The sequence below is a fragment of the Lepeophtheirus salmonis genome, chromosome 6 (genome assembly GCF_016086655.4).
Source record: "Lepeophtheirus salmonis chromosome 6, UVic_Lsal_1.4, whole genome shotgun sequence".
Lineage (NCBI taxonomy): Eukaryota > Metazoa > Arthropoda > Copepoda > Siphonostomatoida > Caligidae > Lepeophtheirus > Lepeophtheirus salmonis.
The window spans coordinates 25,212,138-25,356,316 of NC_052136.2; the positions used below are offsets into that span (position 1 = coordinate 25,212,138).

The window sequence follows — 144,179 nt, forward strand, 5'->3', positions numbered from 1 at the left end:
ATGGAGATCTTCTAAACTTATAGAGAAATGTAATAAAAAAAATCGTCAGAAAGGAATGGATGCATCTTTTTAAGTTAGATTTTATCACCTTAAAACCTGAAATGCTTAATATTATGATAAATTTGCGTATTAATAGGTTTTAAAGCATAGACAAAAATCATCAAGAAAAAATGAAAGTGTGTATGGGTATATAGTTGCCGTTGGTTAGATATAACCGAACATGTTCATAACTGTAAAATATTATATTTCTTGCATTGACTCGGTGTCCCCTTGGTGCCCCTCCTATGCTTTTCGCCTGGATGAGGGCTTGATCAGAGCCAATTAAAGTTATATAAAGCAATTGAAGACAAATCAAATAAATCAGTGTTTTTCAAGCATTTTTATGTCGGCCGCACAGTTTGAGAAAAACTGACAATTAAAAATTTGAATGTATGATCATTAGTAATCATTGTTTGGAATATGTCAATGAAATGTTGAGTCGTTTTATAAATTAAAAAATAGTAAAATCGGAATTTCTCATTTTCTGAATATTTGTTCACATCAAGATTCATTTTATATAGACGCATTACATTTATGAAGTCAATTTTCATTTGATACATTTTGCAATGGCTCTGTTTTATAATTATTTTTTTCAAATACTACTCACAAGAAAGATTCATTCAATTAAACACATGTGAATTTCATCATGGCTCGTGCTGAGAATGAGGTTTCATGAGCATGGCTCAGCAAAAATAAAAACTCAGGAAATGAATACTCATGAAGTACTTATTTAACATAATTTACAATGAATAAGTCGCTATAATTATAATGTCGTTATAAAATGAAGGTATGTACAATTTACAAATAATAATTAACTTACCATTACTTAGATTATTAATATCTTATTTAATAATTGAATGAGTCGTTTGATCATTTTTTAAAGTCCTTTTATTATGCAATTTTCCATCGAATGTGAATTCCCACATCTAACGACCGTCATACGTCAGAAGATGACCTTCCTTAAAGATCATGAAGATCTCAACCTAAAAAAAACCGTTTGTGATAGCAGAAGAGAAAAATACTAACTCCTAAACCATTGTCAATGACTCTGATGCTGCAAAAAAGTCACGGTTCTCATAAACAAAATGGATCAAGCCATCACATCATCGAGCTTTTCCAATCCAACCACCAAATCATTGTTCTACCAAGCGAACGATCTAGCCAAAAAGCATTCCTTTGTCTAACAAACTTTTATCTTTCTATCAAAATGAATGCGAGAACAAGTTATTCCATGGACATTTCAGCTCAGGAATCATGAGTATGCCATACAGGATACAAAAATCGAATCTTCGGAATGGAGCCAGTAAAGAAGTCGAAGGATATCTATCTGGAATCAAAGGTGAACTCATCAGAACACCTCCCAAACGTATTCATCCAAACATTTCACAAGACAAGGAAGAAGCCTTGAAAGAACTAACTAGACTCCAAAAGAACCGATAATTGATCATCAAAGTGGTAGATAAAGGTGGAGGTATTTTTCTCACGGATTTTTATAACTATTTGGAATCTTGAAATGAACATTTCTTGTCTAAAACAGTCAATGGCAATCCATACCACAAAGAAGTCACGGAGAAAGAAATCAAATAAGCTTTGAATGATGGGAAATGGATGGGATATTAAACGGATTCATTGATAAGGATGAATTTTCATGTATGAATCCCAACAAAAAGAAAAATGTTCCATTTTATGAGATCTTTAAAATTCAGAAGACCATATAAAAGGGATTCTTCCACCAGGACGTTCCATCATATCTGGCAATGCCTCCACCAATGAGAGAAATAAGTCAGTTCGTGGATTTTCATTCTAATGCTCTCGTAAAAGCTGAAAAAAACCTTCATCCAGGATACTCCATAATTCTTGAGATCCACCGAAGAGATCAACGAAAGTGAAACTCTTCCAACAAACTCGACACCTATGTCCATTGATGTTGTTGGTTTATACAGCAATATTACCATTAATGAGGGAATCAACACATTTAAAGAAGTTCTTGAAACTCGGCCCAACAAATCAGTTCCAACATCGAAACAGTTTCCTTTTTTAAAAGGTCCCTTCTTTTAATATAATTATTTATGTGAGTTTACGATCCTGAACACAGAAAATATTTCGATATTTTATTATTAATGTACTCGTATGTATTATTTTAAATATTCTTAGTTTTAAATTTTAATGTTTTTATTTTTTATGAAAGCTGGGGAAGTTAAGAATTTTGTTATATCATTATTACTGACGAGGTATTCAATGGAGACGAAATCGATTAAATGTTACAGATCCTCTAACCATCTTTGTTTTATTGTGTTGGTTAAGTCAGGTCCATCATCTTTAAAGTTAACATCGGAACAATGAACAATTTATTTATGTAAGAACTCTGTTTATGATATTCACATTCGGACGTTTGATTTTTTTTGTCAGAGAAGTGAATTCACCTATACATACACTATGTTTTGTTAGCTATCAATTTTTCTACTGTTCATGTCCCTTATTAGTAGTACTCTAAGCGTAGACTGGCTGAACAACTTGAATTAGCTCTTATTACCCATTATGAATTTTAGAATAGCCCAAAAATAATTGGGGCACTACCAGTTAATTTCGAGCATTTTTTCTTTATCTTTTTGCAAGAGAAAAGTTGAGAGATATGTTAAAGATCTCAATATCTTGTTAGCATGGAATACTCTAATAAGGAGAGTTGAAATTTGTGTAAAGAAAAAAAGAGCGCAAGGAGAAGACAAAAGCGAGACATATCGTACTAGTAAATTAAAACGGTTGTTACTATCAGCTACTTGTTATATGATTTTGAAAGAATAAAATGAATTACTGCTATAAAGAGGAGAACCATCTACATTTAAAATAGCAATTGTGCAAGGAAATAATTTTTAAAAACATATATATTTATTTTAATATGCATTTTTAAAATATTTAACACCAAAGATAGGTAATAAAGCTTACTTCAGGGGGAGAATTTAACAGCACGACGACCTATTAATAATGAGGGGATGTGTGTAAAGAAAAAACTAAGTATTGCAATTAGAAAAGGAGTAACGTTTGTTGCGTGTGCTCTTTCTTCTTTTTTGTTCATTATTTAATAAGTTGTGTGTGTGTGTTGACTACTGAAATACTATACTATATGGATGATTTCTATCCACAAAACCTCTGAAGCTCACTTTTTTCATTGAGTCACTCAAAGGCTATTGTTCTTTAATGTTGTGATACTTTGGACTTCAGACAATGACATTAATTACATGTTTGAGACTGATAAAAAGTAAAGAAGTTTATTTTTGATTTTTAAATCCAAAGTATTACAATATAAGACTTACAGATAACTTCTGTGTTAAAGAATTATAAATGCAACCCTTTCATTCATCCGTCTTTTTTTGAAGGACTACTAAGAAGTTTACAAAGTTGTATTTGATTTTTATAAAAAAAGGTGAGCTTCTGAAGTTTTGTTGACTTTTAAAATCTCTATAGTAATTAGTGGTTAACCTATAGCTCATAATGAAGAATTATATCCTATCTTTGGTGTAAATTGATTTAAAAATGCATAGTAAAATAAATATGTATCAATTTAAATACAATTATAATATTTTCTCTGTACTAATGCTATTTTAAATGTAGAAGGTTCCCCTCTTTATAGAATTACTTCAGTATGTCTCGCTCCCGCCTTCTCCTCGCGCTATTAAGAAAAAAAACATATCTACCTATTAACAAAAGACTTCTTTTACTACAGGACTTGAACGCTAAAAACGAGCGTGTTTATCCTACAAGAACTATGTGCTATTAATTTTCTTCTTAGTAGTTACTAATATAATTTATATTTATATTACTTATTGCTAAAGGTATACCTATTCTATTCATCAAGTATCTTCACTATCCATTCAATGTTCATAACCCCCAATTTTGTTCGGATTAATTGAATATTAATTTTAATGTCATAAATTCTTAGTTAGTATTTTTAAAGTATGCTGATACTATTCGCTTAGAATCAAGCAAACAATATTATATTAATATTATAATTATGGTTCCTAGCTTTCTGAGGATGGTTTTTATAGGTAGGTTTTCGTGGACAAATAATTAATGATTAATAAATAGAAAAGATCAATTCAAAGAAATTAGGCATCAGTTATAATACTCGTAGTATCAGTTACATCCAAACTCATTAATTAAATTAGTATAAATGTGATTATTACTCAATAATATATTTATTGTATCTATCCAGAGTTACACATAATAAATAGATTAGTATAATATTATAATAACATGTGTTAGTTAATTTCTCTAACAACTAATATCTTCATCTAGGACAAGTCTATATTTATATTTTTGGATTTTAGGTATCCCTTGTTATTTTGGTAAAGCTTTCACTTATTTTGTGACTATTTTTTTACTCTTATGCTATCATTTGGCTATCTTCTAATCTCTGATAATATAGTATTGCATTTAAAAATATCCTTATGAATTTATACAAATAGTTAGTGAATCAAGCGCTGCTCAATATTGACATCAACGACACTGATAAAGATGTCAAGATATAAAGAAGTCGTCTTTTACATATTAGGATATATATATAGCAAGGTCCATTAAATAAGTCACAAAATACCAAGAATGTTTTAACTACTACCATTTCTTTCTTTATTCAATGATGTGTGCATGTTGATAGAGCTCAACCATTTAAAAGAAATTTGATAAAATATAAATACTAAAGGTTGATTAACTTCCCCTTCTAATATAATTTATTTATCTTTTGTCTTCACTGTAAAAATTTGTATGGAAATTATCAACCATTATACAACAAGTTCATTATTATTTTTTTCAGTCAGATAAATGACTTATCTTCAAATATACATATTCAAAAGTCGAATTCAAACGCAAACAGAGTTCATTTCTATACTAACAATTGTAAGGGATAAGGATTATTCTTTTGTTGAATTCTTTCGACAAGCATATATCAAATAGAAATTCAATATTATGAGTAAATCGTAAACGGAGCTGCTCAAACGTAATTTTTACCACCACTAGTAAAATTTCAATTATTGAGAGATAAGCTCGAGTGAAGACTCAAAAGTAAAGTCCAATATAATACAACTCCAAGTCAAGTCGCGAGTTTTTGGGTAAGTGAGTTCATTAGGATAAAATTTGAAACTTGTCGATCTGACAACGAATTCTAGTCGAGTTATGAGTCTTTCATATTGAGTCCTAGTCAAATCTGAAATTTCTTTTTTCTATTCCAAATCGAGTCCGTCTGGCGTTCTAAGTCCCAATTTAATAAGGGTTAACTACAACCCGTGTCCGATCTCCAATTCTGATTAGTGACTTATAATTATAATTAATTGATGACAAAAAAACTCAAAAATATTTTCTTTGCTTCACTTCTATGTATTGAATGTAACTAAAGAAACAGCACGCACTTTCAATAGGTTTAGTGACACGTTCAAGTCCTGAAGTAAAATATGTCTTTGCCTATTAACTAATAAGCAAAAAAGAAGAAAGAACACACGCAACAAACGTTTTTCCTTTTTTAATTTTTAGAGGTAGTTTTTTTATTACAAACAAGTCAGCTCTACTAATAAGGGGGGGGGAATAAATAAATACATTAGTCGTCATACAAATGCAAAAATAGAAATGACTAAAACAACTGGAAAAACAAAATTAATAGAAAAGGCTTATACATATTTTTCGTATACTGCTAAGAAATAATTTGAATGCAACATTCCATTTTTATATATTTCTCTAGACAGTTGTGCAATCTTGCTTTTGTTATGGAAACTAAGACCAAATTTACATATTTCTATTTAGTGCATGTATGTTTATTGTGTTTGTTTATTTTTGCTTTTCCATCCTTCTTACTGAATTCCATGATTGTTACGAACTATTCTTCATTCAGAATTGTATTTACATCTAGTTATATATTTTTTGTATTGGTATTTAGTGTAGGAATAGGAGCCAATTTGAATGTATGAAGTCCATTGTTACTCTTCAGAAAATGGATACTCAATATAATATAAAGTTAAAGTAATATAACTTATACTATAGGTACATCAAATAAGTATACAAATGTTTGACATGCCTTTATAGCACAATTCTTCCTTAATATTTAATGTACGTACGTTATATACTTAGATAGTACATTAATAATAATAATACCTACATAAGTATGTAGATTGGCAAAACACATGTATTTATGTATTAGCAAGTGTCGCCACACATTTATGACTAGATAGTATGATATTGTATATAAAAGTACCTGCCTCGAAACACATGAAGAACGGATGATGACGATTCTTTATGGAAAATATATTTACTGTGACACATCAATTGTGTCATTATCAAATTCTGTTATAGCCTTTTCTCTATTCAGGGACAAAGTTATCAATATAAAATTATTTGTTCAAATTTAGTCGCATTAAAAAAAAATAATTTAAAAAAAGTTTTTTCTAAAAAAAAATGCGTACACCCTGCTATTGACATAACATCTGATCCCTTCTCTCTCTCTCTCTTTGAAAGGTATTTCTTAATAATTAATTAAGTAACCAAATGACCTTTGGTTTTGTAATGTATATATACTAAAGCAGGGTGGATTGATGTACAAAAAATTTAATATTTTCAAATTTAATTTTTGATTTTTTTTCAAAAAAATTATGTATAATCCTGCAAGACACCCCTGTAAAGAGGATTCAGTACAAGGGATTTTATAATTTATAATATAATCTAAGTAACAATGACGTCACTTTTTTATGAAAGCAATTGTAAGCTCTGATTGATTAGATAGAATGTACATACTATTTATGTACATTCCACGTTGAAGAGCAGAAGACATTTGATGCCTTCACGTGTTTTTTTATTCCTTGCATTATTTCACATTTTCTTTGACAACGACTCAGTCAAACACTTTGTACATACATACATACTATATGTTTAATATTACGTATGATTTGTATGAAAAAAAAACCCGATGAAATTGAATACTTATCAACTTCTGCCTATGTTATCAAAATATTCTATATACTACACCATTCGGAAGGCTATTTCTTAGTTTGAGAGGTATTTACTTATTCGGCTCTGCATGAAACTGCATAATAGGTGCATATTATACTATGTACCATACATATCTAACTCTGAAAATTTATTATATATTCAAATTTATTACTTCTTCTAATTAAGAGTTCGAGTTTGGAGATATAATATCTACAATGTACTTGCCAACGCGTTCAAAAAATTGAATTAAGTTTGCGGAAGTGTAGCTTTTGAAAATACGTCATTAAGAGATTATTATTATTGCAATGCATGTATGTATATACTTTAGTAATATAGAAACAGTGTGTGCCATTGTTACATACGGCATATACATAAATATCCTTTATCTAATATGAGAACATAATTTCATTCGAGAAAAAAAATATGGATTCCCTTGACTATGTAGAAAGAAAATAGAATCGTTTAGGACATAAAACTAAAATCTTTGAGTATGATTAAGTTGTACTCTTTCAAAATATACCAGTATCATGCACTCTTTCCGTGTTACATTAATAGTTATGACATTTAACTTAGCATTACCTGAATATATTCTATATATTAATTTTATACAACTAGTTGGAAGCCTTTATAATTTGCTCGTACAAATCATTTAATCATCATAATTGCGCTCATCGAGTACACAGACCATTCCATTCTTTTCTATTGTATAGAGAGAAAGAGAGAGAGATGAGGAGTGTGAGCCAGGAATGGAGAGAGGGAGGGAGAGCAAGAATTTGCGGATAAAATGATACGAGTTCATTGAATTTAATTGGAAATGAGATGTGAAACGTGTGTGCGCTCAACTTCTGGTAGCAGCTTACGCGCTCTTCCTACCTTAGTCACTTGATCCATCACATTAAATAGTAGTCCGGAGGAACTCTTTGAAGTTGGTGCGTGCGTGTGTTTGAATCATTATTGTTTGATTGAAATCCGTCTCCATTCTGATAATTCAGTGGCAATATATTTTTCTTTTTTCATTCCAGGAGTTTTATGGACATTTTTAATTGTGTTTGCAAGGATTGATATGACTTAAGAGCCGAGGAAAATGGGAGATGAAGACTCTCCCTCTAATTCCACGGCTCCAGCTGTCGCCATTTCTGGTGATGTGGTCCCCGGGGAGGATAATGTTTTGAGTTTTAATGATTTTCTCTTTTGGATGCCTATGTTGGTGGATTCTTGGTGGAAAATACTGGTCTGTGTTATCGTCGTGGTTCTCATTTTTACACTATGTTGTTATTGTTTCCAATGCTGCTACTTCTTTTGGGACTGTTGCTCTGATCCCTATTGGGGCTATTGTCCTTGTTTTAGAACCTCTGGTTGTGAGTATTGCTGCAAGCTCAGATTCTGCTCTAACAAGAAAAAGAGAAAGAAGTTTGTGAGGAGGAGAAGTGTTCCAGAAGATGAACAGACTATCATCATTTCAGAAAAAATGATTCCAACCATCAGCTCTGGATGGAAATCAGGGAATACGACCAAAATCGATCTTGGAAACATTGAAGATGGAAAGAACTCAACAAGGCCTCCAACTAGCAATGGTTTCTTAGGCTCACGAGATACTCTCCCCCCGTATAAAGATGATTCTATATTTCACTTTATGGGTCTGGGTCGTCGCAAACGCTCCTATGCTCTTGATTCTGGTATAACATCTGCCAATGTCTCATTTGACGATGCTGCAAGCTGCAAAAGCTACAAATCCATCCTTCCGAAAAATGATATTGAACTCGTGGCTGTTCAAACGAGCGGACGATATCCACAAAAAATTCAAAAAACGATCCAAGAGCTTTCTGCTCCTCGCGTTTTCCCGGTTAAGGAAGAGGACGAAGAAGGAGACGAGGGATCTCCTTTCATGTATTCCTCTACTCCCATGTCTATGTCTCTAGCAAGGTCCACTCCAACTCCATTCAAAAGTATTCGCCCTCCATCAAATAGTCTTATACCAGTTAAAGCCATTCCAGAATCTCTTAATACCACACGAACCTCCAGCTATAATGAGGATACGGGATCGCTGTTGGAGCATGATAGTGTGCACTTAATGCTGTTTGGAAAAGAAACAATTCTGTAAATATGAGCTCACTTATTGGAATAGATAAAAAGTGATTTTGTGAAAAGCACTGTGTGTTACATAAGGGAAAAAATATGTGTTTAGATATTTACGTTTATTGTGCATTTTTCTTACTAGATGAGTGGTACATCACTTCAAGAACTCGGGGTTAATCCTCTTTTCTCTGGCCACATTCCCTATCATAATATAAATATGATGTTTGTTTCTTATTGGAAATTTCGTATTTTAATTGTTTTTCATTCATATGTATTTCGATCTCCATCACATTGGAGGGGTGTTCTCCAACTAGGCCTGATGCCCAGTCTTTAAAAAAAAAACACGCAATTTCCAATAACTTTTTTCTCGTGCTTATTAGGATTTATGCTTCTTTGAATTTTTCTTCACCTCTCTATTAAATGGAGTATGGAAAATTATTAATGCACTGCCTCCCTGTGTAGTTTTGAAGAAATCCCTTCCAATCGATACATTATGTATTTTCCTCATTCCCCATGGTTTTTTTAATTAAAAGGAATCCTTAAATTATTCCCGGCTCATTTGGTACCTTTACGACAATTCGAGGTTTTGTGATATTTTACGCTAAAAAGTTTCGTTATTTTTGTATTCTACAAAATTCATCCTTTGCAAATTGACAACAAAAAAGAAGTTGGGTATTTATTCTCCTCGCTCATTGCATTCCTATCTCCATATGACTAACGCAGTGCCAATTATTTTTTTGTATTTCTGCCCTCATGATGTAAAAAAAGTTAAAAGTTAAACGAAACTAATCAAAGAAATACTAAATTGTTAATGTATATGATGAAATATTTTATTATCATCTTTTTTTTGTTCTTTGTTGTTTCACGAATTTGTAATCTGTACTTAAAAGTTACTTATGAATGTGATTATGACATTTAAAATAAATATTAAAATATACCACATTAATTTATCACTTAAAAAATTTTATTTATACTTTTTTACTCAAAAGTCGAGTTAAATTCTTTTTAGGATTTTTGTTGCTCTGCCTAGACTGGACTCTCCTCGTGTAATTATATTATTTTGAAAGAGTTTTATTCATGAATCGGATTAAGGATTGTATTGAATTATTTATAGTGTTTTAGTATGAATGGACCATACAATTAAAAGCAAAGGTGTCTTTCAATCAAAAAGCTTGCCGTTTTCAAAGGGGATTTTAATAAAATAATTAAGGAAGGAATTTGTTTTATGGCCCAGTTACTTTAAATAAGAGCAAAATAATATCCAAGAGTAAATTATATCAGACAATGTAGTTTCTTGATATATTGAAATTAGACAAGGAATTTATAAAAATGTTTTCTTTTTTTGTATTTATTATAGACAAAATTTGAGTAAAAATATAATTTTTTAAAACCCAATCTTGAGAAATCAGCTTTTCTTTTAAAATAATTATATAATTACACTTTGAGAAATGGAGATATTTCAACATTTTTTATCTTTATTCACAGGAATCTATTTGAATTTCATTTTATGCAAATTGGTAATAGTAATAAGCAAAATTTCCTTAGTATATAATATAATTTTTTAAGACCTTTGTCTCAAATCCAGTTATTTATTAAATAAAGTTCAACAAATTTGGTGTTGCTTGACAAAATAATCAAATACACATTGAGTAAAAAATCTTAATGTTTCACAAAGGTATCTTTAAGAAACCATTACAAATTCTTATTTCTGTATGTTATAAATTAAAAATAAATAAACTTCTCATAAATTCATTTTTTTAAACACATTTCAAAAGTATTTACTAAATCAATGTTAAGTTCCTTTCTTATCAAATAGTAAATTAAGTATACTTAGTAATGTATTTTTAGTAAGAAGTAATTAAGTATAATTAAAAATTCTCACTCCGATATATTATTTCCATAGCAAGGCCGTCAATTACAACGAAACAAAAATTTAAAAAGCTTAGTCTGATCTAAGTTAATAATCACGTTCGAGTTGTTAATCTCATATAATTAATTTTTTAAGTATTTATTATTTAGATAGCTTGTATATTTACTAAGATGTGATGGATATCAATAAAAGAAAAGCCTAAGAATTGCTTTCAGTTCTACAATATACTACTATCATACTTAAAAAATTAAAAATATTTAATATTCCAAATTGTAAACCTAAAAGCCACAGTTAATTTACATAACAAAATTATATAGACGAGTGACAATTAGAATACAAACTATTGTTGATAAGATTATTTGTTTTTGTTCTATGGGTCATCATTTAAATATTATGGACGTAAAAAGATTTGTCGAGTCAAGAAAAATAATGATAATCGTACTACATTAATACCATTCATAGTAGAATAAATATTTAATATTACTAACTTTTTAAATATACCTATTTTGTTTTATCATTGTTCACTGCCTGATCCCTACTTAAGTACGAATATCAGATAAACATCTTAAATGAGCTACCTTATATAAACCACAAAATATAAATATTTGACAGCTCATTCAACCCTTCTGAATAAGTCAACTTATATTTGTTAAAAAATGACGACAGAATAAATTAACACATAATTTCTGAAGCTACTTCTAATTTAAATGGAGTAAAAATCTTTCTAATGGGTAAAATAGTAGGTTTTCCTTGAAATAATGAAATCGATTCTTGAACTGTGATCCAATGGGATAAATACTTTTCATCATTGGAATAAAAATGAAATATAAAAGAGTTTTCAGAGTTAGTTTCGTGAAATGCTCTGTTCTCATCCTCGCTCTTGGATAAAACTTGTGTTATTTTACGAACAATGCCACGAAATTCCCGCTCTATTCCTTGATAATAAACATCTTCTCCAATTTCCCTTTTGGAGAGGGTACCCCAACGGGAATCAAAGCGAAATCGAATTTTCTCTGATACCTTCTCATCTTTAAGAAGCACTAAATCCAGAGAACACTCTCCAGTGGGTTCCTCAGAAGACCAAGCAGTCTTCACGTCTTTTAAAGTCTCTGATATATATGAGGCGATCCAAGGATGAGTGGAAATAGGAACTATAACTCCATATTTGAAACGATCCTCAAAAATAGAGGCTGGATAAAGTTTTCTTTCCTTGAGAACGACGTGAACAGCAATTTCGATTAATTCTAATATAAGATCAAATGACATTATTATTATTTATTTATGATCGGGCGTAGGATGAATTATTATTGACTGATTAAATTTAATCCGTAATCAAATGAGAATTATATTTTGGTTGGTTATTAAATATTAATTATTATTTATTAATTTATAGACAACAAGTTGTAAAAACAAAATTGACGTCATCATTTGTATCTACGTCACTTCTCTTCTTATAAAAAAAAAACGGAGTACTCACAGACCACAGCGCAACCTTTATAAATTAATTTTAAATTATATAATAATAATACTTAATTGACAATATTCACATTTATTCTTAAATTAGCTATAGTATAAGTATGAATTTCAATTCAATATTGGGTTACTTCATTATTTTATTATATATTATTTCTCGTGATGTTTAGAATATATTATACCTTTTAAATGAGAGAAATGTATATTATAGGCTCGTCACTAGAAATATCTACAGCTAAAGAAGATCAGATAATCTTTATTAGACCTGAAGCTGGGCCGAACTTGAACTAACTAATTGATTAAATATGAATAGCAAACTATAGTATACATAAAAGATAATTCAAAAGGAGGAGAAAGTCCCAGAAGATCAAAGTCAAGACATAAAATATATACACAAGATTTCTGTATAGAGTCATAAACGAATAAGATCTATTTTTTCTCAGAAAATTTAAACTCCATGAACGACTTTACACAGGATCAGCTTTTCAGTTTATCGTACATTTCTTCCAAAAATTCATATCTAATGTGTGTTCAAAAGAGAATATATAGTTATTATTTTTTACTATTAGAACATATTGCAGCATATATACATTTCAATGTTGCATTGCAAATAATAGCCCATAAATTGTCCATACAGTGTATCTACGGAGTTGGATTTCATAATTTCACCGTTGTGTGAGAGGGGAGGAAAAATCTTACATTAAGCTTTATTAACAATAATGAAGAAAAATGACGGATTTTATAGACTCAATAATAAAATTTAATTGGGAATGAAGTAAATAAATACTTTAGTGCAACATATTTGTTGAGATGAGGTGTTGCTCATATTTGGATTTGATCATAATTATTTGTTATTAATATATGTAAAAAGGCTTGTTATTTAATATAGCCAAAGGAATTTATGTCTAATAGGAATTTAATGACACCAACCATTCTATTATATACATTGGTATCTTCAAAAATAACTTTGTTGCTATGTATTGCAAATTCTTTTGTCGTTTTCTCAAGTTCTTCTTTATCTTTAAAGTCAACTTTGGTAAACTCAAAATCTGTAAAATCTTCTTTCTTTGAAAGTATAAACGGAAATGCGTTAAAGGCCACGAAAAATCCTACTAGAGAAGATTTCAAGAAGTCATGTTTAATATCTTCTAAAGTAAGGGGTATTTCTGTTATGGATGGATCCAATTCCCTAATATGTTTCGTTAAACATTTGTAGTAATAATGTAGAAAGTCATCTAAATTATCTGAGAGCGTTTCATATGTTACACAAGTACATAGAAAATAGGATAAGTCTGATCCTGTAATAGAAAACAATTGAGTTTTATTTATTAATAATTAATTCTTAATATTTCTATAAAGAACATGGATATTTACCTAAATTGCCACAATATATCATTTGCATATCCAGGAAAATAGTATCAATTATATTTCCATTCTCATCATATTTGAACATAATGTTGTTAAACCACGTATCGCCATGACAAAGAATTTTGAATTTCGATCTGTGAGTATAATATATAGATCGATCTACTTTTGTATATAGAATAAATCATCAAATGTTGATTCAGAATAAGTTTAGTATCTTAATTATGATCAATAATAGATTTAATTATAAAGGGCATACCTTGAAACATACATTTTATCCTCCATAAGTTTAAATACATTTGTGTTTGAAAAAGTATCTCGAAATAAGGACTCAAATTGTTTGACAAAAGAATCATTCTCTGATCCATTTAATAAAGATTGAAACATTTGAAAATAGCTTTTCTTCATCATGTCACACATTCCCTCAAACATTGAAAATTTACCAGCTTCAGAGACAAAATTGTCTTTGCACCAAGCTTCATGTCCTCCTGGATATTTGGAAAACAAAATAAATGAGGCACCGTGTAGCCGTGCTATCCAATTTAAGCCATGATGGATATGTTGCAAATCAAAACCTTCTTTTTTATTTACTGGATCTCGAAATCCCATTTTACCGAGATGTTGAAATACGAGTGCTTCTTTCTTTTTCTCATTGATTGAGTATATAAATGGAATGGTGTTAAGAATATCTGTAACCATATTTTGTGATTAAAATATTTTGAAAGCATAATCATAATATTTTTACTTAAAATCTATGAATACCTTTTTTAACATATTTATTTAAATCATTAATGAACGTGGTATAAAAGTATTCTTCTCGATCAAATATTCTTAATGCGTATGCTAGTCCATTTTCTTGATCATCAGGGCCGGGTTTTAATGTTTTAATCATCCAATGGTATATACTTTCCTTGTTTTCTTTTTTATATCGAACTTTTAAATCCACAGCAACTAAATCCCCAATAAAGTTGTCTCCCTTCTGAGATCCAGGTTTAGACTGTAATTAAGATCAAATATAGACACAAAAAATTGTTAATATTTATTTTTACATTCCATTATGACCAGTATTTTTAGATACTATTTCAATAATATATACATTTATGCATAATAAAGTCAACATTAATAATTATTTTAATGTTAATAAAATACATTGAAGTAAAAAGTACACTTCATTTCCTGGAATACTATAATTGGTGATCGGTTAAAGTTTAACGATTCTTTTTACCGATATTTTTTCCGTAAAAATAATTTTTGTTAAAAAGAAAAAAAATATGTACAAAAGTTTTTAAGTTACTTGACATAGACATGTCCATTTTTGAAAGTTATCTTTGCCTCCTTATCCATAATTTATATTTTTTTGATCTGGAAAATTGATGTACTTAAATTAAGGAAAATCCCTTTAATTTGTTAATTGTTCTTTCCTTCAAAGTTATTAGCTCATTTTTTATCTAAAAATTTAAAAAATTGTATAAAATGCCAGCAATAAAATAAAACGTTTTATATTTTTTCTGTTATCTATAAAAGTAACATTTTATAAATTAATTATAATGAGCAAAAAATTTTAGGATGTATTTAAATCTTGGTAGACAAGCCTTATGATTAAAAAAATTGCTATGGATTTTTTAAATTAATCGATGGGAGCTTTGTCAATTCTGTCAATTCTTATGATTTTGTGTGATTATTATTATACTTGAGTTGTTATACTAACGACTTGATTTCAAAATGAAAGACTCAAGACTTAACATGGATTTAGAAGCTAAGTTTATTCTAACTTGAGATGATTATTTAACAAATTTTCTAACAATTTTTTCACTGGATGTAAAATACTACTTTTTATAGAGAAAAAAACTCAATTACAATCAGATTTTGGGCCAAAATTTAGAAATGAATAATATGCTACTTAAAAATTGAGATTTAGTTGCTGACATAAATTTTGATTTATTATATAAAATTATAATGAGTCTGAAGGAAAGCCTAAGACTCAAACCAAAAAATAAATAACTGTGAATTTGAAATGAGCTCAAAAGAAATCCGATGACTCGAACTGAACTTAATAAAAAAAATCAAGGGGTTGGACTTGAACTTTTTTGCAAATGTTTAAGACTCAGTTCAAAACTCGGATACTAAAAGACTTTGAATTCTACTAGGGACTTTTTCCAACATCTGAACTATGTAATATTGGGTTTACAAGGATTTATTTGAAGAAAAAACCGATGGCTGAATAATCGGTTATCTTTTTTTTTTTCTCGTCGCTTTTCTCGTATATATCAAAACCAAAAATATTTATCGTTCTGATCCTCCTATAAAGTAAATATTTTTACCTCAAAAGACACTAGTTCAATTTTTCCGTCATATTTATCAAATAAAACTTTTTGAAGAAAAGTTTCATTAACTATGTCTGCACGCAATCTATCTGTATCCATAACTAAAAATTATCTCATTTGTATATTTATTTAGAAAATTAAATTACATTGCAGGCCCTTATCTTGCTTTTATAGTGTAATCAATGTTTCCAAACTATTAAATTTGTATTGTCATAACTATGGCTCAGTAATTATTCAGTAAAAAAAAAAAAACAAGATACACCATATAATCTGTAGCTATTTTTGCTCATTAAAAAAAGAAGTGGTACTACATATTATATAAATTAAAAACAATGAACGGAACATTAGATGATTGTTATGTCTTATGATGTGAAGTAGACACAAACCCTTTAAAACAGATCCAGAAAGATCCTATCGCAATGGTCATGTTGCATGTACTGTACGTATATATAAGTATATTATATTATTCCTTATCTTACTAAGTTAATAATAACTTAATTTTTAATCTTTTATCACTCAGAATTATTTTTATTTATCAAAAGTAACTCCATCGACAAATATTGAAAATCCTGATGAGAAGCAAAGATAAAAAGATTATAAAACCTTTGATTCCCCATTAAAGAGTCTAAGCTTCAAATCTTTTAATTTTAAAATGGAATTTAATTGATTTTTAAAAAGTTCAAATTATCCATATAATCTGTCCATGTATATCAAAATAGGTTGTTACTAATGCTTACAATATGTACATATGTTGAAGAAATTGACTTGGTGTAGCATTTCTCCAAAATAGGATTATGCATACAAAATGTCGTACCAGAATTTTTCTATATTTTTAAGCCATCAGTAGACTGTATTATTTCAAGTTTTTTATTTTTTTTATTTAAACGTAGTTTGTAGCATATGCATAAAACACTAGAATAGGCATTCTGTAGAGCACAAAACCTCTCCTTAAAATCAAATTGAGTTATTTGTAACAAAGTTATGCGGCGATTATACATTTTTAATGTGTTTTTTTTTTAATCTTGACTTCTCAAAATTTAATGCCCTCTTACTATTAAGATATATAAACTTTTACCAAAATCGGTATGCAACCTTTTCCGTCATCTTGCTTACAGACAAACGGAGACAATTACATAAAAAGTATCAAAAGTTTAATTTCTTTGGCGGAGATAATTATATTACCTTACAATGTTAATAAAAGACATGTAGTTTTTACATTACTACATTTTAGGCATAAATAAACAATATACACTCACTTTTTAAGGCGTTATACAACACCATCAATAAAAGAATGCTTATACAATTGTATTCGTCTATTAAAAAAATTATTGCTAAAACCTTTGCTTATTTTAACTTCTACAACTCTCCTTTTCAAAATTCAGAGGCTTTATGATTTAAAATGCGTCTTGCTTGTAGGAGTAAAAAATTATGACAAATTAAAATTTGGGATCATGAAAATTATTAACGTGGTTTCTTCTTTCCCCAAACAAAAAAAAAATTAACCACAGAACCTCTTTATTTTAAAAAGTAGAATTGTTGAGGTTTGAAGGTTTTCTTATAAATAAATTGCGTATACGAATATCATACGGACCTTAGCCATATAATACTGGAAACATGTAAGCGAAGACTCAAGCCTGCTTGGTACCTCATGGTATCAAAAGTGGCATCTCCACCCTCACAAGGCTCTTTACATCCACTTTTTTGATAGCTCTCTGTACAGTATGGTGTAAAAACCCCAAGATCTCGTCCATGGACGCTCAAGGACTCTTTATAATTATTTCCATCAGTAGGTGGAAAGAGCCTTGTAAGGGTCGAGAGGCCATTTTTGACACCAATAATGAAAGAAACCGTTGCTTAACTCTTTTCAATTATTTTTCCCTAATTATCTTTCTTTTCTTGTCCTTAATCGATGAAAAAAAATAAAAGAAATTACAAATTTAGACATTTTATAGTAATTTTCAGTACATATGACTAATTTAATTCAAATATCAGTATTTATTATTTGCCTCAAGTAGTATTAAATGCAAGTGTTAAATCTTTTTTATTCTTAAGCCTTTTGATGGAGATTTATTGGAAACTTTTCCATTTTATGTAGTAAAAATATCAACTTTGAGCAAATTTCCAATAAATATTTATGAAACTTCATCAAATGGCTTTGAGAATAAAAATTGACAATCTACAAGATGGAAATAAGATCATAATAAAATATTTATAATTAATTTTTGGGTTAGATATAGAATATAACTAGGCAATATAGGATAAAAATAAGGTTAAAATCCTTTTACTTATTGTATCTATTTTTACATCCAAAAGTTAACTAGATTCCTTACTATTAATTAAACAAGAGTTTTCATTGTTAAAAAAATTTACTGTTTAGTCCTCGAAAATGGCCAACATCAAGAATGCTGTCGTCACGTAAAAATACATTTCATAAATAAGAGATAAAGTAAGGGAGACCGAGGATAGTTGCTACACTGTTTTTGACTTACTAACTCTGAGCTGGTTTGAAATTTTAGCTAAGCAAACCTATATTTGTGATATGTTTGCTATTATTTGAATATTATAACATGATCAGTTTCTCCACAAATTGCATTTGAATGCGACTCATCAAATTTTGCAGCTTAAACAGTTAAAAAGTATCAAATTTGAGTAATAATTTTTTTTTTTACTTAAAGTCAATAATATCTTTTAATGAATAAATAACTAGACTTTTCATGATGCTGAATGGTTAAAATTCAATATATTTATATTATAGTCAGATCACTGTTAGTGATAAGTATTGTAAATAGGAAAAATTCACATTAAAAAAACTCGGACCCTACTTTAACTAAACAACATGCTTGATATGAGGTGCAATTATATAAAAGAAAAATAGACATTGATGAGGAAAATTGCTACAATTGTACTAAGTGTTACTATATCTCAAATTTCTCATCACGGAGTGAGTTTTAAATTCTAATAAAATCATATCAACCAAGGGCACAATAATCAATTATTTAAATGATATCAGTTACAGGAAAAACAATTAAAAACTGACTACTGCACTATTACCAAAATAATGGTCCTCAAAGAAATTACTTTTACCTCTCAGAAAAGATTATATTGACTTTTTTCCACAATAATCTGCATCATACTATATAATTATAAAGTAAATTTTATGTCTGTTGCTTTTTTGATGTTCGAGAAAAGGGATTGAAGAACGTGTAACCATTCCGAATCTCAACGGTTCCCAGTCTCCCCTATATAATAATATATTATTGTGTCTCTGAAATATTTACTAATGACGTCATCAGCTGAACAACAATAGCGAAATAATATCCTAGTTATTTGCACTCTTAATTAATTCCGCTTATATTGATTATAGTATATTTACAAATTTTATTATTAAGAATAGAGTGTAGGTATGGGAGACGACCCCAAGAAATCTGCGGTAGAACTCGCTACCGGGACAGCCCAACAATTTATGAAGCTCTACTATGAACGAATGGATACGAATCGTCATAAGATTGGGAAAATATATCTGGATAACGCAACAATGTCCTGGAATGGAACAAAGCAAGAGGGAGTGCAGGGTGTTCAGTCATTTCTCCTAGAGAAAGTTCCTTCATCGGAACATGAACTTCACTCTCTGGATGCACATCCTGTTATGGACTTTGCTGTTGACGGACAAACCACAGTTATAGTTCAAGCCGCTGGAAACGTGAAATATCCATCTCAAAAACCCAAACAATTCACACAAAACTTTATTCTTACTGCACAAGGTGACAAATGGAAAGTCGTCACGGACGTTTTTAGACACGAATATAACATTTGAAAATAATAGCTGCTATGAAAGAAAGAAATTTTTATTGATTATGGTACATTGTATGTTGTAAAATTTCCTCTGCATCTTTTTTTTATTGATGTATTTAAATATAATTTTGATTTCGTATGCAATTCTAAAGATAATTTTAATATATTAATAAATAATATGTTAACAAGAGTATAGTTTCTAAAATCGTCTGATTATCCAAGATTGTTTTTCTCTCTAATATTTAACTATGAAATATTTACTTGACATAATAGTTGTATTTCTACATGTTACAAAGCCATCACTAGTTATACTATGCATAATTAATAATTATAATAGAAATAGTTGAGTCACACATAATCAATTACATGTCGAAATTAGATCATTCATGCTTTTAAAGTAATAGCTAAGGTAATTTTAGTAACTTCTTACAAGCATCATTCGATGAGATTGGTTTGTTATAATAACAATTAGTGTTAGTTCATATTATCTATTAATTATGCCTTGACCTTAAAGTGCTCTTTTAGGAAAGGTTAGCCAAAAAATGCAAAAGAAAATCAACAATTACTTTCATTAATCTAAAATATTTCAATTATAAAGTAACTGGTTCTCCTTGGGACAACAAGCCCTACCTTTAAAACCTAGTTACACCCCTGAACATGGCCTCAATCGGCATCGGGGATATGTCTTCCTCAGACTTTCTGTAACACCAATTCGTTCAGTTCAGATGGATTACATTTATGAAACTATTTACTTATACGTGTATTGTTTATATATTTTATATATAATTGACCCCCTCTAGTTAAAAAAATAATGATTTACCCCTACCGCTGAATGACATTTACTTGTGATATAAGCAGACAAGGGGCCAGGCCCCCCACCTTTTCAAAACGTAAAATTATGTAGCTAGGGTGTCCATATTTTGATTTTTTTAAATATTTGGCCCAATTAGTGTCGAGTTTAGGCATGTTTTAGAGGGAGAGGGTGAATATTTTGAAATTAGTATAATTTAAAGTTAAATTTTGATTCTTATTTATTATCATATATTTTTTTTATAATAATTGATATTATTTTTAAATTTACTATTATTTTATATTTTTTTAGTACAGAAAATCCCTATTGTATATGAAATTAAGAAGAGCAACAAATTTGGACAAATATTTGGTACTTTGTATAAGTTTATAATCTTTTTTTAAATCCTGAAAATCTACATAATCCATAAATACGCTGCATTTCATGATTTTTTATTTTAAAAGTCAATCGACGCTCTGGAAAGCATTTGAAAAGAGGACATGTCTGACAAATGACGGTTAGTCATCATATGGCAGTATTCGTTTTTAAATTACAGTTGTTGACCTGTCCACTTTTATAAACAGTCCGTTGAGTCTAGCAGAGGTAAAAAAAGTCAGTCTATTGCAAGGTTAATAGAAATACAAGGTTAGGCCATCATTTAATCAGACTTCCCAGAATTTTCAATTTGGCGTAACGTACTGACTGCTGGACAAAACAGATAGATTTTGAAGTTATATAGTTTCACTTAATAACAGTTATACTATTTGACGTCACAATAAGCGTGGTGGAAGTCAAATATTAGTCGGAAAAGTCTTTAGGTTAGGTTAAGGTTAGGTTACCTTGTATTTGTATTAGCCTTGGTATATTGCAAGTCCTTGAATATTTATATCTAGTCCTCAGATTCATTCCGTTAATTTCAAGTCTATATTTATAATATTGTTAAAGCTTATCTGAAGTTAAATTAGCTTCCGATTCTCAAGTCATCAAAATATGGTCTCAAGTTCAAATCCCTACCTTTGTATAAAGTACGAAATACTTTGCACCAGAAATATTATATTAAATGCAATAATTTAGAGAGTATGAATTATTTATTAGACCTCAAATAAATAATATTTTAGAGGAGTTTGTTTTTTAAATAATTATATTAGATGGCAATTGTTGAATCATGATTTAAAAATTGATAAATAAATATAAAAAATACATTGGATGAACTGCATATATTATCTAATCGTCAATTACTTAGTTATATAGCATGTAGGGTATCAAAAAATACCCAATGTCCTCTCAGTGCTACATGCTGTTTTAATTTTGAATTAAACATCAAATTCGTGCTATGATTCATGTGGCATTTCATATTTAATTAGTTATAATATTATGGTCGCAAGAACCATTTTGGCTATTCGTTAATAGATTTAATGAAATTATTTTTTAAATTTAAATTTGATATTATAATTATGTTTTTTATACGATTGCTAGTAATAACTTTGTTGTCCTTGATTAAAATAACTTTCAATTTATTTGTTAGTGTACCTACAGTAAATGTAGTTGAAACGTGAAAGTAAATCAGTATTAAAGAGTTTTTATTTAGGTATAAAATCTTCATTAATACTATAGAATTCTATTGATATAACTATTTTAAAAATAGATCTAATCTTTTTGATAAGTCACGTTTGGGCATGGAAAGACAGGCCGTTTAAAAGATATATAAATAAAGATTTCCTGTCTTCGAAGGTTATTTATTAATTATTTACACATCCAAAGCTTGATAGTAATGTCTGACAAAGCCTATAAATCCCACTAGATATATATCACTCAATTTAAATCAAAGTTCATATACATTAAACATTGTTTTGATTGAATCAAAAACAAGATTTTCTTAAGCCATGTTTGAAAGATATGTTATATTTTCATATTTTACTGCAAATAACAGGAAAAGTCTTGACTCAGGCAGTCCACACCACTACTTTAACTATTACTACATACTTATTACAACACGTCGAACAAAAACTTGGAGTGTGTAATTATGTTGTACATAATAATATAGATATGATATAGTTATTGATATAGTATACGCTCCAGTTTTCATTAATAAAATATCTAAAGAAACGAATCAGATGCTTATCAGTTATCGCATACTGTCTTAGGAAGTGATGATGTCGATTGTACAAAGTAATTAATTCGTACCAATAAAAGAAACTCTACAGATGATACTACAAACAAATTATACCTCATTGATTAAAAGTGCATTGAATTTGAAACCCTGAAGATTTTATACACCAAGTCATTGACACAGATTGGAGAAATAGGATGCATGGACGTAGTAAAAAGGTGACGTCATGAAAAGTGATGTAAATATTTAAAATTTTGTATAGCTGGCAAATATACAACAGAAGAAGGCTGAGAGAAGAACCTACGTATTGTATTGAAGGACGGCTAGCTAGGGACGGAACGGGGTATTGTAACGCATGTAAAGTGTATGTAATGTAAAATTGAAGCAATACCTAAATATAAAAAGAAGAAAAAGAAGATAGACAGTTTAGTAGCGTACGTTAATGTACCGTGTTACGTGTACGTTTGAAAAGGAAGGCTGCAAGCAAGGAGTGTGCGAGTGTCTGCCTGTGCGCATGGATAATTCAGCTTCATGTAGGAATTTAGGAAGCTGAGAGCTAGAAAAAGAAAGAGAGAGCGAGCGAGCTAGAGAAGGAAGCTAAGTGGAGTGAAAAAGGAGGAGTAACATACAAAATATTTCAGGGAGTCGAAAAAGAGGGAAAAGACATAATAAATAGTACAGAATAATAGAATAGAAAATAATAATAACCTTTTGAAGGAAGTGCCTTTCCTTGGGAATTGTCTTTTTGTCCTTGCATCTAGCTCTCTAGGAGGAATGGAGTAGGAAGCGAATCCATCATCATGGAAGAGGATGAACGTTTATCGGAATGGAACGAGGAAACCAACGTTTGTTACGTTACTTTCTGCTCCCTTTGGGAACAACTTCGAAACATTACTTCAAAAGTAATCATGAAATCATAATCCATTCTTTTATTAAATATATTGATCATTATCATATTGAAAAATAAATTTCCATTTGTTTTCCAGACTCTTTTACCTAATTATGATGATATTATCATCTGTATCAACCTGGTTGACCAAATGGTGCACCTTCTTCAGCTGGAAATCCTTGAGGAGCAATTGGGATACCCCTGCCTACAACTTATCATGAAAGAAAACATTCCTGCTCATATCCTTGGCACATCCAGAATGCCTGTAAATACTAAATGCACGTTCTAAGAGGCAAAGCCCAGCCTATCTTTCACATTTTATCTCCTTTCAGGTCCACATTGACCTGCAAGAAAAACTTCAGCTTCATTTACTACGCCTTTATCTCACAATCTTTGAGAAACCCTCTATATTTGAGTCCTTCCTTCCATGTGAATCCATTTCCAAACCATTATTTGAACTTTTATCTGAATTAGACGAAAATAATAATAACAACAACATTAATGACGCGATGAATCAAAATCTAAACTTCTCCTCAAAAAACTGTGTTAATGATCTTCAGGTCATCAATTTAATGAGTCAAATATGTGGAGAGTTAATGTGCAATGAGTCACTTTTATATTTATTTCAAGAGTCTGACTCCACTAAAATATCTAAAAACTCAGTGATGCCCTTCAGATTTCTGACTAAATTTATACATAATGACAAATGGATTGGACAACAGGCAAGGGATGCCATGCTGGGATGCGTTTCCCTTTCAGAAAGAGTTCCTGACCTTGATTATTACATTTCAGAATATACAGACTTTTGTCCAGTACGCTTCATTCTCCTACCTACACAGAATCTTTATCTCATAAATTTAATTGATTACAGGTACTAGCTACGGGCCTAAGTGCATTATATTCAAGTCTTCCACGACGCTTCTCCCTCGGAAATGATTCATGCTCTCTCACCGATGCAGATATTGTTGCCCATTCTCCTCTTAGATCATTCTTTACGTCTCTTACATTCTGCAACGCTGTCATACAAATGTCACAAAAACACGTGCGAAGAAATGTGTTAGATCTCGTGCATATGGGTTTTTTAGTACCGGTTTTGGGACCCTCATTAACTCAAGTATGTACTGAATATCCCTTTATATTATCATATTATCTTCTTTTTTAGTCCTATGATGAAGAACTGATAAGTGCTACAGCCTACTGTGATCTTTGTATTAGAGCAACTAATTCTCATCTATTGGGTCTATTCCTTAAGTTTCTTTTTACGAGCAATATTGAGGAAATCCCCATTATTGACATTCTGACCCAGAGGCTCCAAGTAAAGAATAAAGTAATTTCATTATTTATTATTTTCAAGAATATGATATCATATGATGCATACCTCTACAAATTCTCTAGCTTTCCTTGGTGACTTTAAAGCTCTTTTATTCCTTAATTGATTTAAACTGTGAGGATGTCCAGTTTTGGTTGATATTGAAATATCTTGTGCCTTTAAGTCATATACTACCACCTCATAGGGCTTGCATAATTCAACCTGATCTACACTCTCGAGCTTCTGAAAAGTTTCTAGCACTCGTTCCAATATGCTGCCAGAGGGAAAATTCTGAAGAACAAGATGTATGAAATTCTTAATTATATACACAAAAATTAGATCCTAATACTAATTTTATCGTTTTTTAGATGAATCAAAGTAGAAAACGATCAATTAGACTGCCTTGCTGTTGCTATACGTACTATTTGCACGATGCAAGACTATCAGTTAGGTATAACTTAGAGCGAACAAAATTCTGGGTTTTTCCATATGATGGAGTGAATCCGAGCGTCAAAGGATGTAATAATTCATACAGTCAAGAATGCGTTGCTGAAGACGTCGAATGTTCTACCAATGCTATTTTCAATCAAGACAAACCTAAATGTACGCAAATAGATCATGCAAGACTTATTTACAGTCGTTATAACTCAATCCTAAGTCAGTCCCAGCCTAATCTGAAGAAATTAGAACAAGATGAAAGTAAATTTAGTCGTTCATTAGATAATTTCACTTACTCTTACGATAATTGGGACTACAGCAAGAAGGAAGTTGTAAAGGATGAGGAAATCCCTGTTAAAGTGTTGGGTAACTTAGATGAGAGTTTACAAGTCATCATCCAACCTCCATTATCTTTATCTGCAGGTCCATTTTTAGAAACTTTGTTTGATAGAGTAGAAAGTATGGTATCCAATGGACTAACAGCTAATCTGTTAATTACTTCTATCATTTCTCGTCTTGCTGCGTATCCTCAACCACTTTTAAAAACGATATTACTTCACCCTGATCCCATTTTTCAACCTTGGGTTCGGAACTTATTTAAATCTATAATGACTCTAAAGCAACATATTGACGATACTATGCCCTCTTTAGAAGGCTCTGATGAAGCCCTTATTGAGGCCAGAAGGTATCTCAATAATCGAATTCACTCAGTTGATTCTGACAATTCATCTCTGAAAAGTATGTATGATAAATAAAGTAATGAAGTGTGCACTTTTATAAAATCAAATGTACTTACAGAATCTCAAGAGATAAAACCTCGACGATCTCTTTCGAACACTTTTTCCTCATTTTTCCGAAGAAAACCCGAATCTGTTAGCTATTCTTCATTACCAGACTCTGCCGTTAATGACAGAGTAATTTTGAACTATGAAGTACAAAACTATGCAATGACTGCTATTATCATGGAAGACTGGCTCAAGGAACTCTCTGCAATTGCACATGAACAATCTGTACTTCAAAAAGAACTTTCTTTCCAGTTTGGTATGGGCTTACCAAATGTATAACTTCTATAAAGTTCATAAGGCCAAAGCCGAATATACGCCGAGATCGTTGTTACTAATACTACTCACATATTCAATATTCCCTATTGAAAAATAATTAATATTTGCGGTTTAATTTATCTAAAAAATTACATTTGTGGTTTTTCTTCTTATCTCGTATTCTATAAGCGTTTTTGTTTATCTTCCTACTAAAAAACGACCTCGGCGTATAAACCTATTTTCCCCTTTATTGTGTGCCTTTCCTCATATACGCCTTATACCCAAGCTTCATCTCTGCAGGAAGTAATATACTGAAGATCTATACTTCTTTACTCGATGGTTAAAATTATTATCAGGAATACGCTCTTGAATTATGTAGTGAACTGAGTATCATGAAATTTTACCAGTCAAAGACTAATTATCATGATTATGATTTTACTCAAATGTGTTATTTAATGTCTTATTTGTTTTTACTACTAAGAAATAGTAACGTCAAATGCTTGCATTATTTTTTCATCACTATTCTTATTTACTAATCCTTGTCCACTTATTATTGCGCTTCTACTATAGATTTATAAAAGTTCTCAGGTCACTACAATTTAAAAAACGTTAAAGTGAAAAATATATGTCTCTGGTTGGTGCCTAGTCATAGAATGTTAATTGGTCTCTTAAGGAACCAATATTTTTATAGTTTATATTAATTTTCAAACATTTTAAATACATTTTAGTTTTTGTTTCATTATTATTTGTAAATCAAAATACATAAAATCCAAAGAAATGTCTCCTTTATTAATATTCACCCTTTAATAAATTTATGTTAGTTATTTCTAAATGGGATTTAATATCACTATATTTAGAGTTATTATAATAAGTTTTAACACTTATCACTAATATGAACATACCTACATCTAATTATTATCAGTCGAATACTATTTACTATAAAATTTCTGATACTACAACACAAAATAAACTTTGGGAGTATATTTAAAAAAAATACAGATCTTTCGAGAGGTGAAAGAAAACGATTATTTTAACATTATGATTTTTTTTTTTTTTTTTTTGCATTTACGAATTTTACCATAGATTTTCATAGAAATTAAAGCGAACGCACGATTAGCTTTGTTAACCACTCTCAACCTCAACTGTGGAAAAAGACGGGGAAAATTTGAAAAAAACATGTAGTAGCTAGTCTTCTGTATTTTTCTACTTGCCAACTGTTAATTATTATTAAAGTGAATATATATAGTCATTAGTCACCTTAAGTTATTCATTAATATATATATTGATAATGGCAGAGTATGAAAGGACAGGAATTCTATACTAATTCCCTTTATTTATATAAATTCAAATAAAAATCCTATGTAATACCTTTTTTGAGTTCATAATACATGAAGCCATCTGCAAAAAATCATACTTCTACTTATGAAAATTAGTAAAAACAGCTCAAAGGAAAATACACCACATCTTTGTTTATTCATTACAAGCGGTAGTACCCGATATTGCCTGGAGTAATTATGCATCGTCAAGAGAAAAATTTTCCTTTATTAATATAGAAGATAACACACTAAGAAATTGTCTGTGCTACTCTCCGTTTTACATGGGCACACTCACAAGTAACTACTCAATACTTATATCAAGGGGGTGTCAGGAAAAAATGGCTAAATTATTTTATGCTGACATAGTATCTATCATCAGTATGAATCATATTATACAATAAGATTTTTAAAAAAATACAACAGCGTTTCTAATGGAAGAAGTTTTAATCACTTAATTCTCCGTTATCAATTATAATATCATTAGACATGATATTGAACAAGATTCATGGATTGACGAACAAGAATTAGCAAAATATATTGAGAAATATAAGGCATTTGAAATGTTCGAGGGCCTGAAACCTTCCCATAAAGTTGGCAATTAACCAAAGATAATAACATAAGTGTCGAATAAATATTTTTAGAGCCATTTCTGCTGTCATTAAATATATATTTACATTTGTTCAATAAATAAATATAATGATCGAATTAAACCTTGACGAAAGAATTTACATTAATACTTGTTTTACAAATTAATGAAGTTGGAGCCGCATTGTCATTCTAAATTGGATTGAATGAATATATTCACTAATACTAATACAATATACTTTTCGTATTCTTTGAAAAATATGACTGAAGACCATTATTAAAAACGTAGTTACATATTCAAATGTCATTGAACCATACTGGAATAATACATATAGAAAATCCTTGAAAGGTGGTATAAATCACTTGTTATGGACCTCATAAATTGGTTTGATATTCATTGGAAGTATGAATTCATAGTCCTATATATACAACTTCGAGGGTTCGATTCCTTTGAGAAACTACGTAATACAGCCTGTTTCGTTCTCTTTGGACAAGAAAAAAAGTTTATGAAGAGACGAAAATCATCGTTCTATTGTAATTTCAGATTCTACAACTGTACTGAGCTTTAGAATTTTCCTTGAGCTCTCCAACCTTTGACTGTCTACCTGAATTTTCTTTGGTTTGTCTCGTCACAGCCAAGCGCCTCTTCTTCTGATTCATCCTAGATCATAACGAAGTGTAAATCACTGCTCTTACCTGATATTATGGTAATGCTTGTTCGTCAATCAATTTGTCTTGTATAATATGAGTATTACACCATGTGTAATGATATTATTATTGATAACGGAGAATTAAGTGGTTACCACTTCTCCCATTCGAACCGCTGAGCTGTCTGGATTGTTTATTGTTCATTTATCTTAATATATAATATATGGGCGATAGGTATTAATTATTATTATATCACCTTTAAATGATTTTGCCATTTTTTCCACTTAATCACTTTTCCTTTTTTTTTCCTTGATATTTTTTCCTAAAATAAGTCAGGGTTGTGAACGGTACGCGAATTTTTTTAACGTTGAACGCTAAAACTGGTATTTTAGTTATCCTCTCCATTAATTCCCGCGGTATTTACTCTTAAAATTGAAATCCATTGTACGAGCAGTGATTCCACTCTTTTAAGGAGACCTTTAGAACTTGTTGTGAAATTTTCAACATCTATATTCCATACTTTTTTTTTTACATTTCAAGCCTCTTCCAACATATTTTGTTTGCAATCGAGAAAAACCCCGGATTTGTGTTGAAATATAACTAAAATCATATTTTTGAAGTCCAAAAAAAAATATATTTGATTGCGGGTCGTATTTTAACTATTGTTATGGCCGGTGGGAAGGGTTGTCAAAAATATTAACCTCTGCTGTATCACTAATATATGTTTCAACGAATTATTCTACAGATACTATTCAGTTTGGTCACTCATAACTCTTGATATTTGAAGTTTGAGAACCACTTACTTAAACAACTAACATAAAGAATGTAGTAATGAATTCAGAGCAAAAATGAGTTATCCTTTTAGCTTAAAAAGTAGAAGTAAAAAAATACATCGATTTTTCTTCTTTTGCAGTAGGGCATTATATAGATGTTTTTCTAAAAAAACTTAATAATTATCAATAGGTCCCATTCACTTCATAATTAAATAAATAGTACGGCATTTACGCTCTGGTTTTCATTGAAATAAAAAAGCTATGAAAATGTTAAACTGTTGGTAACCCTGTTCTTGCACCATTTGAATCAAAACAACAATTAATAACAATTCTCGTAATAAATAATACGATACAGATATGGCTCGAACAGTCATGTTATGTCCGAGAGGATATTATTGGTCCTTTCTCTCCAAAAGAGCGTATATATTGGGAATTGAATCAAGTTGTGATGATACAGGAGCTGCTTTACTCGAGTAATCAATTTTGAATTCTTTCTTTTCTTTCACAATCAGTTTTACTAATTAGTAATTACTTACTCCATATTATGAAATATTTTCATTTTATTAGTTCTAATGGTAAAGTATTGGGAGAGTCATTGAGGATCCAATCTTCTAGTCGTTTCGGGGGTGTAATCCCCTCTATTGCAATGGGTAGACATGCCCGTGCTTTACCTCAGGTTGTAGACACCGCAATGGGATCTACCTCATTTTCCTCTTTAAGGGCAATAGCTATATCCAATCAACCTGGTCTTAAAGGTAGTTTAGCAATGGGCATTGACTATGCAAAATATCTTTCGATCAAGTATGACGTACCTTTAATTCCTATTCATCACATGGAAGCCCATGCATTAACTCCTAGGCAAGGATGTATTACAAGATTCGTAGAACAATTTATAATTAACCTTCTATCTTATCATTTTATTATCTATACTGAAAAAATTATTTTTAACTTGTATATGTCCTTGTCTATAGGTTCATATATCCGGATTTGACTTTCCCCTACCTATTTTTGCTTATATCTGGTGGTCATTGTATTCTTGGAGTTGTTTCTCAACTGGATGACTTTAAAATACTAGGTTATTCTCCTGATTCACCGGGGGAAGCTTTAGATAAAGTTGCTAGAGCATTAAAGCTCAATGTCCTAGATAGCTCTTTAAAGGATGTTTCTGGGGGGAAATGCATTGAAATGGTTGCCCTGAATGGCAACCCAAAAGCTTATGAATTTCCCATCCCTTTAATGCATAAAAGGAGTTGCAACTTTAGTTTTTCAGGTCTCAAGTCAAAGAGCATCGAAATGGCTAGTGGACTATCGCAAAGAGATCAAGTGTCTGATTTCTGTGCAAGTTTTCAATACGCCATTGGTAGACACATATGTATGAGGCTTCAGCGAGCATTAGAATATGTTGATTTAGTTCAGCTTATGACCGACAGAAAACTTGTTGTATCCGGAGGCGTTGCATGTAACAAAACTTTGAGAAGTTATATAGATAAAATTGCATCTACTTATGGATATGACACTTACTACCCTCCTCCCCAGTATTGTACTGATAACGGACTAATGATCGCCTGGAATGGCATTGAAAAAATGAGGGCCGGATGGGAAATGGTTCAACCTAAAAATGCTCTTAGTATTCAACCTTTACCAAGAGGTAAATTTGGAACAAACATAAGTGATAGCGTAATCGAGAAAAACATATCTTGTAAATGGATAAAAATAATTAGTTGATTAAACAACCTCATGTTAATTATTTATTAACTAGTGCGTTTATTTTATAGTTTAAGTTTTAATAGAAAGCTTTTGCATGATTTTAAAGGAGGAAGTTCCACCAAACCATGGCTTCCCAAGGATGATACAGGATGAGGGAGATTGTAAATTATCTTTTTTCCCTTGAATCGTAGCAGATCGTAGGAATCCAATAGCGGTTTCAAATGTCATTTGTTGTAATGGAGATGGATTATTTTCAATCCCGACACGATTAAAGGGTTTGTAACTTCCGTCGAAGGTCATATAATCTGCTATCAACGTCAAATGGCGATGATTAATTGTAATACCATAAGCTTTGAAAACATTTACTATTTCCGAAGTTATTGTTCTATTAGCAGCCTCAATTCCATAATACCTGAAATCAGAATAAATATATCGTAATAATTGATGCAATAAAATACAAATATAATCTTATCATACCTTGCCATATCGTGGATACTATTACATCTGAGCCGATTAATATCCAACAGATCATCAAACTGAAACATTGCTTCAATATTGATTCCGTCGGTGGTTATGGTCGTTTCTTCGTTTTCGTCTTTCGTTAAATAAGCTTTATTGATATTTTTTATTTCGTATATGACACCCTTTACTGCGGCAGTTTTGATCAAATTTGAAAAGTCTAATTTCTTTTGGTCGACGGGAAAGCCTAATGTTATTTCAGACCAAAGCTCCTTCTTCTCATCAAGTGCATATTCCAAGATATGAAAACTTGTCTTTTTAGACATAGTGAGGTTCTTCACATGAGTTCGTCTTTTCTGAACTTCTGAAGCAGATATACTCCTTGAAATAATCGGAATATCATCTTTCTGTCCCAAAAGTTCATCTTCGTTATATTTTTGCGAACTCTCATCATCCTCGTCTGATTTGTTCTCATCCTTTTCAAAGTCGTTCAACATTTGAGTTTCTTCATCAGAGAGCCCCTCGTCATAATCATCATCCATTTGTCTATTCATTTTCTTAACTTCTGTAGCATCTGCGTCATCCGGCTGTTCCTCTTCATCGCTCGATGCATGCTCCTCAGCATCAAACCCTTTCTGTTTCTGTTGTTTATCCGAAGAATCTGGATCCTCATCATCAATATTATTATTTGATTTACTTTTACTTGTACCCGTCTCAACAACTAATTTTTTATCTAATAACGTAGCATCGATCAATGGAATCAATACTTTTGAAAAAAAGTACCGTTCAACATAAGACAAAATGGATGAGGGAGTCACGCTAAAGTCATTTTTATAAGCCTTTCGAGGAAGGAATTGAAGCCTTATTTTGATTATTCTACAGCGCGAGCTTCCAAATAAACTAATTTTTTCAGTAACATGAACTGATTCCAGAACGTCCGACAGAGCACAGCGGTTGAGCTTGATTCTAAGTTTATCTTTTTCACTCTCCAGTACATGAGGAAGAAAATGTATAACTGAACTTGGAGTTTTGATGTTACTCGACGCAACCATGAGTATTTCCCTAAGACGAGGAATCCCTAATGTTACGTTCATTTCACCACAACCAGCAAAATGAAAAGTGTTGAGTGTCATCTGAGTGGAGGGTTCTCCAACGGATTGACCAGCTAACACACCAACAGGTTCTCCAGGATCTACCATAGATTTCATATATTTAGCATACATAATATCTCTGAATTGTTCTCCTTTATCTGATTTATTATTTTTTAAATAACTCTGAATTAGATCTTCAACTTTTTCAGCGACTGATCCAAAGTTGGAATCAGGTCTGAAAACCGAGGTGCATGGATCTGGTACTTGAACATATTTTTTCTTGAAATGATTCTGTGAATCATCATCTTCACTCCATTTCTTAATTAAAAAGTTTGTTCTAAAAGAACGACCAGTTTTAGGATCAATTTTATTGATATCATGCATGGAGGATTCACTATTATCACGAGAGAACCTCAAAAAAGCACCGTCTCTACATTTCATACCCCTAACCTTCTTCCTCTTCTTTCTAATCTTACTTTTCAACTCGTTCAATTCATCAGAGTTATTCATACAATGTTCCGAAATTAGTTTTAGAGTAGACGGATTAATCACAGACTTCATATTATCATACAAAAATGCCATTTGATTAGGTACAATATATTGAGATTTGCAGACATCTAGAGAATCTTCACCATACTGAAATTGTACAACAGACCCATCACTATCTCGAACCGTGAGATCATAATTCACAACAAGACCCTCCAATAATTTGATGAGACATCTTTGTAGATAACCAGAACGAGAAGTTTTGACGGCAGTATCAATGAGACCTTCTCGACCAGCCATACAATGGAAAAAAAATTCTTGAGGTTTAATGCCAGTCATAAAGCGACCGTCAATGAAACCACCCGCACGAGGTTGAGTATCATAGGGCAAAAAACTTGGAAGACTTCGACCAGATATCATAATAGGTGGTCTTTTTCCTTCCAACTCAATTTGTCCTAATAAGCAGGAAATCTGCATAGTGTTAACAGTGGAACCTTTTGCTCCTGCTTGAACCATTAGTTGCAGATTATTTTCAGGGAATTTCTTGATCAAACCTCGTGGTAGACAGGCTGAATTTATACGATTTGTCATGGGACCGAGACGTTCCTTGTAGCCTTTATCAACCTTCATTCTTTTTTGAGGGGCTTTATAGCTTTCTCTATGAAATCTTCTTAATTCTGAATTTAAACTTCCTAAATTTGCATTAAGTGAAACTCCCGATGTTGCACATTCATCTCCTATGTTTTTTAATTGCTTCATTATTTCTTCTCGATTTTCATTGGCATCACTCTGAACGAGAATATCACTAACACCAAGAGTAAAGCCCTCAGTGTGCAAAAAATTAGTAAAAATTCGACTGAAAGCAGATAAAAGTTCTGAGGAGCTTGTACCGCCGTAGAGCTCATAAAATGTATGGACCAATGAATACATTGTAGCACCATACTGATTTTTATCAATAACTCCACAAACAAGTTCCCCATTGCTGAATATGACCTCAGATTCACACATGGAGCATCCTTTTTTGACAGAATGACTTCCTAATCGAGAAGTTTTCCAAGGTCTTGGATTTTGATTAAGCCAATCACTTGATTTAATTTTTGTCTTAGAGAATAATGTAACAGATTCTCGTCCTGGTGGAATAGAATTTAGAATAATAGTAGATATTATTTGCTTTCCACTCCATAGCTTTTTGGGTTTGAAGATTGCAGGGGGTAGGCACTTTATTTTACCCTTAACATTAATTAATGCAGAGTAAACTAACTGTTGATATTCAGCCTGATCAAAAAATCTTCCTCTGATACTCATTTTTACTCCAGCAATGACGTGATCTTGAATTAGACCTTGAAGAGGAGTTCCGTCTTTAGGCACAAGATATTGTTCACTCACGCCCACAAGGTTCTGAGCTTCAGATCTTGCAACTTCATTCTGGGGGAAATGTGCGTTCATTTCATCACCGTCAAAATCAGCATTATATGATTTACAAACAGCATAATGAAGGCGCATAACTTTTTCACCCTTAAGAACACGAGCTCGATGTGACATAATTGAGGGTTTGTGAAGTGTTGGTTGGCGATTGAGTAACATTCTATCACCATTAATCAAATGTCTATAGACAAATTTCATTTTGTCTTCACCAGGATCTGAAGAAGGAGTCAGTAAAGTTTTAGCAAGGGCTTCCCTTTGAATAGGATCATTTCCATCAATCATTTTCCTTTGACCAGACTCCGTTTCAATAAACAGAGCACCTGGATGAACATTTGGACCATTTATGACGAGTTCTCTTAATTCTTCAACATTCCAAGGCGTAACAGGTACACAGTAACTTAACTTCTTTGCAAAAACTTCAGGTAGTCCTATTTCATCAATATTTATGTATGGGTCTGGTGTAATAACAGTTCTAGCAGCAAAATTTACTCTCTTGCCCATCATGTGCATCCTAAAAGGAAAATGAGCATAAGTTAATGAATGGCAATTTTTAAAGCAGGTCTTTTACCTAAATAAGCCAGTTTTTCTTTCAATTAGTTGTTTGAAACCCCAGCCGCTAGAATTTTTTTGAGAAGCATTCATTTCCCTGTCTAAAAGATGATCTACACAATTTTGAAGAACTTTCCAAACATAATTTAATTTCATGGGCATGGTGTCGCCTCTAATTGTTCGCAGCATTTCTTGAGCTTCTGACGACAAATCTTCAGAGCTTTCTTCATTAATATTTTGAACAATTTGCTTCATTATTGTCACAGTCTCAACAAGGATTTGAAGTGATGCACCTTGAGGATGTATAGTCATAATTCGACCAGTATATTGACAAGGACGAGACTTGGGTGGAGGAACAGCCACTACATTCAGAAAGAATATATCTGTAGGATGTTCCATATCAGAACAATCTTTTAGCATGGGATACATGAACTTTAAAATATTTGAATCTTTGAGCCAAGTTTCTCTTAAATGTCTTTGCAACTCCTCAGGATTTAATTCAGTTTTGTTTTTCGATGCATCCTCGTCTTCCCCTTCATAAATAAAACGACTCTGATATAGACTAATTTTTTTTGTATAGCCTCCACATTCCCCACATTTCTTTTTAGTGAAACATTAAAGAAATCCTTTATGCACGTTTTTCTAAGAGCTTCTACATTTCGTGTAGAATGAGTTACAGAAGGTTTTTTATTAGAATCCAAAACATTTTGTAGATGATCCATCAATTTCTGAACAATAACCTCATCGTTGTACTCAGATCCTGTTCGAGACATGGACTCTTCATCTAGAGAGGTTCCTGGGGTTGGAACAAGATGCGAGCACTGCTGCGACTCCACAATGAGCCCTAAATCTAAAAGTTTTTGCTGTACCAAAAAAAGAGTTTTTTTCACAACTGAGAAATGAAGCTTATGACAGGAAATGCAACTATGGCGAATGAGCGTGAGAAGTTCCTTATAAAACAAAGGATTAACGACAGGTAAAGGTAGCTCTATGTGACCGAAATGACCAGGACAAAAGTCAAATCGCAAAAGACACGTAGAGCACGACATATACCGATCAGAATAAGGGCCCATTCGTAAATCATATAGCCCACCTGTAATGAGATTATAAATAGCGCACAATTAAGAATTTTGATAACTCATTGGAATTATTATATAATTATTCATCACCTTGAACAGGATGACCAAGTTGATTAAAGGAATTAGGATTCGTGATTTCCATGGCACTAAGATTTCGGATCTCTTCCGAAGAGAACATTCCAAAGGACAAGGCTCCAGCCTCATTGTGAACGACATTACGGGTTTTTTTTAAGCTCCCCATCAAATTTATGATTTATTTCTTGGAAGTTTCAAATCTAAGATGAAATTGAGACATTAAATCTGAAACACGTGCAGTTTCTAATGTTTTGATTCACACAAATTGCTGTTTCAAAAAGCAAGGTTACAATATCTTCCTTTTTGACTACAAATAAATTCCCTTACATAGAATTTATATGTGAATATTGTACGTACATGTATAAATTAATATGAAAGATAAGAATGAGTGCATGAAATCTTTTACTTTGTAGTAAATGTATAATTATTTTGTTATTATTATTTTATTTTTTTTGGGGTAGGGGAGGGATTAATTTTTATAAAAAGGCAAAAAAACTTTTGCTAAAATTTTTTGGGGGAGTCCGAACAACCTCTTTATAGAAAATAATTTTTTTAGTGGTAACCAAGGTTAATAGGAATGGTTCACTGTAAAATGATTGTGGTAAAAAGGTTGCGGACAAAAACGTTGGGGTAATATCGTTTGCAATTTCGTTGCAATTTATATTATATTCGGAAGATAAAACTATTGAATGATTAAGAAAGTGTTCTTTGGTGGTTAGAAACGCGGCGGCGGTGGAGTTTAAACTGCGTCCGGTGGCAGCACTTCACTTATGGGCTGGGGAGTATTTCGGGATATTAGAAGGGTACATTGATGCTCAGGGAAGCCATGGCGGATAAATGCAACTTCCCTCGGGGCGTAGCACTTCACCTGTATAACCTGCGGGCCAGGGTGTATTTTGGGATATTAGAAGGGTACCTTAACGCTCAGGGAAGCGGCGGCGTATAAATTCAGATTGCCTTGGGCCCAGTACTTCACCTGGGCCGGAGTATATTATATCATATTAGAAGGGTTGTATTCTGGCATTTTTCTTCATCATTCATATCTTCCGAATATAATACAAATTAAAACGAAATTGCACACGATATTATTGTCTTGCAATGATATTACCCACAACGTTTTTGTCTCACAATGATAATGTACACAACGATATTACCCCAACGTTTTTGTCCGCAACCTTTTTACTACAATCATTTTACCGGGCATCAATAGAGATACATGTATTTCTATTAACCTTGGTGGTAAAGACAAAAATTAATCCACCTCGCCCTTTGCAGACGCTAGATAGACAATAGATGTGATAACTGACAACCCGCCTATACTCTTTTTAATTACATACTAGTTGTATATTAAAAATTTGAACATCCAAATAATTTAAAAATTACTAGCACAAAAAACATTATCTAAAAGATAGCCAATGAAAAATAAAAAAGATTTTATTTATATTTAGCTTATTTATATTAAAACTCTAAACTAAAACGATTTACTATAAACTATAATTAAATAATAGGTAAATTTCTATTGTAAAACTTCCTTGCCTACAACTTTTTTTGTTGTTTTTTGTCCCTTCGATGTAAAAGTAATCAAATCTGCACCCCCTTTTGGCACTTTTGAAAATGCATCATATAATTGACCATGTGAAAATACTGATTTTGGTAAATATATAACGCAATTTTTCAAATAAAAATATTTGACCCTGTGATTTAATTATTTTTATTGTCATTGCTATATTGGCATGCTCCTTCTTCAACCATAATGAAGATTGAAGATACATACTAAGATTAACTCGCTCATCCTCTACTTAATTCCCTTTTTTAATTCGTATTTAATTTACGTTCTCTCTTTTTCTGTCGATTCGAAAATGCACCAAAAAAAATTAAAAATCCATAAAACTAATTGACAACCCATAACCTAAAAAAACTTTGAGACAAGGGGAATCGATCTTGTTTTATGAAAAAAATCAAACTTGCACTGTAGATCCCAGGAATCTGGTCTGATTAGAATTAAACATAGCCTTACGTAAGTTAAGTAAGTCAACATTCAGAACAACTTTTATTTTATAACTAAAATCTGTATCTATATCACACACAATCACATAAATTATTTTAATACTATAAGTGTCTATAACTATGTAGGATAAACTAGATAGCGATAGGGTAGTTCTATTATATTTCAACAATTTTATGACTACTTAATCATTACTAAAGTTTGTTTTAACTATGCTGTTGTTGGGAATAGTATCATTCATTTAATATGATCATTAAAATATTTATTTTTTTAAATCGGGTAACCGGTTAGCGACATATGACATTTTATAATATCCTAACCACTAGTTGGCACTCGAATATAGAAAAACTTTAATGATTGATTTTAGAGGTCATGCTTATAATAAAAATATTATGTTTGTATCAAATTATATGTTTTTGGGCATAGGAACTTGAATTTGATGGTATAATCAGTGTAAAACTAAGGGAAAACAATGATATTCTATGTATAAATGTTTCTTTATTTTTGATAAATTTTCAAGAGTTGTATTGAACTATAACTAGCTTCAGTTTTATTTCAACCATGCAAATTTAATGTTATTATGAACTTAATTTTTCGTTTCAAGTTAGTTTTAAACAATTAAACATAAAACTACATTCAACTATGACATGTTTTTTTCATGTTGAACCTTTAGATATAGCTATTATAATACTTCTATCGTAAGTGGACTTTTAGCCGAATGTCATTTTACTGAAAAACAATTTACCGAATGTACATTTTGCAGATTGACCTTTTGGACATTTGGGCAAAAAATTATATTAAATTTATTGATATATACGATTGCATATTTTAATCTCATTAAAAATGATAGTATGATAAATAGGTATTGTTCATATACTATATAGGTTAATTAATTAGTGTTGTTTTGTCATGGAAGCGTTTAAATAGCATTTTTAGTACTTTACCTATGCAACCTAAGGGTTGGGGTGTATTTTGAATATTAGACTGGTACTATGATGTTCAGGGAAGCGGTGGTAGAAGAATTCAACCTGCCTTAGGAACCAGCAGCCCACAATCCGTGGGCAGTGGTGTATTCTAGTATAATATAAGGAGTTCTTGGTGCTTAGAAATGCGGCGGCGGTGCAGTTTAATCTGAATTGTGGCCCAGTACTTCACCTGTACAACCTGAGGGGTGTATTTAGGTTATTAGAAGAGTTTTTTTTTATGCCCAGGGACCAGCATCTCATATACACAAACCATTTGCGGGGGTGTATTATAGAAAATTAGACGGGTTCCTTGGTGTCCAGAAACGCGGCGGTGGTAGAGTTTAAACTATATTTTAGCCCAGTACTTCTCTTGTTCAACGTGAGAGCTGGGATCTATTATGGGATAGTATGAGGGTGCTTTGATGCTCATGAAGGGCGGCGGAGAAATTTAACTTGCCTTAGTCCCAGCAGTCCACCTCTACAACCCATGGGTTGGGGTGTATTATAGCATATTAGAAGGGTTCCTTGTTGCCTAAAAATATGGCGGCGGTAGAGGTTTAACTGTATTTTGGCCCAACACTTCACCTGCGCAACCTGAGAGCTGGAGGGTATTTTGGGAGATTAGGAGGTCTTAGAGAAGGGCCTGCGGGACTGCAAGTTCGGTGTCTGACACATAATAAAGCAACCACTTCCTCTTCGGGTGAAAGGAGTGCACCTATATAATGACTATATATTGGTATACTCATAAAACCAACATGAGAATAATTCTTAAAAAATTTATAGTGTTTATTTTTGGTTCTATATTAAGTAGAAGAATTCTTAATTAATATTTAATTGTTTAATGTCCCGGGCAACTCTGGGCAAACCTACTCTAGTATATTATATAAGAGAGATTGTGTGTGTGTATGTCCTTTATGTTTGCCCACACTGTTGGACCTAGGATGGTAAAATTTTGCATGAGTCCCTCTTTTGTACCTGGTCAGGCTAAGACAGGGGTGGTTTTTTTTTTTTTTTGTTAAACCCAAAAACACAAAAATTGTGTTTTTGCAGCTCAAGGAGACTAGATAGGGGGTTGAGTTATGAATCTAAAAGTGATTGGCGTTTGAAAAAACAACTATACGAATAACTACGTTTTCTAAATTTGTTCAAAAATCAATGAAGTTATGTGCCAAAAAAAAAATCTGTGAAAATTGTAATTTTGTTTTTTTCAGGTGCAAAAAAATATTGGTATGTTTGAGTTCCATTTTTTCAATTCCAATTAATGCTATTTACAACTTTTTTTAAAAAATTAGTAAAAAAAAATTTAGCAATTTTTGCATTGGGAATTTTTTGAAGAAAATAAAAAATTGACTTATCATCTAGACAATTTTTTTATACATATATGTTGGTATGGTATTTAAAGTTTATATATTTTTTTAACATTTTTCAATATTTTGTTTTAAAAAATTTATAATAACACGGCTAAGTACTAAGTTAACAAGAGCCAAAAATAATAAAAAAAATTCTTTGGGGGGGATTGAGGGTGAGGAGGAGATTGGTATTATTACTTATTAGACATTGTGGATTACCCTTACGAATACAAGAGAATTAGAATTATCAGGATCTTTTTCGACAACAACGAAACATTCGTATTATAATTATTAGTATAGGTTGTATATAGAATTATTTTCTAAATAATTTCTATATTTTCTCAATTAATTTGACCATTTTTAATGGGATTTCCCTCTCCCTCCTTGGTCAAAGCAGAGCCGGGTAAACCTTTGCTAGTATAATATATTCTTTGTTGTTACTACATAATAGAATGATGGTTATTTCTGAAGTTGATAGATCAACAACAAACACTACATATTACATCAGCAAAAGTCAATCTAGGTACTTGAAAGAACATAAATAAAATATACAATTGAATGAAGCCATTGTACTTGGCGATTTTGCCAACAACTACCAATTTTTAATACAAAATTTAATCTAAAAATTTAATCAGTGTAAAGAATATTGCACTTGGCACCCTGTTGGTCTTTCTTCGCAACAAGTCATGGGAAGTCTTCTTGTTGGTGTTGTAGTAAAGCGGCAGTTACGTCGTGCCAGTTTAAGATCTACAGTTTCTAATCAAATTTCAAACTCAGACGCTGCAATCAGTTATTTCCGAGAAAATATTAAAAGAGTAACTATTTTCTACGTTTCTAAAATCCAGATGGTTGAGTACAGACAAAAACTGGAAGAATACTTATTGCTAGGCAAAAATATTCTAGGAACTAGAAGTTACCATTGGTTCGTGTTATTAAACATGGGAACAATTGGTTTTAAAAGAACTTCTGGTGGGTTTGTTAATTAGAAAATATGAGTAAAAAGCATACATATGTTTTATTAAACTTTATTTTCAGGACATTTTTTTTTTGGGGTACCATGAGAAGAAAAATGGTGGGAGGGATGTAATTATATAATCAGAAAAATGAATTCAAAATCAACAATAAATGATAGATCAATAACAGCTTCAATAAAGAGGAACTTTAAATGTGTTACATAAGTATTATGTACTCCACTAATAAAACTCAATACAATTACAAAAAAATGTTGTTCATTTTTAAGTGTTATTATTTTCCCACTGTGCAGTGATCTTGTTGAATACAAGACCTATAAAACTTTTTTCATGTATCAACAAATGAATCCAGTCTTAAGTTTGCCATTCTTACATGTAAATCAATTATTTAACCAATTCTATTGAAATTACAGCTTTTTTCTATTACCTGCAGGCTTATTGAAGTTGTTATTTTTACATGAAGCTAGATATATTCACCATAAAAAACATATTTTAAGGGTTTATGCCATACTGATTATACCATCATCTTCAAGTTCCTTATCCCAAAAAACATAAAATGGATAGCAAAACATATTTTTTTTCAAAAAAATCCAATCATATTTCTATCATAAGTATAACTTCTAAAAAGTAATTAAAGTTTTTCAATATGTGAACGCCATTTAGTGGTCATTGTTTTAGTATATGCCATCAAAATTATTTTTTTATGCCATTTTTAAATATTTTTTTTGCATAATAATGATGGTAAAATTTATCATAATTGCATTTGTTAGAATATAATGCAAATACCCATGATCGGATCAATTGTAGAACTGTCGATTTGAACAAGGATAAATATTAAATTGCGTCAGAGATCATGTTTAATTAAGTTAGTTAAGTGTCATTTTATAAAAAGTTAAATTGTTTATTAGAAGCAATTGTAAAATAACGATTTAAAAGAAAATAAATAAGAAACTTAAAGAACCTGAGTATATTTATTCCATTAATAAACGATATACATAACATATATTAGAATAAAAATAATATTGAATGAATTTTAATATCGTACACATGTATATAAAATATTTTTTTTTTCTAAACTGACAAACGAAAACATTTAACTCAAGTAATTTTTTAATTAATTAACTATTAGTAAGTTCAAGATATATATGCAATAACAAAGACCTATAATTTAGATTGTAGCTACTCGAAAAAATTATAATATTGATATAAATTAGCTGCCCTTTTTTCTCTAAAAAGAAATTTTGACACATGAGAATTGCACCCATTCGAACACATTTTGACAAAAAGAAAAGTAAATTATAAGAAATATTCAATTGTAACCTCTATAACCGAATGATGGAGTTTAAGCGAATAATATTAGTGTTGGGGACTATGAATAATAGTAAATGTGTATATTTGAATGTATATATATATTGTAAATATAGCCAGGATGGGAGAAAATCAACTTTTCTTTCGTTCCTTAAACTTTCTCATTTGTTTCTTTAGCCTCATTACAAATTTGATTCGTTGATATAACTCTTCTCTAGGATGTCTTTTGAGAGGGAAAATAGTATCTTTTTGGTCCTTTTCATCCACTGGATTCTGCTTGATATGATGGAAACTCCTTAAAAGGATCTTGATGGATATGATAACAATGAAAATGCTAGCTAAGAACACAAGTGTTGGAGTGAGTTCCATATATATATATATATATGAACTAATTAATCTAAAATCTTTGGTACTATTATTAAAGACGAATGGACTCATCTTCTTCTTCTTCTACAACTTCACTGTCGTTCCGTTGAATAAGAGTTGGATGGGGAGAAGAAGAAGAAACGACGGAGGCCTCCAGATAATCGATCCTCCTTTCCAAACAAGAGAGTTTCTGATCCAAGGAGGAAAGGCGTGAACGACAACTTGTATCGAAAGAGTTTAAAAAGTCAGAGATCCGCTTAATGGATCCAGTCATAAGTTCAATATATTCGCGATTACTCCAATCCCCTTGAGTACGGCGTTGAATGGCGTCTTTATGGAGGCGAGATCCAGTCATATTATATTATTATTTATTCACATAGATATGGCATAAGTGATGATGGATGATGAAGCCAGCTTCCCATAAATTACCATTTACTTAACTACAATTAATTTAATTAAGTATTAGTTACTTCTACGTCTAACAATATATTGAATTTAAAAAAATAATAATATAGAGTCCAGAAGTAAAGAAGCTATGCTAAGATGACTTCGATTCCAAAATTATATACAAGTTACAACATAATAATACAAATTGGAATTATATTTTCAGCGTTAACAAGGAATAGGAAGTTCTTTTCTCACTCAATCTCGAGTACAGAGTAGACTTCTTCACTTGCTGCGCGTCTTAACTTAAAAAGAGTGAGTGCATGTTGCACCGGAGCATGCATTGCTGGAATGCAATCCAATGCAGGCTCATTTTTTAATATTTTTCTTTATTTTTATTTGAAAATTCATGAGTTGATTTGAAGAGAAGGAGCAAGCTAGGATAGCCGAATAGGAGCAAGGGGAAACACCTCAGCTTCATTCACTGTTTTTGCTGCCTATTATGAATTATAATTTATAAATAATACGAGTCCTGCCTTATTTTTGCGCAGTTCACGTGGAGGTCTCTTTGCAAAAAACAACAACAACAACAATGTGAATGGGGAGGGAAAAGGGTCCGAAAGTCGTCGTTATTTATTTATATATGATATAAAATTGTAACCGTATTGGTTACTCATTACAGTCTGCATAAATTTAATATTGTAAACGTGATAGAGAATACATGAATATATAAAATATTATTTTCAAGCAAATGTAGTAACAACAAAAAGAAAACCTGCCCTATCCTTTATCAAATCATTCATCCCTCTCAATTTCTTAATATCGGTTGTCCTGACATATTATAGAATGGATCCAATATTAGTGTCCCGGAAAATCCATTTAAAGATGATGAAAATATCATATATTAGCGGCTGTAAAAAATTACCAAAAATGGGGTTCATGGTATCGTAAAGAACATGATACTATTACATTATTAATTGTCAATTAAGGACACAAGTGAGGCGTTCTGCTCGTGAGAGAACTGTATGAAAATTGACATTTTCGAGTGAGGTTGTGGATATCATGAAGAAATACAGGAGGCAAAGGAGCTAAAGAGATAGAAACAGAGAGCAACGTAGAAATGATAATCTAAAAAGATAAGAGGGAATGAGCAGAAATATAATGAATTTATATTATGTGAGTGCGCGTGTGTGGTAGAGTGAGCTAGAAAGAGAGATGGTGTGAGTAGTAAGAGAGAGTGCATGCATGCATGGTGTGGTGGAGAAAAAGTAAAGGGAAAAGAGTGCAAGAAGATCGAAAAAGGAAAAGAAGGAGGAGGAAAAGAAAAAAGGAGGAGAGAGAATTAAGGAAGGAAAAAAAAGAAGAAGAAAAAAAAAGTTGTAGAATAAGAATTGGTGTTCGGTGTAATTGAAATGAGCTGTGGGTTGAGTGGTTTGAATTGATGTGTTTCTAAGAAGTTGCTGGAGTCTTTTTTTTTTGCTTGGATCACTCTAAAAGTGGCGAAGTGATTATTATTGTATTTGGCAAGACAGATCCTGGAGGAGGAGGAGGAGGATTTGCTCTGGCTCTTGATTCTTTCTGACTCCAACCCTTCCACTCTTATTATTCCTTGCTCCAATTTGATTTTGTCAAGATGAAGGAAGGCGGCGTTTCGTAGAGAAGAGGTCCATCAAGTGATTGTGATTGCATCAAGTAGGAGTCTGCTCCTCGACCTTGGCTCCAAACTCTGAATTGCTCATCATCTTTTGTTTTGCAGATCCCCTTCTTGGAATTAGCGATCCACTCCAATCATGGGGAAAATACTCTCCAAAGTCTTTGGAAACAAAGAGATGCGGATTCTCATGTTAGGTCTGGATGCTGCCGGGAAAACGACCATTTTATACAAACTCAAATTGGGGCAATCCGTGAGCACGATCCCCACTGTTGGCTTCAATGTAGAAACAGTCACATACAAAAACGTCAAGTTCAACGTTTGGGTAATTAAACAAATTTAGTGCAGTGTAGTGTACTTAAGGTTCCACATTCTTACTATTCCATCAACCATTTACTGCTAAATCTCTCATAAAAATATTCTATTTTTGTCTGTAAAATAGTTTTAAGAATTGGGTGTGCTATTTTCAAAGCCTTGGAAAAAGGAGTAGTATATTCATTTTCTTTCAATTCAATTTTAACAATACACAATAAAAGATGACATTTCACTCATGTGCTTAGCTTATGCCCTTATGTCATTAAATTTATACATACATACTAAAAATGACCCATAGTTAGGGTTAGCTAAACATGTATCATTTCAAATCAATGAGGCCCAATTTTCTATGTCATTTTTGAGCAATTTAACTTTTTTTATAAATTAAAGTATTCAGTGTCTGCTCTATATAATGTAGACTTATTTATTCTCTAAATTATTTTCTTTTAGGACGTTGGTGGACAAGACAAAATACGGCCACTTTGGCGTCATTATTATACTGGAACACAAGGACTAATATTTGTCGTGGACTGTGCTGATAGAGATCGGATAGATGAGGCTCGACAAGAGTTGCATCGCATAATAAACGACAGAGAAATGAGGGACGCTATTATACTCATATTTGCAAATAAACAGGACTTGCCAGAGGGTAAGGGCTTTGCCTTTCTTTCTACATTTGAATTAAATTATTTGGTTAATATAATTAATATTAGCTTTTATTTCCATTTTTTTGATATGATAAATTTAAAGGTTAGACACTACATATAAAAAGTTAGATAAGAGTGTGTGTTTTGTTGCATGAAATTGTTTCTTTATCAAGAAAAAGGATATGGAACGTTTAGTATTTCATATAAAATGTGATTCTTTATGGCATGAGTTAGTCATGTGTTAATTGGTTAAGTCTAAGATGAAATATATAATCAAATTTCATTTAAGTTGTATTGAGTGCAAATGACGATTTGACGGAATTTTATGTCGTTGATTAATATATGTATTGATAATCAAATTCCATAATTACATATAATGAGGTTAAACTTGATTAACTGCAACTATTTAATTTAGTTGCACTTTTTTATAAAATTATGGAAAAAATCAATTAATTTTTTTCTGTTAGACATTCCCACCTAAGTTTTAGTTCGTATCTTATGATAATTGTATCAATAAAAGTTTGCTGATAATGATTTAAATATACCTTACCTAGGAAATTTACATGCTATCATGAAATCTACCTATATTACTAAATAAATGATGAAATGAAATATTTTAGGAAGGAGTATCATAATTATCTTCTTTTTTTTATCGTTGTTATTCAATTTGCTTAGTAAGAATTTGTGATTAACTTCTAAAAATTAATTTAATGTTATCAACGGAATACACGTCATCATTAAAACAGGAGTTAGTATATGTAAAATATATATTGTGTAAAAGTTGTAATTTTGTACAAATTGCAATGAGTTACAAGCAAATTGTTGCAAACTTTTATCAAAAATTACGATAAAACATTTTGTATGAAAAATTTACAGTAGGTACTCTATGTAAGTAATGTAATTTCATTAGAATATTCGATATATTTAATGGTGTAATTTTTTGCTCTTTTTATTAAAGTGACGAATTGATAAATATATAATTAAAGGGTCAACAATTTGATTATTTCCAAATACATAATTTTAATGGATCAAAATGAAATGATGGTATCAATTTATAGTATTAATTATAATTACTGGTGTTATGATTAGAGTAAACATTATGAGATGTATACATCACATGATATGTACGTGCTATTTGTATTACATAATTCAATTTATGTTCTTTAAATTTTGATCTTATCACAAGTTAACAATATATATATTATAAATATGTAGGTAAATTTATGTTTATTTGAATGATTTACACATATTACAAGTGAAAAAATACAATAATATATTATTGCATCTATATGAACAATATTATATACATAAGATTAACAAATATTTCTAAGGATATTAGTTTTATATTTAGGGAAGTAAAAATTATTCGTATGATGTATTTGATAATGTCAAAGTGTTTGATTCACATCAACCAAAAATTAGTAATTCTAGATGGAAAAATAAATGATGAATTAAAAAAAAAAAAATCAATTATCCCATACATTTTTTATCTTTCCCATTTATTTTATTGTCAATTGAATAAAAGGTGACAAATTTCCTAGCATTCTTTTAAATATAACAAAATGTATAATTGACTTAATCTAATCCATCTTTATATATATATATGAGAAAACGCTTAATTATTTTATTATACTTTTGTCACATATTTTATAAACAACTATGTTCATTTAAAATTTTTATTGTAATCGCTTGTTAACGCTTTTTTATTATTTGAGCGTCAAGGACAACTTTTAGGTAGATTTTTTATACTTTTATGGGAGTTTGATCGCTCTTGTAAAAGAAATGCATTTTTTTTGTTTCTTTTAATTAAAAATATGTCATGATGAGAGAGAATTAGTAATGATGAAATATTTTAATTGATTTCAGCTATGAAGCCACACGAAATTCAGGAAAAACTGGGTCTAACGCGAATTAGAGATCGGAATTGGTTTGTCCAGCCTGCATGTGCAACAACTGGTGACGGATTATATGAAGGACTTACGTGGCTTACGTCAAATCACAAGTCATGATCCTCCTTTTTGTTTTGCTTCCTTTCAGAACAATATTATCGTTTAATAACTAACATAACTTTTAAAAAGGCTGGATTCATACTACCACTACTATAACTACTACTTGTCACCTTGTTTGGATATAATTCAACCCTCATGGTCGTCATCATCTTTAAAGCAAATAGATAGCAAAACAATGAAGAAGATTGATATATAAATATATTTGCTTCCGTCTTCAGTTTTTGTTCATTTTTTTTACCTTCTGAATGCCATTTTAAACGATATTTTTATTCCAGAATATGCCATTTAATTTAATTCTTAAAGTTTATATTTAATAATGAAGGAAAATTAATTAAGTAAGAAATTACAATTTATGGTTTATTATTATTACTACTACTACTGATAAAGATGATAAAGTTTTCAAATATTTATTATTATCATAATTATTATTCAATTAGCTCTATTTTGTATTTATTTATTTTGAAAAACAAAAACAAGCAAAAACACAACTTCAATTATAATGTCAAATCGTATTTAAAACAACTACTAGAACAACAACACCTACAATACACATAAGTACTGTTTTTTTTTTATAAAGAAGATTGTTCATATTATTATTATAATACGAAAGAGATGATAAAAATTTACTACTATATATAATATATATTATTAAAAACACATAGTGTTCTATAAAAGTGATACTAGGATTAAAAATTACTCCATTTTTTGTATATAAATTTACTTTTTTAATATATATATATATATAAATTATTTTTGTAGTAGGGACTATACTTGTCTGTGTCTTCTCTCATTCTCTCTATCTATCTCTTCATAACAATAAAAAATATTAACTTATAAATAAAGTCTGATTTTTTAATAAAACAAAACAAATGTAGAGCCTATTTAGAGATGTAGTATTGTATAGATTTTACTCCCTTCCCTCATCAAATAAATAATTAATTTAATCGCATAGCAATATCCTTACAATGATTGTTGTAAAAAAATAATTTCTTTCTTTTTATGTACTATTATAAAACTTTTCCTGCATGTTTTTTCCTATTTCTCCTCTTTACAATACATTTGCTTTTATTTATAGGCTTACCGAAAAAACTGCGATATTTTTCCCTCAAAAAGAAGTATTTTTATAACATTCGCATCATAGTTGGGGGGGTCCTATCATTATGATTATACTATTCAATTAATATATTTATACATGTATATATATAGCATTTACTCCTTTTCTGCTTGGTTTTTGTTCAGGAAAAGATCTTAATGCACTGCCATTAATGTTAAATACATAGAAATACAACAACTCATAATTTTGTAATGAAAGTTTTAGTTATTTTAATATATATATATATACTTAAGATATATTTACGAATATTTTATTTAAAGGTTAATTTTATTTCTGAATAAGTATGTTATAATCCCATTCCCATACTTTTGATAGTGCTATTTCCTTTCAAGTAGGGGTTTGATAATTAATTGCCCGTGCCCTCTGTGTGCGACTCTTAATTATGTATACTTATTATATATAAATTGTACAAACTTAATAAATGGGATACAAAATCTTTTAGAAAGTATCTTTTGTATTGTATTTCTTGTGGAGTATTTAAACTGATTAATTAGCTATTTCTTGTTATTTCGACTGAAGACGGTTAAGTTAATTGGCAATGCTGTAAATTATTGTGCATTATCTTGAGTGGTGCCACATTTTCATTACTCTCTTATTTGATGTGTGTTTCAAATCCTGTAGTTCCACAGTTATCCATGTATGCGTGTATCTATTTCAGAAATGTTGAGGAAATTGTTACAATTCATCATAATCGGCCAAGAAGAATATAAATGAATATCTACATGCTCCTCTTTGTCCTTAGGCCGATTTAAATAGTCTGTTGTTATAAATAATCGTCTGTAGGTATAGATAGTCAAAATCTCAGATTAGAAATTTGTAGCGAATGAACGTTAGAAGAAAGACATTTTTTTATAATTGTCCATGCGTACTTATGTACGCGTCATTACGGAATGACCTCCGGTACTTTCTAAATAAACCTGTTTTATTACATATAATTACTCATTGAATGTTATGTCCGAACTTTTTAACAAGAGAAAATGGATTCATCATATCTATTTCATTTGGTTGTTGTACTTAAATAATTATTTGATTTGCATACCAATAATATAAGTTCTTCACAAGAGTTATTTTGGGTTTTAAAATGGATATTCATTTTTTTATTGAATTTACCTACATCATGACTCATGAGATAATATTTAGATTGATCGTTGGCGCACTTTTTCCACGTTTTTTACATATTAAAAAACATACAGCTGCTGTATAGATTAAAAGAAGGGGCTTTATTAATACCTAATTATAAAAGTTGGAGTTTCTTTTGTTTTGAAATTTAATAAATCAATATTTTTTTACCTACTAATATAAAATTTTAGTTGTGTTATATGTAATACCGCCAGCGACAGCTCACTTGCGTGTTTTTACAACTGTATTCACACAAATTGAGAACTCTATGGACTATGACTGAGTCACGTTGGTACCTTTATTCTGTCTTGCGTCTTTCTTACCAAAAGTTTTTTTTCTATAAATACTAAATTTGTATTTTAATTGTCGAGCAATAAATTAATTTTTACAGCTTCATTTCATTTTATGATATTATACTAGTTATTTGACACCCGTATCTATTTTTCACAAATTTCGAAATTCGACAAACAAAATTTTTGTCAAGGGGGAGAGGTTTATTACCGTCTAACAAAATTATTATTAATAGGTACTGCAATAATCGCATCGCCACGATTTATAATCCAAAAGATTTGAAAACAATGTACACAATTACAATATGCTGAATTTGCTCTCAATTTTGATTTTGACTAAAAAATTAATTACAAAATTAAGCATAAAACTTATAGTTTTCAATTAAAATTATTTTTAACAATTCACACATTATATATAATTTATTGTTTCTTCTTCTTAATAATGCTGGTTTATTATCCCTTATCTGCCATACTGAATCCCAGGTGGGCCGTACTTGACATTCTAGTTCGAAAATACACACAGGGAGAATATTGTTAATGACCAATAGGAATACATTTATTACTGAATAATGATGCATACAGGGGGTTAAAATATACTAATTAATAAGAATATAAATTGTACAGACAAATGAAGAGTTTATTTAATTAATTCACTTTGATTTCACCAATATTTTGTATCCTTTTATTACTTCCAGATAAATTGAAAAAAAAATATATTTTTTCATCCAATCATATATAAAGGTCAATTATAATGATCTTATAGATCAATAAACCCATAAAAACTGAGTAAATGTTAATCATTCACTACAACCAATGGACAATCTGAGGAAAAAGTTTGTTAAAACCATGCTAATTATAACTTAAAACTTATAATGGATTCATATATCCTCATTATATTTTTTTGAAATTTGATATGTAGGTATCTATAGGGTGACGCTTTGAAATTTTCTCCTTTCCATTTATAAAGAAAAAGTCAATACAATTAGAATATTTAAATAAAATATCGAAAAAAATTATTAATAAGGTGTATAAATATATTAATTAAGAGTATTCCTCCTAATTCAAACATACCCAACGAATTTATTCCTGAATAATTAACCCCACACATGCTTAATGGAGGCCTTGAGGACTTCAATATTGGTGTGGTATGCATTTTCTGTCTATTACGTCAAAAAAATATTAATCAAGGGGATTGAGATCTTATAGCCTCTTCATTTTGGTCAATTCCAAAATTATTGTGTAAACATACGATGAATTTGTTGTAATGGTAATGAGTTGGCAGAGCTTAGTACTTTTGACAACCCGTCCCACACAATAGTTAAAATATTAGGCAATCCGTTGTCAAATATTTTTTTTTTGGGATTTTGACAAATATTTTGGTTAAGAAAAATACGATTTTGTCCATACATCATGACAAATCCGGTTTTTTCCTGATTGCACGCTAAACATATTGAAAAAGGCCTGAAATGTAAAAAATAAATAAGAATTCTAGAATATAGGTGTTGGATTCTTGGCAATCGTTAATTTTAGTGAAAATTTCAAAAAAAAGTTCTAAAGGTATCCTTGAGAGACACTATTTTTTTTAGTGGAAAAATTGATCGTTCAAATTATTTCAATTTTAAGAGTAAATGCCACGAGAATTAGTGGAACGAAACGCAAAAAAGAAAAAGAAGTCAATATCAATAGAAGTAAATATTTTTTGATATTTATCTATATTTTATAATCAGATGCTGACCTGAATTTTAGCTCTTTAACGCACTAAAACAGAAAGCATCCAATCCTTTTGAACTGCCCACATTGTTCTTCTAGTTCTATATATCACGTCGTTACCTTTATTGTATCACGCAATCTTTTATCCTAAACATAAACGGAAAAAAGGCCAGAAATGATCTGGTTGTAACCAAATGAGACAATTATACCAACTGCTATTTATCTCTTATGTACTCTCAGATTATCAGTCATATTATTTCTTCGCCATTTTTAATATGAATTACATATATATATATTGTAATATTAAAATCCTACATAGTATTTTATTCGATACTGTATTATAATATTGCTTAGTAATATTTTATTGAAAGCGTAAACATGCAATTGTATTTGATATAATGGCCAAAATTTCTTTATAGAAATAATAAAATGGGTAATATATATATTATATAAACGACGAGGGATCAATAAAAATTTGTATTCCGGTCCTTTTGGAAACGGAGCATAAGTATATAATAACTTATTACTTTGTTTACATATATGAATTACATACCAACTGCTAGTTATATATAATGAAATAACTATGACCGTGTTGGGGGGATTCGTCTTTAAATTTTTTGCCATGAACGTTTCAGCCTTGTAAGGATTTCGCCTTGCTACGTTTTCGTCTAGAATTTTTTTTGCCTTGGATAATAATAGAGGTAATATATTTTTGAGTTGATTTTTTTAATTTTTACCGTTGTATTCCAACTTTGATGAATTGTGATTGTCTAGCTTGTTTACCTTTTTGTTACTAATTTCTCAAAGTTGGAATACAAGAGTAAAAATACAACTAAAAAAATATATATACTAAGAAGAAGTATATTCCCTCTATTATTAGCAAAGGCAAAATAGTGGCAAGGCGAAAACGTCGCTAGGCTAAAGTGTGACAAGGAAAAAGCGCCATAAGACAAAACCGTCTCAAGGCGAAAGCTTCCCAGGGCGAAAGCGTTACAAGGCGGACATGTTCAAGGCAAAAAAAGTTCAAAGCGAATCTTTATAGAACCAACCATGACGTATCAAGCAAAATGAGGGTATTTGACAGCTGACAACAAAATACAATGTATATACTTGTGTTAGCGAAGTAACGGTGTGATGTTCTTTGGAGTCAACTTATGAAAATTAATGAATACAGTTCAAAGAAAAATAACCAGCATCTTTGTTTATTTGTAAAAGCTAGTCGCGATTATCTTTCTTGAAAAACGCTCCAAATTTTAAATTGTACTTTCCTTCTACATGACATCATTTTCACTAAGATTAGAGTAAAGTACTTAAGCTTACCAATGGAATGCTTTTAGTAATTCATTGTTATAACTATGTATTGGGAAGAAAAATATACGAGAATCATGAATGGCATGTCAATATTTTTCATTAAGGCTTAATCAAAGTATTTATTACTATTCTTAAGTCCTGACGTTTATATACTTCCAATTACTGTGTTATGTCAGTCCTTATTTAGGAGTGAAGACTCCAGTCCCGTCCAGTTCACTATCGATCCGGTCCAGAGCGTTAGTCCGCCCAAGAAATCCAGAGTGCGCTCCTGCTCAATAAAAAATGAGCGGCGATTATTTTTTTGAGATGAGTAGCTGTAGCTGTAGTTATCCTTAAAAAGGTGTTCAAATCTTTTTTCAATTCCTGCTAATAAAGCCTCTACTAGAGTCTTGCAAATTTAAGACTGTGCATCAATTTCCAGTTTTTCTTCACCACTGAAAGTGAAGGCAAAATGTAGCCAAGAAACATATTCTTCTCACCTTGCAATATATCTATGGCAGCAGTTAAATCCTTAAAACACAAAATGTATGCATGAATTAAGTCTGTCTCTGCTTTGGTGAAATACATCAATCCAAGATTGTCAAATAACTCATGAAGTGCATTACTACTTTTTTTCAAGAGCTCTGGAAGTGTTCAAAACACCATCAAATTTTCCATTCCACCTTGTCTCATTTGGTACTCTCATAATTTTCACTACAACATCTTTAATAGTTTCAGCTGCAATACTACTACAACTTTGTTTGTTCCAAAGTGACATTTTCAAAAAGCTTTGTAAAATAATTTTTTAAAGACAGGATCTTTGAAAACTGAGTCCATGTCTTTTTGTGCTATCAAATTTATACAGTGAGCAGCACATCTGAAATGATTTGGGAGGCGAAATTCTGAATCTTTTATAAAGTCAGGTGTTTATTCAAAAAATTGAATATCTTCATCCAGGAAATCATTTTCTTCTTCTTCTTCATTATCTTGGATTGCATAATTTTCAAAACACTTAAGGAAATTTCTTGTATTGTCGGTAATGATTCCTCCATCGCACTTATTTTGCAAGCCATAGTCGAAAATAATGTTTTTTAATCTAGAGCATACAAATACTGCTTGACCACGAGAAAAATCCGATTTTATACAATGGCAAGATACACCTATATAGCCTGTACAAATGTCTTGAATGAGTTTACTAAAATGTTCATCCCACACTAAAGTTGACGGCTGAGATTACTTAGATTTAACAATAAATTCAGTTATTAACGAATTTAAATAGTTTTGAGAAATGTGAGCTCTAGAACTTGAACCTTTAGTTTCAAAAAAAAGATTGGATTAAGGCTTGAGACTTTCAACTTTTTCTTCACTTTATCGGATTGAATGATTTTTCAAATTTTTCAAGGACTTTTGTACTTTTTTTTTTCAACACGTAAAAAAAGAAAAAACATGGTTCCAATAACATTTCAAAGATTATTTTTCTGCTTCCATTTTTAATAGATTTTATCAGGATTTTTTCAAAATGTCCTGGAATCATTTCAAATAAATACCAAAATTTAACTCTATATAGACGAGTTGTACTTTCAGAAGTGCAACATAAAAATTAGTCTTTTTTACTGAAGGTGCGAAGATGTTAAAATCGATCACAGCCTCGTTTAATTTTGTTCTAGATGGATCTGGGTCATTAATGAAGAACTTTGTAACAGAGAAGAATAATTACCCATATATTGCGTTTTTTCCTTTACGGCTTTAGGTGAATTTGAGCATATTTATTGGTAAATATTCTTTCATTTTTACAAAGTACTTCATTGATACAATAGAACAGTCTGTATGATTTTTTAGCGTCCTTGTGAAGGTATATTCTTGTATTTGTTTCTTCTGATGAATTGATGTACATCCATTTTAATTAATTGTCTCCTTTATTCACAAATTGATATAACCATATTATATTTATTTCATTTTGTAAAAAGTGATGGAGAATACATGCAGTACATTCATGTATAACTGTTGTTTAGTTGCTTTTTTTCTCTTCCCAATGACCAAGGATGTGTCAGGATGTTCATAATACGTCTAAAAACCATGAGGGAAAACACTTATATGAAATAGATTTTATTCTAATATCAGTTTTGTAAAATGTTTTCAAACCTTATCACGATAATAAATAAATTAAATTGTTATCTATTATTCAGACGAATGTATATATAAATCAGAAAGGAACGTTCGTGCTTGATTAGATCTAACGGCAATTCTCCCAAATATTCAAAATACTACTAAGAACAATTGATAGAATTAACATTACCACATCCAAATCAGATAATATTAAGTGCTGATGGGAAGTGGTTTCCATACGGTGTATCTTAAGGCAAGTTCAAGTGTGCCGTACGATTTATGACAACCATACATTATTTGCAATAACTTATAATATTCCAAATCATTGATTTAATGGAAATAGGTATGTAAATAAATTTTTATTTGTCTTTTGGTGCCCTTAAGTACAAAAAAGTTTGGTAACCATTGTCTTAGGGGACATGTAATCACAAGGTATCGTTCAATTTCCTCCATTTAAGCCGGATAATTAGTTTGAGATTAAACACAGGGTTCTCAAGTTTTTTAACTTACCCCTTCGTGAGATTTTGAGATCTTATGTTAATTTACAACATAAAAATATAAGAAAATCGTATTTCAGTTGTTAAAATTCGTTTACTAAAGAAAAAAATTCATCTTCCAACGTAATCTCCACACAGAAAGAGCTGGCGGTATCTTTGAAGGAACGGATGTCTGAGGGTTCTTAAAGTGGTCACCTACATGAAAGGCAAACTCGTCAACCGAAGACAGGAGAGAACCACAGCTACAGGATAGAAAAAAATATTCTACCTTATCTTGAGATATAACTTTAACCGTCTTGTCTTGTAATCTTTAAAATTATTCTTTAACTCTCGAATCTTTTGATGTTATCTCATAAGATGCAGAAAACTGAAAAAGTAATACAAATTTATATAAATGAGCGAAAATTCGAGGGATTTTTTCGCTCTTCAAAACAATGAAAGCCCTCCCGCTCTCGCTCAAGAATTTTGAATGGTGGTCTAAAGAGCGGCGCTTACAAATGCTTTGGTCCGGTCAAACTCTGTACTGCATATCAATCCTAAAAGCTTATAAAGTTCGGTCCTTGATGACGTAACTCAACTTTATTTCTTATTTTTTAATCAGTTCTCTTACTGACAGTTCTTAAGACTGATAGTCTTAAGAACCGGTCCGAAGTACTAATAGGACCGTTCCTAAGACTGGACTGACCCTAATAAATACGAAATGACTCAATATATATATCCGATGATGACGCCACTGGATGATATCTATGATGGTGTCATTGAGTATAGTTATTACTTAGGACGAAGTTTGCTTTCTATTCAGCCACGTCCTTAAGTTTTAAGAGGGGCGTCAAATTTTTATTTAGACAAATACATCTGTTTTTGATTTGACATAATATCTCTATATATGAAATAATGCAGTTATAATCTGTTCCTTTGTATGTTTGTCCAAGAAATTATAACTTGGAAGAATATCATTTGTATCTTTGTAGATATATTCCGTTTTTAGAGTATATAGGTTTGTTTCATTTTTTACAGCACAATAGTTTTTCGGTTGGGGAGCATAAATCATTTTCAAAATTTCGGTTCTCTTTTTTTTTAGCATGCTACTGGCTAGTGATGGATTTTGGGTTCCAATTTTAGATCCAGGTAATTTATTTTTTAATTATTAAGTTATTTTACATACTTTTTCAATTCTCGGGTGCTATTAGCGTTAAAAATGTTTTTTTTTATAAAATTTTCAATATTATTCTTAGGTTTCCTTTTCAAATTACTCATGTCAAAGGTCAACAAATTAACAAGGACTAGAATCGTAGTGGTTTTCTTTCCTAACTCATGAATCCATACAATTTCCAAACAAGCCACTAAAATATGAATAAGAAGTATATATATCCATTGCTAGCTAACCTTCAAAACATAAAACATTCTCTGTCCATTTAATTTGAGGAGTATGATCTTTATTTTTCAATGACACGCCGGACAGAATTATTACAGTAGTTATACCAACATTATTTAACTCCATGCCCCTGAGGTTTAAACTAATAAATCATCTTATAATATGTAACTGAGGACATTGCGAAAAAACGTTTCTATTGGTGTTAAATGAATTAACACAATCTTAACATGGAGTACTGAAAAACATAATTCCTGTGGATATTTGAAATTGAGATGTGAATTTTCTTCCATCAGCTATTCGGGAAGTTAGATGCATAATTCTATGCATCCAATTCCTATCTAGATTTGATTCCTTAAAACAGTCATTTCTATTGGTTCAGACACTTGAAAAAAGAAAAAAAAAAATGAACTGGGCTCTGATGCTTATTTGATTCTATTTGGAGGTCAGTACAATGTTTCTATTCGTTTGAGTATTCAATTTACTTCATTGGGTTACAATTTGTTTTTCTACAAAATGAAAAATCATAATTAAATTCTTGTGTATCACTTAAGAAAAATAACTTTAATGCAACTTTGGAAATTCAGTAACATAACTTTAAAATTGAAACTACGGAATTCCTTTACAGTTAATGAATGTCGTAAAAAAATCCTTTTTAGAAGTCACAAAAATGGCTTTTGAAGACTAAAACTTTTCAAACATAACTTTTTCATTTATATACAAGAGAAGATCTAACGAAACCCATAATCATTTGTTAGTGAGACAATTCTTCCCATCTATAGGATTACTATTTTATAATTTTTTGAAACTGGTCATAGCTTAACAACTAATTCAAAATCAACCAATTAATATTTAGAACACTGAAAAAGAAAAAATAAGTAGGAAAATCGACAATAATAAAAATACAATTTTTACATTTGTACATTTTTATGCAAATGGAGTAACATCGTGACAACATTTAGGAAGAATGACGTGATGGTATTGTATATCTAATAGTTAATTTGGAATCTTTAACTTTTCCCTTTTTGACGGAAAGTTTGAAAGATGTAATACATATGTTGTGAGAAGACATGAACTTTAACATAAAATTATCATTAAAAGCCTTCAAAAATATTTTTGAATAAATTATGGTTTTCGTCTAATAACAAACTCATTTTTTTTTTAAATAATAAGATTATTTTTTACTGATATGGCATGGAGTTAATGCACTCCATAATATACTTAAATAATTAAGAATTATCTCTTCCAATAACCAAACTAATATGATATTATTTCTGAGCCATTTGCTGATTAATTGGACAGTTAATATAAAAATAAAAAGCCATAATTATTTCTAAAATACACATGTATTTTAATGATAAAATGTTCTATTTTTGCGTTTAGGAGAGGTGGAGACAAACTACAAACCATACACCCCATATAGTCTGGCAAATACTTTTGTGGTCTGCCAAAAAACTTCTATAAAGTTTGATAAATGTGATTCGATGAAGTGTATTTAAACTTTTTAAATATAAATTGATAAAACTAATGAACATCTTTGTTGTATCTTTCAACTTTTCGTTTTTTAAATAGATAATGACAAAAAAAAAATGAAATTGATGGTGAGTTAGCCAATTTTACCAACTATAAAGCTATTCTTAGAGATATCAAAACTTTCGAAATTCTCGCATGTATAAATTTAAAAAAAGTATACGTTTGTAACCTGCAAGGTATTAATGCCATTAATAATTATTATACCCAAAAACTAGAAATCAAGTGGCGAAATGATGACCACGTGATCAGTATTTGTCCAAATTAGTGTTCTACCTATTTTTTTATATTAGAGGCGTTGAGGTATCCTGAATATAACTGGTGGTAGAACAAAAAAAGGTGATCATATATTATTACATAAAACAAACAAATTGATATAGAAAAGTAAAAAAATCGGATTACAAGGTAGCAGCAATGAATATGTTGAATAATAATCCGGTTGATAGGATAGAAGTATTTTATATTGATATTGTAGTCAGTAATGGGCAAGTTAACTTATCTTTTTAACTAGTTAAGTTAAAGATAGTTATTATTTTATTTTTATAACTAGTTGAATTAAAGTTAATTTCGATTTCTATGAAAATTAACTTGTTATACTATTAATCTCTAATGCACACAGACTACTTAGAATAAATACTTATACTTTAGTTAAAAACGTGGAATTACAAAAAACTAAGATCCTTAATCTAAAATCCAAATTATGTATACTAAACCATCTAGCAAATACTTAAAGAACGTCCAGTAATTATAAAACTATATTAATATATTTTTTGCATCAATAATCCTGTATTTCTTAAACTATTTAAACTAAAACGTGCCTGAGAGTTGTGAAACTTATTTGTTTGCCGCTTCGAGAAATGTTCAAGGCACGAAAAACTATCGGAAATATGTTTTTAATCAGTTCACAACAATCTACTAACAGTTTGCGTGCTTATACAACATATTTTTGCTGATTGCTAGATCTGGTAAGGCTTACAAGATTGGGCAGTAAGAAAGATTATACACACAGTTGTATATAAGTCACCAGGCCAAATGATGAAGTATATACCCCTCACTAATAACCCAGTTCAAGGAAGAATATATTTAATGGCTGAAAAAATAGAAGATGAATTCTGCAGCATTCTTGCTGTAACATGATTTAGCTTGAAGTTAGATGAGTCCATTTGATTAAAAAATGAATATATACTTCTCGCTTACGTTTTTTTTTGTCAAAGAGGAAAAGTTGGTTCAAGAAATGATATTTGCAAGCAATATTATAATAAATGCTGAAGGAGAGTCAGTATTTGATATCATTGATAATTTTTCCCAAGAGAAAAATAACCCATTTGCTAAAATTCTTGTGGTGTAATAGATGGTGATCCATCCATGATAGGTCGTCATCATTCCTTCATCCGTTTCTTGAAAAGCCGTTCCTGGTGTACTTGAAGTGATTTGTGCAATCTACGAGCAGCATCTAGCAGATAAAAATTTTAGTGGTCGACTTCAGAATTCAATTCATACTGCTATCACCTCGGTAAATAAGATCCAGGTGCATTCCCTCAATTACAGACTGTTTTGAAAGCTTGGCATTGATATTCATGAACAGTTTAACTTTTATTCCTACACACAGTAGTTTCATGGGTATCAAAGGGAAACTTCATGAAACTTTTTTTTTCTTTTTTTGAATCTATAACTGAGTTTTTGTTTTTTTCAATTTTACAAATAAAATTGAAAAAAAAAGAAGACAAGCAATGGAAACGGGTTGAGTAGAAGATGCAAAAAAAGAGACTGTTTATTTGATAATAACATCTAATGATATGAAAAACTCTACCTGGAAGTATTTCGTAGAAAATTAATTGAAACGCTGATGTGAAGCCCACTTTATTTGATACGAAATTGTATTGATACAATATTTCATTAATGACATAATTATGTATACATATATATATGAAAACATTCTTTCAATTATTTTGATCCTTTAAATATTGTACCATTGAATTTAAAGGACGATAAAATAAAGGATTGTCTCTTGTACATAGATAAAATTATTCTTTTGGAAGAAAAGGACTCATTTCAATATCAGTTAATGGAAAATAATTTGGGACATATTATGTCAGAAATATTTAACAGTTTTCCGTCATAAATATATCCTAATACACTTAGGAACTGTCATCACACATTAGGTTACTTAGTTAAAAGTATCGAACATCGACGAAAGTATATCCATAATTGAAATAACGAAGTAGAGTTATTAATATGTAGTTTTTGGATATATATACATATATATAATATAAGTAAGTATAGATTACTTAAGGACGCTGATATCACATAAGTTCACGCCTACTGTTGTACATACATATATATATATCCCAACAACAGCTGACATTGTGATAGCAACCTCTTGAAGAAAAACTTTGCCGCTAGCTCTATATATATTCTCTATAAGTTTGCGTGCGACGTGTGCAATTTCTATTAATAATACAAACAGACGAGTTAGTTTATTATTTTGCACTCATCCCAAATAAAAGTGTTTCAACTCCATTTTTATTTATATATTTATTCACTTACCCTTTATGGAATAATTATAATTTATACCTATATATTGTACAATGTACATATAAAAAGGATGATGATTCTATTAATATAATTACGTATATTTATTTCCTTCCTTGTCAAAATTGTAGCAAATTAAGAATATTATGCTGAAACTGATTGGCTTTTATATCTTGCATTATCCTTGCAGACATACACTCTGAACAATCACATTATCCTTTGCCAAAAAAACAAAAAACAACAACACAAGAAGCGTGTGTAAGTCGAACTTTTCTCGAGGGTAAATAAATTTTTACTTTTCTCCTCAATAAAGTGCTTTATCCTCTGCTCCCGTTTCTTTATCCTTCGGTCGGTCCCATATTAATCCATATATAACAACCTATGCGACTACCGGTTCCAATCGTCCTAAGAGGGGGTTCAGAGCCTCCTAGAGATACAAACCCTCGTGACTATAAAAAGAAGACACCTTTTCGAGTGGGGGATGTACTCAATGCCAGTACAGACAATATTTCATTAGAAGATACGAAAAATGGAAGTGTTAGTGGTGTTATGCCTTTTGGTTCGAGTGAAAATGATCGTAAAAGCAAAGGAACGCGAACCACTCAAAAAAGACGAACGTCGGTTGGGAACATTGTAGCGGCATTAGAAGCGGAGATACGGAGTCGGAAGGAGCGTGAGGGCTCCTTGGAGCCAAAGTGTAGTGGACAAACGAGTGAAGATCGTCCATTGCCTTCATATATCTATGGAATCGGCAGGGGTAAACTTTTATTATTGTCATTGACTATTTGCTTTTGTATTGTGGCTCTATGATGTCCAACTTTGTATTTATATTTACTTAGGGTAAACCCATATCAATTAATGCAAATAATATACTGATTGTTGGATTGATTCATTGAGTGAAAGGATGATAGAATGAGTTCATTATTTCTAGGGAAAGTTGACATCATAGTTCAATAATTGCAATTTTAATCAACTTTCAAATGACTCATTTGGAAATTTTCTTCTCGTTTGTGATAGTAGATTATATATACTTAAGTACAATATCCCCTGAATATTTGCACAGAGCTTTTTTTTAAATTTTCCAATGAACATTTTGAAATTCTACAAATAAATAGATAATAATTGGCCCGTTTGTGTTTGTTACTATGGGATTTGACCTCTCAGATAGTAATCCAATACTTTGCAAGTAATTAATAAGTGTCCATCATTGGTTTATAAATGCATGGCCTCATGAATTTTATTGAAGTATGAATGAGCATATACTTATTTATGTACTTAAATGAAGCCTCAAAACATTTCCGCTTTTTAATAAACAAATGATTAATTATCATCAGTTAATTTAAATCTAACACAATTATATTTTGTGTGGAATTTAAAATTACATTACCTTCATATTCCTATAGAAATATGAAGAACCAGGAACTGTCTTATCTTGTGAATGCTGTTTTTTGCTACTTTTTGAGGTAACTCATTCCCTTCCTTAACCACTTACATATACCTGTAATGTAATACATTGTTTCCATCGAAATAGGTCCTATTTGAAACGATTATGTCGTATTTTCTATGTTAAAAGTTGACAAACCCATCTTATTTATATTATTATTGAATTAAGGTAATTGCATTTTGAATCTTTCTGTGAGTAATTCAATTACTCTTTGTTCACAAAGAATACATAAAAAATATATAGAAGCCAGGTGAAGGAACTTAGTTATTATATACATACATGGGTGCATAATTTGTCATTCTTTGTTCTCATTTAAATTGCATTGATACTTTATTTATTAGGTATTTTTAATAACATATTATCATGTATTTAGAGCATTTATTTACATTAACGAATTGTTCTTGCTGATGTTTATTATAAATATAACACCTCTAAAATTATATTTGTAATTTTTCAAAAACACATGATTTTAGCACTTTTTTGATGAATACTTTTAATGATCCATTAATTATATAATGGCAATTGCATCCATGAATTTTTTGAGTAAAAAAAAACTGTCAACCTGCTCAAATCGAGGATTTCAAAACTCATTTATGAAATATATTTAAAATGATAGAGGGTTATTTTTAGTTGTATTCAATGCAAAGGTGTTCATGATTTTTTTTTTTACGAGTCTAGTCTCGAGTTCAAGTCAAGTCTGAAGTCGTAGTTTCATTAAACTTAACTGTGAATCGAGTACAAATTGTGAGTATGAGTCCCCAACTCTGACCCAATGTGACATAAATACGAACTCATGCTTCAATTCGAAAGATGGAGGAATACCCTGGTGACTTCATAACCTTGATTCAAATAAAGAGAAGTCAAGAAAGTTTTAAATAAGAGTTAATCACATCAATACTTACATATATATTATTACATACTTATTAGTATCTGGTCCAGTATTAAATCTTACAATAACAGTTATCAGCTGTCTATTTTTTACTTATTTTCAATGTTCTGAATGTTGTTTGGTTGAATTTGAATTAGCTTTTGTAAAAGTGTGAACAGGTCCAAAAAAATATTCATAGATGGAAATATTTGTCCCAATACAGCTAATCTTTTAATATTTGTCTTTTTGGGTGGAAATGTTGAGGGATACAATAAAGATAACGACGTTTTAAGCATTCAAGGATTCCAATTACTTATAGCCACAGGATACACTAACAAGGGATGAAAAAACAAAAATAAACTAACGCATTGGTCGCCATACCAAACATACTTTTATGTTTAATAAATAAATCCTCATTTTTTTTTTTTTTTAATTTGGATATTTTGAAAACTTTTGGGATAAATTAAATTAATAATAAGGAGGATTATGATTTATAACAAATGAGCAAATATCAATCACTGAAAAAACTTAGAAAGCAACATTAATAGATAAGAGTTTTTTTAAATAAACAACAATATAATTTTCTTATATATACAAAAAATGTATCGTTCAACAAGGATATGTTCTTTTTAAATCAGCAATATAATCTATCTTATCAAAGTTTTTCTGCTTACTACTTTGCCCAACATGATCCCTCCCTCTTTTCTGTAAGAAAGTGTATCATGAGTCCAGAGATAATTTTACGAGCAATAACGTTTACTTTGTTACGAAAACTATGACCAAATCCACATTCTTCTTTGATATTATATTGTTCAGACTTCTACCTCTATTTGCTGAGTGTTGTCAGGAGCAAATACCGATTAATTGCTTTCTGATTTTATAATTAATTTTCAGAGGATATGGGTTTTCCAAATGCCGAAATTACTATCATTTCTGATGGTGTAGAGAGGCCACCCACCACTCCAATCTTTTTTGATGGCCTTTATCTATTTCTCTCTCCTTGAGATTAGATGATAACTTATGTGAACATCTGTTTTTTTTTCATATAAGCCGGATGACCTGTTTTACATCCTGGGCATTAAAGCGATCTAGCATTCTCACATAAGGTAAAATCAAAAGTTTCATATATTTTTTGAGAGAAACATAATTTCAAAATAAATTGTTATCTATTCATAGTACATTCAGGGGAATAAGTATATTAATTTATAGAAAATAAGAAGGTAATGTTATGACAACTAATGTAAAGCACGCAGAATTTTTTTTTTTTCTTCTTCTTCTTCTTATCCTTCTCTTGTGTAGTCCATGCATATAATAACACGATCATTATTGTATCTCTTAACCTTTTCTCCACTAAGAGAAATAATGAGGAAGCCCTAAATCAGTTACTCGTTAGCAATTCTCACCAAATACAGACCTATTCATTTGAATCCCATTTGAATAACAATATGATTGTTTTGGATAATTTTATTTTATTTAAAACATGTATTGATAATAAGTTAAAATAAAACTTATGTATGGACTGTCTACATAGTATTAAATCCAACCAAATTTGGTTCATAGTCTACTAAGAACTGAATGTACTTCAAATGTATTTATTCATTTCGGTTGGATAAAAATCAACTTACAATGAAGAAGTCATTTGAATAGTATTGTTTTATCGATGGATAAATAAATAAACTATGCATTTTTTTACAGGTGTAAACTTTTCTTCTGTTAGTGTTCTGATCGTTGATTTGTTATGCTCGAATAATATTTTTTGTTAAACAATGAAAGTCCTCACAAATAAATAAAGAATAGTCCAACTGTTGGAAATAATTACGTAATTGGCTAACAATAATTGATTTTGGGCATGTTTTCTTTCGTTTTTTGAAAGAAAAGTTGAGAGATACCTACATAACTAATGTCAATTATTATTCTTTTATGAATTGAACATTAAATAATTACGAAAAAGGTAGCAATTTCAATAGTTATTCTCATAGGATGATCCTTTTCTGAGATACAGACAATAAGTACAGATTGAAATTTCTACTATTGTCAAGGACATTGGGGGCAAGTCCTTGGTCCGCACCACCCGTCCCATGTTGTCCATGGCCAATATGGAGGCCAGGTACATTTGATGCAAGAAGATTTTGAACAACATGAAAAGCAATGGGGACAGAATTCTCATTTTTTCCGATGAGAAAACTTTTACAGTGGATCCAGTCTTCAACCGCAAAAATGATCGCTACATTAGCCTTAATGGTTATGTGGGATCTGAGAAATATGTGTCTATGACCAAGCACCGAGCCAGCATCATGATGCTTGGAGTTGTTGGCTCAGATGGTAAAGCCATGCCTCCAGCCTTCTTCCGAGAGGGCTACAGGCTCACCTCGGAGGACTACATGAAGGTGCTCAAGGCCAAGGTGGTCCCATGGATCAGGAAGGAGTATCCTGGCAAGAGGGTGTGTTTCCAGCAGGATGGGGCACCCGCACACACAGCCAAGAACACCCAGAAGTGGTTGAAGGAGAATGTAGAATTCTGGCCTAAGGACTTCTGGCCCCCTCCTCCCCCGACCTAAACCCCTTGGATTTCAGCATCTGGGCGCACATTGAGAGGCAGGCTTGCAAAAAAACACCACAGCAGTACCAAAGCTCTCAAGGCCAGTATCACCAAGGCCTGGGCCAAAATGGACCCCACCTACATCAAGAACACCTGCTCCTCCTTCCATCCCCGTGTTGTGGCTGTTATGGAAGCTAAAGGCCAAATTGTTAAAACATATTATAGATTATAACCAAGCGAAGTTTTTTTTTATTAAAAACATTTCTCTGTATCTCTACTTTTAGTCCTTGTAGATCTTAATGAAGTTGGAAGTTAGAAATCAGTCAGGACTTTCCGGACACCCGGTATATATATATACAAGAAAATAAGAAAAGAGAACAAAGGGGAAGAAAACACTAATATATTACAAATACATACATGATGATATCCATATGGTCCTTTTAAATATATTTTTGTATTCTGAAATACATTTCAATTAATTTATATAGTATTTACCTTACCATTGTTTTTATTAAGTTAGGAGTTTAAATTCAATTATTTATTTTAAAATCAATTGGTTCTGGCTAATACAAAATTATTTAATTTAAGTTTATTTAATCCCTTGTTTGAATCAAAAATAGTGATTTCCGTACTACGCATACAGTTCATAATTTAGGAAGATGAAAGGCATAAGGAAATTGATTATGAGGATGACAACGGTTCTTTTAAATGTTTGATAAGAAATCGATAAGATCCAAGACCATTATCGCGTTTGGAAATTTCGATACTACGATAGCACTTCATCAATTGTATGCTACGAGAACTTATATTTAACCTAGTACAATGAGGATTCCACTCAGACTTGAGGTTAAAACTTACCCTGGATTAACTCTACCTAAAATATGTGCTACGAGAACTTATCTTATCTTGACCTAGTAGCATGAAGGCTCTACTCGGAATTGATTTTGTTATAACTCATCCTATCCTCATTGCCTACCGTTGCTGTAAATTATATTTACTTACTCAAATAACTAAATAAATACACTTTTTGCTTCAGAATCGAATTACATTTTTTATTAGAACAAATTATTTTTTATTGCGTTTAAACATTAACAAACAATACAAATTATTTGAAGTATTGAAGATATTCTGATAATAAAGGCTTCCTTCTTCCTCACTGTTAAGCTTTTTTAACTTTTTTGATTTATTATATTGATATTTTGGTGGGAGGAGGATACTTCTTCTCAGACTTAGTTAGCCTGTATCCACTGAGGCATCCAGGCGTGACACAAAGTTTTCCCATTACTTGGATGAACTTATACTTCAACAGTTTACAGTCTACTCAAATTTCCTCTGTGAAGTGAAAATGAATCCTACTTGGTAGCCTTACTTTGAATGGTTGCGAGAGTCTTCCCTTCCTTATCTAAGAATTCATTGGTATAAATTATAAAAATAATTAATAACTATCTTATAATTTACAAATACCGCAATATTGTAAAGATGAGATATTATTATAATAGCTAAAAATTCACATGACGTAATCTTAAAAGATTGCCTTCAGCAATCCAGCCTGATATTAGGCCAAGCGACAGTAACACCACTGGCGGATAATGTATATTTTTTAGTTTGCTCGTGCCCTATTCCGACGTTATACGCCACAGTTAATTGATTCATATATTATCTAAAACGACTAGCGCTGAAAATGTGTGGTGCAAAGGCATTTCAACTACCCACGACCCAACTATTGAAACACTGAAATTAATTTTTTGATATTTTTTCAACGAGTAGAAAAGTCACAGAATTGGGGAGGAAGTTCTGAGTGTAGACTTGACTTGAGCTGCTTCTGTTGCATATTGTAGTGATGGTAGCAAATGCTCTAGAAATACCCTGTAGTATCAATGTAGATAATTGTTTCATCTGAAAAACTTATTTTATAAATCCTCTGAAAATATTAAATAAAGTATGTTATTTTTCACTTCTATGGATCATTCAGGTACCTCAATGTCTGAATTAACAACTAATTGATTAATTAGAGAAGATAATAAAAAGTGACGGCTGTCAATTATTATTCAAATGATTTCTTCGTCAGTTGATTGTTATCACATCGGAATTAATTAATTAAAATTTTATCAAAATGCATTCAAGATTTTCAAAACTATTCAATTTATGATTTTACTTGATATGTTGCAATTTACTGACATTTGAACAAGTATGTACAAATGTACACGATGTGAAAATAAAAATGTGTTTTGTATGTATGTTTTACAATTTACTTAAGTACATTGTACTTAAATGCACTTAGTTGTACCCATATTATTCTGTTCCCGAGTTGTCGTATCATTTCTCTATCTTCTACTCATTTGTATGCCTTAATACTTTTAAGACACCTATCATTTAAAAATGCATAGAATATACATTAAGGATATGAATTTTTACATCTAAATATAACTAAGTTATTCGTTACAACTCTTGGAGATAACAGTCTATATCTCCATTCTAGAGGATTTAACGTGGATTTTTACATTTATCCAATTCCAATCAACGTTCAAGATACTTTTTTTTACTGTAAACAAATGATATTTTGAGTCACAAAACCTCCATATTTGAAAATATTATATGTATATATTTTGAATGTAAAAATTAATTACAAATCACAGCTAACTTTTGAAAGACTTATCTACATATTTTGTCTCTAGATCCTAGAAATATATTGGTAAACACGCAGTTAAACTTGGCATAATTTTCGACAAAATGATTCAACAGACCAAATACAAGTACTTTTTTTTGTTCTAATATGGACAAGAACCAGTCCAAGTTTAGAGCTGTAGAATATGGGTATTTTATTGAAGTCAATCAATTTTATACATGAAAGAATAATAATTTATATTATTAAACTTAATTTTTGTATTTTTACTTTTTTAGAATGACCACATTCTAAAGTTCAATGGAGTATCGTACATGGTTTTGAATTTATAATGGTAATTGTGATAAAAGTTTACTACGATACTTAGAAATTTGTGTCAAATGACATATCTAACATCAATGTACGGATAAGTAATTTGGCAGATTACCAATTAATCTGCAGATAATTATTCATTTATTGCATATGAATTGAGTCTTACATAATTTTTTCCCTCTTTTGAAGAAATTGGTGTTGAAGCAAGCAAAAAATAATCAATAATTCTCCCTACAGTTCAAACAAATAACTTATTTTAATCAAGAGTTAAGGAAAATCATGTCATTCAATGGCACCGATACCAAAGTGGAATAACTACATTCTTCAGTTAAGAAGAGATAGATAGTTAGAAAACAAATCTGTGTGTGTCGGGTCCTAAACCAACAGTATCTAAATCTCTAACTTTTGTACTATTCATGGTATAGTAAGATATAACTCAAATTCAGTAGATCAGGAGCAAAAGTATGTATATCAACGACCAACTAGAAAATACTTAAAAATTGTGTAATGCATTATACAACAATAGCCTAATTGGTTAATTATCATATTACCATTTCAGGCCATTTTTCAATCTACTTCGAGGGAAAGGTTGAGATATTTAAGGCACATTACTATGTGATATATCCTATAAACGATTGATAAAATTAACAAGTTCGTTCTTTTTCCATATGTAAGAACTGTTTTTTCAAAAGTCATCAACTTTTTCTGGTTACATATCGTATTTTTTTTATATAGATTATTTTTCTAAGGGAAGTAGCAAAATATTTCATTGAATGACCCTTGAATCTCTTTAACTAAGTGATATTGTATTTGCAGTATTACTTCATAAATAATAACATTTTATTCAATGTAGGTATTACTTTTTATATATATTTAATTTTGGACCAGAAATTTACGGTCAATCCTTGAGAACAGTTCCTTATTATTTTTCGACTATATAATTACGCACAAAATGTACGAATTGAAGGTATTTTTATCCCTTAAAAGTTGAGATCTAGAGAAACAAAAGATAGTTATAATTGTACAATTTCTTAAAAAAAAAAAAAAAAAGAATGTACATTTTTTTGAATGCTCATTTCAAGAATTACTAATATAGCTTGGCTATCAAATAGAATATAATTTTTTTTGAAACGAGTACATTTAAAAATTTATAAAGTTATTAATATCCATTGACCGGAAAGATACTCACACTTTCAGTTGGTGTGATAAATAATCATTCATAATCATTTCAATGTATTTTAATCATTGATTTATAATATTAAACTTATTGTTTTTAGGCATTTCATTACTTAGTCAAAGGTATTAAAATTTGGCTGTGAAATTCGATGGCTCAACATGATATTATTATTATTTTTTTTTTTGAAAGGAAATGCATATACTTATGTACATATGTTATATTCGAAACGGAATATTGGGAGAATAGTCCGTGATGAAAGTATAGATACATTTTGTATTTTTTATTTATTATTATGAGAAGACTACTTATAAATACATTAAAAGGAGTATTTACTAATAGGAAACTAAACATGATTACCTAAGAAATCACTCTATCATTAAATAATTTATCATTTTCAACAAACACATATTTGTATTAGGGGAAAGAGGGGTTAGTTGACACAAAATCACTTTTTGACATATTACCTAGCTAGTGGAAGTGATATTTAGACTTGAATTTGTAGGTTGGATAAGTTCAAAACAATATGCAACTTTTGACACCAATTTTATATCAAAGTTAATGTTTGGTACCTTATTTGTAATAACAATTTTTATGTTGGGAATTCTTGAGCTAACTTGCCCATTAATGGAGAAAGTTGAGACAGCTCAGGGGCATATAATTGATAAATAAGGGTTAAAAAGTAAAGAAATATATCTAATGTTTATAAGTAAGATGGGATTTTTGCAGAGAAAAAATACATTTTAAAGATTAGAAAAGGAAAAACGGTTGGTTGTTTGTTTTGATTAATGAGGACACTTAAGACTAAAGTTCTCATTAAACATCACATTTTACTATTTTTTTTTTCAAACTCTTATTTGTATTATTGTATAATTGGTGAAAGAAGTATTGAGTAGTTACATTTGAGTGTCCTCATAAAAACGGAGAGTAACATTGAGAATTTCGTGGGTCTTCTATATATATATTATTAAAGCAACCTTTGTTTTTAGTCGATGCCTAATTATTCGGGGAAATCCGGGTACTACTGCTAGTTTGTAAATAAAAAAACATATTTCACATTAAAATTAAAAACATTAGAATATCTACATATTTTTTAACATAGCCGCCAATATCTAAAAATGATGGACAATTCCTCCTCCAGCCAACTGCATTTCTGAAAAGATATGAGCAGTAGAACATCAATGAATTAAAAAAAATAATGTCAATTTTTGTTTCATCTCCATGCCAGATGCAATCATAAAAAGTGTGACACCTGGTTTGCAAGCTTGCATTTCTGACCCTTGACTTAACCGATGAACAAGATTTAACTCTTAAGTTAGCCACTATTAGGAATATTTTTATAAAATAAAAAGTGTGTCAGAATTTTATCTATTACTTGTAAGTTCAGAAAATTTGTTAGAGCTCCTTATTATGGCTACTCATCACTATTAATGAGCCATACCTAATACACCAATAGAGATTTTCCCTTCAAAAGTAATGAAGAACAATAAGTAGAAAATTGTGGTTGTCTGCAAATTATTTAATTCATATCTCTATAGTTTTATACCCATAAATACGATTACCGTAAAGAGGAAACAAGACATAACTTAATTTTACTTTCTTTGTTGTGTATAGTAGTCTGATTTTGACCTATTTAATGAGTTTGATAGTATGGTAGTAACAGTATTTTATTAAATTCCAGGATCAATCAACCAAGGACTCAACAACCTCCATGATATTTCAATTCGTTCTCCTTCCTTTTCATCATCATCTTCCTTAGAAAGCAATACCAGTCCAATCAATCCAAGAAAGTGTGGATCAAGCCAACCCTGGATGAGTAAGGGCTCAATTTATAGCACATTGTCTCAGTATAATCAAGATAATGAAGAGAGAGAAGGCCATGTCGCTAACAAGGAGTCTCATTCTAACTATATTAATAGACTTGGTTATGTTTGCAACACTTCCCACAAGGACTACAAAGAAGAGTCAGTTATATCACAAATTACATCCAACCACTTTAATTCTTATGGAATGAGTTCCATAGGGAACAATGATTTCCAAGTAAAAAGTATGAATAACAAACAAAATGGTCACACAATGAGTTCAGACTCTGAGACTTCAATCAAGTCCTATTTAGAGAAGGAAATGATTTGTAACGAAGATGAATCAGAGCCAGAAAACAGTGACATAATCTATAAAAATAGCCATAATATATCAAAAGAGTCAATAAATGAGGAACTTAAAATGAAGTCATCAGCTTTAAATGATTCTTCATCCCTTTTTTCTCAAAATCTAAATTCATATTGGAATAAATCAATGTTAAAAACTTTTACTAATGTGAATTTTAGCTCTTCAAAAGAGAAAGAAGAAACGAAACAGAATCATTTTAATTACTCGACTAGAGATGTTTTGTCAAGTCCTGAGTGTCTCCCTCCACTCATACCTTTAGGACAAAAACATGACTCTCTCCTAAAAATGGAAACGGAAAATGAAATCTTCGTAGAGAAAACCATTACTATACCCATAAATAATAAGGCTTTCAAGTCAAATATAATTTCTTCTCCATATATAGATAAACACTCTGAAATAAGAATCAAAGCTCCCAGTAAAAAACAAAGATCAACTACTAAAATATGTTCCAATTCATCTACAGATCTTGTCAACTATAGTACTCGATTTGAAGAGGAATGGGAAGAGCATTCAGAAGAAATAACGAATAATAGCTATGAACAGAGCTCTATTTTCCTCACAGAGTGTAATCCGGAGGATAAAATCAAATCTACATACACTGTCAAAGCAGAAGAACGTAAGGGTATGGAAGATCTTTTCGAGGAATTGGTTGCCAAAACCAAAATTAAGCGGGATGAGACTCAATCAACACTATTTACTGAGGATACATTCTTTAATGATTTGGTAAAGACGGATACTGGAACCATTACGGGTTTAGAGGATCATGAGGGTGATATAAGTAGCTCAACCGACGATATACATTCGATGATGTCTCCTACGAATAAAAACCCAGATGATAATTCATATGAGATCGACACATCTGATGATAAGGCCATTATTTTTAAATATAAAAGTCACTTTCCCCTTAGAAATAGAAGGAAATCTGTTTCGGATTTAGACCCAGGAACAAAACTTCGTAATAAGCGCAAAAGAAATAGAACAATTGAAGTTGATTCATGGCAGGGCACTGTTTGCCAATATACTCAAAGAACCTATCTGCAAGAAGAAAAAACGACAAAGGTTGAAGAAAAAACCCAAAATACTGAGACTTATTCATCAAAAGTGAAGAATGTTGAACAGGATTTGGAACAAGGACTAGAAATTATTATTGATCGACTGAGGAACATTGAGACTAAATTGGATGAATTAAAAACAATGGAAACTAGTCACACACTTATGAATCCTTCTGCTACTCGAAAAAATGAAGACGTTCATGTTGAAGAAGAAGTATGCATTGAGGAAAAATCTCCAGGATTAAATGATCAAAGTGACATTACAAATGAGGAAGACTCTTCAATGCTTCACTATGCGATAAATTGCCAAAACGAGGAATTTTTAGAGGAAAATAAAGTTCCTGAAAATGAAATTCAAGGTGAAGAAGATGAAGAAGACGATGATGATACTCTTAAAGACGAATATATCAATGATAACGCATCTATCCTTTCAGAAAGAACAGAAATTATTTGGTAAAAATAATCAACATAAATTATAGAGTCATTTCATATGAAATTGTCAAAAAGGGGAATTTTCCAGACGAGCATCTAAATTGTTTTGAAATTTAATATAAATGTGGATTTTTATATTCAAATTCCATTTTTTCTTTTGCAGTCAGATGATTCGTTCACGATGATTTGCCCTATATTCTTCCAATTAAAAAATAACAAAACAACAACTATGATGTACACCATATATCAAATAGCCATAGCTTTTGAATCAGTTATTCAATTTCAACAAGCATAATATTTATGCAAAGTAAAAATATGTAAAATAACGTTTTATTTCAAGCTTATTTTGATAAATTCAAGAAAATTATGTCATTCGTTATATGGATAATATTTTAAAAGTAAATAATAATGTAAGAGGTAACTAGTATGTGAATTTAATACCAGAATGTACTCCAACAAAGTACTTTGTTTCTATAGAAAATTAACAAATGAGAAATGCCTTTTATCTCATAGGAAAAAGATTTCTAGAAAAATAACTGGTTACTTCCCTATAAAATACCATTAAAATAAACAATTTGCTTAGCTAATCGGCTTGCTATTTTAACAAATAGAACATCGAAAACTGAAACAAAACTCAAGCGGAATTAATTGGTTTTTGAATAAATCATGAATTTGCTGTACATATTCTATAAAAATAGTTGACATTGAAAGGAAGAACAGGTTTTGCTATCTTCTTATACTGTGAAACTACTTTATAAATGTAATAAAATTGAAACTTGAAATTTTGGAAAACAACATGGACAATGATGCACTTGGGAGAAATTATTCTCTTGAATTATAGTAACATAATGTGTTACTTATACTTGATCAGTGAAACTCCATCTTACCAATTAAAAGAACATAATAAAAAAATCAAGAAAAAAAGCAAACTTGGCTTTGTAATGAACTCCTCATATGTAAATATGGAGAGGATATTTTTTTGCTTTGGGTATATTTTGATTTAAATTAGAAATGAATTGCAGTCTATTACATTAAAAATAAATTTGAAATGAATCTTTTTTTATAATATGATGAAATTTATGTTTAAAATTAATATAATTGTGTATTTATCTTATCTATACTTTAAAGACAAGATAAAGTTTGATCCATGAGATCAAAGTTCATAATATAAGGTTTGGTATTTGCAGGTAAAAATCTACTTGTAACCTAAATTTTATTAAATTCTGAGTTGTTGAGGTAAAAACTTTGTGTGTATTTGATGACCCTATAGTTCTTAGCCGTATGTTTTGTATGAATGTATGTAACTTGATTCCAGCATAGACGATGATATTACGGGAGATGAGATGGATATTCCCGACGACTATCGTATCAGTTCTCCAGCTGCTTCTGTAAATTGTTCAGTCGGCAGGCATCGTTCAAGAAATCTAGAAATCATTAGTTTATCATCAGTCGATGATGATTGTAATGGACCCATGTTTACGGAGACTGAGGAGGAAACTGAAGATGAAGAGGATATTTTAAGGAAACAACGAATTGAGAAGCTAGCTCAGCAATTGTTGGAAGAAAACTTGGTTCATCACAATGAGAACGACAGAGTTGAAAGGTGAGGATCAAATACAGTTGTTAAGATCTCATTTGTCAATATTTTTTAATAAATTCATACATGTATAGACCATCCTACATGAAATTGGATTTAGATACCGTTTCCGAAAGATCTGAAGATGACACAGATTTTGACAGTAGAAAAAGCCCGGAATCCAAGAAAAAAAACCTCCCTACTCGAAGAACCAGGAGTGAGAGCCGCGAAAGAACTCTGCATCGCATCAAATATTGTTGGCGGTGTCATAATACTGGTCATGAGTCTTTTGATTGTAGGATTGAGCCACAACCGGGTTCTTGGTGTCCAAGATGCTTAGAGGTTTCTCACTGGGAGGATCAATGTTGGGTAAACGATACTGAGGTAAAACTTTACAATAATTATTATTTTTACCCATTTTATTAAAATAAACTATTGGTTATTAAGGTGTTTTGTAATGTTTGTTCTCTCCCTGGACATCTTCCCTGTGTGCATCAAACTAATGACTTTCGTCAAAGGAAACTCGTTATAGAGACATTTGGATGGTTGTCGTTCAAGGAATGGTTTAGAGAAGTCGAATTTTGGAGTTGGTGGAATATTAGCGGCTTTACCAATGTTCCCCTTTATAAGTTGATGCAACATCGACCCGGTGAAGTGGCTCCCAATTGATGTTGTTACCTCATTTTTTTAAAGCATACATACTGATTAACTGCTCGTTATTTTATATTCATTAGATTAATCAACTATGAGTATAATTGAAAAAAAGTATTTAAATCTTGAGTTTCATTAGAATGATCACACATTTATAAATATTAATTTCGGTATAAAATATCAAAAGCGTATATACATATATATCTATAATTAATTAATTGTTCTCTATCATTTTATCACATATGATTCACATTTGACCCAAATCTTTGCATTAGTCATGGTCATTAATGGGAGGAGTAAACTCATCCCAAGCATTCACATACCATTCCAAACTTGGTATGAGGTTAGCTTGTTCCATATCGATTCGGTAATGGGTTGTAAACTCTTCTCCTTCAGAAATATCCGTTAATGCTACTAATTTAGGTATCCTTCCAAAACAGGGGTGTTGGATTGTATCCCAACCACAATTTGGATTAAAAGAGTGATTTATTTTATGTCCAAAGGAGGCTTGGTATTTCTTAGAGCATTCGTAACCCGGTGGAATGTCCATATAATCAGATTTTGGTATCTGAAATAACATAAAAAAGGGAATAAGAATTAAATTCTAAAAAAAACTCCCCTGTTTTAATTGCATTACATCTATTAACATTACAAAATAACTTAATTTTGGAAAGTAATTATACATGTGAGAAATGGGAATTTACTTGAGATTTTAGATAGTGGACTGTGGTTAGAAAGAACTCACTCTTTTTCAAGATATCCACTATTATTGAGACGCAGTCGTAAACCAAGGTTTTCTCGCTTTGGTCTTAAGTAATTTTTTTTGTAACGATATTTTGGTCCCAGACAGCAGACCAAAATTTAATCGTTTACAAATTGTGGACAAATTGTGTTTGGTATCAATATCTAGAGCAATTATTTTCGGTCTCAATCTATTGACCGATTTTCTCCCATATCCGGATCTATGAGTTCTACAAATATGACCAATAGAACACATTTAACTTTACATAAAGTGATTATGCCGATGTTCACCATTTTGAAGCATACGTGATGTCATCAATTTCATTTATTGTTTCAGTCTTGACCGAACTAAAAATTAGACCGATTTTTAAATTGGAACGGATCTAAGCCGGGTTTTTTTCGACCGGTCCTTACTTAACTTCTTCAAAGGACCGAATTAGTTCGTTCAATTAAAAATCAGAGCGGTCTCATACCGTTCTAGAATTTTCAGACCGAACCCGAAACTAACGAAAACCCAACACTAATACTTACAGTTACAAATTTAGAATAGCCAATTAGCAAAAACATAAATAAACAGTCCAATATAATTGATTTAAATAAATGAGGAAATATTTAAAGTTTGACACTCTCTTCGCCTAAACATATTATTTATGACTTTACACATAAAAAAATACAAAACATTTAACACCTTTCTTTTTTTAGAAAAATATGGCTCATTTGCATGTGTACAATTAGGAAGTCAAAGCTAATGGGGCATGAGCGTTGTTTACTTATATTAATCAGTAAATAAAGTGGCAGGGAGTTTCACCGTCTTGCGGAAAAATAATAGCACTCCATGAGTATTATTATGAGTACAGAGTTTTTCAACTTTGAGTCTGAATCGAGTATAATGTCGCAATTAAATTGTATTTCTTGTTGGAGTTGTGAATTACGAGCCCCTAGCTTTAATTTAGTTAAAACACCATTAAATGAAATACGGGCACAAGTAATTTAAAGGACCAATTCAAGGTAATTCAAAAAATTAAATTAAACATTTTTTTCCTGAAAAAAAGACCCATCATTCGATTTACTTATATAAAAGTCAAAAATATTTTTTTGGGAAAAAATAAACCTTGCTTTTTATTCAAAAAAAAAAAAAATAATAATTGCGTATTTTATTTGGAAGTCATTTGGAACATTTGAAAAATGCCCTGACGACATGATAAAAAAGGACTGATATGTTAGATATTTAAAAAACAATTATTAGTACCTTTGATAAATCCCAATCGATATAGACTTGATAGCTATCAGATTCCACTTTTGGTTTTTCTCCAATCCTGATTCTCAATCCGTTATAAAAAGCAACGGTTTCACCAGCTGTTACGTCCCGAAATGCAAACAAGCCATCTCCCGCAAATTCACTGATCTTCGACTTTGCTAGAAAAGCGATTGAGGTCTCATAAGGATCCCTTAACAAACGTGGACAAGGAATAGAATATAAATCAGAGGGCCAATAGCTATAAATAGGCGCATCAGGTTTCACAGGGTTGAAGTAAATCTCATTCAATTCTCTGGTTGAGGCGTTGATGCTCAGGCCACAGATTGTCGATGCTTGGCCCTGTATAAGCACACCGTTTTTGAACTTTCCCAAAATACACGTCAAGAGATCTTAGGATGAAAAAAAAGAAGCAATAAGTTTGCATGAAATATCTTGCATCAGACTTTAATTTTATAAGCGTCACGAGTATTTATTATTACATATATATGTATATATTTTACATAAGTAATAATTGGATTAGTTAAGTGAAAGACGTAATAATTCGTAACTATGGAGAAAAAAAAAAGAGACAAAGAGAGCTAAAAATATAAACAAAATATCACAGGAATAGATCATTATAGAAAGCTAATGACTCAACATAAACAAAAAATAACATACGTGCATATGTATATAATTATCTACGTATTCAATATGTATATATAGATATAAATTTGCATTCCAAGAGTTATCTTTAATGAAATTGTTACTTAAAAGTTATTTAATAAACTTCAAATATAATTTATGTCCTAGGAAGATTTGAGGTCAGTTTCTTTAAAAAAACAAAAATACAAATATAACCTAATAATGAAAGAGGCGTAGCAAGATTTGAAACAATATATGCAGGGGTGTCCTCAATGTGAGGGATGTAGGGTCTGTAGCCCCTCCCCCAAATTAAGGATTTTTTTATTTTTACTAGAAAATTTAATATTTGAAATTTAATTAAATTTTTCAATTTTTTTCCCAAAAAAGGCCACGTAAGTTTGCAATTAACAAATACAAAATGACCTATATGAAATATATTATTTTAATATGGTTATTTTGAGTGTTATTGATGAGCAAATATCTATAATGCACTCTTTTTTTTTGTATTTTTATATGCCAAAAAATATAGAATCCTATTAATTCTGGACTTCGACATAATAATTGAAAGTTTTATTCACTCAACCTTTAAATATTGGACGCCATATTTCATAAATGAGCTTGTATTAATTTATGTATTTTAATAATCAAAACTTCTATAAAAAGAATGAAATTACATAGATGAACTATAAAAAATGTAAAAGTCATTCACCTTTTTGCTAAAAAAAAAATACAACTTACAAATTTCAACTCTGAAATTTTCAAAGCCTCATTCTGACAAAGGGAACTCTTTTAATTTGACAAACTTATTATAATTTATTCTTTTTGGTAAAATTTGTCAATTTGTTCAACATTTGATTTTAATAACATTTTGAAAAAATACAATAGGTAGGTAATATATACGAATTTTTTGTTTAAAAAACTATGCGTTTCTCTTACATTATACGCCAATGCATATCTTTTTGTCCATTGTTTTGTTTAGAAAAATCGATTTGATTTTACGAAAGATAATTAAAATGAAATAACATGATGTAATGAAGTGAATGACAAAAAATTGCATATATCTGAACTACAAATTGTTATAAAGAGATAAGAGATCTATATTATGTACAATATTGTACCTATCAATCAATCAAAATCTGTTTAAAAAATCTAGAGTCAACAAAGCATGAGTAAACAAACATATTGTATCAGGTATTATGGGACAAGACTTGATTTAACTTCTCATTTTCCTTACCTGGATATATATATGCAATGTTATCCCCAGTAAAGCTTCCATCTGTTTCATTCACATGACCCACGATTGCTCCTCCACCCTCGGTAAATTTCCAACATAGTCCCTTTGGTTTACCATAGTAGTATCTTCCAATCCAAACCAAATTTGATCTTCCAACTTTCCTTCCCCGGACAAGGCCATGAAGATATCCCTCTTGGAAATAACCCTCCAAACAAGTGTCATCCAAGAGCTGTGCTTTCCCATAGCCTGACAAACGACCATTGTAATCATAGATACCACCCCAAATACAAGATAGGGTTTTTGATTGGCTGGGCGTGAATCCACCACCTTTTCCTACTCTTTTTGGGAGTTTTGTTCCTTGAAAGCGACCAGAGACAATATCTCCATTTTTGAGAATAACTGAGCATTGACCCTGAAAAAGATAAGGGAATGTGTCACAACTCAGTATGTACATATGTATATTGGTGTTTTAAACCTTTAATCTCTCCTTTCCATCTTCAATTTCCTTAATGTCATCATCTTCAATTTCACTGTAAGGATCTCCAATGAGATCTGGGTCATCATCAAATTCAGAGTCACTGTCTTCCTCCTCCACTTCAATCTCATTCGTATAAAGGAATCCGATTTTTTGAATATCTTTAATCCAAGAGGAAAGAGTTTGCCTCACTTTGAGATGATTGAAAATAGGGTCTTTGAGGGATGGCTTAACATCCTCTGCTATTGGAAATTCATTACCCATGAGAACCCACGTTCGAACTCAGACGACGACTTGTTTTTTAAAAATTTATATTTCCTAAATATGAGATGAGTAGACTTATACACAACTCAAGAAGAAGTCTACAGCTACATATGAATGAACAATACAAATAACAAAAAAATGTTGCTTTCTAAGAGGGAATACGCTCATGCAGAGTCAATAGAGCCGGTTCACCGTTCACATGTTGTGGTTACTGTTTTCCCTACGGTTCTTCTACATACTTCTAATTAGTTTCCTCAAAAAAAAAAAAAATATGGACGTAGTATTGAAATAAGTACAATAAGATATTGCTGCTTACTTTTAAAAGATACACCTTTTATTTTCACTTCAAATTCATTTATGCACCAGTGTAAATATATTGTACACAGTTAAAAACAAATATTTTTGATTTGCACTTGACCGCAAATTCTTAAAAAGTTCAAATCTTTTGGCAATTGCATAATTTCTTTTCAGATTTGATTATTTCATTCTATTTTGGAATAACATACTTAGAGATCAAAAAGAGGGTTTGAACATGATTTAGATACTTTATATACAGTATAAAACAATATACGTATACATAAATCAATCAACACTTCCATAATTATGTATCATTTCTTTTAACCTCATTAAAGACAAAAATTGGTGTGTTGGGGCACAAGAAAAATATATGAAGGGAGGGGGAATTGAGAAAGATATAAAATGGGAGGAATCCTCCAATAGAAATATTATACGGTAAATGTCATGTGTTATTAGGGTGTACCGCCTTGTACTTTTTGAGCTACACAATCGCAAGAGGTACGCAAATTTGTTTTAGTTTTACACAAATTACAAAATAAGTAAAAAAAACCTAAAATTTTGAATCATTTGGAGGTCTCTACCGCTGTTTAATGTTTTGTAAAAATTTACTTTCCACAGATTTAAACCGTATCTCTAAAATAATGATAAAAAAATAATTTTGTAAAATATTTTTTTATTAAAATTAATGTTACAAAAAATAGAACAATAAAATAGGCAAAGTAGAGTATATAATCCAAGACAAAAACTTGAAATTTAAACTTATTTTTAGGTCTGGAATTTGGCCTTTCTGCTTGAAATTGTAATTTGGTCCTAATAAAACCATTTCTTAAACTACTGTGTGTTACTTACACACTGTGAGACATCTCTTACCAATTTAACACATCTCTCCAGTGATTTTGTGTGACAAAGAAAGTCGAAAATTTCTAATTTTTATATCTTTTGTCATGATTTGAAGGTTCTTATTAGAAATATTTCAAAGAACCAGTGGTGATATTCCTTGACATCCTGATGTAATCTCTGGCAGAAAATTTTACTTCTGGTGTCTTATATATTCTGCTTTTAGTGATTTTCTGATTTTTCCTAATGCCAACTCCCGAATATTCCTGCTTATAAATCAATATATTGTCAATCAGATTTCCGGTAACATTTTGAGTCTACAATCCGTTCAAAACCATGCTTAGGTTCATCCTTACTAATCGTTCTTTGCTTGATTAAGGACCAAACTGGAGCATATACTATAAGTACATAGTTGACAAGCACTTGTAAATTTTCTGATTGATTAAGAATACTTGCACAAGGCCTTTGTATACGAGTAAAAGACTTATCCATCTCGAGTGCTCAAATTTTCCAATTTAAGGTTTGCAAGCTCAGGAGTAGAAGAACCAAGGGTTTAATATATCTTATAAATATATTCTTTATCTATATTTGTCCCTCTAATAGAGTAGAGATCAATGTAAATTGGTTTTACTTCGACTTGGTGTTGTATGTCCAGATCACTTAGATGTGATCTTCAAAAACTTATTTGCGATGGTAACCATCCCCTTTTTCTCATTTATCATAGTTTTATATTTTCATCCATCAAAGTAAATGCATTGTATAGCAATTCATTCAATGGCTTTTGAAGCTCTGGGAATCTTGTCTTTATGAATGACCAGAGTTAAATTTTCGATATAAACTAAGCCAACGTCAATGAATCTATCAGATACCATAGTAACTGTTGACAATAGTAATGCATTTCAATTTGCCGTTGAAGAAGGCTTTGTTTTTCGGGGAAGCCTCTATTATTGTAAACGTTTTCGAGAAAAATCCCCTCATAGAATAATTATGATTATGTGTTGAGGCAAAATCATATTGTTGAATGAAACATAGCTTTAATGTTTCTGTCATTGACTATTCATTTTATATCTGACCTCGTTTAATTAGTATAGTTGTTTCTTTCTGATCAAAACTTCCTTTATTTTAATAGTTAAATACCTTTCAAATATATTTTGTTTAATTTTAAACATACATACAGAATAGGTAAATCTTGAAAAATCTTCGAAGAGCGATAGATCCCTTTAAATGATGAATAATTATATTGTTTTTGTAATTTCTGTAGCATTACACAAGCTTTGATACCTAAAAAAATACATGGACGGGACACCCTAATATTAGCGTATATAAGTTATTACATCATACAATATTTTTCTGATGTAATAACTTAAGATTCATTCTATTTTATCAGGGTATATAGTGAATAAGGAAAAATTATATAATAGAAAACATAATCATTTGTATCAGAGCTAAGCATGTACCCGTTTATGTACTTTAAATATAATATTTAACATTAATTAGCATTTTCAAAATTTAATTTATGAGAGAACTATTACTAACGTATATTCGTTAAATTTTTTAATCATTTGACAGGCATGAAAATCTAGTTTTGTTTATTTTTAAAATGTAATAATATGCTAAACGCTTGAAACATTTGTAAAGCTTCTTCAAAAGTTTTGTTTTGTGCCCACTAAAAAAAAGGATCAGTTCTCCGTCATTCAAATAAATAATTGGCTTGAAAAGACAAGTCATATGAGAATTGACCTAAAGAGAAGGTCAATTCTTTCTCTTCAGAAATCAAATATTTGTGTTTACATATTATATATGTATATTACTAACAAAATATAATATTATGTATAGGATAAGGTGAGGTGAAATATATTAATACATTACTCATTTAGTTATTTTTTTTTTTTTTTTTTTGATTTCGCAACCTTCCCTCCCAAAAAAAAAGCAGAAAAAATTGCCCAAAATTAGTTGATAGTTGGATAATTCTTCTCAAAATATGATTATTATTTGATAATTGTTGTGAATTGTTCACATCTTAACAATAACTAAATCTAATTCAACCAATTAACGTACAGAACACTGATATGGGGGAAAGAAGCAGAAACATATATAGCACAGAATTTTTTTGCTAGGGAAGAAACGCCATAAACACCTTACCTTTCTTCATATCCTTCTATCTTTGAGTTATTTATTCATTTCATACTTTAATTTGATATATTTCTTATAAATAAATAATCTCTCCTTCATGTCAATACGTATAACCCCTCCTCACAACACGTTTCATCGACAAACTTTGGTTTCTGATCATACATATATGAGTACAAAGTGTCCATCCCAGGATTGATGATCCATTCTGTACATACACGAGTATGTAGATCAATAAATAAAGCTCTTTTTCCTTACTATGTAAACACAGAAAGTACAAAGACATACTATACATCTTTCATGGACAAAACGTTCTTGAAGGTACAAACAAGCAGTACAAATCAAAGAGATTCTAAAAGAAACATTGCAATGCATGATTGCAATTGGGTATGCATTACATTTAAAAGTAAATGTTGTTCAATACAATAAAAATAATGAAAAAGGAAATTCATCATAATAAAGAGGGGAGGGGACGTGTGTTAAGAAAAAACAAAGTATAGCGATTAGAAAAGGAAAAACAGTTGATGTGCGTGCACTTTCTTCTTTTTCTTCATTATTTAATAGGTCGTGGTGGTGTTAACAGTTACTTCTAAAAAATTCTCGGAATTACCGAGTGGGTAATGACTTGTCCAGCAGAAGAACCACTATTTCAAAATTTCACCAATTTCAAATCACAACTATTTACAAACTGTTTCAATAACAAAAACGACCAATGTATGGGGTATTGTTACTTATGTTTCTCAATAGCTCAAACGAGTTTCAGTACTATTTTGTAGAATTCAAAACGCAAACAATCCAATGATGGAATTCATGAGGAATCCGTTCAACTTAAGAGTTGAAAACTTTCCGAAAGAAGCTGAAGACACAAAGACCTGTTTTTTTGATTTGGTGCATGACTCCACGGCAAAGGCTGTTTTTGCAGAGAAAGGCATAAAGACATTTTGGGTCACTATGCATGCTTTGTATTTTTCGTTACTGTGGCAGCGATCATACTATTGGTTGTATTTCCCTCCACATACCTGTGTGAGTCGCACTTATCCAGCATGCTTGAGATGAAATTCAAATAGCGAAACCGCCTGATTGACCTTGAAATGAGATTTGTGCTGTGCCATTACAAAAGGGGAACGGAATATTGAGGCACTCGTCAAGGCAAAGCAAATGCAAAAGTATCATTAACCTGTATGCATGTAGTGTTGCATTTGTTATAAGCCAAATTAATTGAATAAAATAAAACAAACAACGAATCTTTTCAAATGTATTAAAGGTCCATGTGATAACTCTTAGTAAAAAATATAATATATGCAAACAAAAGTTAAGGGCTATTTAATGGCACAAAAAAAAACAATACATATTTACAGACTACAAACTGCATGGGTTAAAATCGAATTTGTCAAAAGCCGATGCTGTGGTGGGAAATAGAGAGTCGACTAACAAAAAAGTGGGGATTTGTAGAAAAAAGTTTAAAAATCCCTGCTTTAAAAGAAGAATTTTCGCATATCTTTTGTGTAAATTGAATTAAAAATGCCTATTAAAATAATGATATATAAATTTAAATCTAACTATAATATTTTCCATACACAATTGCTATTTTAAATGTAGAAGGTTATTGCGGTTTTTCTCGCACTCTTACAAAAAACAAAACAAAAAAAACCTCTAAACATACATAGTATTGATGAAAGGTTCTTTATTATCTCTCTCAACTTTTTCTTTGACCAAAAGAGGTCAGAAAAAAGTCATAAATCATTCGGTATGACATTAGCCAATTATTTCTATCTTTTTGCTACTTTTTTTACTCCCTAAAAGAAAATTGTTTACAGCTTAGCAAGATATAATTAGAGCGTATCCAATCACCCTTTAAAACACAAATTAATTATTATCTGTATTGTATCTATTGAACCATTCCTCTATAAAGTGAAGGAAATCAGCCAATTCTTCCCAAAAAAAAATCAATCATTCTTTATTTAATTGATAGTAGGAAATTGTATAACAAGAGTTAATTCCAGTCAGTGATGGAGTGTTAGAGAGAGGGCCATAAAGGCTATGGTCCCATCTGGAGACAATATTTACAGGGCAACAAATTTAAGGGCCTTGAAAAAAGATACCAATATCCGAGATTTATTTTCTTAAGAAATTTGAAGATCTGTAATTTTCTGAAATAAAAGATTACTTTCTTAACTTGTAATAAAAGAAATGGATATAAAATTCAGTAAATTAGTAGTCAAGAGGTAGTTAAGTATATTATGAACGGATAAAACAATTAGGAACCCCTAAATTTGGGTCTTTGAAATAAAATCTGAAATATTTTTCTGTATATTCTGAAATTCCATTAAAAAAATATCTAACATTTATTATGTATATATACTTTAAAGACAATAATAAATAAAAGATGTGAATAGTAGAAAAAACATCAGCTGACACAAAAAAAACAACAGTATAACTTTACATGTAAGCTAGATAACTATATAAGCTGTAAACAATTTCATATTATTATTAACTAATTGTCCTATTGTGTGGAATAATTGGCTCCCTTCTAACTGATTTTGGGCCTATTTATTCCTATATTTATTTTAAGGAGTCTGAGTAGTACAAGCTACCGAAAGTTCGAACCGAGACACATCCAAAAAATCTAATTCAATAATAAAAAAGTTATGAAACTTTAGTTTTGCAGTGTGCTAAATTTTTCACAGAAGTTACAAGGTGACATACATAAGAGAAAAATTGGTGATCTACTTTTTAGAGATGTAATTTGTATAATAAACTCTCATGAAGCACACAATATAATGTGATTAATCTTGTGTGAGCCTTAGTTAAGAAAAGTACCGTCTCAGAATAAATACGTTTATTTTCAAAACTTGATGGTTGTCGTGTTAGTAAAGCTTTTACCAAATTTGATTGCTTTCCATTTCTATCCCTACCATCCACAAACAGATTGAATTCCCTGTTTGTGCAACTGATGCTTTTCATCAAGTTTCTTTGCCATTGGGTTTTTTCAACTAAACAATTTACAGTTTCAGTCATTCACTGATACTTTGAATACAAGATTAATCATTTTCAATTTTAATCCCTTCAATGTGTCCCTCATCATGCAAATAGGTTGGATACACTCGAGATATGTGATCTTTTGCAAGCTTAAACACGTGAATTGGCCCAGTATTCAAATATTTTGACAGTTTTTGTAAAAAATCCCGTCGAAAAGGATCTCTCTAAGTCTATATGAGACAAAAAAGTGAGTCATTCCTTCTTTTCCTTAAATACGATTCTACATTTTGTACCCAATAAGAACCGATTCAAAATTTTCAGGGAGAGGACAACTATATCAAGTATAATTACATCATTATTTATCAATTTTAATACTTAAAATATTGTGTAAAAAGGATAAATTCTATTCATACACATATTAATCATAAGACAATTCTGTGTTAATTGGATTCTCGAATGTAAATTGTATATACGTAATACATATGTATTTTTATAGCGACCTTCGCATACTCTACTTGACAACATGTGTTCTAATTAATGGCTTACATTAATTAAACATTTACTTATTTTTACATCACTTTTTAGTTACTCATAAAAAAATTATTACTTGCCAGAAATTAAATACATTTTTTACTATCAAAAAATAATATTTTAGCAATTATTTCATTATTTGAAGAAACAAGTGTAATATTGTTATACTTGATATCTATTACGATCCTAAATTTTCACTGTCTTTGTTCTGCATTTTAACAACTCATAATATAGACTAACATTTTCTTTTGATATTATGATTAATGGAGAAGATATAGACTGAGAACATCAACGACGGTATTTTAAGTCTCACACAAGACGAAGATGAACAATCAGATCCGTTGATTACAAATGATCAATATGTTTAAACTACCTGTATCCACGAAGACACCCTACGACCTATGTTCTCGATACAAAACTATAGAAATAATGGAAAAAAAATCCTATCTTTTTCTAATGAAATATTTGAAGAACTGTTGGAATCCTCATCATCAATTTCCTGATCACTTCATCTTACTAAATTATGAATTTGTATGATAGTGTGGAAATCACTATTTTTTTAAACTCATATTATAATATTTAAACAAGAGATCAAATTAACGTAAAACAACCAATTTGAAATTAGCCTTAACCAATGGATTCTAAAATATATATTTTTGCATTTCTACTCCTAACTTCATAAAAGCAATTATAGGGTATACACTAAATAAATAAATTGAAATGAATTTCAGAATACAGAAATATATTTAAAAGGACCATGTGGATATCATCATGTTTGTATTAAAGATTAATATTAAAAAATACAAGTCAAATTAATAATTATGATATCTGAGTGTTTAATTCAAAAATGCAACAAAATCTACAGTAAAATATTATAACATATCCTAGTTATTTTTTGTCATTGCACAAGAGATCAGAGGGATCCGATAAACATAATAGTATTTAGATTTCTATAAATTGTAGGAAGATACACTCTTTATAGATGTTTACTGTTATTGTTGTCTTTATTTAAAGGAGATAGAAAGGAATCATTCATTAATAAAAATTATTTTAACTTTCCTGAGAAGAAATGGTGGTCCCTTTCCTCAGCTAATATGAATGAGTAATTCATGAATGGACTATGTTCGTATTATCTTGAAAGACCCTTATCCAAAAGGAGCATAGCTCTTCGTTATCTTGGTCAATCAGTCCTTGATAACTAAAAAAAATAAATTTCAAGGATTTAACTTATTTGAAATTAGCATCTAAATGAGGATAAGGAGAGGCTCATCTAGAAACTCTTTCCAAAGAAACTTTGAGAACTGAGGATAGGAGATGAATATATGGATTCGTTTTAATGGATTTAAATTCAAATTATAATTCGAGGACTACTAGCGTTTCTTATTGCAGAAAAATAGTCGACTCTTGAAATGAACTTCTTGGGTTGTCCAATTCATCTTTGGAATCAAGGAATACTTTTAATTTAATTATCACTTAATTAAATCCCTTGCTAGCCGTTTTGTTAGATCGGCAGCTTCAAACGGGGGAGTTGTTCACAGTAGAGAGCAAAATTAAGCAGGGTAAAAAATAGCTCGAACTACTATTGTACAACATAAAAGAGTATTGGCCCGTATCCATCGCAAATTTTCTTAGTGTCTTTTGACACATTTTTCCCTTTTAGGTAGTAAAAATGTAAAATATGACAATTTTCTTCATTTGATACCTCCATCCTCGATACACAATAATTCACAACTGAACAGGGCCAAGAGGAATACCACTGAAAGTCGTTTGTAGAATACACTCACATCTTTACAACGCCTTATCCTATGAACCGATGTGACAAATAATGAACATGATATACTTTATTTAATAAAAAGGCGGGAAATACGAAATTAATTATTAGCTAACTATTGGAGAAAAAAAAATGTATAGGGTGAATGTTAAAGTATATTAAAAATGAAAAAAGGGCGTGTACATATCTATATTAACGAAGCAAAGTTTATCTGTCTCTCCTTTGTCCAGGCCGAACAACTCCGAGTAATGTCGGGTACTCCGGCTAGTTGAATACCAAAACAAAGGAAAAACGAATTCGTACTATTAAAAAGACTATTATTCAAACGAATTTTATGATTCCATCTCGTCTTTTTCTTCTTCCTCTAAAATGTGATGCATATTATGAGCATTTCGTCTTCCTGTCCTAATTTTGTTTCTTTTTAAAGTAAAACAATGAACTCGTTTTAGTTACATTGCCAAATATCTGTCAATAATTACACATATACAATTTACATACCTTTAAAAGCTGCTAAAATTAGGATTAGATTTTTTGTAAAATAATTATATATTTATGATTCATTTGTAGGTATAATTAGAGATTGAAAAATATTCTAGAAAATATAATATTTAGAGACAGAGTCTATTAAATGTACAGTAATAATGTATATAATATAGAAATGATTAAGTTTCACAATTACTTATTGAATTGATTGAAATTAGAGGCAGCATGTACAATTTGCATACATACCTACGTACTTCCATCTAGAGTTTTTAGTAGAAAAAAACTATTCTTTAAATTTTGATTATACTACGCCCAAAAACTATTTTTGCATTTACGGGTTCTCCTTAGAAATTGGGGCAAGTTGTCAAATGTTTCATTGTTTCCGAGTTAGCATTACATGTCGTAGCTATCAATTTAATCTAGGCGGCATTAGTTTGTAATACAAAATAATCCAGAAAATTTTAATAAAAGAAAAATATCTGGTATAATCTTTTGGGATTCTCAGACTTTTTAGTGCATAACTGGAAAAATTAATACCTTTTGAAACAATTGTATCCTTTATCACCACATTTTAATACTAATTTGTATCACGTTTAAACTTAAGGTGTAAAAGTCCATTGAAAAAAAAGAAAAAAACATTGTCAATTTTATAATATGAAGAATTTTCCATGTTTGATTTAATATCGAATATTAATATTAAAAGCAATATCTCAATCCAAAGTTGTAAGCGGAGGATGGAGATTGGAAAGAGTGAATGACTTTAAACAACTTTTGAAGCACAACACATATTTTTATTTTAGCCTATTTAGATAGGAAAATATTCCTTATAGCTCAAGAAACTTTATAATATGTATATTATGTACTTTGATTAGGGGATTTCTTCCGTTATTATTTTTTTAAGCATATTGAAGATACATACTATCATTTTTATTTGATGAAACTTACACAATTTGATAACCCATGGTATGGGCTCCATTTCAGTATTTAAAAAACAAAAACATTTTATAATATTTAAAACTGGAGAGTTATGAACCGAAATCTTAAATATACCAATTTGACTTCACACTACCATATTAAGCTTTAAGATTGTCAAACCTATTTTAAAATTCTAAATGTATTAATTTGTTATTCTAATTGAGAAGTTTAATTCAAAATTAATCTATTACAAAATGTTGTAAATTTAAAATTAATTTCTTTATCAATTGTGATTTTGCTAGGCAATCCCTCATTTTAAAGTTTAAAAGTTGGATCTTGTATTAAAATTACAAAATTCATATAAATAATAATATAATTACGAAGGATGTTTTTTGGAAAAAAATATAAAAAAAAGACTTCAGTTCCTTTCCTACCAACACATTTATAAATGTACAATGTATGTACGTACATACTGTGACCGGAACTTTCCCCCCCTGGGAAGTTTCGCCCTACAGAAGTTTCGCCCTCATACATATATGATAGCATAAATGTATCTTGTACATATAATTTAAGATCTTCCTTTACTTCAACTTGAAGTCCTTTGTAAATAATTATAAATTATATCATTTGTGCAATTAATATGAAATAATTGTTGTTTCTTATTACAATGAATTCGAACCGTTTGATATGTTCTATTTTAAAATATATTAAAATTGAATTAAATGCACTCATTTTACACTACTGAATGCAAAAATGTATTACAAGTGACTTCAATTGGGAGGAGACTCAATTTTAAATTTTAAATTATTTATAGAAGATACATTTACACTATAATATATGTATGAGGGTGAAACTGCCCGGGGCGTGACATCCTAGAACCCGTGCATACATACCTATATAACTGACGAGCCTATTTTCGAATTTAATTTGCTACTTTGCTATTCTAATTAACCCTCTGTTAGTGAACTGAGATATTTTACACCCCAATATTTATAACAATACTTTAATTCCTTTCAATCTACATGTTAAGGATTTATTCGTATACTCCGCAATTTTTAATGAAGGGTAGTGAATTTAATTAATCGTTTTGCTTAAAAGGCGTTCTTTTATTGTTCCTATTGATTTCCTGGATTCTTGCTATTTGCAATTTTCCTCAATTAAATAGTTTTAAGGGTTTTAGGGTTAAAAAGTTTTATTTGAAACCATAAAGATTTCTTCGATTATATCTATACGAATCAGGAAGAGAGGACTCTTGAGCTGAATCCCATTCAGGAGAATGTTAGACATTGAATGAGAATATACAAACAATAATTTACTGGAACAACGGGGGACGTATCGAATTGTGATCCCCAAACATAACGGTTCAGCCAATACCTAAAGTAACTTTATTTTTAACTCCTTATTAAAAAAAGTATCCTTCACTATCCAGATCCAAATCTCCAATGGAAGGGCCAATGAAAATAAAAATCAGAACATATACTAAATTTACCAAAAATTAATTATGGAACTCACTTCCTTCACCCGCAAAGTGGAGTCGGGAAAGCAGAGGAAAAAATTATTTATGTGGTACTTGAGTCTACATATTAAGAGACCTCTCTAAAGAGAGTAGCTTGAAGAAAAAGTCTTCAGAAGTACACCTTCTATTCGAGGGAAGATATTCAAAGCCTCTTAACGACTGACGATAATAAAAAGTTGTCTATTTATTTATTTTTTCACTTCAATTCATTTTCTACAACTTATTTTTATTTTTTTACTAGTCATATGGTTATATTTTATACTTAAATACATTTTGTAAATGGATATTTAAGAACACCTGTAAGGAGATCAGTCTCATATATGATATAATATATACTAGTGTTGGGGTTCGGTCTGGAAATCCTAAACGGTCTGAGACCGTTATATTTTTTGTTGGACCGAATTAGTTTGGTCCAAAAAACAAAGCTCAGCCTGTATGGGTCTCATATAAAAATTTGGTCTAGATCGGTTCAAAGGAAAAATTCGATCTAGATTGGTCCAAAGTAAATATTTGGTCTAGTTTGGTCCCAAAAAAATCGGTTTAGAACGATTTTATAGATAAATTGTTTAAACACATGACATCATATGTTTTTGCCAGTACAATGATGTTATATGAAGTTTAATAGAGATAGCTCTTTGATACCACCGTCTTTTATATGGATACAGTATTTGTTTTATAACTTTTGATATTTAAAAAAAAAAAAAAATTAATGATAGTTGATCTAGAAAAAAAAAAGAAAAAGGTATATCGTAATATATGAGAACGAAAAAAATCGGTCCATAAATTGAGTCCGAAAAAAATTGATCCATAAAGTGAGACCGAAAAAAATTGGTCCACAGTCTGATAGCTCGGTTTGGACCGAAAAGTCGGTACAAATCTGTCTAGAAAAAATTGATTATGACCGAAGCAAAAAAAAAAAAATTGTGCTGGACCGACTTTCAACACTAATATATACCCATGTAGAATATAATAAGTTGGGGAAAACATAATTTTGTATTTTTCACTTTATAAGAAGTGTTACAATTAAATACCCAATTTTCGTAGGCTTCTATCGAGCCCAAATTATTACCCCCAAGCGCGCTGATATACAGAAATAGGGTGTAGTGCCACTTGCTGCCAGGTCTGGATTGTAGGGCGAATACATAAGAACTTCCCATCCGAGCTCCCGGAGCTTCTGGCGTGTCATCAAAGATGTATGCATCCTGGTGTTGTATTGATGATGTCTCGTTGTCTTCTATTCACCAATGCTGGCCACTTCTTTTAGATCACCAGCTTCAAACGCTCGAATTATTTACAGTAGATGACAGAATTGAGATGAAAAAAACCCTGGAACCACTGTTGTGCAACACAAACCAAATGAGTATCGGCCTCGTACACATCGCAAATATTCTTGGCCGTTTTGACGCGTTTTTCACTTTCAAGTAGTAAAACTGTAAAATTAGGGGAATTTCTTCCTTTGAGATGATTCGATGTGACCAATAATGAACAAGATATACTTAGTTAAAAAAAGTGACAGAAAATAAGAAATTACTTTTACCCCCAACATACTTACATATTATATACTCAACCCCAATCTTAGTAATGAAAAAAAAAATAAAAAAAAACTCATACTCTCACAATTATTCGTAAATACATTTCGATATATTGTATCTAAGTTCATTTCATTTTAAAGGATTACATTAATGCCTCACCTTGAGAAAATAATATTTAATAAAGTATCGGGTCTTAACTTTTGTGTCCAAATTGTGAGATAAAGGCTATTATATAAACAATATTACTTGTCAATTCATCAGAATCAGATTCATATTTCTAGGGCTGAAAATCGTGTGTATTTTATGCTTGTTAAAAAAGCAGACCAAAAATCCAAATAGTAAATTTGACAATTTGAACAATGTATTGGAGGAGATGAGCTTTGCATGTTGAATTTGTAATTTACAAAAAATATATATTTTCTCTTTCACCAGCATAGAAAACAAACACCAAGGAGGGACCAATCAATGCGAGGAAAACAAGTTTTAGTCATATCAAACCAACGGTAGCTTAAAACCTATTTATATGTAAACTTATCATAATATGAAAATTATTACGCATTAAGGTGATAAATTTAGACTAAGAAAAGAAGAAATAGAAGTTGAATACAATAAAAAAATAAAAAATCTTCGATCAAGTTTTTCCCAGTTTTTCTAACTTCTAACTATTCATCATTTACTCTATAAGAAAAGATGATTGAAAATAAAACTAAGCCCGTCTCTGACTAAAGGCCTACTTTGAAGCAAAAAAATAGGCCGACTCACAACAATTGAGAAGAATGACGTAATTGACAGACTACCAATTAATTTCGTGCCTTTTTTCTTTCTCCTTTTGGACGAAAGATTTATGAAATTACTTTTTGGAGTAGTTTCATAACCAAATTAACAGATGATACTGAAATACATACTATACTTTTATGTTACTGACGGGACAATACCGTTGTCTAAAAACTGATGTATTAAAATTTTGAACATAATTATAAATTCCATATCAGTTTAGTATCTAAAAAGGTGATAATTAGCATTAAATATATTTATAGCAAGCATTATATTGAACACTACAGTTGACACCCTAGCTATCAATGAACCTTATACATAAAAAAGTTTTTAAAAAAGTAAACACAACAAACTGTATGCATCATTACTTTTTGCAACATATTTTCTTTTTGTTAGAATGTTTTATGAAGGATAGCTTTGATCAATTTATTAATTATTATTACTATGAATTATTTAGTAGAATAGTGTATTATTGAATATAACAAATGTATTTAAAAAAATATCATTTATTAATACTCTAAATTACTTATTATTATCATTTTGTTGATAAATTGGCAAATAAATTTTAAATTAAAATAAAAGACGGGAATTAAGAAAGCCTGACAATCTGATGATGAAAGTATTTAAGTATGTACGTACATAGATATGTTTACTGTCTTATGACTCATGACATCATTATCCTTTTTCAATAATATAATATGCAACTTGTAAAATTAGTAGTTGCTTGAATAATATGCATTGTAACGGACTGCGCTAAATTGGATTATCCGTAATTTTGGGGTGTTTGTTTCATTGCTTATGCTCTTAGGGTATAAATGGGGGGAAAATCTATTGAAATGTAAGAAAAATTGAATTTATTTACAATAAGATAGATATTCATTGGGTTAAATCTATCTATTAATATGAGATAAAATTTTACAATTTAAAAAAATGACAGTTTTAAATGTAGTTGACTATGAAATTGCAATTTTGCAAAAGTAAATATTATGACCGTTTATTGCTCAATTCCTTTAGATACATTATGAATATGGGATGTATTTCTTTTATAATAATCTATAGACATATATATGTGGAGCTTCTGAAGACATAAAATAACAGATATTCATCTTGATGGTATTGATTTTTGAGTATATGCATATTATTTGATTTGATTATTAGATATCGAAGAACAGAAAAGCTTTGCTTTATTAATATATCAACGCAATTTATTATCTTTTTACGACGCAACCTAGATTTAAATGCATCTAAAAACAATTTAAAAACATGAATATCTCTTGATAATTATGTCATTTTTAGAACATTTACATATTATGTTAATATATTATTGAAAGCCATAAGTAAAAATCACGAATTAATCAATCATAAACAGTCCTAAATCATGATATTATAAGGAAATGTAATCTTTTTAAGACATAATAATATCCAAAGTTAATAGAAATACAAGGTTAGACCTAGGGCCGTACGTCAGTATTGCGCTTTGTCCGCTTCAGCGGACCAAAAAAACAAAACCTTACTCAACCGTCCACCAATCATATAGGTATGTAAATATAGATGAATTAAGTCATAATTAATTATTAAAATCTATTATATATATGTAACTTATGACCAACTCATAATAGTACTGAGTCATTATAATAAAATTACATATTTGTAGCACGTCCACCCAAAAGGAAGCTAGATAATTTTTCTCAAAATTGAACATGGAATACATTTTCCAACAAATTATAGTTCATTTAAATGAAAAAATGATTCTGATTAATCCTTTGGAGGCACCACAAATTGTACTTAAAGTAGCCAAAATTCACCGGCAGATTTATAGAATTAGTAAATTAATAAATTATATCTCTAAGACAATATTGGGGCCAAATTTAGTCAGATCGATAAAACGGAGGTTTTAAACTACAGTTAACACTCTCGGGTATCTCAATTCATCGCAGAAATTTGAATTCAAATCCTGTAATTTACCGTAATATCTCTTTCAAATATTGCCTGTCATTTTATAAATATAAATGATTGAACCTTTGAATATAAAACACGTTTTCCGCTTCCCGTGATACATTTCTGATAATTAATAAATTACTGCAATTATTTCAAGAGTACTTTACAGCCAAAAATAAAAAACAAAGACGCACACAACATTTGTCGTATGGATTTAAAGTACTTCACATTGAGTGGATATTTGAGTTAGATATTACGTTTAACGTTACTGGTTGCAAATGTGAAGTACTTTACAGCCAAAAAAAAAAAAAAAAAAAAAAAAAGACGCACACAACATTTTTCGTATGGAGTACTCTTGAAATATTTAAGAGCATGAGAATTTGTTTCATTCAATACAAGATAAATTAAATTATTACTGCTTAAAAGGGACATAAATAATAGTTATGTACTTTTTAAAGTGGATTGTTGCAGTAATTTATTAATTATCAGAAATGTATCACGGGAAGCAGAAAACGCATTTTAACAGAGAGTTGGTGATTTGTTCTATCTGTCAGAAGGAAATACAGAAGGACAACTTTAATGATCACAAAGTTAAACTCCATAAGAATGACCCCAGCTGCAAGTATCAAGTGAAAATTGATCATCAGAAGCAGAAAACATTGAACTTTGCTGTTAAGAAAACTTCCTCTGCTACATCCTCATCCTCAGTCACTGCCTCCTCCTGTCCCGATGACCCTACTCCAGTTGAGGCCTTACTGCCTGAACCAAGATCTGAAAAGTCCATTTCTGCTGAAGAGAAAGTTACTGCAGACACATAAAATAATGGCGACTCATCAAATTACCCCAGCAGACGGATTTCTCATGGAATAAGACTTCCTAATCTCGATATCGGACCAATCTTCTCTCCCGAGCAGCTCTCTGTAGTCAACAACAACAATATTCCCTCTGCAAAGGACTCTGAGACTAGCGACAATGTCCAGGGAGGTGAGAAAAGCAAGACTGAGGAGATGGAGTTTGTGGACGGAGGCCCAGAGTACCCTGTCGTCTTCACGAGCCAGCTGGGTGACCCGATACTTACCGGGCGGGAGCCAAAGCGGAAGGACATCCAGACCAGAACCAGAGTGGAGACTGAGCGGGAAACTGTCCCTAAAGTCGAGAGAGATCATCCTCTACAGCCCAAGTTACAAACATACAGTCCTCAGATAGATGGCAAATACTCCAGAGACTTTCAATATGATTGGTTCCGTAAGTTCCCGTGGCTAGAATATGACGAGGTTGAAAAGTCAGCCAAGTGTTTCGCCTGTTCCAAATTTTCCATTTCCAACCTTGGGAAATTTGAGCTCAAAACATGGAAAAACAGTTCCTCGTTAAAAGTTCATTCTAACAACAAAAAACACAAACTGTCGATGGAAAAGTGGATCAATTTCCTCACATCAAAGAGAAAGAATACCTCGGTTCTCGGCCATGTTCAGTCTCAACATGCTGAGGAAGTCGTGAAGTGGCGAGCTTATTTGAGGTATCTTTCCAAACTGTTGGGTTCCTCGCAAAGCAAGGATTGGCTTTTAGGGCGATTCCGAAACAAGAGAAAAGTTGACGGAATCTAATGAAAACAATCGAGGAAACTTCTTGGAGCTTTTGTCCCTGCGTTCACACGACAATCATATTCTCAAAGATAAACTGGAGGCCGAAGTCAAAAAATTTAGTTCAGCTGGGGCAGGTTTTGCCAAATGGACTTCACCTGACATCCAAAATTAGCTGATCGAGATTATAGGATCCAAAGTGACAGAAAATACAATTGAAGATGTCAAGACTTATGCCGGCGATGATGACTACTGGTTCTCTGTGATTGTTGATGAGACATCAGATATGTCAAACACGGAGCAGTTCAGTCTGTCACTGGGATATCTGACGAGTGAAGGCATCAAGAAAGAGAGCTTCCTCAAGTTTGTAAAAGTTACCCAGACTGACGGCAAATATTTGTTTGAGAAGCTTCACAAGGCTGTCAAGGATCTCGGCCTTAACCCCGCCTGCACTGTCTCCCTGGCCGCGGACGGTGCCTCCAACATATCCGGCATCAAGAAGCGTCTTACCGCCAGGTGGAAGGAAGCAGCCCCACTGTGTGTCTACATCCACTGCTACGCCCATGTCCTCAATCTTGTAGTTAAGGATCTTCTCTCAGATATAACCCTGTTGAGAAATACAATGGGGACAGTACAAATTTTATACAACTTCATTGAAGGGTCACCAAAGAGGTCAGCAATCTACAAGTCGGTGAAGATAACAAGTAAAGATGAGGAACATGCCAAGGTGATGGCCCTGAAGAACCAGTCTGCTACCCGCTGGAGTCTCCGCTACGATGCTGTACACGCTGTATCTCTAGGGATGGTCAGAATCATGAAGACCCTCATAATAATGAGAAAAGATACATTGTCGAGTTCAACAGCAACTTCTCTGCTCAACAGCATCTTTAGTCACGAATTTGTTTTCGGCATTGAACTGTTGAAGACACTCCTCAGACACACATCTAGCTTGTCAGATGAACTTCAAGGCAGAAAGGTTGACCTAACAAAGGCCCGGAAACACGTCAACCTAGTGATTAGGACTCTTGGAGATCTTAAGAATGAGAAAATCTTTGAATCAATCTTGAAACTTGCTGAGTTGAAGTCGTCTGAGATGAAATTATTATTTGACCAGGAGGACTCAATTGATTTGGAATTCAAGGAGGCGAAGATTCCAAGGAGAATAAAGTGGAAAGGAACAACTGAATCCTACTTCCGTGAAACACATTTCGATGTTGCAATCAATAAGATTGTATTAGAGCTTGAGAGCAGATTTGCAACCGACGATACAAACATCACAATGGATCTCATTGCAATCGTCAATGACAGTGAAGTGGAGACCTGTGTCATTGAGCGTGTCGCCAAGCACTATAGACGTGAACTCGAGCAGCTCCAGTCAGACCATGCAATCTTCCAGCAATTCAAGGTTAATATTATAATGTTTCATTTTGCATTATATGTTTAAAATTTATGTTTCTCTAGGCAGATATTGACACAGAAGACATGGTTTCGTCACAAATTGCTGCGGAGTTAATAAGCTCGGGAGTCTTCCGCCTGATGCCGGAGCTATACAAGGTGATCGTTATCCTAGCCTCAATGCCCATCAGCAGCTGTGAGGCGGAGCGGTCATTCTCCTGTCTCAGAAGGCTCAAGAACCACATGAGGACCACCATGGACCAGGAGAGGCTCTCCTCCCTCACCCTCTTGAACATGGACAGGGTGATGGTGGACAAGGTGCTCCATGAAGACATGGACTGTTTGATTGACACCTTTGCGTCAAGGAAAGAGAGGAAAAACTTCTTCTTCTAATCATGATAAAGAACACATGCATTTTTTTCTTCATTTTTTTCAAACACATCACCACGTATACATGCGAGTTAAGAACATCAAGACTTGTGAACATAATTTATTTTCTGTCGATGTAACCGTTCCATGGTATATTATAATCTCGTTCATTATCTTCATCCGTTATTATTTTAAAAATATTTAAGGAGGTTTAAATTGTTTGACTTAATTGTATAGTTCAAAAATTTTCTCTCATTCTTGCACCGTGCATTTTATACTCCATTATACTCCTTCCTTTATGAATAGGTCGGCATTGACTTTCCGTCTAGAGTTTTTCCTTTTCATTTTATTTTTCCCAATATTTGCCTGAAGAAAATAATGGTCAGACAGTCCATTGGACGATATTCTTGCAAGACTTAATCTATGCTGTAGCATTTGCCCTGTTTAAATATCCCGCGTTCACCACTGAAAATCAACCGTTCACCCTTGTAAAGCGGACCGAAAAATCTTCCTGACATACGGCACTGGTTAGACCATCATGTAATCGACCTTGCTAGAATTTTCAATCTGATGTATTGTACCGACTGCTTGGCAAGACAGGCAAATTTTGACATGACACGCAACCACTCATAGTTCATGACGTCACTATTACTCGAATTTTCAATTCGATGTATCGTACTGACTGCTGGGTAAGAAAAACAGATTTTGATAAACCACGCAACCCCTCATCCACTATGACGTCAATATTAAAAGCGTGGTTGAAGTTAAACATCAGTCGTACACGCAGTATGGTATCACCTTGTATTTCTATTAATATTGATAATATTAAAGTTTTGAAAATTGAACTAGAGGGAGTAGCTTTTCAGTGCTTTGAAGCTAGAGATGCCAAAATTAAATCAAGTCTTCTCAGTAATTTAGCAAAAACCAAAAACTCTCCAAGGTATCCTTGAAGTAAGGTAATTTAATAGCAGATGAAAAAAATAAAACTCTTGCTTATAAAATCCTTACTTGAAATATGAAAATTAGTAACAAGGTCACTTTAAAATATTTTTTTCTGTTAATAAAAAGGTGAAAAGGGCCTTGCATTTTATTAAACTTAAATTCAATTTGTATTTTTAAGGGGAGGGGTGTAACAAAAAACTAAAAGTGAGTGATGAAAAGAACCACATATGACACATCACTAACTTCAAGTGTATTTCTTCATGCTCAAATATAGAAAAATCTCTCTCATTTCCTTTTTTTCAAGATTATATGACATAGAAAATACTAAAAAAACTTTCTATCCTACATGATTAATAATTAAATACAGCGTATAGTATTTTTAGGCAAAAATAGTAAGATACTTTTGTAGAAATTAAACTAGGATTTATCTAGAAAGGTAAATATATGATCTTAATACATATTACACACAAGCATAATTACTATGTAGGGTGCTAATATGTATTCCAATCAACCCCTATAACACTAAAATATCATCAATTATTCTAAGGTAAAATTGATATATCAAAGTAGCAAATTTAATCTATTTACACTATGTATTAAGGCTATGATTATAAAATTTCCTTCTCTTAAAGTAAATAGATTTGACATTAAATGATTTCTCAATAACTTCATCCGGTATGTAAAAATCAAACTAAAAAATATGAATGCCATATCATAGGATGTTTAATGAATGAACATGCCCATTTTAAATTTTGTTCCTTCACATCGACCATTGATCATAAAAATTGTATAAGTACAATTCATTTGGGTATAACCTGTATATGCATCCTTCATCATGCATATACACAGGTAGATACATAACAATATATCTGATTAAAAGTATGAAACTCACATAAGAAACGTAATTTATTAATAACATGTTAGGTTTGTTATCATATTATGAACAATGTAAATTATTTCTAATTCCTCATTTTATTTACAAATACAATTTTTTTCACAAATGTACAACTAAGCTCAATGTACAAGTAAGACAGATAAACGTAGGTCAAAGTTATGACTTATCATTGTAGCTACTTATATACGTAAATAGTATATCCAGAATATATGTAATTTTATAACTTTTTTCCATATGAGTGTATAATCGTGTTGTATTATGTATTTTTTATTCAATCCAGGTCACATTTTTTTGACAATCTATGAATATTTTACCCTAAAATTATCATAATTACTATAAGAAATTGCTTGATATGTATTTAATTATTTAACATAGAAACGTCAATCAAGAAAATGCGTATAAATATCGTTCTAACTTTTAACTTACAAATAAAACATTGCTTCTAATTATTGTAATTATGAACAGAGCCGTTAAAATGATTTTTTCTTGGGGGGGAGCGTCTGACAAATATAAAGATGACCTTTTTTAGAAAGAACAAATGAACAGAAATGGACTACTTTTAACATCATTAATTCAAAATTGTGAGGAAAGAAATCCAACTTTCGACAAATTTGACAAAAAAATTTTGTAACTGAAGATCAGTATCGACAATTATTAACCCTATTTTAATATCTTTCATAGATAAATAGTACATACTACATACACCTTATAATATGGTTATGATATGTATATAAAGTATTCGATTAATTTCAACAACAATTACATTAGTGGACAATGCCGCAAAACATTCACATTTCACTAACTCATCATTTACATAAAGTACAGAAGGAGATGATTAAAACGAACACAAACATTATTTGTAATGATCTTTATTCTTAACTCTTAAGTAACTTTATCTTATGTTTGTATATACATGAGTATTTAATATTCTGGAATATAACTTATCAAATCATTTATTTATTTTAGGGTGATTTTTAGATACGATTTGTGCTAACGAAATATTATGTAGGTCGTTTGAGTAGATACTTGGTTAGGGGTATGTTTAGGACCCCACAGTCGGGCAGACGCATACACTATAGGTAATATTAATATTTATATACCCAAGGGGTAGTAGTAATGGATTGACACGCATAAAAATAATCTTAGTTTTTGAAGTAAGATTCCGGTTAAGATCTCATCGCACCGTTTAAGGATACATTATAATTATATGTTACTTACATAGCTAATCGGTAAGGTTATTAATTACTATAGAAATCAAAAGTCATTTTGGACCTATCCAAATATAGCGTATGTGTCAATTATTATTTGTAGTTCCATTTTTAATTAGATTACTGATATTTTCTTATGACAGGAAATTAGGCATTAATTTGAAAAAAAAAAATTTAATCTATTTAATTATATCCTGATTAATTGTGATTATTTATCCTCTATTAATTAAGTGTATTTTATCAAACATATTTAATAAAATAAAGGGGTCATTAATTATTCGAAGGTTCTTCTATAATTATTTGTGAATGCTAGGGGATTATCGTAAACAAGCTAAAAATCAAAGGAAGGAAAGAAGAAGGTACTGTCTAGCAGCATAATAAATATAATTTTATAAATAAACGTGAAGCTATTTTTAGTTAGGTGAGAGTTCTTTAGGCAGATATTAATAAGTACAAAATAGTAATAATGATTAACAAGGTTTGTCGCAAGGTTGTATGGACGTTGATCGGAAGAGGGATTGCTTGTAGATGTCACTAGTTGTACGATTACACAGCTGCTAAGAAAAATAGGAGTGAATATTGTTGGAGCATCAAGTTTTCTAGCATGAATTGTATGATCTAGCTATTGACTGTAATAGCAACAACTAACAACCACGGTGTGAGCTGCAGTCTGCTGTGCGTGCAAAGCTCGAAGGAAGAAATTAGAAAAAGAATCAAAATCAAAATAATAACTGGAAGGGAAAAATGGAGGGGGAAGAAGATTCCGCGAACATGAATCTGTATCTCAGTGGTGGATCCATACTTTTGACGGGAGCAGTGGCTGCGTTGACTCTTCTCTTGAATCGCAAGTTGAGCAATCCTTCCTTTTTGCTTCTCAACTGCTGGTTTTGCAATGAAAACTTCTCCATTCCCCTTCGAAAGGCCAAATCCTGGACCTGTCCCAGTTGTGATGGATACAATGGCTTCTCCAATGATGGAGACTACAATACGGATCTAAAGACTTCCTCTCTACGACCTCAGCGCTATGCCAGGCCCCAAATTAAGGCTCCTATTCATGTATGTAAATGCAACTCTTTTTATTTGAGTTCTGAAGCCCTACGACTTACGAGTCCGAGTCCCTTCGCCTTTCTTATCACTTTAAATTCTCATTTTAAAAGCTGTATTACATTTTTATTTTCTCTCTCTCATATAGTCCGATTTGTGCCGCGATTGCGAGCTAAACCAATGTTTGAAGGTAAGCCAACTCTCGGCTTTTGTGCCAAAAGATGAAAGAAACTTCGACATGGAGATAGAGGACTATGAAGCTCATTTAGAACGAGTGTATCGACTCTGTCGCCAATGCGAAGCCGCATTGCATCAAAAACTGGGAGAGCAGGATGCCAAGATCAGGTATATTTCTACTATTCTTTTCTAAATAGCTCATGCTAAATATAATTATATTTTTCTTCTTATGATAGACCTAATTTACTCTCCTGGCGACTAGAGTCAAATCGATTAGCGGCCAAAAGAGATGGAGGAATTTCTGCCTTTGTTCATGCGACTCCACGAGCCTCAAAAGCGAAACGCTTTTTCGTATTTATATTAGCTCTTGGTCTTGCTCTATCCTATGAAGCTGCACTTACTACTGGTTTGCTAACTGTTTTACTACTTCTTGCATACAACACAGGAGGCTTACTTATGCTTCGACGCCATAGAATTGTTGTTCTTTTCTGGGTCATTACATTTTCATCTGGAGTCATCAAGGAATATTATAAGCATCTATTAATGGAAATAAAGTACTTGAGATTAGCAATCGGAATATTTTGCTGTCTATTCACTATGTTTGTTTGGAATATCAGTCCGCCATCGAAAAAAAAAAATAGTTCCTTTAAAAAGACTATCTCCAAAAGTTCAAAAAATACGGAAAATGACACTTGGGGCCTTATATCCTCTACTTCTCCTCCTTCTGTTAAGTCCTCGAGAGTTTCTTCTATTTTTAATGCTAAAGAAGATGAGTGCCACGAAGAAAACAGCAAATATGATATTTCATCGTTATCTATAGAGGACAATGTTGAGACAGAGTTTACTCTCATGGGTAGTGCTTCTGATAAAGGAAATCATGATTCTAATAAAGGGTCTCCGCCATTTATTATCAAGAAGTACAATGGTCTAGCTGATAACGAAATTTATTTTAAAAAAAGAAATGGCCTCACTGTGAAGAGAAGAAATCTCATTCGTCCAGCCACATTATCACCTCCCCCTGAGTCTCCATCTAAAGCTATTGCTAAAGCCTCATGGGTCGCTGGTGGTTATTGGCATCCTAAGGATAAACTCGGTTTGTCCAGCCCAGAAAGAACTTTATCTCGATCATCAAGTCAATCCTCTGGTTTTGTTTCTTACGATAATTACCCATCTTCTCCAAACTTAAGGGTAATCCGCAATACCTTTGCTCGGAGTAGTGTACCTCCGGAGCATAAGCCCTATGAACAATTCCCAGTGAGACAAGTCGCATCTTCCTCAGATCGATACTCATGTGATGATCCATCGTTTCATGGTAATACTGGATTTGTAGATTCATCCTCATCCATAGCTAGCTCATCTAGACAATGCTTGAACGATTCCCCTAATAAAAGTCATAATGTTTCTATTATGGATAAAGAGTTTAATGTTAGAGTTTCTTGCTATTCATTAATCCTTGGAACCAGTGTTTTTTCCAATTTATTTTTGATTGGGTTTTTGGCCTTTAACTACTTCCATGCCCTTAAAGTAAATTAACTATCGTAGTTTTTGTTTTTCTCAATTAGTTAATATTGTTTTTAGTTCAAACATCGTTTGCTGAGTTATAAATAATGCAATCTATTTCTTCTAAAGTTAATATTTATTCCACGTATTTCATCTCAATGCTGTTAGAATTGTAGAAGTTAAATGATATTTCTGCCATTGCGAATATCTTTCCCATTTTGAAAAAATAAATTAAATTTGTTACATTTTCGTTTGGCCGCCATTATCATTTTATTTTTCTGCGTCTGTGATATTTAAGGATTAATGAAGTCTCATATATATAATGTAATTTTGTAAATTATGCCCGGCTTTTAAGTTGTAATTATGGAAGGATCTGAGGTTATTGCTCCTCTAAGATATTTTTATATTCATATTGTACAGATAAATATATATAATATAAAATAAATTGACAAAATAAGAAACATGATTATTTTTTTACTTTCTATACTAAATAAACTATATAATTACTCTCCTACGTTGATTTGGCATGGTCATTGATAAGCTTTAAAATAGTTTCGGCGCTGGGTCTCATTTCTGGGATCTCCTCTGTGCACGCGTAAAAAATACTAAGTATAAACTCGTATTCATCATCGAAGTCCAGGGTTTTAGGTAACTCTGGCCTCGTTCCTAAGCAATCAATGTACGCAGAGTCATCTATGGACTCGTCTTCATCATCTGATTCACTCACGACGAGTTTATCAATATGAGGTGGTCTCAGGGTGAGCATTTCATATATAAGACATCCATAAGAGAATATATCAGCTTTGGGAGTAATGACCGTCTCTTCTTCAATAACCTCCATGGCATTCCATGCCTCTGTTCCGACATACTGTTGACCTTCAATCACTTTATCTCCCCTTCTCATCCAACTTTAACGAAACGCCAAAGTCGCATAATTTAATAATTTGGAATTCCTTTCCCCCCACAAGTATAACATTTGCACTCTTAATGTCTCCATGAAGTCGCTTTATATCATTGTGAAGATAATGGAGAGCACTTATCACACATTTCATGACCTTTATTATGGGCTGTGGGGGTAGAGGGCCTTTATGACAATCCAGTCGCTCTTCTAGGATATCAGAGAGAGAAAGATCACCCTTTTCAAGAGCCAGAACACTTGTTCCATCCTTATTTTTCTTAAATCCTCTATAGCCGATAATGTTGGGATGATTGAGACCCTTCAAAATAAGGGCTTCGTCATCGAGTCTTTGACCGATATGACCCGCAGCGTGTCGCTTTGTTACTTTCTTAAGGACCCATGGAGAAAGATTCACACCATCCTTGAGGCCTCTTTCGTGTAAAAGGATCTTCACTCCTAATAAATTAAAATATATAGATTCATACTTGATACTTCAATGAGAATCGCCAATCAATAATAACTAAGGAAATAATACCAACGGCAACAGTAAAATAGTCAATACCTGTCCCAAAACCCAATGTCTCAAGGCACGGAGATGGTGGAATATGAAGTCTAGGTGATGATGGTGTTACACCAGGAGAAGAACACTCACGGATGATTTTAATTCTTTTTTTTATTGGGGTCCAATTTTTGGAGTCGTCATTGATCGACATATTATTTTTAACCACAACCAAATTCCGTAATTCTTCCAATAATTAGTTTTAATTAAAAATAATATAAAAATATTTATTTTATATCAGACACAAAATAAATTTGGCGCCATTCTAAGACCGGTTCGGACTATTATTATTATTCAATCGACGTACGAAGTATCATGTCACATGACATTTCTACGTATAATGTCTAGAGCTATAATAAAAGAGTTCTTACTGCTCGTAATTCTTTCAAAAACGGATGTTTCTCATTAACCAGAAGAATGTATTATAGCAAAAATACAATTGCAACTTTAATTATAGGTATAGCTACTACTTATTAATAGTTAATAAAGCATTTTACTAGAACTAACACTCACTAGTCGTGTGTAAGATCGAATAAATTCAATTCTATAAAATGTTCTGCATGTTCTAAATTGGTTTTAACTTGCCATATTATGTACTATTTCACTGATTTGAATTTTTTTAATTAATTAAAATATAATATAAAAACTCTTACCATCAAAGTCGTATTAGATTTAATAGAAAAATATATGATTTTATTATTACAGCTTTTATAATTAGTTTAAAATATATTTCCTAGGTTTCGTGATTTCCTAAATGTTTAAAAATAGCGCAAATATAATAAGTAATGCCTAACTGTTATATTTTTAAAGTTAATTGATTTATGAAAATTTAAACTTGAATAATATCCGGGATGTTATTCTTTTTATTCTCATATGCTAATATATATTGTGTTGATGAGTTGTCTCATGACTGAGGAATCCAAAACATTAAAATGGATGTGAATGGATGAAGTACAAAATCAAAATGCATACATATCTTAAAAATATATATTATTATATCATAAATCTGTGGCGTAGTTAGATTTTAACACCTATTGGAGAGAAATTACTTATTTTGATCCTGTAAATACAGTTTTTCCGTTTTAAAATGTTTGGTGACCTCAAATCACCAACTTTAAATTTGGCTAATACTTTAAGCTTAGTAGAGAAGTTTTAGGTTATTCTTTCGATCTTGTTGTTGTTGTTCTTGTTGGAGAAAATGGCTTTAAAACATTAAGATAAAAAATATAAAAAGTGATGATGTGAAGAAGTAGTTAAAGTTGTCAAAAAAGAAGAAATATAACATAGAGAGGGCTTCATATACCTTTATTATTTTTTTAGATGTTTATTGCAATAATCATAATTTATTACCATAATTATATAAATTTAGAAATGTCAATAGGTTTATAAAGTATTTTTGAACAGATTATATTATAAAGTATATTTCAATATTTTATTCTTATTTTTAAATTTACATATAATTTTATTTAGCCATTCAAAATATTGATAATGGATTTGGGAGATTATTCCGACTCTAATTCAATTCAAAAATTAATAATTATTGCTTCATAATTTGAATAAGATTTGTGTGTATGCTCCGAACTTTGTTCCCTTGAAACTTCTTACGTTCACGTTTTCCCAAATCTTATCTAATTAATTTATACGCTTTTAGTAAAATATGAGATTAATACAGTTAACTTAGTGCATATTTACTATTTTTTTTATCACAATAAGCCAAATCAGTTATCCTTAATAAGAATAATTCAAAAAAGTATTAAAGATCATCTGGATCTTTGATACAAATATTCAAATTCCTCGTCGACCTAACTAATATACTAGTCCTAATATTAAAATACTTATGCGAAAAAGTATGCATTTTCCTTTTTTGGAACATTCCTCACTTTCCTCCTTAATTTCATAAACCAGCTTCATGAATCGTTTCTTGGTTGGGGTCACAATCTTCATGATTTATCTAATAATTATTCCGATATTTGGAGGATTATGTAAAAGTTGCCACTCTGGAGGTACAATTATAGGCCACACAAGTCGGCATAATCAACTTGGGGCTATATATATCTTATTTAAAGAACATATGCGCGTAGTAATGATGTGCGGGTTGATGTGATATAATGACTAATGAGATGCAAGTAATGCCTTAAGTTTGAAAAAAAAAAAAAAAATGTTGGATATTAAAGGGGGAAATACTATGTTTTCAAATGTTTTTGGTCAACTAACTATCAATCTTCTCTCGTCTGCTGTGGCGGTGTCATAGAATTTCGCTTACCATTGTTCAGTATCGTCACTCTCTGTATTTTATCTCTATGCTTTAAAAGTATACATATCAACCCTAAGCAAACCCTAAAATTCAACTTTGAAATTTCTTCATTATTTCGATACAAAAACTAAATTAGTTTAATTTTTGGGGAAAATAAACAAAACAGACTTTAATTTTGAGTCTTTTTGCAGCAGAATTAAATAATGATTTAAAATGATAAAAAAGTTTCACGTTATGTACTTTGAATTTTTATTTATATACTTATTTTATGAATAATACATTTAGCATTGATCAAGGTTAAAATAAGTATTTCTATTAACCTTGGCATTGGTACATTGTAATATTTATGATCAAGTCATGAACAAATTATTTTTGCTATTTTTAATTTAGAAGCATAGAGAGAATGGGAATGACAAGAATAATTAATTTTAATTTAGGCTTTGCTATTCTAATAGAATCCTGAAACTATCATATGGCGATTTACATAATACAAATAAAGTTCTAGACAAATAATTATTTGGGGGTTTGAAAAAGTATTAGTTTAATAAAATAACCGTTATTTGTGAATTATATTTTAAGGGTGCTTTGAACCAATTTGAGAGAGCTGGGGCATTAAAAAAAAAAATCTAAATTAGGCAATGTCCTTATGTACAGAAAAATCTTATTAAAAGTAGTGGTGTGGCTCCCGATATTGTTCTTGAATTGGTTTGTTGTCAACACTAAGAACAATGAAACTAAATTTTTTTTTTGAAGACCAAATTCCCTCCCCCCCTTGATCTTGATTTAAATTACCATAACATTAAATAAAAGTGCAGCATTCAACAACGTCTTTATTTAAAAAAATGATACTGAAGGACATAGTTGGCAGGAGGTACATGTCCCTCTCATATTTTCTGTTAGCCCAATTCGCTCCTATCCAGATATCCAGATTTATTAAATAACTTATATATGTATCATTTCCCCTGCTTTGAGCCCTATCGACATCTCGAAACAAATACATATTATAATTAATCATTGCTTAATGAATTGGATTATAATAAATTGACGTTAATTTAAGAAAAAATCTATTAATAGTAGGAATTCAAATTTCAAAATGGTATAGAAATGACTTAAAATGGATTCTTTCCCTTTTCTTGACTTACCTTTGATGGTAAAAAGTTGTTATAAGAATATGTAACCATCAATTATAATCATCAAACGATTGGTTTATATATGTAGAACCATATTTTTATTGTTGAATGGTATACTTATCTTTAATACACAGACATATGTACTTACTAAACATAAGAAAAATGAAATCTCGTTTGTATATTTTATATATTATAGTCCTATTTTAACATATTCAAAAAGTAGAAAAAGAGAATAATACTTTTAAGAATCTTTTCATAACTATAAATGTATAATTCCAAGATCTTATTCCAATCTTCTTTTATTATTATAATTATATAGTTGATTATAATAATAATGGTTGTAGAGAATTATCTATCTATGTACCTAAGTATTCTTGTTCTGTTTGAACGTGCTGTATACATACCAAAATTTATGTATACATTTGGTTCCTTCCTTTGATTATTATTATGAGGATGGGTTATGTTTTGTACTTATGTATCAAAGTGATATAATATTAATCTATATGACCATATTTATCAGGGGTCGGAGAGTGTTTATGTACGTAATATTCAATTCACAATCATTTCATAAGAGTATGTACATAGTATTTTGTGTCAACATCTTCACATCTTCCTAGTCTTGTGTGTTGTAATAGCTAGTAAATGACTCAAGGGAGTCCTTTAATAGCTATTAATAGTGATTTGAACACTGATTTGTTGAAATTGAATTATTTCTTGTGATACAGAGTTTTTTTGTTTTTTTTCATATAAAAATAATTTAAAGAGTACATTATATCCAGTAAAGAAAATCAAATGATTACGAGTAAATAAGTTAAACATGTTGTGAAATCCAATGAAGTCTCAAATCGAGTCGTGAGTCTTAGCTTTCGAATCCAAGTTCCTAACTTTGCTATTAAATAAAGAATTGTCGAACTATAAAATAATTTTTGATCTTTTTGCTTCCTTTCTTTAGAGGGAAGGTGGAGAGTGATGTAATGAAGGTTACTATAATGTTACCTACATGGTATACACTAACAAGGATATAAAAGTAAAAAGTAAAAATACATTAGCCATCATAACAAACGGAGCTACTAAATACATTTGGATATTTTGAAAACTCTTCGTGAAATGAGTTCAAAAATGAGATATAAATGACTAAGAAAAACTGGGGAAAAACATTAAAAGAAAAGTCAGACTTTTTTTTCAAATACTACAAAAAAATATTTATACTACACCATTCAATTTTGAAATTTTTCTCCGGTCAGTAGAACAATCTTTCTTTTCGAAGTTTTTTCCCTTATTATTGATTACCTTGCCGAATATTTTCCTTCTTTTCAGTGAAATAGTTTTTCTACGAATAAAAGGAGTATTTTCCATATGAAGATGTTTGCTTTGTTATAGATACTTTGACCAAATTTGCATTTTTCATTGATGATATTTATTAAGTCTTCCATCTCCATTTGCTACGTAGTAGCAGTAGCGAATTAGGATTGATTGCTTTCCAAATTTATAATTAATTTTTGGAGTATACCGTTTTTACTAATTTCTTCATAGAAATTGCTTACAAAATAACTACTATACAGAACATTTCTGATGGTGCAGAGAGGCTCCTCTATTACAAATTTTAAGGAATTTACCATTAGTATTCCCTATGTGTGTTTCAGGAATAAGCTTATTTGTCTCTAACTTTTTAATGAATAATATCCATCAATATCTATTTGTGATGCGATGGGAACTTTTGCAAACTTTATATTTTCACCATTTTTTGCATAAACCGGATGACCTGTTTTATGACCCGGAGCAATAGAAAGTTCTAGCATTCTCACAAAAATTAAAATCTACAGTTAATACATTTTAGAGATCAAACAGCTCTTTTTTAAATTTGTAATATATTTAGTAATTTTTTGTGCATCCAAAATTTAAAGTAATGTGGCTTTTCAACTCTCAAGTCTTTATCTTTGTTGTATATCGCAACTTTTATTCTAAAAATAAGCTAAAAACAGGGCCCCAAATTAGCCTATTCTTCCTAACTATGGAATAACTATTGAATAATTGTGTGGAATTCACATCCGTAGCTTAACGAGAGATAAATCGAGTTCAACCAATCAAATAATCAGAACACTACATATTTGAAAATAAGAAGAAAAATTAATAGCTAAAAAAAAACACAGTATAATTTTTCATATTAGTGTTCTATAAGGAAGAAAGGTTTTCAATTTCCGAACCTTGAAGATTATAAAAGTTCTTAAAAATATATTGTGTATTGGCCCGTTCCAAAACTATACACGTCATAACGAATATACGTCCGACAGATGTAGACACTCACGGTCTTTTCTTGCTCTTTGGTAAAAGAGGGACTTTGAGAACTTTAAAAAATGCTCGAGCCCTGATATATTTGTATCTCTACCTAATATATGTATATAAATGAACAAACCATCGAAGATAATAATAATATTAATCATTTCTTTTGTTTAAAAATGGAATAAGAAAAATAACAATGATTAATACTCTTTCTTTTTCTATACAAAAATAGAATGTGGTTTTAAAGATATCAAGCATCATATTATGAAGACCTTTTTATTCTTATTTTTATTATTATAGAATACATTGATTTGACCTCGTCAAGCTATTATTATATTGTAATACCTATATAATTTATTCCACGATATACAAATGTATGTATGTTTGACTATCCACTCCATTATTTTAATGATGACCGATTCTATTGTACTTATGTATCGGTTCAATACATATAGCATGTGTGGTAGGCCCATTCCATGACTGAGGAGAGATTACAAAGCAAGGGGCATCTACAAATTGGTGCATAAGTTATTCTAATACTTTAATTATTCAACACAAAAGCAAATTAGACTGAGTTTTCTTAAAATTGAGTCTGGATTACATTTCTATTATTCGAAAATTATCCTCAATTTCTATAAGCAAATTGTTCTTATAAAGCCTTTGTGTGCACCTCAAATTGTATTCAAATTAATCAAAATTGATCATCACAATAAAACAATGAGAAACGGAGATAATTTGTTTGTAGAAATTTGTCGGAAAATTACTTTGGATATAAATTTGACACATAAAAATAGATGTTTAACTGAAAAATTTGTTATTTTCAGAATAATTTTTCTCTTTTTTGTTTTCCCATCAAATGTCAATTTTTAAGAAGAAATGCCAAAAAATGATGCATTTTGTACAAAAAGTTTTAGATTCTAACATTTTACAATACCAATAAATGATTTTTACTACTTTTTGTTGTTGCAAAATTAGTGCACAACAGTATTTCGCAATTTTCTTTGCGAATTTGGATTTGGAAATTTTTTGACAAAAATAAAAAATGACTTCTCATCTAGAGAAACATTTTCATGCATACGTTAATTTGAAGTTTATAACATATTTTAGTTTTTGAGTTCACAATAATAATGTTATAATGCTCTCCCGCACAGAAGGGGTCGAAACGTAAAGAAGAAATTACATTGACCATTGTCAATGTGATATCCCGCTCGATCCTTGGCCCAAGGAGCGGCGGGTAACCCTTTCCTAATATGATCATATATTTATCAGTCTGAAAAATTATCTCTTCGATAGAATATTTAAAGAAATCAAAGATGTTGACTCAGAACAAAACACTTGATTGAATATGTGATCATTTATGTATAGTTATATACTTTGACAACATGCATTTTTTCAACTTGTACAAGTAGCAACCAAAAAAGGAGATATTAATTTTTTTATGGATTATTTATTATTAGAGAAGTGGAAAACATCCAAATCCCAGTGAGTATAAAAAACACGCCAGAAAAATATGTTACTAAGAGAAATAAACTAAATATCTATTGGCATTTATATGTATATTATGTAAATCTGTATATACAATATACATATATGTATAAACTATATTACTCTTGCTAATTAAAACGTTTGATTTTTCAGAATAAGAAGAAATAATTAATAAATTAAACAGACAAATCTGGCTGTAAGCAACTGATATTTTTCAGATGAAAAGTGGACTGACTATACCTGTATTTTTCTTTTATACGATGTATAGAAGAAAACCACAATTTTTGAATACTTATGTAAATAAGTTATTGTGAAACTTCCTATTTCGAGGCAACCTGTGTTTGATTAGATCTTGTTTTTGACAAATTATGTATGACTTTTAGTGTATCTTTTAGCAAAAGTGTTTTTCAGGGCAACACATGGGATTCTGTTTTCAGGGGTATTCGAAGGATTATATTTTTTTTTGGAGAAGAGGTTTGGTTTTTTGAAATTTTTTTGAAAAAAGTTTCGAAAATCCAGTCATTCCCAAAAAATTAATTTAAAAAAAAATTCAAAAATTAAATTTTAAACATAAAATTCTTTGGAAAAAAATTTCCAAAATTCATAGCTATTCACTGAAAAAAATAAATTTTTTGGAAAAAAATTTGAAAAATTAAATTTTTAGAAATTTTTATTTTCGAAAATCAAATTTTAAATTTTTTTGGAAAAAAAAATCAAAAATTTAAAAAATTCGATTTTTAGAAATTTTTGGTAAAAATCAAATTTCAAATATTAAATTTTTCGGAATAAAAAGTAAAAAATCTATAGATACTCACTGAAAATTTAATTTTCAGAAAAAAAATTTGAAAAATCAAATTTCAAATATTAAATTTTTTGGATACAAATTTCATAAATTTATACTTATTCACAAAAAATTATATTTTGTGGAAAAAAAATTCAAAAATCCATTGCTATTCACAAAAAATTAAATTTTTTGTAAAAAAATTTATAATAATAAATTTCTGCCTATGGGAATGGCGAAAAAAAACAACAATTTCTTAATTGGGCGAGGCCCATACTGCCCTCCAGACCACCCCCTGCAGACGCCTCTGAAATTGTTTATATCGAATTCTTCATCATTAATTGTTATGAAGTTGATACTAAAGATGAGGAAAGAAAAAGTAACCTTTATGCGGATCTTTTTCTTCAAGTTCAATGCAAAGTATTTCATGTATTAAAAAAATGGTATCTTAGAGAACGTTGACTATAAGGTTACTTTCCTTATATCCTGATTTGACAACGTATATAATATATCATAGTAAAGGCGTTAGCTACTGCAAAAATATTTCATTATTTTTCTCAATCAAATTCAATACTGAGGTAGTAACATTAAAAACTAAAAAAACCCATTTTTTCTCAATTAACTCTCCTTTGATTTTTCTCTTCTTTCATATTTCTCTCCTAGTATATTATTATTGAAACCCTGGGAGTTTAGATTACTGATAACACTCACAAGAGGAGCCCAATCATTAAAAATCATTATTTAAAAAAAAACAAAAAAAAACAATAACAATATAAGTTCATCGGAGTGAGAATGATCATGAAGGGCTATTAGCCTTTAGTCACTCGAATCACAACATGAACATTTTTTTTCTGTTTTAAATAGGTATATAAGTATATGTATTCCATAAGAATGGATAACATACATTAAATAATTTCGGTAACGTCAAAGGATCGTTAAGAATCCTGTAAAATTGAATTTTTATGTCCACAACGTTTGTTTTTTAAGAACAAATGAACTCCCCTCCTCCCTCCACTCAAAGGGTCACAACAAATGGGTCGAAAAAAAGTGATGGGATTCAAAATCCGATAGAGTAATAATGAAAATGTTTTTCGATAGATAATAAATGATGAGCCTGAAATTGTTGAAAGAACCACCAGAGATTTTAGTCATGTCGTGAGTTTTGAGCTGCTCGAGTTGTGAGTCTTTTCACTCTGAGTCCGTGTCATGTCTGAAGTTGTAGTTTAACGAGACTTAAGAGTGCCTGAGCTATGATCCAGCCATCAATAATATTAAAATTCGATCCGATGTAAATAAAAAATGATGTTTAAATAATACTAATAAAGTTTTTTAGTCTCAAGCCTTGACACTCACTCTAGTCTTTAAGGCAAGTAGAGTCTGAATTCTGAGTCTCATAAAGCTTAAGTTGTCAATTGAGCTCGAGTTTTAAGTTCTGTAACACGGAGTAGAGTAGTAATTCCCAAGAATTTCGCCACTGCAGAGTCCTATATTATTATTTAATATCTTGCTGGCATATAATAGGTGAAGTAAAAAGTTCTGTGCGTTTTTTTGCTTTATTTTGACAATAAAATTACCATAGTTAGGATTATCCGATTTAGATCAAATATGCACTGTTTTATTGGATAACTTTTGTCCATTTTAAAGGTAACTTCATAATTCCACGATTGAAGATATCTTCGTTCCTATTGGTAAAAATCTTGACCAGCTCATTTTCACAAGCCTATATTGTGGGTGCGATATAACCTCCTATCCAAGATCTCAAAGATCTCGTTGAAGATGTTTGTGGTCTGGCGTTGTTTTGATGGAATTCAACACCCTTTCTATTGACCAACTCTGACTGCTTCTGATCGATTGTCTGCTTCGAGTTGGTCTGTTATTGACAATATAAGTCACAATTGAGTGTTTTTCCCGATGGAAGCAGTTCATAGTAGGTGACTCCTTTCCAATCTCACCAAATATAAAGTATAACCTTCTTGGCTGTTAATACGAGCTTACCGATCATGAGCCGCTTCATCGTGTCTAAGATATTTTTCGGCTGTTTTGCTTCTATTTGACTCATTTTTTTATCACCAATCACCATACGCTGCAAAAAGGGATCCATTTCGTTACGTTTCAATAAGGATTTTGGAATCATAAATTCGATCCAAAAAGGTTGTTCTGCGTCAATCTGAGTGAGACCCATACATCGAACTTCTTCTTAAGACCGGCCTTATGAAAATAGTTCAGGACCATTTTCTGGCTAATCTACAGTTCAAGTGCTCACATACCGGTCCAACTCTACGATTTTTATTATTCTATTGACATTTTTGATGATTGGCCGACGAGAGTGTGCCTCATGGACGACGTCAATATTACTGAAACGCAATCGTTAGAACCACCACTTTGCTGTTGAATTCGCTACTGTATTGGGTCCATAAGTAGCACAATTTTTTGGCCGCCTACCCCACCTTTTCACCTTGGTCGTAGTGTTATTAAAGAATGTATCGAATTGTATCTTTTTTTACTTCCATTTTGGAACGCTGTAACACATAAGTGGTGGCTTCACCAAACGCAAAACTGTAAATGAACTTTTTTTTAAAGTGTAACCTTAAACTATAAGCATAGTTCAAGCTTTTTTATGCAATTTATTAATTGTGAGATATAGCAGACTTAAGATTCTTGCAAAAAATGATCAGAATATTTTACTTAACCTTATAAAATGTGCTCAACTGAATGTTTCATTTATTATTTACATAATCTATCCCGGAGCCGTTTTTGAGAACCATTCAAGTATAGTATCTTAGAGCTGGGAGCATGTATTTGGGTTTTTACAAATTATATGTACTATGGCATTAACACAACAACATAAAAAAATACTCTGCACTCTGTGGTCAGCTATCGATCTTCTTACTATTTACAAATCCCATTTTAGTGTTCTATAGATTCATCGCTGGAAATCAAAATGCTTCTTGTTAAGCTGAGGTCAAGTTCTTAATTATTAAGTATATGAAGAATTGTGGAACATTGTCAAATTATCAAGGGATTTTTTGCCTTTTTTATTTATCTTTTTGGAAGAAAACTAATACATTTATTTCTCTTTTCTCCTTATTTGTCCTTCATATATTTTCGAATAAAAAAAAAAAAAAAAGATTCGCGTACTTCTATATAATGAGTAAAAACTCCTCCGGTGTCTTTTTCCTTCCTTGATCTTAGGGTATACAAAATATACTATGACTTTCAAAGGACAGCATTAACTTTTTGACTCTCTGTCCCACAAAAAAAGGTCAAAAATAATCACTTTAGAGCTTGCATTCGAAAGAGTTATCTTAAACCGAAAGAAACCATCAATGAACTATATTTCAAAGAGGACATTCTCACAAGAAATGCTTAGTAGTCTCCATCATACAGAAAAAAGGTTTTTCTCAACGTTTGTCTTTTTAAAATTTACTTCCAAGCTACCGGATAATTTACGATAAATAAATCATTTTTCTGCCGAAGTTAGAAGTCTATTTCTAAAATCTCTGATAAGTTCATGTATGTTTATTTGATTTTTCTTCGTTTCAGATATTCAATAAAAGATTTCAGAGTAGGGGATTGAGTACACAATGATATTGAAATCGTTGCTAACCTCAATTTGAATGGCACAATTGGTCGTTGGACTTCAAATTTTTGAGAAATATAGAATAATAGTGTCGTAATGCTATTTTCTTTACAAAATATAGGTATATAGCAGCGTCAGCATAGGGTTTGACCTCTATTGGAGGATAAAAGGTTGATAAATATAATAATACAACTCCATTTTGATTAATACTGTACATATGTTACTCACATAGAGGCCGTTGTGAAAAATGCCCATAGCTACAGACTATCGCACCACCTAGCGGATACTATATTTTTAGGTTATTAATGTATCTCAATACATTAACAAGCTCTTTAAATCCATGTTAGTACCTACAAAATAATACATATATATACATATACAACTAATAAGAACCTTCTCATAAATATATGTATAAAAGATAATGAAGTTAACGTTTAATGAAATCTACCACATGATTAACGATAAAAGTGTTTGAAGAAATAAAGTTTTTTTTTCTTCTTCTTTCCTTAGCACATATTATGTATATGTACAATACATTAGTACAACCATTTCCCACGGATTTCAGAATTCCTTGAATGGGAGGAGAATATCATAAATTTGAAATTAATGATTTTTACTATAATGATATTTGACTTAAATATATTTCTTCGATGATGAAATAAAATAAAGGTTAACTTCGTGGGTCAAATACTAAAAGAGAAAAAAGAAGAGTTTTATTATTTTATACATATAAATATATTCATTTTTGTAAAGATTTCAGGAAAAAATCTTATTAAAATTCGCGCTTAGAGGGAAATAACACACAGACAGATAGATATGATTATGTTTTTTCTATATGTACAATGTATATATCTTAGGTATAATTGAATGGTTGAAATGAAGATAGAAAGAAAAGCAATAAAAAATAATTGAAAATATGTGGAATATGAAAATAGTCATTGACTATGTAACTTTCACACAAAATCACACAGATATCTTGTTGAATTCCAACATGAGAAGGCCGTCACTTCAAATTCTTATTTTTAAGAACCCTGCATGTATTATTCCTTAAAATTCAACAATTTTCCTTCAAGAAAATGAAGTGGGATTATGCCTTGAAACAGTTCTTTTTTAGGAAGGAATGCGCTACAAAAAAAATATAATTCCCTCCATATAAATATATATATAAATCATATCATGGCAAAATTTTTTGTGTTTTCTTTATTTTGAAAAAGTGTACTTTTTGGGTTTGAACACTTTGTAATATTATGTAGTGTTCATAAAAAGAAAGTGTCTATTTATTTGACATGTAATGTTTGAATGATAAGGTTGTATCAGGAATGTATTTGGAACTTAAAATCGGTCCTTCAAAAAATATATTAAAATTTAAAGAACTTTCTGTTATTTAATAATTTTATTTATCAACTGAATTCGTTGAGTAAACCTTTCAGTATCTCTCATTATCTTATACATATTTATAATTATGTTTTTAGTTTTATCACATATGGAATCCAAAACGGTCAAACAGATCAGTCTGAAATTTAGTAAGTAGACGTATAAAATAACCAAACATATTCCTATCTTATTTTTCTTGTCCCTCCAACGTCATTAACAGGTTGTTTTTGACCAAAACAAAACCTCATTTTCCTTCTCTCTTTCTATTTCTCTCTCCTTCTCTCCTCTTCCCCCTCTGTCTCTTTTCTTCTGCCCTCAATCTTTTTTTCTATTCCCCTTTATTCAACCCTGCAATCCGGGCACTCTCTGCTAGTTGTATATAATTGGCGCTTCTAAGACAATATGACCGAATACATTTTTGGGGAAGGAAAATTTGCCAAACAGACATTTTGCCGAAGGTCTTATTGGGACAATTGGCCGAAAAATTATATTAAATTTATTTATATATAAGATTGCATATTTTAATTCCATTTAAGCTGATATACTATATATGTCATATATGTGAATTAATGATTGTTCTTTTGCAGAAAAATAAATTTATATTAATTAATGATCATTTTATAAAGACGCACATGAGTATGTGGCTTAAATCTACTGCTGACGCATTTCTAAGCAGACCCCTTCTAATATGCTGTAATAAAGCCTGACCCACAGGTTGTGTAGATCCCTCCTTGTCTAGGAACCCTCTTAATATCCCAAAATACATCCCAGCCCTGGAACAAAAGATGGTTTTAACACCAATTATGCTATAATACACCCCTGCCTACAGGTTGTGAAGGTGAACTGCTGATCCCCGAAGGAAATTAAATTTTTGCCGTCTCCGCTTCAACGAGCATCAAGAAAACCTCTTAATAACCCAAAATGCCCCCGGTCTTCAGGTTGTACATGTGAAGTGCTGGGTCGAAGGCAATTTCAACTCTAGAGTTGCCGCATTTCTAAGCAACACGGCCTCTTTAAATATGTTAGAATACATAGGGTCCATGAGTTATGTAAATGAGCTGCTTCACCCGAAAGTAGGGTAAATTCTTTCACTGCCGCTTACCTAAGCATCAAGGAACCCTTCTAATATCTAAAATATAACCCCGTCATTGTGTTGTATAGGGGCAGAGCTGGGGCAAAAGTCACTTTTAACTCTACTGCCGCCGCGTTTCTAAGCACCAAAGACCTCTTCTAATATGCTATGATACACCCCGGCCCACAGATTGTGCACAAACTATCCATTAAAACCGGATAAGATAATACTTCATTAGTCCAAAAAATGGTAACGAATACAACTATAATATATACCTATTAGACTTCTAAGAACATAAATTAGTTTTATTTGATGCTTAGAGAATCTGCAACTATAGAATTTGACCTACCTTGGGGCCAAACTGTTCACATACACAACCTGTGGTTCGAGGTGTGTTACTTATTGTATATTATAAAAGGGTCATAAATGCTTAGAAACGTGGCGGTGGTTGAGTTTAAACAGCTTTGTGGCCCAACGTTTCAACTGTACAACCAGTTGGCTGGCCATATTAAATTATTATATGGCAAGTTTCTCCATGATTCAATAATTGTATCGTCCGAATATAATATAAATTGCAACAAAATTGCACACGAAAATAATGACTTGCAATGAAGTTACTCACCATCATATTGCTTACATTGATGTTTCTTAATGATGATATTACCCACAATAATTTTGTCTCACGATGATAATGTACACGACAATTTTACAAGGCAATGTTTTGTCTGCAAGCTTTTTACCACAATCATTTTACAATGAGCCCCTACTGTGTTGTGCTTATATAATTTTGATTTTTTTTTCGTTTCTGATATGAACAATACCTATTTATCATAATATCATTTTAAATTGAATTAAAATATGCAAACATATATATCAATAAACTTAATAGTATTTTTCACCCAATTATTCCAAATGGTCCTTTGGCAAAATATCCATTGATCACATTGCCATTAGGCAAAAAAAATTAGGCCAAAAGTCCGCTCACGATAATTGGCGGAGCTGTAGTACTTGAATAATTTTTTTAATTGATTCGTACTTGCCTTTTTTTTTTTACATTGAGTGCTCAAAAATTGACTTGGACTCAGGACTATATTGCCTCAACATGGAATTGGACTTGGAGCAATATGAACTCAGAATCGCAGTAATTTGGTTTTGGGGGTGAAAGTTATTTTTGAATAGTTCTTATTTTAACACAGGAATGTATTCTATCCTTATTGTTGAAATTAAAAAATATATATATATATAGCTTCGATTGATTAATTTGCAAATCACCAACAGAAAATAATGTTTATTTGATTATTTTTTATCCACTCAGAGTAGTAGTACTTGAGTATTGACTCGGAAAAGGTGGACTCGAATAATAATTGTTCTGATAATTGGACTGACTAAATGTACAAAAATAGTTTGCCGCTAATTTCAACCTATGGTTTGACTAAAGTCAAATATTTATTTTTCTTATAAAAATTGGAAAAGTGATATTTGCTATACATGGACAATTCTCCGATATCTAGGATAATAATGATGCCATTAAGGAAAGTTTATTCCATGGGATGCTCAAGATTTAGGGACTGGAGATTAAATCCCAAGAGTTCACCTTGAAGTATCTTTATGAATATAAAGTCAAGACAATCATTGAGAATATTTACGTATTTGTATGTACAATTACATACAAAAAGGACCTGACTCTAATGTATACTTTCACAAATTCATCACAGGTCATCATCATCAACTCAATTCATCCATTCACAATACGCTTGAAGCCACTTGAAAAGGAACAATTACAATTGAGAAGAAGGATGTGACTAACTTGATCACAATGGACGGAGCTCAGTTGTTATCCACCATTGTTGTGTCTCAGTTTAATAAAGAGTTATATGGCACATAATGCCTTTTTAAATGAAATAATGATTATAAAGGCGTTTCAAAAACGAAAAAAGGGAAAAATAGGATTAAGACATTGACGCATCGTCGCTTTAAAAATCAAGTGGGTCAATCAATTCTATACAATATGATTTCAAACATGTATGCAACACATACATATTATATTAGTGATGTATTAAGTACCTAAAAATACGTTTTAAGAATAAACACTTTCTAGAGATGGGTCCAAATATTTTGACGTTACGTCTTATATCTTAAGGATGCGTCCAAATTGGACGTAAAATCCGTCCTATTAAATAAACTTTGCTTAATGATATCGACAAGTCTAACTTATAACCAGTGACATTATTAGATGTATAATCCTTCAATATTAATTCCAATAATAAATAGTTAAATCAAGAATATTTGCAAACTATTTTCAAGCATTTGGACTGTCCCAATACTAATAGGTATAACAATAGAATATGGTTAAAGTTTAACAGAAGGAATTCAGTTGGTAAACTGAAGTATTTTACCATTACAAATATCCGAGGCCATGACGAACCTCTGAACTATAACCCAAGACTGGTTACAAGGAATGAATACTAATCAGTCATCAATATTAGCACCACAGGAGAACTCAGGCTTTGGAATAAACAAGAAGTCAGGCTTCCAAACATTATGCAAAAATATGTATAAGAGACAGTACTTTAAAAAAAAATAATTAAGGAACAACAGATAGGGCGACGTCGATTTTAAGCCCCATATTAAGGAAACAACACAAATCACTTATTTACTCTTATTGTATCTCACACTTTCTCCTCCCAAAGGAAACAGAAAAGAGGGTCAAAATCACTTTGTGGTAGTTAGTTCATTTTTCACAACTCTGAAATTATTACTCAATAATTGATAGAAATTGTTGAGAGCTTAAAAGAGATTTTTCTGGTTCATTCAATCAACGCTCAGAAAAGAAGGAGAAACATCGACAGCTGAGAGTAAAACACCATTTTTGTTTGTTTTGTTTTATTTAATTAATGCTGTGGACCCCATTGTTTGCATATGGACACCCTTCCAGGTAAAGAAAGAGGAGGATTCCGGACAAATCCATTTGTATCCTACTCTATATAAAAATCAAAAGTTCATCTTATTTATTGGTTTTCTAATGTACGAATGTCTAAGGGTGTTGTTCATTATTGACGACTATTCATATGACGTTAAAAATAATAGTAATAAAATTAAAGTTAAAATAGTTAATTATAAACAAAAATAGTAAATCAAGAATAATAATATCCAAACTAAAAAAACATAGATAGTGTACAATAAAATAAAATAATACAACAAAAGTGAGACACAATAGAAACATCATTCGGGTTCATTTAATTTTTTTTTCTAAACAACCTGAGGGAACGAGATTTCAACACTTCAATAGCAAGAAAATTCAAACTGTGACCAATCCTATTTTTTCTTAAAAAAAGGCACATTCTGGAGATGGTAACTATTAGCATGTGGCTGTATGAGATAATTATTGGAGGATACCCTAGTATTGATGGGTTTTAACGAATTTGGGTTTTGGAGTCCTAGTTGTTGAGTGGTTTATTATTTTATAAACTACTTACAGGATTACCCAGCATTGCTCGGAGTTGTTAGAAGTCGAAAAAAGACAGATAAACTGTAATGATATAGATAGAGAGCGCAAGGAGAAGGCGGGAGCTAGACATGTAGTATACCTGACTTAAGACCCTTGTTAATATCAACTGCCGTTTTATGATTTTGGAGACAGAAAATGAATTATTGCTATAACGAGGAGAACTTTCTACATTTAAAATAACAATTGTGTTAGGGAAAATAATATCATTGTGTTTCAATACATATATGTTCATTTTTAAAAGAGCTTACATCCAAGATAAGCGAGAGGGAGATGTGAACACCACTACGACATACGAGGTGGATTATTTTGATTTTTAATCTGATGCGCTGAGCTTTAGCTACATACGCTCCTTGCTACATGTTACACACAGTTTTAAGATTAAGTAGCGCACACTCAAAACTTAATATCATTAATATAAATAATCAAATCTTGCATGTTCCTTCTTTTTGCCAATTAACAACTTTTAGGATGTCTGGACCAATGATGGTTTCCACTATGGCCTTTAGTGCATGTATGTAAAGGATGGAAGAAAACAAAAGAGGGATGAATGTATTGTTAGTTACAGCAGCGGCAGTTTAATATCGATTTATGTTTAAATGTACATACATAGAAACATCTCCATAATCCAATAAGACCCCTTCTTATGAAATAGGAATAATAATAAAATGAAGAATGTTCTTGAGATTTTTTAATATTATGAAAAAAATATATATATATAAAATAATAAGACATAGCAAAATAACCTTACGTTTATATATTACTTTTTAGTTTTTTTTATTCTATATTTTTTATCTTAAATTCAAATCTAATAAATAGTTAGATAATAAATCTTTGATATAGATACACTCTTACTGAGTATTACATATAACATATATGTATTATAAGAATAATAAAAAAACATAACAAATTACCTATTGTGTGCCCAATACATATACATATATATGTACTTTTATGTACATATACAAAAAACCATTTTTCAACCTATCATGATAAAAAAACTCATATTATTTGCTTATATTCAAATTGATTTCATTCATGGGAAGATATTTTTACGATCCAATCAATGAATTTAGTAACTCAATTGAGTTGTGAATAGGGTTAAACACATATTATATACCTATGTTTTGACTTATTTTAAGGATTTATGTACTGAATTTCTAAAAAAAAAAAAAATAGATTAAAAAAAAAAAATAGATTATGAAGAAATCAAGTTAAATAAATATTTATTTCAAAAAGACGGTTCCACAGACATGAATGTATATGTTCGCTGTATATATACTATTTCGGTGGTTTTATTCCACCTCCATACCATTCCCTACCTCTTTCGCCTTAAAAGAATGTCTTAGTTTGATGTGAAGTTAGATAGGAAAAAATAATTAACTAACCTTTTTAAACTGCAAATGTTTAGTACCAACGTGGATGCAAATATTGTATGTATAGCAAAAGCGAATGCAAATACAGTCCAATTTCTAAAATACACATACTTTGCATTTTAGAAATATTATATCATGAATATTGTGGTGAGTTAAAATAACACAATCTTGTACAAAAGATTATAAAAAGGAGAAAATGTCCAGTATTTGTTTTCAATAATTGACCATAACTGTTGGTCAAAGAATTCAAATAGAATCAATACTCAATTTTGGGAAAAAACCATTCCACATTGGCTTTTGTACACTCAAACAATTTGTTTTGTTTAATGGTATAAAATGTCTTATTTAACTGTAAGAATTAGTATGCTATAAAGTCCGTTTCTGCTTGGTCCAGCAAATCATTTCATTACACATACTTTTCATATATATGTGTAGAAATGATATTGCAATTTGATTCAAAATGACTTAATTTATTTGTTGTTTTTGACAAGAAACAAAGTAGTTATACAAAACGACGCGATAAAATATGATAGAAATAGATAACATGGCATATGGGTTATGATATATGCATTCAATATGGTATCCTCACATTATACCTATATATTATTTGAATCGTCAAGATAAAATCAAGGTGTAGTTGTTTTCGTAAAATCAATCAGTGTGCTTAAATAATCAATTAAGTTAGTTTTTTTTTTTTGAAGCAGCAGTTTTAAATAAGTTATTACGGGTGACCGAAATGAAATATGCGATATTAGAAATAGAAATATATTGGCTTTTATAAAAAAAACTGCGACATTTTAGGCCTTAATTTACAAATTAAAAGCATCATAAAAAAGTTCTAAGCCTTACATATAATATTATCGTACTGACAAAACATATTTTCCTGATATATGGGTGCATAATGGTCTTTACAAAATTATATGACCCTTTCTCATGAAGTAAAATAGCTAGAAAAAGAAAAAAATCAATTTTTTCTCAATTTTTTCATTTTATTCTAGCCTGTATTTAAGTTGATACGTCACATACATATATAAGTATATATTATGAAGTATTAGTCCTAGGTATAGGTATAAAAGAATAAGAAAATAACCAAAACTAATTAAGCAACATATTTTATATTTGGAGTTTACTCTTTCTGACCTTCAAATATATGAATGTTTATTACTCTTCACACAAATAATATGTATATATGTATACCTACAATATAAGTACACACAATCAACCATGAACTCTGCTTATTTAGCTACATATTTCCCCATCTACATTCTAATAAATGGGGAGAGGTATGTAATGGTCAAGTAAGTCCATTGTTATACTTATTTCTTGCTATAAACATTCAAAAAATGGTTCTTTTATCCACACATATACATACATACATATATGTAATGAAGGAACAAAACTACTCCTCAATGCTCCTGCCTCATCTCACACAAATTGTAATTATATTTTTACTATATTAACTCCATTAATACACACATATACAATACATAGACTATATATAGAGTGAATGAGTCCATTATATTAACCATGCAGAAGGAGGGAGTTAATAATTGTCTCAACCGTTGTTGTTTGAGTTTTTTAAAGAGAATATTATTTCTCATAAAAAATAAAGAGTTAGAAAAACAATGCAAAGTTTATCTCAAAATTATTATTATTATATAAAATTGTTTGCTGCGTATTAACCATAGAATGAAATTCAACGGTTTTTGTGCTTTTGCTTTTTTGGAGTGGTTCTTACGTTTTGATAAGAGTATATCTATGTATGTATCTAACTAACCCCTATAATTATAGACTATATGCAAGTCTTTATATATGTATGAAAATATAACTAATACTTTGTGTCCATGAGAATCCAATCACGCTTATAGTTATGACGACTACTCCCCCCATCTTTTGGGTGTTGGGTTTTGTTTTGAACTCCATACTATTTTCCCATTTTTTAATGGCCTAGATCAATGCTTCAAAAGAAAGAAATTAGCTCTTGCTAAGAAACCTTTTTAGCAAAAAACATATCTTCTTCCGTACAAGATATCACTTTTGATGTACATATGTATATAAAATACCAATCTTTTTGGAGAAAAGACCCAGAATGAGTTGGTACTGATTTGCCAATTCTGACCAAATTTGGAATTATTATACAATCATGATTAGGAATTGCTCATAGGTTATAAAGAACCAAAACTATAATATAGCAAATGGCGCAACGACGACTTCGTGATCATTTTCTCCCGAATTATGTTGGATTTGTGTAAAAAAAAAAAAAAAATTTTAAAGTCCCATATATAACTAACCTAGCAAAACTTTATGAATTCACCCCTTTAACTGAATGAACAAGGTGAATTATGCAATGGAAAGGAAAAAAAGCAAATGTCCTGAGGAAAAATAATAAAATAACGCCCTCTGTGGTATCCCAAAATTTTTAACGTAGTCAAGGAAATCTCCTCAAGCTAGTAGTTGTGCTTTGTCACTTTTTTATAGCTTTGCCAAGAGATAGTTTGAGTTCAACCAATTAACATTCAGAACAAAAAAATCCAACAAAGAAACAAAATCGACAGGTGACAGTTTTTTTAATAAGATGTATTATTGTTTAAGATATACTATTCTGAACTATGCATAGTATCCCCAGCAAAAGTTGTTTTGTTGTCAGAAAAATGTGTCTACAAATTGATCAAATGTTCGTCTTTTCCTCACTTTATTTATTTGGCAAAAAAAAAAAAAAAAGAAAGAAAGAAAAAGGATGCAGCTTTGGCATAGATTCTTTCTAATATATCACCCAAAATTAACTAAGCAATAGTAGCTATTGCTTAGTTAATTTTCCCTCATCTCTACTATTGTTCTCACAACTTATCAAGATAATATACATTTATTTTCAACTAAACAACGTTTAACACATTAATAATAAAGTGCATACAATAGTGCAAGATAAACCAATAGCCGACAAAAAAAGAGGTGTTGATGTTATTTTGGTGATACATATACACTGTGTATCCTTTCCTGCACGCCGATACCTGTATTGTATCTCGCAACCTTTCCCCAAAAAACAGGAAAAAGCACCAAAATCCATTGCCAGCTCTTTCCGACTATTGAATAATTATTCAATATTTATTGACAATTCTTCACAGCTGAAAGGGAATACATTCAACTTTCAGAAACAGTGATTAAGGGAACCGAAGCAAAAGCATCGACAGATCACAACAACAACCTATATATTGTGAATTTTTATGCTTATGAGGAAACGTTACTCTTTAGGAAGCTACAATTACTAGTTAGCAGTAATAATAAGTACACAACAAATACAGCTAGATGTGCTATTATGCCTAAGAAATACATAAACCTTTTCACCTTTTGAAGATCCCCCCCATCTATTGCATTTAATAAAGGCCTTGCTTATTTCTTTTTTCCTTTTCACAAAAACAAAACTATAATTATCATATGTAATGCATATATATGGTATATACAATATACATAGAGGTAGAACCATGAAATAGTTGCTTACCCAAAACCACCATCACTACATACACTACCACGTAAATTACATTACTTTTGTTATGAGGTTCATACATACATAGTAGTGATAATAGCTCTTGATCTGAAAATCCCAAATCGGTTTGAGGCCCTTGAGATTTTTAGTGGACTCATCTAATTCAGTATAGATCCGTCCCAGAGTATGGATCGGTCTGGTTCGGTTTCATTTAAAATTCGGTCTAGAGCGCGTCTATAGAGGATTTTTTGATGATGTCATCCGTGTTTCAAAATTGTGGAAAAAGGCATAGTACCGCCACATGAAGTTAGCTGTGTTGCATAAATCATATTTTATACAATCAGTATATATATTCAGGCCTAAAAATCTTTCTACGATTTAAAAACGATTAAATTTCCGTCCATGGTCAAAGATCGGTGTCTGGACTCAAATATCTATCCAAATCGGTTAAGAAAAAATCATTGAAGACCGAATTGGGGAAAATCGATCTTGGACCGAGTCTCAACACTAATACATAGGGTAATTGTATAAGATGCTGCAAATCCTTGATTACACATTACCTACCATTCTCTTTTGAACAACCAAGAAGAAGGAGAAGAGAGGAGGAGGGAATGGTAGCAGGAATGTGTTTTTATGAGTTCAAAAGGGTTACGTTTAATGTAATAATATCTGTATGTAAATGATTCTTTTTTGCAGAAATAATGATGTTTGTACTGATAGTATGTATGTACTGACTCCTAGCTGATATCTTGGTTTAAAAGCTACCCTCATAGAAGATAGTTTCCCACACTCAAATGGTTTGATTTGATTTTCTGTTTTTAGTAAGAGAGAGAGAGAGAGAGAAGTAGCTACGGATCATAAATTTTAAGTTTATTGATATGGTCCATTTCACATTTTATTCTTTTTCTCATGAACTTGGATAGGTAGGAGTAGTAAGTACATTTATTATTCTACCCCCTCCTCAATCCAATTTAAAGCATTAAGTACCTACTATCTACCTACTTAGTTATTATTATAAATTAAGAAAAGAGATGGAATAATCTTATACCAATATGTGGACCGTCAACAGAAAATAAATATAGAATGATTTGTCTTAAACTTTATTCCAGATTCCAATTGTACTCTTTGACAAACTATAAGGAATTATTTATTAAATAATTATTCGTATTAGCCTTTTTGGGTGGCCACAAATTGCATTTAAAGTAGTAGAAAGTCATCGTCGCAATGAAAGAATTAGTAATCGAAAGATTTTGTTTGAAAAGCCATATCGGAGTCAAATCAAGTCTCATAAAGCAAATGAAGGCTTTAAAGTATAGTAAACACTCTTGGATATTTTAACCCATACCAGAAGTTTGAATGCAAAGACTAATTTGGTAGAAATATGCCTATAAAATATATGTTTGGACATTTCTCCTTTTCATTATTTTTGTGCTATCTCACCACGTATTTATGTATATTCATATTATATTTGGTTTGCGCCAAAGCCGTAGCGCAATTGATATTAATAATATTATTATCAGGTATGTCTTTATACACGTACACACAATGCTACAACAAAGCAAGAAATAGAGGTAGCAGGGGTAGGCCATTAATACCGTTTACTCCTCCTTCACAGGTGGAATACATGGATGGATATTATTATTACTTACAGAGTGGTAGTTCATGACGACTGTTTTTGAGGTTTCGTCATCATCTCATGACTAGTAATATAGTATGTGCCCAATCTCCTCCCTCTCAATCTCTCCAAACATAAAAGTAACAACGCACACACACACATGTAAATACAAACTATATACATATTATATTATGTAGAGTTTTGCAAAATGGATAGGAAGAATAAATATGAATGTATGTAAAAAAAAAAAAGAGATAAAAATATGACCACATAACTTAGTCTCAAATTAAAATACGATATAAGTATTATCTAATTTAAAAAAAAACCTCTCAAACTCTCAATATTATATGGGAGTAATAGAACCATTATTTATTTTATAGACACATACATAGTATTATGTTTAATAATTAAATATTAATTTGCGCTAATTTATAAGTATTTAACTTCATGGTTTTTTATTAATCATGAAATGTAAAGGGCCTAATAAGGTCAATTATTGTAGCAAAAATATAGGTAGATTTTTGTTATCCTCCTTCCAATGAGGCTTTGAATATGGATTTAGAAGGCCAACCCGCATTTCCTTAAATGTCCTTGATTAAAGTGCCATACATATATTGATTTCTATATTGTACAATTAGTCTTAGTTTTAGGAGGAGGAAGTGATAATATTAAGAAATTAAGAATGAATAATTTTTTATCTAGTCTTTTTTTAGTAAACAAATTTAGCGTTTTTGCAGAATAAGTCATTTTCGACTGTTTGTCTCATAAAACTCGGATATTTCTTGTATTTATAAAAAAATAATTATGTACACCCCAGAAATGAGATAAATAGAGAACCTATTATCTTATTATGAACATTTCCTTTTTAACACACAAAGTCTATACAATTAAAAATTGTAATACATATTTTTGTTTGTACAAACATATTTTGAATTTTGATAAAATTCAAAAAATCGGATATTTAATGAATTTATAAAATGTTCCCTTGACGACTGGGAGTATGTGGAGGACATCTCCGTACAAAAGAGGAAATGGATCACCTCACCCTTGATGTCATTGTTGATGAAACTGTTAATTTTGGTGGATTTCCTTGATATAGGGCTTTTCGATTGGTAACGGTACCTTATTGCGTATGTACAAAGATAAAAATTATCTCATTAAATTAAACAAAGAATCACAAAGGACGTCATTGCAAATATTAATGTTTAGTAAAGAAATTCTACTTTACCTATTTCATATATTTGATAAAGTATCGCTAGGGTTTAAAAAAACCTTACTTTAATATATTACATTGCGAATGTTTTAGACACTCATTTTCTATTTGAATGATGACCAATCGTTTTAGTGCGATTAGTAGATAAGTTTCCTGCTTAAGGTGATCCAAAAAGGCCAACCACTCTTATTTTAGACTATGGAACTGGTGTTATGGAATATATGTATGTAAATAACTGATTATTATCAACTATACCTGCCTAAATGTGATCAAATGATATTCAATTTATTTTCCAAAGCCAATTTATGGATAGGCTTTGGTGTGTTCCGGTCTAAAGCATCTCTTGAGAAAACTATGTTTGTCAGATGACAAAATAATTATTTCAAAATATTTATAAAAATTTCATAAATAATTATGCTTGTAATTCCTGGTGTGCTACATTGTACATTCTCTCACTCAGCTCTGAAGTCCAAAAATAAGTTGAAATTCCATCAAACATCCAACCAGGATATATATGTAGATAACTAAAATATTTTCAGAATTAGAGCAAGTGTATAAAATTCAAAAATATATAGAGAAATGTGGCCAGATAAGTAATTTTACAGTTACATATGGCCATAGAGCGTCATAATTAATTAATTAGTGGGAAGGGGAGGAGCAATTCTATAAAAATGATGACACAAACATATAGGTAACGCTATAATGACATAATCTCTCATTGTTACTATTTTTCAAAAATGGGAGACATTGGGCAATTAACCTACTCGGTTCATGCCCCAATACATTTGGCACTTGTGCACAAGAACAGTGTCTTAATCATGGTTTTGTTATAGAGGGGCTGGGGTCTGAATGAAGTGACCATGAATGACTCATCATTAATAGGCCAATAAATTTTTAAACTAAAAATATTATTCGAGGCTCAGGGTTCTAGTGATTACGGACCTGAAACAGTAATAACCCTGAGCTGGAATATAGTCTTTGACCCAATTACCAAAGTATTACAACTCTTTTTCAGCCTGATTCGTTTTCTAAAAATTCTTTGAATATTTGCATATATAGCCGCTGGAGAACAATGTAGCCCTAAGGGATTTCAACCTACATATTATTTCAAATAATACCTAGAGTCTACACATACAAAATGGAGAAAAGACAAACGGGGAACAGTAGGAATACTTCTAATTAATCTATTATATTGTAAGAAAGTAAATTGAAAATCCCTCAATGAATGAATAGAATATATATAATCCATATTATATAAAAACACAATCCCCCCTCCATCTCTCTTGGTATCAAGTAATAAGTATCAAAAATCAAGACGCAGACAGTGTTTTGTGTGAGAGAAAGAGAATAGTAATTTAAAAACATGAGTTATTCGATTATCAAGCTTCACATGAACTACTTATTAGTAGTTATGAAAGAAAAAGAGTATTATTATTTGAAAGATCTTTATCTATTATCAGATATTTTATACCTAGGATAGGTAGTAGTCGTAACTTGTTGAAAATAATCATCAAAGGCAAAATAATAATAATAATATATATATATTGAATGAATGAGTTGTATTTACTTTTAAAACTAAGAAAAAATAAAATAAAAAGACTTCTCACTAAAGGTGGATTTTCACATAGCGTGACCTGCACGATGGACTGAATGTACTAAGGACTTGGAACATACTTATATTTTATGAACTATGATTTATATTTATCTTCAAGCTTTAAATAATTATCTTATTCAAAACATGGAGGTTTTGTTAATAGACGTGTTGCTAGTTTATATGCGTAAATTGCAACGTTGTATACATAACGATTTCCATATGATCTCTCAAACTTTCCCTCCTTCTAAAAAATGATGATAAAAATAACATTAGTGTTGGTATACAATTTATTTCATACGAAGGAATTGTTAACAGTTTAATCTCGGTTATTTCGAGTTCAACCAATAAAAGTACAGAAAGACTAATCAAACACGGTGTTACTCCATTATCCTCACAAATATCAATGTATTTTGATTACGATTTCTTCACTTTCTGAACGTTGATGTTTAGAATTCGAATACAATCTGGTTAAGCTGTGGACAATTCCTAACAATTATTGTTGAAAAATAAAATTCCATATTTGGAAAGAATTGGCAAACAATCAATTTATTATGGCCTTTTTTCTGTTTTTATTTTTGATTGATATTTACACTAATTGTAACGACGTAAAAAAAAAGAATGAGTATACAAATCGATACTTAAAAAAAAGCAAACTTCTTTGATTAATGGTGTGATAATTTAATTGGGATGATTTAAGCTTTACTTTTTTGAGACTGTCCCTTGAGTTAAGAGGGATTGCAGGAAAGTGTCGGGACCCTCTGATCTTAAAATATATAAGATTGAATATTGAAGATTATACTAATAGATAGGCAAAGTATGTAATTTCTTTTTGATCAGGGCCCTCATATTCCGTCACCGGTACTGCCTTAGCTTTCCAACGTATTATCAAAAATGGTACTTATTCTATATTTGATTTCTTTTCTGTGTCAGAAAACCTTCTTATATTGGAAAGAAGAATAGTTTGCGCCAGGTCCAAAGAAACTTTCTGTCAATACTATCACCGCACCATGATGTACGTGAAAATCTATCTTAAAGGCATATACAACTTTTTAACCTACCATGTATGGATATATATGTATAGGGTCCATACTATATACAATATACTTTTATGAATGTAAGTATATAATTATTAATGATGATATTTCTAGGTGTGTCGAGAGTCACACCTAACATTCAGAGTGGTTTTTATGTACATGGTATAGAATACATTTAATATGTATCTACACTTAATATAAATACATACATGTTGTTTGATGTACCTAATAAAATTAATAATTTAATAGATGTGTACCCAAATATGTACTACTCGTATGATCTACAAAGACTCCCAAGGGAGTCTTTGTAGATCAATTGACAACGTCCCATTTCATTTTGGTTTCTTATTCATATGAATGTTTCATAAATTATTTAATATTTATTTCTTTATTTTGCTCTTTTTAATCAAATATACGAAATATGTACGTTGTACAGCACAATTAAATGTAATCAAATTAAAGAACATGCATAATATAGACTCAGGGAATACCTTCTTCTCACAGCGTTATGTCTCCTATATAATAATTTAGGTTTTTTTTTGTCAACTGTCGACTAATCTACTACTCAACTTATTTTTTAATAGTAGAGTTGTAAATTCTAAACTCTACCGCTATGTAACAAAAAAGAAGCTGGAAAATCACATAGTATTTTGCAAAATGTTTTGGAGGAGATCAGCTAAGCTGCCAAGGTATTTTATTAGATTTGCGAAAAAAGATATGATAAGGAGGAAATAAACACTATTCCCACACCTTATCTAGCAGCTTGAGTTCGACGTAGATCGTCAATTCCACTCAGAGTGAGTCTCACAAGCACTTAAACTTATAACTCCTCAACAGTTCCTCAGTCTTCATGTACATATTCATGAATATATGCTATTTTGCACTTAGATGTGAAATAATAATGATAGGAGTTAAAAAAAAAAAAAAAAAACCTTGCTCACATTGCAAAGCAACAAAACAAGATTAAGGTGATATTTTTTACAACTCTACTTATGTAGGTTTTGATTGTAAATTGGCTAAATTCAAATGAGCACTTGTCAGACTACCAAAAATTATCTACTATAAATTGAAGAATAATCCTAAAGCTGGGAAACTACTTAACTACCAACTAATTTCTTAGCTCAGTGGACAACGCAACCTATAAAAATTATTCTCTTGCAGTCATTGTGCGTAGGTTCGAATCCTAGTCGCTCCTAGAGAAGGAAATATACTAGTATTGGGTTTTTGTCTGAAAATCGTATACAGGGGTCTGAGACTGTTATGACTTTTAGTGACTGAACTAATTTGGTACTTTAAAGAAGTTCAGTCTGGACCGGTCTCAAAGAAGAATTCGATTCATATCAGTGGCGAAGAAAATTTACACTTGGATTGGTATTACAAAAAAGCTGTCTGGATAGGTAACAATTTAAAATTCGGCAACTTCATACACGGGGAAAAAACCCCAAAAAAAACAAAAAACTATCAACTATTTTGTTCTCTTTTTGGAGAAGAAAAGGTTGCGAGATAGAATGAAGATAACATCATCCTCTCCTTTAACTAAATGATGAACAATATCTACCTACTTCAAATATAATTTTATTATTCATTTGTTCTATGCTCTACATATTTAAATCTTTATATAATTGGATTTATGGAAGATCCCGGAACGTCTGGCTTTCTTAATAATGCTTATTAAACATTTTATTATTGTTTCGTTTTAAATCTTTTGATCAATTTATTATCATTTTTTCAAATCACCCTCTTTCTTTTCTCTTCTTATTTTTTTACCCAACCCCCTCTGCCTCATTTCGTTTACATAATTTGAATCAAATGACTGTTCAATAATATATCTACTTAGGTAGTAAGCACATATATTGTATATGTTAATTTCAACACGACTTCTTTCAAGGCTTACATTGCTATAATTACTCTATCGAAGCCATAAGAGACATCCTTTAACTAAACTTCATGTTTTAAGTCCTAAGAACTTGTTACATGAGCATGTGAGCTTGAATTACCCTTAAAGTTGCAATATGATTCATATTGTAGTTTTAAAGGGAGCATTACTAAATAAATAGTTTTAATATCAACATCGTTTCTTTCTTTCAAATTTTTTTGGACATAAACATCCAAATATCAACCTCAATTGTAGTAATTCTTAATGTTAAGAAACGATGTAAATACTTTTTTTCTAGATATATGGCTATAATTCTAGTTAATTAAGGAAAATTAATATTATATATTAATAATAATGTCATCATATGACTAACATAGCTTTTCAAGCGCCATATATCTAAGATGGAACGTTGTATGTGCATGTTTTCATTATTTTTGGTGGTGTTGGGGTGGTAGAGGCTGTATAGACATATATCAATTTGACTATATAGAATAGCCCCTGAATTGAAATCATTGCTTTAAATTATAGGTCGATTTTTGGTGGAGCAACAGTGGAAGTAAAACAATCCCTCATTGCGGTATGGGCCCTTCCAAATCGCCAGTACATCATTTGTTGTTGAGCCTTAAGGTCAATTTTTGGTGGAGTATTGAGTAAAGAGGCAATGTAGAATTATGCAATAATTATCCACGAACAAAGATACAGACAATACGGAAAGGTCCATAGAGGAATAATACATAGTTCTAGTTTTCCCATTGCTTCACCAAAATTTGACTTAATAAGTCAATCATGATCTTGCATGTTGTTTTTTTTTCTTTCTTTTTTTCAAAATCCCTCAAAAAATTGCAACTGTGACGTCTCATTTTAGCTCATTATATAAATTAGTTGGGACAGTTCTAGCACAATTGGTCGAAAACATTTTTACCCAAGAAAACTTTCCCAACAAGAACAATTTACCGAATGTACAATTCGCCGAAGAACGATTTACTGAATGAACATTTTACCAAATGACAATTTTCCGAACGGACATTTCATTGAAGTATTATTTGGGACATTTGGCCGAAACATAATATTTAATTAATACAATATTGATATATGGGATTGCATATTTTAATTCAATTAAAAAAGATTGTATGATAAATTGCTCGATTGTTATTATTCATATGCTATATATGTCATGTAAGTACATTAATTAGCGTTCTTTTCTAGAAAACCTTTTTTTATAAATTAGGTATTTTAGTTATTGATCATTATTATACATCTGAACATAACACATTAGCATGTAGTTCGAATTTTTTACCTTTCCAGTACTTTAAATAAATTAAATAATGAACAAACACGACAGTGATTCAATCGAATGAACAAAGTCCTAATAAGTAATATCCCTAATATATCCGTAATCAATTGTCGTTCGACATGATGGATTTACCTTTCAATTAAAGAGAAATTCGATCTTTTATTTTTATCATGTGTGGGTTTTATTTAAATATTTATCCTCCATTTACTCAAATGTTTTTGTGTGTTATGTTTAATTTGTTAAAATAGGTAAGTTAGATAGATTTCACAGAACAGTTTCAAAAAACCATGAGCAGGGAAAACTAGAATTGAATACAAATCAGGCTACATTTCGTAGTCACTCAAGGGACACTAATCCTCGGAGTTGTGTATCTAGGATTGTGAGTGTATACCTTCAATGAATCTCAAGCAAAGCTATGAGTTAATTATTGCAATGAATTTTTATGTGTGTTTTTCTAGTATGATTAAATTACATTTGAATATGTAACTTCAATTCCAATAATTGTCATTTGTGAGTGTTAAGTTCCATCAGTTAACTAATTTATTGAGGAAATGTGTATACATATTCAATTACGTTAGAAACGTCTTTAAAAAAATATATTCGATACTTCTTATTAATATCTAATGTGGTAAATTGGAGTACGTATGTTTGTGGCCAACTCTATGGGAAGATTTCATACTTTCGATGGTTTTAGGTGTCTTATATTTTTTTAACGGTAGTATACTTTCCTTGCTCATGGTTTTATGAAGCTGTTCTATGAAGTCTATCTAACTTACCAATTTTAACTAAATAATCATAATCAATGTATATTTGGCAAAAAGGTTTTCGCCCAATTGTACGCTCACGAGTTAGGACATTTTAATGATGAGGCATTTTATCTAGATAAAGATTCCTTAGATATTTACAAGAGACTCTTAGGTAACTATAGCTGTTTGAAGATTTCTAACTAGCTTAACTCATTCTTCACCCTTTGACTCTATTTTGAGAAAGATTAGAACTCATTCCATAACTATAAGTACATATTTGTATGTATTTATATATCAAGCAAATTTCTATTGGAGATTTAGAATTGGGTACATTTTTGTAAGGTGGATACACATTTATGTGCATATGATCAATGTGAAAAAAGTCGAAAATCCCTGTGAGCTTGCTGAAAATGTTGGTAACCTATAATATATACGTGTTTTTATCAATTATTCCTTCATTCTCTGAAGATTCAAATGTATGGGCAGGGAAGAGACACTATAGTTATCAGTGTTGTCTCTAAAAGTGATCATATTTCTTATGACATTCCTTCAGGTGGGGTTTTTAATTTTTCATATCTCCAATCATACTTCCTAAATTATCAGGACACCACCTAAAAGAAAACAAAAGTGGTCGAAAAGAACAATCTTTACTAAATACTTGTTCATCCTAGATATTACCCAGTGACGTTATCATCAATAAATATTTATAAGAATAATACCTATATATGTAGAATAATACTATAGGGGCCTTTAAAATTAAGGACACTTTTCTATGAGCGATAACAGGGAATTGGACTGTACAAAAAAAAATCAAATTATTTTTTCAATAGATACTCATATGCCCAAAGATATCCCATTGATTATAATTAATCAATGGGATATCACCATCCACTGTATGAATTTTTACAATCAAGGAATGAAAAAAGACTCTGTGGAAAAAGAGTTTAGAATGTTCATATGTATGTACACAAGTTTGATCATAGAATCCCCTGTAGGGGAATTTAAATATTAGACATATAAAAAAATTGATTTATGATGTGTGGCTCTGAGTCAGGGCAAGGATTAGTCAATCTTCCTTCAATGAATATTCAAAAATAAGAATACAGAATGTAAACATCTATTTATGAATATAAAAGAAGAAGAAGAGACAACCACTGCCATTATTTTATTTTAATACAGCATACAAAGATGGAGGAGTATGTGTGACTCAAAGACACATTATTACATACATACCAAAAAGTAGATGACGTATAAAAATGAATATGAAAAGAAATGGGATAAAAAACGGAACGGATTCCCTGGAACAACCACAATAGATATTATTATTTTGACATGTACTCAAATACATATATACGATATGTAGAAAAAAAATCCAATAAAAGCCGTGGGGATAACTTTTTCTTCTTTAAAACGCATCTTTCAATACCCGAGCAACAATGATACACAATAAGGAGAAAATAACAAGAGACAGAAGATATAAGTACAGATAGCAGCACCTATATCATATATGTATCAAATGCTGCAACTTCAAAAAAATAAAATATATATATTTATGTAAAAATCAAACTCAGAGAAACTTTTTTCTCGTTCCCTTTCCCCTTTTTTTTATTATAAAAAATAAGGAAAAAGGGAAAATATTGACAAATTTTGTATGCTATTTACATATTGATAGAAACAAATCTGATAATTGTACCATAATGATGCTTGCTTGCCTTTTTTATTTGGCACTTTTTATTCCTCTTCAATCCTATTATGTAGATATATTTCGGCTATGAGAGTACAGAGGAAATGGGGATTCCGACTAGTAGACACGCTCAATCTAAGAGCCTTTATTATTATTATTCTGTTAGAATAATAATAATATGGTTAAATGATGATGAAAAGGGGTCGAGGAGTGGGGCGAGGAAGGGAATGCTTTTTTAAATGGATATAAAAAGAAATGAAAACATTGGGAATTTCGAGGGGTTAAATTGAAAAAAAGAAAAAAAAGAAAAAGGGATTGCATAAATAAATAAACAATAAGAATGATGCTTACTCATTGTATGACCAATTTGATTTGCAGATTAGAAAGAGAGAGATTGTGGCTGTGGGTAGAATATATATAGTGTATATACCTACATACAATGGATAATATCGATCTAAAATGGTGCTGTAACGCCAATGTGAAGTAGTCTACATTTGTAACTACTCAAAATGTGTGGGACATCATTTTAAATAAATAAAACATTTTAAAATCTAGAAATTGAAATAATAGTGCGTTCTCACTCCTGGCGTAAAGAATGTAATATAGATCCAAAGAGACACCATCTGGGAGGCATAATTGCTCAAAATAGAAAATGAAACCATAAGGACTATACATAGAAATGGGCTTAGAAATGAAAAAAACAAACAAAACTGTTGTACATTTTGGAGCACAGATTTGTATTTGTTTGTTTATGCCTCTCACAAGAAGATGGTCGACTTCCAGTTTGATAACTTCATGTTGACAAATTTATATTTATGATAACTAAGGGAAGTCACAATTGTGTTCCTAAAAAATCAACAGCTCCTTAGTATTTTTATCAGCTCTTGATTTGTCTTTTCTTGTCTTCTATCAGGGCCCTGAGCCTTGAGTTGTGTTGAACTCGAATGAGCTGTTATTAAGCTTTGAATATCACTACAAATAAATATAAAAATCCAACTTTTTTTTGAAAATGTGACGTAATTAACTAACTGCAAATTAATTTTAAACTCTTATATATTTTTATTGTTTTGTCAGAAGTTGAAGAGATGCAATAAAATTGATATATTATAGTAATAATTGACATATCAACAGCTTACCAATAAGTGGACTGTCAGTAAATGCTAATTATGTAATTAAAATAGAGAGGTTTTGTTGTTTTCCCCTGCATATTCAGAATCTACTGTCCATTCTGAATAAGTAAACAATAGTAAGCATTTCTCAAATCTTTCATTATGAATGAGCAAGAAGCAAAAAGACAGAGGATCTCAGACCTTCTGGATGCCAAAATTGAGGGGGCAGAGATTATGGAGATTGTAAAGTGCTCCAGGAACTTCATTTTCAAGATGGTCAACCTGAAAAAGGATGGGAAATACATCTCGAGGAAAGAAGAAAGTGTGGGACAGAAGTTGAAAAGGGATTCTGAGTTTCTGGGGGACCTGAAGGAGAAGATCAAGGTGTACCACACAAAATCCATGAATCGCCCCTTTAACGAGTTTGACGTGGACCAGGGGGCAATCAGGAGGCTGTGAATGAGGACATAGTGTTGTTCTCTTACACAAGGACCCCACACCACCTGTTGACGGACACTCTGAAGGAAAGTAGGCTGTAGGTGTGAAAGGCAGTTTGTGTGTGGAACAAGGCAAATGGATCCACCGTAAAAATTTTCTCTCACGAGAAGATTTTCAGCATGGACAAGGTCTACAGCCGTCAGAACGACCATTGGCTGGTACAAAATATCCAGCCCAAACAATGGTCCTGGGGGTCATGGCGTCCTACGGGAAGAAGATACCTCCCTTATTTTTTAAGGTTGGAGAGAAAATCGGCCAGGAGGCCTACTACAATGTGCTGAGGTTCACCATACTGGCATGGCTCAAGGCTACCTACCCAGAGGAAAACTATGTGTGGACAGAAGATGGTGCACCCTCACACACATCGGTCAAATGCCAAAAGTTCTGCGCCAACAACATAGCCGATTTTTGGAGCAAGGATATGTAGCCATTATCTTCGCTGGATTAGAAGCCGTTGGACTTTACTGTGTGGGACACTTTGGAGAGGGAGACTAACTGGACATCTCACTCGAACGTGTACTCCCTGAAGGCCGCCATTATGAAGGAGTGGAACAACTTGTCATAGTTAACTCCTGCTAGGATTTCCGCCACCATGTGGAGGCTGTGATTGATGCTGAGGGCGAATTTATTGGTTAACATGTTCACAAAGGTCGTGTCTCAATGTTTTATGGAAAAAAAATCAGTCATTTAGTCCACGTTTTGCTTCCGAACCCTATAGTATATACCGATTCATGTAATTGAGGTTAATTGTTTACTAATTATTGATAACTTCCAGTGTTTGGGACTTGGACTCGAGACTGTCGGCTCGACTTGGACTTGAATCCATATTTTGAAGACTTGTGACTCGAGTTGATCTCACAATCAAAGATTCGAAAGTTATTTTATAGTGAATAACTTGTGATCAAAGACTTAAGACTTGGCTTGGACTAGTAGTATAATGGCTTTTTAGCACCTGATTCTACAAGTTAATTTATATACTGTTTTCATCCTCTTTTATGGGAAGAAAGGGAGATATATGCTATAAAAGTTCCTTAGTGAAAGAAACAATTAAGTAATGAGGATAATTTGAAAAAAATATAGCTAAACTCGGAGTTATTAAGCGTCACTTTACTTAATTAATATAGAAAATATTCTTATTTTTTTATGTACTGACAAGAGAGGTTGCGTTTCAAGTCCTCGTATATGTACATACAATCCTAATAATATGTCGTGTACATTTATGATAAGAAGAAGGCTCCTTTTTGATAATACTTTCATATTATTTATATTTAACAATAAATTATTATGATTA

At 30.9% G+C, this 144,179-nt stretch overlaps 14 protein-coding genes and 1 long non-coding RNA gene across 30 annotated transcripts; 8 read left to right on the plus strand and 7 right to left on the minus strand.

The window, feature by feature from the left end:
• Positions 1–6,914: 6,914 nt before the first annotated feature.
• LOC121119708 (uncharacterized) lies at positions 6,915–10,043 on the plus strand. Of its 3 annotated transcripts, none has more exons than XM_071889620.1 (3): positions 6,915–7,934; positions 8,028–9,303; positions 9,462–10,043. In XM_071889620.1, the coding sequence occupies exon 2, from the start codon at positions 8,090–8,092 to the stop codon at positions 9,104–9,106; it is 1,017 nt and encodes a 338-aa protein (XP_071745721.1). In that variant the 5' UTR covers positions 6,915–7,934; positions 8,028–8,089; the 3' UTR covers positions 9,107–9,303; positions 9,462–10,043. The 3 variants fall into 3 exon arrangements, with proteins under 3 accessions (XP_071745721.1, XP_071745722.1, XP_071745723.1); XM_071889621.1 differs by having other exon boundaries at positions 7,829–7,938; XM_071889622.1 differs by having other exon boundaries at positions 7,912–7,961.
• Positions 10,044–11,549: 1,506 nt separating this feature from the next.
• LOC121119709 (mitotic spindle assembly checkpoint protein MAD2B) lies at positions 11,550–12,217 on the minus strand. Its single transcript, XM_040714465.2, has one exon. The coding sequence runs from the start codon at positions 12,215–12,217 to the stop codon at positions 11,624–11,626; it is 594 nt and encodes a 197-aa protein (XP_040570399.1). The 3' UTR covers positions 11,550–11,623.
• LOC121119707 (uncharacterized) lies at positions 11,550–29,518 on the minus strand. 10 transcript variants are annotated; one of them, XM_071889619.1, is made up of 7 exons: positions 29,287–29,399; positions 29,079–29,214; positions 14,552–14,786; positions 14,049–14,478; positions 13,799–13,926; positions 13,355–13,722; positions 11,550–12,443 (listed from the first exon to the last, which is right to left on the minus strand). In XM_071889619.1, exons 3-7 carry the CDS (start codon positions 14,679–14,681, stop codon positions 12,339–12,341), a joined length of 1,161 nt encoding a protein of 386 aa, XP_071745720.1. In that variant the 5' UTR covers positions 14,682–14,786; positions 29,079–29,214; positions 29,287–29,399; the 3' UTR covers positions 11,550–12,338. The 10 variants fall into 10 exon arrangements, with proteins under 10 accessions (XP_071745720.1, XP_040570390.1, XP_040570392.1 ...); XM_040714456.2 differs by lacking the exon at positions 29,079–29,214 and having other exon boundaries at positions 29,287–29,518; XM_040714458.2 differs by lacking the exon at positions 29,287–29,399 and having other exon boundaries at positions 29,079–29,280.
• Positions 19,517–19,927, plus strand: Nxt1 (NTF2-related export protein 1). The gene has a single exon (XM_040714466.2). It carries the CDS (start codon positions 19,517–19,519, stop codon positions 19,925–19,927), a length of 411 nt encoding a protein of 136 aa, XP_040570400.1.
• On the plus strand, positions 22,650–27,259 carry LOC121119706 (FHIP family protein v1g243165). 3 transcript variants are annotated; one of them, XM_071889618.1, is made up of 10 exons: positions 22,650–23,707; positions 23,792–23,959; positions 24,027–24,506; positions 24,566–24,808; positions 24,857–25,021; positions 25,090–25,308; positions 25,372–25,807; positions 25,865–26,179; positions 26,240–26,515; positions 26,768–27,259. In XM_071889618.1, exons 1-9 carry the CDS (start codon positions 23,606–23,608, stop codon positions 26,503–26,505), a joined length of 2,394 nt encoding a protein of 797 aa, XP_071745719.1. In that variant the 5' UTR covers positions 22,650–23,605; the 3' UTR covers positions 26,506–26,515; positions 26,768–27,259. The 3 variants fall into 3 exon arrangements, with proteins under 3 accessions (XP_071745719.1, XP_071745718.1, XP_040570381.1); XM_071889617.1 differs by having other exon boundaries at positions 25,372–26,179; XM_040714447.2 differs by having other exon boundaries at positions 25,372–26,179; positions 26,240–27,259.
• Positions 29,519–30,121: 603 nt separating the features above from the next.
• Tcs4 (Threonyl-carbamoyl synthesis 4) lies at positions 30,122–31,558 on the plus strand. Its single transcript, XM_040714978.2, has 3 exons — positions 30,122–30,276; positions 30,371–30,661; positions 30,775–31,558. Exons 1-3 carry the CDS (start codon positions 30,161–30,163, stop codon positions 31,526–31,528), a joined length of 1,161 nt encoding a protein of 386 aa, XP_040570912.1. The 5' UTR covers positions 30,122–30,160; the 3' UTR covers positions 31,529–31,558.
• Positions 31,539–36,613, minus strand: Polr1A (RNA polymerase I subunit RpI1). Its single transcript, XM_040714977.2, has 3 exons — positions 35,540–36,613; positions 31,988–35,482; positions 31,539–31,922 (listed from the first exon to the last, which is right to left on the minus strand). The coding sequence occupies exons 1-3, from the start codon at positions 35,947–35,949 to the stop codon at positions 31,580–31,582; spliced, it is 4,248 nt and encodes a 1,415-aa protein (XP_040570911.1). The 5' UTR covers positions 35,950–36,613; the 3' UTR covers positions 31,539–31,579.
• Positions 36,015–36,840, minus strand: LOC121120138 (uncharacterized). The gene is made up of 2 exons (XM_040714979.2): positions 36,690–36,840; positions 36,015–36,613 (listed from the first exon to the last, which is right to left on the minus strand). The coding sequence occupies exons 1-2, from the start codon at positions 36,838–36,840 to the stop codon at positions 36,015–36,017; spliced, it is 750 nt and encodes a 249-aa protein (XP_040570913.1).
• A 6,076-nt stretch (positions 36,841–42,916) lies between these two features.
• Positions 42,917–45,126, minus strand: LOC121120135 (uncharacterized). Its single transcript, XR_005864916.2, has 2 exons — positions 44,992–45,126; positions 42,917–44,933 (listed from the first exon to the last, which is right to left on the minus strand). It is a non-coding gene; the product is annotated as an uncharacterized lncRNA (long non-coding RNA).
• On the plus strand, positions 44,927–49,942 carry Arf6 (ADP-ribosylation factor 6). The gene is made up of 4 exons (XM_040714976.2): positions 44,927–45,714; positions 45,779–45,998; positions 46,439–46,637; positions 48,502–49,942. Exons 2-4 carry the CDS (start codon positions 45,813–45,815, stop codon positions 48,642–48,644), a joined length of 528 nt encoding a protein of 175 aa, XP_040570910.1. The 5' UTR covers positions 44,927–45,714; positions 45,779–45,812; the 3' UTR covers positions 48,645–49,942.
• Positions 49,943–62,463: 12,521 nt separating this feature from the next.
• LOC121119311 (uncharacterized) lies at positions 62,464–77,262 on the plus strand. Its single transcript, XM_040713943.2, has 5 exons — positions 62,464–62,961; positions 72,846–74,838; positions 76,133–76,420; positions 76,489–76,777; positions 76,841–77,262. The coding sequence occupies exons 1-5, from the start codon at positions 62,586–62,588 to the stop codon at positions 77,060–77,062; spliced, it is 3,168 nt and encodes a 1,055-aa protein (XP_040569877.1). The 5' UTR covers positions 62,464–62,585; the 3' UTR covers positions 77,063–77,262.
• Positions 77,099–82,075, minus strand: LOC121119313 (histone-lysine N-methyltransferase SETD7). Its single transcript, XM_040713944.2, has 5 exons — positions 81,954–82,075; positions 81,374–81,890; positions 80,899–81,310; positions 79,035–79,432; positions 77,099–77,612 (listed from the first exon to the last, which is right to left on the minus strand). The coding sequence occupies exons 2-5, from the start codon at positions 81,635–81,637 to the stop codon at positions 77,316–77,318; spliced, it is 1,371 nt and encodes a 456-aa protein (XP_040569878.1). The 5' UTR covers positions 81,638–81,890; positions 81,954–82,075; the 3' UTR covers positions 77,099–77,315.
• A 14,169-nt stretch (positions 82,076–96,244) lies between these two features.
• On the plus strand, positions 96,245–100,859 carry LOC139905625 (zinc finger MYM-type protein 1-like). Its single transcript, XM_071889067.1, has 2 exons — positions 96,245–100,325; positions 100,382–100,859. Exons 1-2 carry the CDS (start codon positions 99,207–99,209, stop codon positions 100,706–100,708), a joined length of 1,446 nt encoding a protein of 481 aa, XP_071745168.1. The 5' UTR covers positions 96,245–99,206; the 3' UTR covers positions 100,709–100,859.
• A 3,289-nt stretch (positions 100,860–104,148) lies between these two features.
• LOC121119620 (uncharacterized) lies at positions 104,149–106,911 on the plus strand. Of its 3 annotated transcripts, none has more exons than XM_071889068.1 (4): positions 104,149–104,785; positions 104,922–105,118; positions 105,187–106,375; positions 106,749–106,911. In XM_071889068.1, exons 1-4 carry the CDS (start codon positions 104,474–104,476, stop codon positions 106,752–106,754), a joined length of 1,704 nt encoding a protein of 567 aa, XP_071745169.1. In that variant the 5' UTR covers positions 104,149–104,473; the 3' UTR covers positions 106,755–106,911. The 3 variants fall into 3 exon arrangements, with proteins under 3 accessions (XP_071745169.1, XP_040570267.1, XP_040570266.1); XM_040714333.2 differs by having other exon boundaries at positions 106,806–106,911; XM_040714332.2 differs by lacking the exon at positions 106,749–106,911 and having other exon boundaries at positions 105,187–106,695.
• Positions 106,799–108,196, minus strand: LOC121119621 (lymphokine-activated killer T-cell-originated protein kinase). The gene is given in 3 exon segments (XM_040714335.2): positions 106,799–107,351; positions 107,353–107,804; positions 107,911–108,196. Coding segments are annotated over 3 exon segments (993 nt in total). The 5' UTR covers positions 108,062–108,196; the 3' UTR covers positions 106,799–106,961.
• Between the last annotated feature and the right edge of the window lie 35,983 nt (positions 108,197–144,179).

What these genes read in the sequence shown, in the direction of transcription:
- LOC121119708 (XM_071889620.1), top strand. Translation starts at nt 8,090, where the DNA reads ATGGGAGATGAAGACTCTCCCTCTAATTCCACGGCTCCAGCTGTCGCC.
- LOC121119709 (XM_040714465.2), bottom strand. Translation starts at nt 12,217, where the DNA reads ATGTCATTTGATCTTATATTAGAATTAATCGAAATTGCTGTTCACGTC.
- LOC121119707 (XM_040714451.2), bottom strand. Translation starts at nt 16,212, where the DNA reads ATGGATACAGATAGATTGCGTGCAGACATAGTTAATGAAACTTTTCTT. An exon ending in AAATAAATATGTTAAAAAAG is followed by an intron (nt 14,479 to 14,551) that starts GTATTCATAGAT and finishes ATATGGTTACAG; the next exon opens with ATATTCTTAACACCATTCCA. An exon ending in GATAAAATGTATGTTTCAAG is followed by an intron (nt 13,927 to 14,048) that starts GTATGCCCTTTA and finishes TTATACTCACAG; the next exon opens with ATCGAAATTCAAAATTCTTT.
- Nxt1 (XM_040714466.2), top strand. Translation starts at nt 19,517, where the DNA reads ATGGGAGACGACCCCAAGAAATCTGCGGTAGAACTCGCTACCGGGACA.
- LOC121119706 (XM_040714447.2), top strand. Translation starts at nt 23,606, where the DNA reads ATGGAAGAGGATGAACGTTTATCGGAATGGAACGAGGAAACCAACGTT. An exon ending in TTCGAAACATTACTTCAAAA is followed by an intron (nt 23,708 to 23,791) that starts GTAATCATGAAA and finishes TTTGTTTTCCAG; the next exon opens with ACTCTTTTACCTAATTATGA. An exon ending in GGCTCCAAGTAAAGAATAAA is followed by an intron (nt 25,022 to 25,089) that starts GTAATTTCATTA and finishes CAAATTCTCTAG; the next exon opens with CTTTCCTTGGTGACTTTAAA.
- Tcs4 (XM_040714978.2), top strand. Translation starts at nt 30,161, where the DNA reads ATGGCTCGAACAGTCATGTTATGTCCGAGAGGATATTATTGGTCCTTT. An exon ending in ACAGGAGCTGCTTTACTCGA is followed by an intron (nt 30,277 to 30,370) that starts GTAATCAATTTT and finishes TCATTTTATTAG; the next exon opens with TTCTAATGGTAAAGTATTGG. An exon ending in GCCCATGCATTAACTCCTAG is followed by an intron (nt 30,662 to 30,774) that starts GCAAGGATGTAT and finishes CCTTGTCTATAG; the next exon opens with GTTCATATATCCGGATTTGA.
- Polr1A (XM_040714977.2), bottom strand. Translation starts at nt 35,949, where the DNA reads ATGTATCCCATGCTAAAAGATTGTTCTGATATGGAACATCCTACAGAT. An exon ending in AGAAAAACTGGCTTATTTAG is followed by an intron (nt 35,483 to 35,539) that starts GTAAAAGACCTG and finishes TTTTCCTTTTAG; the next exon opens with GATGCACATGATGGGCAAGA. An exon ending in AGTATCCACGATATGGCAAG is followed by an intron (nt 31,923 to 31,987) that starts GTATGATAAGAT and finishes TTCTGATTTCAG; the next exon opens with GTATTATGGAATTGAGGCTG.
- LOC121120138 (XM_040714979.2), bottom strand. Translation starts at nt 36,840, where the DNA reads ATGGGGAGCTTAAAAAAAACCCGTAATGTCGTTCACAATGAGGCTGGA. An exon ending in ACTTGGTCATCCTGTTCAAG is followed by an intron (nt 36,614 to 36,689) that starts GTGATGAATAAT and finishes ATCTCATTACAG; the next exon opens with GTGGGCTATATGATTTACGA.
- Arf6 (XM_040714976.2), top strand. Translation starts at nt 45,813, where the DNA reads ATGGGGAAAATACTCTCCAAAGTCTTTGGAAACAAAGAGATGCGGATT. An exon ending in ACGTCAAGTTCAACGTTTGG is followed by an intron (nt 45,999 to 46,438) that starts GTAATTAAACAA and finishes ATTTTCTTTTAG; the next exon opens with GACGTTGGTGGACAAGACAA. An exon ending in TAAACAGGACTTGCCAGAGG is followed by an intron (nt 46,638 to 48,501) that starts GTAAGGGCTTTG and finishes AATTGATTTCAG; the next exon opens with CTATGAAGCCACACGAAATT.
- LOC121119311 (XM_040713943.2), top strand. Translation starts at nt 62,586, where the DNA reads ATGCGACTACCGGTTCCAATCGTCCTAAGAGGGGGTTCAGAGCCTCCT. An exon ending in TATCTATGGAATCGGCAGGG is followed by an intron (nt 62,962 to 72,845) that starts GTAAACTTTTAT and finishes ATTAAATTCCAG; the next exon opens with GATCAATCAACCAAGGACTC. An exon ending in GAGAACGACAGAGTTGAAAG is followed by an intron (nt 76,421 to 76,488) that starts GTGAGGATCAAA and finishes ATACATGTATAG; the next exon opens with ACCATCCTACATGAAATTGG.
- LOC121119313 (XM_040713944.2), bottom strand. Translation starts at nt 81,637, where the DNA reads ATGGGTAATGAATTTCCAATAGCAGAGGATGTTAAGCCATCCCTCAAA. An exon ending in CATTGCATATATATATCCAG is followed by an intron (nt 79,433 to 80,898) that starts GTAAGGAAAATG and finishes TTTCATCCTAAG; the next exon opens with ATCTCTTGACGTGTATTTTG. An exon ending in TCGATTGGGATTTATCAAAG is followed by an intron (nt 77,613 to 79,034) that starts GTACTAATAATT and finishes ATGTTATTTCAG; the next exon opens with ATACCAAAATCTGATTATAT.
- LOC139905625 (XM_071889067.1), top strand. Translation starts at nt 99,207, where the DNA reads ATGTCAAACACGGAGCAGTTCAGTCTGTCACTGGGATATCTGACGAGT. An exon ending in CAATCTTCCAGCAATTCAAG is followed by an intron (nt 100,326 to 100,381) that starts GTTAATATTATA and finishes ATGTTTCTCTAG; the next exon opens with GCAGATATTGACACAGAAGA.
- LOC121119620 (XM_040714332.2), top strand. Translation starts at nt 104,474, where the DNA reads ATGGAGGGGGAAGAAGATTCCGCGAACATGAATCTGTATCTCAGTGGT. An exon ending in AAATTAAGGCTCCTATTCAT is followed by an intron (nt 104,786 to 104,921) that starts GTATGTAAATGC and finishes TCTCTCATATAG; the next exon opens with TCCGATTTGTGCCGCGATTG. An exon ending in GAGCAGGATGCCAAGATCAG is followed by an intron (nt 105,119 to 105,186) that starts GTATATTTCTAC and finishes TTCTTATGATAG; the next exon opens with ACCTAATTTACTCTCCTGGC.